Source organism: Triturus cristatus, chromosome 7 (assembly GCF_964204655.1).
Source record: "Triturus cristatus chromosome 7, aTriCri1.1, whole genome shotgun sequence".
In the NCBI taxonomy this organism is placed as follows: Eukaryota; Metazoa; Chordata; class Amphibia; order Caudata; family Salamandridae; genus Triturus; species Triturus cristatus.
Genome location: NC_140590.1, coordinates 280,261,772 through 280,405,950, shown reverse-complemented (window position 1 = coordinate 280,405,950; position 144,179 = coordinate 280,261,772). Strand labels below are relative to the sequence as shown.

Sequence of the window (144,179 nt, the reverse complement as noted above, 5' to 3'; positions counted from 1 at the left end):
AGTGGGAGATAGCAACTTGTGTTTTTGTTTTTTTGCAAACTGCAGTGCTGCTCAGTATTTCATTGCACACAGGTATTCTGACAGACAGACAACGTCGCCTCTACAGATATGAGAGCGAGCAGAAATATAACTGTTAGAACCAGAATACATACATGCAATCAAACCAGGAGCTAGATTCTTCAAGGTGATTAGCATTTCCAAAGCCATCGCAGTTGACTATAACCAGGGCCTCTGGAATTATGCGGCAGAAGAGGGCCAAATTATGTGGCAGGGTTGAGTAAATTATGCATCGAGAAAAGCCAAATTATGCAGCATAATGCAGCACATTTTGTAATAGTACTACTTCTTTATTTCATTGGTTTTTAGGTCTCGCCTACGCAGTGTGTATGCGCTGATAGGAGGAGACCTTTAGGAAGCGATCCGCTTTTTCTGCCAAAAATGTGCACGCTTTGCATTGCTTTCAATGGCAACTCGTGCACGTTTGGCGATTCCCTTGCTGGAGCGAGCTTTGGCAATATCTGTTTGTAATTAACTTTCAAACAGATGGTGTCCCTGCTCACTCCCGCAAGGGAAACGCTGGGTGTGTCTGGGATGCAGGCCGTGTCAGTTGCCTTTCAATTGGATGGCACGCCGCATGCCACACCTCTACCCGTCTGAGTTTTGTTTTCACCCCTCCTGGCTGTGGAGTGCTGGAGCCACAGAAGCATACTGGAGCGAAACAGCGGAACCCATCAGAGCTAATGTCAGGTCTCGCAATATTTAACACACGGGGTGCAGGGTGGAAATTAATCAGCAGCGCAGATGGGGACCGGAGATGATGGGGGTTTGCCAACACGTTTTAGACTGCTGCTAAAGGTCTTTTTGTAGCACTAAGAGGAGTCTTGGGAGCGTCACAGCACTGGAGACGCTGTATGAAGTAAGCAGAAAGGGTAAAGCGCACTGGGTGTCATATCAGCATCGTAGAGAATGTACTGGAAGGGGAAGGGGTTATCTTTTACTCACAAAGCACTTCAGGTGGTCCCTGAACCACCAGCTGTGAATGGTAATTTAGGTTACCTCCATGGGATTCGGGGTACTCTCAGGTGTGGGTTCTCGGAGCACAAATGTGTTGGTCTGGTCTGGTCTGAGAGCGCATGCGCTGTAAGCAGCCTGTGTGGGTGGCCATGGGAGACTGGGCCCACCTTAGGGCTCAGCTGGGCTTTTGTGGGAGACCGTTAGGCACGTGACTGTCTAGGTAGCGGGGACGAGCACTGAACTCTCACTCCGTGAAGCGGGAGATACCACGTGAACTGGCAAAACCGTCACACTCAAAGTACAGCCAGCGCTATACCTTCAAAGATGATGAGGAGCTTTAATTTCAAACATTACAAGAGCAGTTATAAATGACACACACACACAAACCAGAAGGTCCTAGCACTCTCAAGAGCTCGGGTCACCTTGGGGAGTGCTCTCATTGGCTCTTTAGCTACAGTGTTTACACAGGGCCCTTTCATGGTCCCGTCAATGGATCAGAGGTGCCAATCAAAACTGATACGATGTGTCAATCATGCTGTGGTGTGTCTGGCCCTCGGTTTCAGTGACTCTGGCTCTGGGTGTGAGCAACAAAGTGGGTTGAAGCCCCCATGCTGACTTTTTTTTGCACATAATTCGAAAATTTGTCGCTTTCACTTTCTTTAACTCTGAATCCGAAGAGAGCAGTAATTAGAAGGACTTTCCCTCATTTTGTGAAATTCTTGCTGCCCTTTCTTGACTTCCTCCTTTTCTCTGCCGCCGTCCTCCCTCTCTCGTGATCCTTCCTTCCCCCATCTCCTCTCAGTAGCTCCCGGGGTCCAGATCCCAACTTACTGCCCTGCCCGGGGCTTCCAGAGAGCATTTGGCACCTCCCAACTTTCATGGAGAAGACAGAGATGAGTCGAAGAGCAAAAGGAGAAAGAGAACCGATTGGGCCTTATATTCTATGTCGAGCCCCGCCACGCTTCTTAAATTGATGGCACCTTGCATGGAACAGCAGGTTTTTGTGCTATTCCATCTTCGTTTGGCTCCTAGCCTTGAAGAATTCGCTGTTTGGCACCACGTGATGTAAAGACCTTCAGGCTGCCCTCATATTACCCTGTGGTGGGTAGAGGGGCACTCGAGGAAAGCGAGTTAGTAATGTATGCCCACGCACCAGCTCTGAATGCCAACTTTCCCTAGCGCTGTGTTTTGTAATTCCGTAATCCTAGCACCAGACAAAGCGCTTAGTTAACCAAAGGGCCCTCAAAAGTGGGCCTAAATATTTCCACCCTGCCATTAGAGTTATTTCCCAGCGAGTAACACCTGAGTATTTTGTGAACTTTGCAAATTCTTCACCATTGATTGGAGAGCTGTTATCTGTTTTGGGTAAATTTGGACTGTCCTCTAGGCTGCTGGGGCTCCGGGCTTGGTAATACTGCGTTAGCAGTAGATGACACCTAACCCACCAGTGGGAGACGGAAATACTTGTCAATGAAGACTCGTAGTGTTAGGAACTTAACATTACCAGAGACACATGTATTTAAGTGGGGTCTCTGCACCTTTTTTCATAAAACACATAGAGAACTCTGGACCAGTATATCACAAGACTTTATTTGACCCCAATATACTTCAGAATATATGCAAACATTTCACCTTTGATATCAAGTAAGAAGTGCGACGACTATGGATAAACAAAGAGTACACAATGTAAAAACAGCAGAATATTACATTATGTTGATTCCTTTCTTGTTCCGGCTAATAATAATATTTAGCACTGAACAGTCTGCCATTGCGAGAGATGCGGTGCTTCTAGCCACAGCATGGCCAGTCACCAGTGACACGTGAAGTAACAGGAGATGTTGTAGCACCCAAGATAATGTGCTGCATGGCTAAATACTTATAAGGTCCCAAAGGCGAGGCCAATTGGCTATGCCAATGCTTGTTAAACTTGGAAACACTGTCTGGGCATTGATTGTACCTCATTTGTACCAGTTTAACACCCAAATATAGCAATAAGCAACAGAAAGGTGACCAGTCCAGCATGCCAAAGGGCCTTTCACTGCACTGAAAAACGTGATGCTGCATTTTTAGTAACTTTTGAACCATTAGAGCTAGAAAAAATGTTTTGTGCTAAAATCTGTAGATTATGCGGCAGATGAGGGATTATGTGGCAAATGCAGTAGATCTATAATTATGAGAAAATCGCCGCAGTCGTACAATCGCATAATTCCGGTGGACCTGACTATAACGTTCCGGTCTCAATTCACATGCAGTATACATTGCAATTCGCAGTTGTCACTGCAAGGTTACAAACAAATTGGAAACAACTCTCCAAAACAAACTTGAATATGAATTAATTGAATAAATAGCTGTCAATTGGCGTAACTCTTCACCATCTTTCTCTACAGATTTGTTGATGGTTTTAGCATGGAAAATGTGAAACTACATGTAACAGAATACAAAATATTTAAGAACTAGTTATAAAAGGTAAGCTCTAGTTTCCTAGGACCTGCGCTGGAGCAGCTACACCACTACAGTAATCATTTTAACAGTATTTATGCGATTCATGACGACAAACTTGTACGTAACCAAGCCTGTCACAGAGAAGGGGTGTATATTTTTGGAAACTACGTGATCCCACCCAATACTTTAGATCCAAACTGCATGACCATCAACAGACAGATGGATGAGGGAATGATGGTTAATAAGAAAATAAAAATAAAATATTAGCACAAACATGGTACTATTAGTGTTGGAGTAGCATCATTTTGGCTCAATACTTCTACGTTTGGCTAGGACACATATAAAGTTGCATTAGGACTTAGGTACTCGTGTGATGCAATAAGATTAATGCAATATGGTGCACCAGCTATATAGAAAGTGCTTTAAGTGTGTGTCTTTGATATATTTGTGTGTGCATATTAATGTTTTTCCTTTTCAGAAATGTCTTCTATAGGTTTAGATTGTAAGGTGGTGCAATAAAATGCACCAGGGATTAGTGAAAAGGAATCATACCTATTTCTATGTTTACTTTATAAGTCGTGACCAGCTGTTGAATTTGTTTCATAATACATGTATCAGTTATAGTGCACCATATGAGTACAGTATAAGATGGGTTGATTTATATTAAAGACTTCAATTATTGGGATATATGTAGATTGTAGAACTAACATACATACAAAATAGAAAAGTTAGTATGATTGTGGGCCCTAAGCTTACAGTTGAGACATTTAATACTAATGTGAAAGTTGTTTTTCTGCATATTTTCTCCTCCAGGTGCAGACCAAAGGCACTCATTAGTTAGTGAAAAAACACATTGTATTTCTGAGACAGTGAGGTGAAGAAGAACTGGCAAGGTCGAACAATTTTAATGAAGAATAAAGGGAGGGTTAATGTTACCAGTTAGTATTAACGGATGAAGGGAGAAACTCAAGGACTCTTTGAAAGCGTAGACTGGAATATGGGAGCAGAGTATAAGGAGGCAAGGTTTTTCTTTGGAACTGAAAGATACTGAGATGTGTATGATGTCATGTTTTCTCGACTGCTCTTTGTGTACTGAACCCACCTTGGACGTATTCAGATTCCCTTTAGACTGGGAGAGGTAAAGACCTCTCTTGACTTTCCTGATTGTGTGGCTTCATGTTATACAAGATTCCTTACCAATGAACTTCTACAGAGGTTCCGATGCTGACACCTTTCTAGCTTCCTTGATTGAATAGGGTTTCCCCTATCCTTAGGCTAGTGAAGTGTTTGTCAGATGCGCAAATCTTTTCCATGTATGGGGAGAAGGATCAAAACCATTCGTCCATCATCAAGTTCTTCTCCTCATATTTTGGATTACGGCAACAGAGATTCTTATTTGCTTTCTGTTGATGAAGACTAGTATTGTGCACCTGTTTGGTCTACCTTTACTAATCCTGTATTTCCAAAGTATGTTCTTGAGATTGATTTATATGAGTCTGGCTTTGAGTTTGTAATACATCTTTTAACTTCAAGTTACTGACTCATGCGTTTATTGTGTGGTCTTAACGATTATACTGTACTTGGAGATATAAACTGTTGTTAACCCCTTTTCCTCTCAGGCTGCTAAAAAGGTCTATTGATCAGAGCTGAATTGGAAGAAACAGCCCATAGCGTTCTCAGGCGGTAACATATTGAGGATGGTTAGCACCTGAAGTGAAGGGGTTTGTAAATTGTCATTCTAGATTAGTCCAGATCCTAGTTCAATCCATAGTGTCCATGTTTCGACTTGGAGAATTGGTGATGTTCCCGTGGTTCGAGAGTGAGTTATAGCAGCCGGAGAAGTGAATATCAATAGGATTGTGTATATACGGTTTATGCTTAACTTGCGGTTTTTGTGACAATTGTGGGGTGTCTTGCGGAGATTGCGTTATATGATGTGGTAATGTTTTAATTGATGGTGTGAATGTAGCGCTTATTTTGTAGAAGCTGTTATCGGGTCAGACATGACCTAAGATCCTAGGATGATATTAAAAAGTGTAGACGTTACTGTATTGTAGTTGTCTGCTGAGATTTTGTAGGGTTTGTCGTAAGACGTCATTGACACCCCAATTGATATAGGGACGTTTACCTTTGTGTGAGAGTGAGGTATGATTAGTGTGGTTGACCTTTTGCGCAGAGGAAAGCTGCACTGATCATGGTGGTTCCCCGTGGGATGAGGTTTCACTTGAATGTGTGTTTGAGTTATCCTTGCATGATTTTTATTTTTTAGTAAAGCAGACAATTGTTATTTGTTGTTATTGTATTGTGTTGAGCAGCAAGCATATTGCTGAAGAGAGTGAGTGCATGAAAATTGTAAAGAATGGTGAGTTGCTAAGAGGAATGAGATTGTCGCCACAGCGTGCCGCACTTGGATAGGTCGATTGGTGTTACGCCGTGCTGTTATTGGTTCTCTATGTCACGAAGTGTTGCGTTGTTACTGGTTGAGGATTTGGAACAAGAATTTTGATGAAATATTGAATTGTGTTGAAACGAACCACTGAAAATGAAATATTTTAAAGTTATATGAGATTTGTTTAGAGGAGATGTTCAGGTACCACTTGGGAGGCGGGGGGAGAAGCCCACCAGAAGACACTGCAGGTCACTACATGTCGATCAATGTAGGGTTACACACATGTATTTTTCTCAAACAATGGCTCAAGATCAATGAGAAAGAAGGTGTGTTAGCGTATCCACGTTATGGTACATTTAGTCTGAGAATTTCTGAAAATATGAGAATTTTATATGAAATGAAACCACAGCCAAGACCTACACAATTCGAAGTGTTTAATGTTTGGGAACATTCGGATCACGGCATAGAAAAAAAGAGATATCAGGGAGGAGTAAAAAAGGCAGTGCGCACTTATGCTATCCCACCTATGCAGATGCGAGGTGGGATGCAGAGCAGAGAAGGTGCAGAACTGATATGTTAGAAGGAGTGAAATTATACCCATTATTTCAAAGCGGAGAAGCAGAAAAAAGGGACTGAAAAATAAGAGAATCTAGAGAGAGAGAGAGAGAAAGAGAGATTAAAATAGTGATAGTGATACTAGTGATAGTCTTCTACATGTATTAATGTCTGAGGGACCACCTCCATATACTGCGATTCAGACAAAGAGGGGCGGGAGCTAAGCTGCAGGTGAAAATACTGGATTGCCCACTGCACCAGTAAGTACGAGCCCTAATTTGGTAGGGATTTCTCCTGTGAATAAGGACCTGAGCAGTACTGTGAAACAAAACACGATAAGAGTTAATTCTGGAACTTGTGTTCTTGGGAGCTCCACTGCTTGTACAGTTCCAGATGAACTTACAGGTCCAATTACTATTGGACCAGGGGTTTCTACATATAAAGCAAGTTCCGGGGGAAATTGTATTCAAAACTCCGCTGTCCCCGTACAACAGCAAATATCAGAAATTACATCCTTGAGTAAGAAGGTGGGATAATTAGTTCCTTTGAGTCTGATTAATACAAGTTCTCCTTGTGGTGTTAGTGCAGACCCATCTATGCATCAGTCTGGATAAGGACCTTAAAGAACGTTTCCACTTCACTTACCTGGGAACCACCTTTAAATATGCAGAGTAGCACCCCCAAAATAAAGGAAGTATCTAATGCCCCTGAGGCACATCCTGGTCTTATAGCCCAGGAATTGGAAGATTTTTTGAAAGATCTTAATGCTACATCGAATGAGAGCAAAAGTACAGAAGTGTGTTAGGGAACTCTTCAGTCCACTCTAAAAGTATATTTGGTGGATGTGGAAAAATTGAAGATGGAATTGGATGAAATGATAAGTGGTTGTCTTCCATTGGATTGAATAGAAGTTTATGAGCTGAGTGAACTCTTGATTATGAGTAAGGATATTACTAGGAGAGCAAGCCAAGCACATGATAAAATATCTGAAATAGCACAGAAATATGAGGTTGATTTGGAGCTAAGACTTTACAGAAAAGCCACTGACTCGCTACCAGTGGTCAGGATATAGAACATATGAGACAAGCATTGGCATAGCCAATAGGTCTCGCCTTTGGGACCTTATAAGATTTAGTTATGCAGCACAATATCATTGGTACAACAGCATCAACTGTTGCATGGCTAAACACTTATAAGGTCCCAAAGGCGAGACCTATTGAATATGCTAATGCTTGTTCTATCTGTGTCTGGCTAGTAACAGGGATGCACTGATAAACAAGGAGGGCCTGTTGTAATTGTACCTACATTTTTGTGGTATGACGCACCTGTTTCCTCTCCATCCTCTTTCATTCCTATCTCTTTAGGTAGGTCAAAGTCTGATGGTGAAAAATAAGTATTCCAATAAGCCCCCCAAACTGTTGTGCTTCACGGTGACAAGCTGTGTGGCACCGAGGACACGCTGCTGCCGTTTCAGACTACAGAGAGTTAATTTGTAGATGGATCACAGCATATTTGCTCAGTAGGTGGGCTGCTGCAGAGATCTGTGCGTGCCCGCCCATTCATATATTTCGCTCTTTCCACTGTCTAAACTAAAGCATGCTTAGTTTGGTGGGGAGAATCCCAACACTTGGCATGTACAGAGCAGTGAAGCTGCAACTCTGTGGAAACAAGTGCGGTACAAGAATGCATTTATTTTTTACAATATTTGATTTTCTTTGCCCTGTAAAAAATGTTCCTCTGTATACTGCGCTCTGATGCCTACATTGGTGCCTTGTCAATTCAGGGAAGGATGGTGAGGCATCTACACCACTTGTGCATACCACACACGTGCAGCATGAAACAACAATTGTGCCATTCAGTGGCAACAAGTGCATGGGATTAATTACCTGTGGAAGACACCTCTGCTTGTTCCTTGCCTTGTAGTTCTAGCCACATCAATAAGGAAATGAGATGCTCTTGGAGTGGTCTTTAATTCCACGCCCTCCCTAAACAGCCACAATCAGAGCAGTTTTGAAAAGAGTTCAACACCGACAATCTAGACGATCCTACTACTTGGCACCACCACAACAGGTGAACTAGACCTGGAACAGTAGAGTCCGAGCTGAAATACTGCCACATCACATGCACCGAGGATGAAATTCAAGAACAGTAATCTTTCCAAAACCCTGCAGACAAGTTTCTTTTGTGTCAATAACTCAAAACCGGTTTTCCGCAGACAGTGAATTAAGGTGACACAACACAGTCTACCTGCTTAGAGAATTTCAATCTGGGAGCGGGACATACTTTCAATAGGTCTAAATAGATAATACACTGTCTCTCAAATACCACTGTAATCCACCTTCCCATGGCGCCAACAGCATGTTCCCACCAATGCAAAAACCACCAAGGTGAGTGCTGAACTCACACCAGCAATGGACACCTAGACGCACTCGTATTGGTGAGGCTGTTTGTAGTATGTCGTCAAACTAGCTGGTTTAACAAGCACGGGCATTTAAAAACACTCAGCCAAATGCACAGCATTACTGGCCTTCTTCCCTTAACTGATGCAATTATCAGTTGTGCGAACAAACACCAAAAAGCTGGCAACAGCCCAAGTCTTCCAGGGACTATGCTATACCCAAGTGTGGAAGAAAACGGATTTCTTTGGAATCAGAAGAGGAGGTCAGACCTCGTCACTAACTTAAAATTTGTCGAACCAGGAGATCACGGTTCAAACACCAGTTTCCCCACTCGACCCAAGCCCATGATGCTGCCCAAGTAGTCACTGAGTCATTACCCTTATCTGCCAAAAATGAGCTACTGTAAGTAGGTAAATCACAAAATGCGGTGGCACTTTAAAAAAATATGAACATTACCATCTACGCATTTTCTATGAATCTTTTATCAAAACATTGTAGTAAATAAGCCATCTGAAAAACATTCATTATGACTGGACTACAAACAATACTACAATAAGTAAAGGCCCTCAAAAATAAGGAAGGACCTTCATCAGTAACTCCATTTCCAGTGCAATACCAAATCTCCAAAAAATAATTTATATTCTGGAAAACACGGTGTTAAAACTGTAATGTTTCAATAACTACATCCTCAGTATGACTTACAAACTTGTCATAACACTGACATTTAGGCCATTTGCACAATTAATTTTAAAATACTTTAAGTAATTTATTTAAGGAGAACGGGATTTTACACTTCTCTTCTGAAATCAATTGCCTCGTTAATTTGCGAGATCATCTAATTTAGGGGGGCTACAGCAGGTTATTTTGCGGTCAATTCAGAATTGCTGAAGACACGCCGATATAAGTCACAACAAATATATATTAAAGTCAAGATGCAGAATGCACTCATTAAAATGTTCGAAATGTAAAGAGGTGAAAATCATGCACTACGTTTAGTCATTGCCTCTTCGCAAGAGCTCTCCACTTCTTCTCGACCCTCCAAGCACAGTAGCACTGTTACTCCAAAAATCACAGGTGTGAGAGGAAGTGACACCACACAAACTGTCCCGCAAGGTTATTAAGGGGAGGGACATCAGAAACTAAGACCATCATGACAAGCCATTAAACGTTTGTTTCATTTTTTATTTTTTTTAAATTGAGGTTGCAAGATATTCAAACCAGCAACTAATCTCCTTTTGAAAATTGAAGGTGTACAGTAATTTTAATTTAACATATTCATTCATCCTTAATGTTAATGCTGCATTACAAGACCTGAAGCTGTTTGTAATTGTCTTAATTTATAATAAAAGAAATAGAAAAAAGATTACATTAACATAAGCTAAAGTAATACTTACTCTAAACATCAAAATACGGATTTAATCGAAGGGTTGTAAGCAGCAACAAGAAGGAAGAGACTGCTACTTGCTAATGAGAAGGGGGAAGAAGGACTTGAGGACAGACCTGGGCGGGCTCAGCCGCCTCGTCTCTTTTCTTAGGCCTTTGGTCTGGCTGGCATGCTGAACTTGGCACAGCACATTGCTTTCTGCCCATGGTGACTGAGGCGCCACAGATGACGATGAAATCAGACAAGCTTCTGCATGGAAGCAACTTAAATACAACGAAACACATGACCCCAAAGACTGCGTGAAATGCGAGAACTTACAAGGTTTGTGGGTTCGATTTTATGCATTTATTAAGAACATAACTTGCGCACACTTCAAAGTGTTTTGTTGAAAATAACATTCTGGCAAGCAATGAAAAAGCTAGATAAATGCTGGGACATAGTTTGAAAAAAGGTTCTGTATAAGGTATACATCACAGAAAACTATGGTGTACTTCTGCATAACACTATTGCGAGTAGAACAAGCGGCCGCGAAAGTGAAAGTGATCGCGAGCGTGATCAAAGCGGCTGTGTAGGTGGGAAAGTGAAAGTAATCACGGTAAAACACGGAGCGCGCGGCCGCGCACATGCACTGTAGCTCTAGGCTGGCCTGGTAGCACTTTTTGGAGCCCTCTCAATAAGTCTCGCCAGACCAGCGCATGCGCTGGGTCAGGCGAGACCTAAAAAACCAGGGTTGGACACACAAATTCGGGAATGAATTCACAGTAAACGGATTTGGAGTGAATAAGAGAAGTGTGAAGTTCAATGGTCAAAACGATTCACTCCCAGGAAAATGACATTAAAGCTGCCTCCTCCCAGAGGAGGGGAAAAGAGAAAGGAGCCACGAGCTTCACTTTGTAGGAGGTACCGAGTGGAGGTTATGTTTTACATTTGTGTACCTTGGAGTAGGAGTGATCTTGCGTCATTTACCAATGAATTCCCCAAATTAAGAGAGAAACCTGTGGAATGATACAAACAAGTTAAACAGTTTGTGAAAATTTGGGAAGTTTTGTGGACTGATTTGATTACTTTGTTTGATATTGTGGTTCCGAGTGATTTGTGGATGGCTTATAAATAGCCATAGAGTGGCCCAAGAAAGAGGCAACAGGAGATCCTGTGACTAATGGTCCTTCAGCTATAGTGATGAGAAAGTATGATCAGGTAATGACATGGTTGAAGTCTAAAGTGCCATCTCAAGATATTGACTGGGTCAAGATTTATCGGACGACTCAGGAGACAAAATAAATGATTCATGCATACTATGAGAGGTTGTTACAGGTATTCAAACAATATAGTGGAATGGAAACACTGGAGCCGAAAGATATGGGACACATTGGGCCCGATTCACAAAGGTAATGTGAGATGAAAGTCTAACTTTACGACTTTCGGTATTCACAAAGAGCGTTTACTACTCGTAAATGCCCTTTGTGAATACAGAAGGTCGTAAAGTTCAACTTTTGGTATTCACAAAGGGCATTTCCTTTGTGAATACCAAAAGTCGTAAAGTTAGACTTTCGTCTCACTTTACCTTTGTGAATCGGACCCTTTGTGTCCTGGTTTGTGACAGGATTGAGGCCTGAGATTAGTATGATGATTCAGCAGCATTTAATTGGTCGGTAGAAGAAGTAGGTTGATGAGATTTAGCGATATGCTAAATATTACAACAATGAGATTGAAATGAGGCAGAAAAAGTTAAAGGAAGAGCTGATGGTGGTACAAATGAAGGCTTAACAGAGAGAAATTCAAAATCCACTGTTTGTAGGGAATGCCCCCCCACTGTAGGCAGTGTATCAACAGGGAGCTCTGGTGATGCAGGGTGGCGCTTGATTTCAGTCACAAGGTAGATGTCAGGGTGTCCCTATTGATCTGAGTACTGGAATTGATGTGGCTACATTGAAGAAGTCTAGTCCATGCCACTACTGTAACAGGTTGGGGCACTGGAAGCGAGAATGTCTTCTGACTTCTGCAAATCAGGGTCAAAATCCAGGGTTTGTACCACCTGAGAATAGTAGTGCCATATAGCAACAGAATATACTGAGGCCTAGATCTCAGAATTTTAATGCATCACAAGCCCTAGTGATGCAGGTTCCTCAACCTCCGATGCCACAGCAAGAAGCTTATGTTCCCAGTTTTTCTTCAAACCAGGTCCCGAATTTGAATCAGAATGCATTTCAGTATAATAATCCTTATCAACAATTTCCCATGTTTGAGACAAGTGGCAATGTTGGCATCGATCAATCTTCCTGACAGTGCCTAAGGGGGGAGGAAGATTGTGCGCTTGGAGCAGTCTTGGATGTAGACCAGAGTGAACCATTTACAGATGCTGAGGTAAATGGCTATGATGTATCATTTCTGGTTGATACCGGTGCTACCTGTTCTACTGTGAGAACAGTTGAAATTTCAAACCTACCCCTCTCGGAAAAAACTATCCAATTTGTTGGAATTGCCAATCAACAAATGAGAAACCCTATTACTGAGGATGTCCCTGTAAAGATAGGGAGTTTGAGGATAATCATCAGGTTGTGTTGATGGATTCTAGACCTGTGAGTTTGTTGGGACATGATTTGTTATGCAAACTGAATTGCACTATATATTGTACTTCGAAAGGAATAGAGCTACAAACTCGTGATAAGGACCTTGCCTTCAAGTTGGCAAATCAGAATCCAATTACTGGGAATTATCCGATGACAACACAGAAGACCTGCCTTTAGATCACAGGGATTCAGTGAAACTAGAAGTCTGGGATTTTTCAGGAAAGGACATTAGACTCATTAAATGAGTTGAGCTTGTCCAAATATAGATAAAGCCGAATGTGGAATATCCCAGAACACCACAGTATAATTTGACCCTGGAAACTATTGCTGGAATAACTTCAGTGATCGAGACAATGATCCAGCAAGGGATATTGAAAGAAATCATGGGGAGTCCATGTAATGCACCAATTATGGGCCTGCAGAATCCTAGCGGTAAGTACCACATAATGCAGGACTTTCACAAGATCAATAATATTGTGATTCCATGTTGTCCAATGGTACCGAAGCCTGCTGTAATACTGTTTCAAATTCCATGTGAGGCTGAGTGGTTTACTCTTGACTTGGGTCAGGTGTTTTTCTTTATACCCCTGTATGAGGACAGTCAGCTCCTTTGTGCATTCAGGCTTGGCAACCATGTTTTGGCATGCTGCTGATTCCCACAAGGGTATAAGCTGAGCCCTTCTATTTTTAATCAGATCCTTAAGAAGAATTTAGAGACTCTGGTTATGCCTCATAACTCTGTCCTAGCCCGGTATATTGACGACCTGCTGGTTGCATTATATACTCGCGAAGCATGCAAAAGTGGCACTATTGCATTACTAAACCGATGGCTGAGAAGGTACATAAAGTATCCCCTATAAGTTGCACTACTGTTTGAGAGAAGTCATATATCTTGGTCATCATCTTGAGAAAGGTGCAAGAAGTGTGTCAAAAGAGCTAATTTGGGCGATCATGCAAATGACCCCACCAACAACATAGAAAGAAGTCAGGATGTTTTTGGGAATGGTGTATCATCAGTGGATACCCAACTTTACCCTAGGGGCTGCACTCTTTCAATGTTGACATAGAACCATGGAGGAGCTCGTAGACCAGTTGCATACCTCTCAGCCACGTTAGATTAGTGGCCGCAGCGCTGCCTGGCTGCCTTAAAGCTGTGGTGGCGACAGGTGTCTGCATCAAAAGGTGTGAGATATAGTAGTGGGTCATCCTTTAACTGTTTATGTTCCTCATTCTGTTGAAACTTTGTTAACTAGAACAATGACACAACACCTGACAAACAGTCGCCTGACTCGGTATGAGCAACTCATACTGGCGGCCGAGAATGTGACCATAAAAAAGTGTCTTGTTTTAAATCCTGCCACCTTATTACCCCTTCCTGAGAATTACAATGATGATGGTGAAGTGGAGCATGACAGTCTCGGTCACTGAAGTATGCACCAAGCTGAGACCAGATATCCCAGATGAACCACCACCTTAATCTGATTATGTATTGTTCTTGGATGGTTGTTGTTTGCGATACTACTTATGCAGTACATACAGTTTCTGGAGTAGTAGAAGTTGCTTGGCTTTAAAGAGTAGGCTCCGCACAGGTGGCTGAATTGATTGCTCTTAACCGAGCATGTGACATTTCAGATCGATTGCAGGTGACTATATTTACAGATAGTCAGTACGGCTTTGGTGCGGTGCCCAACTTTGGGACAGTTATGGTTCCTAGGGGGGATTTATGGCATCATCAGGATCCCCTATTTGAAATGGTGATCAGGTGAGGAAACTGTTAGAGGCTTTGCAATTGCCCGCGTAGGTTATGGTCATGAAATGTTCCGCACACTTCAAGCAAGATGACCATGTGACAGTCAGCAACAGATATGCCGACGAAGTCGCGAGGTATTGTGCTTACAATGCTTGTAAATTTAATGGAGAATATGTAAACAAAGGAAATGTTGAGACCAATTACAACATTTTGCTCACAGTAGCTGATACATGGGAGGAAGTTAAGATATTGCAGGAAGAAGTGTCAGAAGCAGAACAACAGAGTTGGGTAAATGCAGGTTGTGTGAACAGATGAGGATGAAATATGGGTCTCAAGAGACGGTAGACCTGCGTTGCCAAACAGTTTGTTGCCACCAATGGTTAGACATTATCATGGTCCGACTCAGGATGCTCAGGTCAGACTGTGTTGCCATTTGTGGTTTAATCTAAGGTTCAGGCTAATGACGGAAGCGTTATGTCACCGATGTGCAGTGTGCCAACAGCACAATGTAGGGAAAAGAACTGCAGTGACACCGAGCTTTATTGGGAGGTCACGTGGTCCCTTTATCAGAATGCTGATGGACTTCATTGAGATGTCGGTGTGCAATGGGCTGAGAAACGTGTTGGTTGTTGTGTGTATCTTTTCAAGATGTGTTGAGGCATACCCTACACAAAGGAATGTCAGTCTCACGGTAGCAAAGTTGTTGTTAAGGGAGTTAATACCAAGGTTTGACTTCCCGACATCATTGGAATCACATTGAGGTACGTACTTCAATGATGAAGTGCTGAAGATGCTGTTTGCTACCTTGCAGGTTGAACAGAGACTGCATTGTAGCTACCGACCTGAGGCTTCAGGTCAGGTGGAGCAAATTAACGGGACATTAAAATCCAGGCTTGCCAAAGTATTTGCTTCCACGGCTGTGAAATGACCAGATGCTCTACTGCTTGTGTTGATGAGACTGCACACCTGATTATTGGACAGTATTGTCTACCCATGAAATCATCATGGAAAGGGCAATGCGATTGCCAGCTGCACCCGTAAATTCTCTAGTGGATATCACTGATGATCTGATATTAGATTACTGCAAAGGATTGGCAGACGTGGTACATTCTGTGTCCCATCAGGTTGAAGCTGCTACATCCCTGTCACACCAGGAACAGTGCTACGACCTAAGTCCTGAAGACTGGGTAGTGGTGTAGAAGCACACACAAAAGTCATGCTTGGAGCCCCATTGGCATGGTCTGTACCAGGTCTTACTTGTGACTGCAACTGCTGCGAAGTACGTAGGTCTTCCCAATGGGATCCATGCTGCCCACACTCGCAGGGTTCCATGTGCCCTCGATGAGATAACCCTACCTCTCCTAGAAGAGCCAGTAGTGGTCAAGAGACCACGGAAGCAGGTTTGTCAAGCTGTAGGTGTACAGTCAGAAACTGAATGTACCCCTACAGCTTGACAAAACCTGGAAGGTTCTGCTGCGTTGAATGATGAAACTGGTGAAAGAGAAGCAAATCCAGAGGTCATAACAGAGATAGATTTGGACACTGACAAAGGACAAGCAGAAAGTGATCTCCGAGATATCCCAGAGGATATAGATAATTCAGATCTGCGTGATGGAGGAGAAGAGACAACACTGAGAAGGTCAAAGCATGCCAGATTGCCCTGCAGGTGGTACTCATCTCCCGAATGAGAATACTGTTTAGCAAATTACAGGAATAACGAATTCTGGGGATTTTGGGTTCATTGTGAAAATTCAATGGAAGCTTCGGGAACTTGATCTTATTTCTGAACTACCTTTGCTAACAAGACTGGGTGCCTTGAGACCTCTTATCTTAGATATGGCTGAACTTACCTTTCGGGATGCAAATGACTTTCCTGTGCAAGTTGATGAAATGAAGCATTTTGTATTAGGGCTAATAGAGAGTAAACGAGAATCATTCATCTTTAAGGACATTGCATAGAAGAAGGATTTATGAAGATTTCTGTACATATTGTGTTGCATATCGTTAAACATAGGTTTTGCTTTTTGTACAGGTTGAAACTGACAGAGAAGTCTCTGCAGCTGCTACGTTCCACCCAAGGTTTAGATTCTACTGAGGTGATGGACGCCAACTGAGGTGATGGACGCCAATCTTAATACTAGTAGAAATAGATACATCATAGCAGGCACACTAATGGCTTTAGCTATAGTGTTAGTTGTAGTGCTTGTAGGGTTCTATTCAACTACAGATAGTTCAGTGGAGTCTAAGACTACTGATGCCCCTTCCATGCTGCATTCTTCTGATAGTAACATTCAGTTGTTGGATGGTTAAGAAAATTGCACAAAGATGTATCAAGGGGAGGCTATACTCTAATATTTATTTTAGATTGCTTTATGAGTATATAGACACTAGGAATGCTAGGAGCTGCTATGTTTGCACTAAGTTACCTGCTTCTGCTTCAGAGGGGATCATACATCATCTCCCTCTGACATATGCATTTCTTGTTGTCTTCTGTTGTCTATTTTAAGGGCAAGATAGTTTTCAATATTATTTTTTGAATTACGATGTTATTCTTTCACAAGTTCCCCTTATCAAACATTTGATTAAGAATCCCTATTTTAAAGGTGTGGAGATTGCAGGCAAATAACTTGCATCCCTTAAGACTTTAGACACAGTGTGTGCACACAGAACTAATTTGACTTGTTTGATGTCGAAAATAAATTTCTGAATTTGGTGGAGAATAGATGGAGAGATTTACATGCCCAAACCGGTACTGATAAAAATACTAAAAATCACTAGGGAAGTAGTGAAGAAATTGAACAACAGGAAAAAGGAAAATTACCTGATTCAGTTTTAGACTGGAAACACAAGGGAAAGTTGTGTACATATGTTCATCAAAGTTATATAGATCAGTTGTTTCTAAGGAAGAGTGAACGTGAACATACTTTCGAAGCGAAAGGAAAGAACTCTCGTTACCTGGAGGGACAAGATCCTGTGATACCTGGAGTCTACATTATTTGTGGACAGAATGCATATTTTGAATTGCCTCATGGATGGCATGGCACACGTTACCTTGGTATAGTTTTTCCGAAAATGTATCATGTGAAACATTTCAATGATCCTGTATGGGAAAAGAAATCCAGAACTAAGCGAGGTGTTAGAGCAGTAGAAGCAGTGGCGTGGCAAGGTGGGGGTGGGTGTGCGGTCCTCTCCGGGTGGCACAAGCTTTGGGGGCCACTCCACCCCCCCCTTACATGCCTTTGCCGCAAACGCAGAATTGATCACCAGCACCCACTCCCCCCGCTCTCCTTCGGCTGCTGCTGCGGGCGGAAAAGGCAGAGACCGCCACAGGCGGCAGAGTGCTTAGCTACACCACTGAGCAGAAGTAGTAGGTGCATGGGCAGCTGCTCTATAGCAGCCAAAAGGGCGGTGCTCCCCAATCAATTGTCATTTGTTAAAATATTACAGCTTCTATATGTAACAAACTGATCTCACCGATCATTTGCTTGCATGTAAAAGCTGCAATATCATCCTGCACCAGAAGAGGGCTCCCCGGGGCTGTATTACACATGTGTCAGGCGTGGGCTGTTACAGCCCAGGCTTTCATAGATGCAGTACATACAGGGCCGGACTGGGAACCAAAACCGACCCTGGCAAACTGCTCGGCTGCCCCCACCAACCCTATTTTTTCCGGTCAGTTATCAGTGCAGCTGGACACTGTGCATGAAGTGCAACTCGACACTGTGCATCATGGGGGTCCCCCATAAGGTCACAGTTATCACAGTTCTGCCAAATTTAATCCATTTACGCTGTTCAGTTTCCTACAATTCGCAGGACTTGCAGAAATGCTATGGATCATTAAGATGAACACTAACCAAGTCTCCTTTTTGCCTACACAGGGTAGAAGCTGTGAGCGCAGAACCAGTTTACTGCATCTGCTGTGTAAGTTCTCGCGATATTGCAGGCTTCATTTTGAAAGAAAAATGGATATTTAGTTCTGACTTTTGTGATCAAAAACGTGCTCTTTGGTAATGGATTAATGGCTCATTTTATTTCTTTGCGCCTGTGACTGCTGTATGGGGCAGTTATCTGAATCTGAAAACTCACACTAAATACATTTATTTTCTAATTGAATTTTTAACATGAGAGCTAAAATGCCAAAAATATATAATAGTGGGTGAAATCCTGCCTTGACCTTCCGGCCCCTGCCTTTTTGTTGATAGATAATTCCTTTCTAAACATAGACGTTAGATTGAAGGTGGTGAGGGGACGTACATATTGGTGAGGTGATATATTTGTTTCTGTGAGAACATAAAAGGCTGGAGTCCAGAATTGGCTCTTTTTAAACAAAAAAGGGCTCAGGAAAGATGATGTAATAAATACAAGTGATATAGCAAACATGCAAATTAGCTGTAAGGATTATTTTGGGATGGAAGGTGATTACCAGCAGGGCTTATTTTCTCAAAAAACATTAATCCTTCAGTACAGGGTTTAATGCAGTGTGTCTGCAGCGTGGCATTCAGTTCTCTGGTCTGATTAAGCAGCTACATATGTCATTGTCGTATAAAATCTCTTTATTGATGTCATAACTGCAATTTCACAATTGCTTTATTAACCTTGATAATGCACCATTTGTCCACTCTTTTTAAACAAATTCCCAGGGGGAGAACCCCCTCTGAACCCTCATTATGGCGTTTGGGCTCGCTCTCTTGTCACAGGGCACCCATCCCAAACTTATACACCCCACCGCTTTCTGATGTCACCAGCCACCACTGAGTAGGGGATATCTTTGGTGCTATCATCCCATCTGTAGGTGTGATCTTGATTGATCTGAAGATTAGAAAGCTGTCTACGATAGTGGATAAGTTAGCCACTAGTACTGCAAATTCATTATTGATTGTAAATTCTAAGATGGGTGCGATAAGTTCTATGGTCTTGCAAATTTGTCTTGCATTAGACCATTTGCTTGCAAAAGAGGGCGAAGTCTGTCGGATGTTGAAAGTTCAGCAATTGTAATTGTAATTGTAAAAGTATTTATAGAGCGCATGGTTACCAAAGGCATCCCCGCGCTAGAGGCCAAAGCTAATGAATAGTAGATGTTTATGGGAACAAGAAAGTTTTTAAACATTTACGAAAACCCAGATGGTTTTGCAATGCTGTACTTATATTCCAGATGAAAGTGAGGATCTGGAGAAGTATATTAAGAGTGTATTTGGGTTGATGAAGAATTTGAAGGAGTTAGAAGTGACAGTTGCTTGGGAAGTGATTGAGAATGGATTTGTGTCGCTAGACTGATGATTTGGAAATTTGGGGAATGGCATTTTGGGTGCCATTTTGAAACCTCTTTTGATAATCACTCTTTGTGTGATATTCCCATATTTGATCTTTCAGGGATAACAGTATGCACAAGCTAAAAAGGGAGTACATGGAGTGAAAAGAAAGAGAGCAGATGTGAAGTTGGAGGAAGGTCAGAGCAAATATTATGATGATATGAAGCGTTTAGAGGAATTTAGACAAAAGATGCTCAAGACCCCTTGGTTTTTATTGATCTAATCTGATAATGATCTCATTTTAATCTGTGATGGCTTGATCGTCATCAGAGGGGGGATTGGACTATCATAATTTTGGCTCCATCCTTCTATGTTTGGCTAGGCAACATATATATTTATATATATATTTATATTTGGCCTTATGTATTCATGGGATACAATAATATTAATGGGATATGGTGCACCAGCTATATGACAAGTGCTTTTAGTGTGTGTCTTTGAAATATATGTGTGTGCAAATTAACGTTATTCCTTTTCAGAAATGTCTTCTATAGGTTTAGATTGTGAGGTGGTGCGCTAAAATGCATTTACTGCAGTGCATTCGTCAGGGATTAGTGAAAATGAATCATACGTGTGTTCAATATTTACTTTATAAATTGTGACCAGTAGTATTTACTTCATTATACAGTATAAGTTATAGTGCACTATATAAAAGTACAGTATTAGATGGGTTGATTTATGTGAAAGACTTCAATTATTGGGATATATGTAGATTGTAGAACTAATATACATCCAAAAGAGAAATGTTAAGTTAGCAAAGTTGTGGACCTTAAGCTTACAGTTGCGACATGTAATACTAACATGAAAGTAGTTTTCTGCATATTCTCTCCTCTGCAGGTGTAGACCAAAGGCATTCATTAGTTAGTGAAAACACACATTGCATTTTTGAGATAGTGAGGCGAAAAAGAACTAGGAAGTTCGAACAATTTTAGAGAAGAACAAAGGAGTGTTACTTTGACCAGTTGGTTCTATCGGACGAAGGGAGGAACTCAACGATGCTTTGGAAGCGTAGACTGAAAGGAGCCAAGTTCTTTCTTGGGAAGTGAAAGATACTGAGATGTGTTGAGGTAATTTTTTCTCAAATATTCTTTGTACATTATAATTTGTAAACCCACCTTGGGATTATTAAAATTCTCTTTAGACTATGAGAGGTACAGACCTCTCTTGACTTTCCTGATTGTGTGGCTTCATGTTATACAAGATTCCTTACTAATGAACTTCTACAAAGGTTCTGATGCTGACACCTTTCATGTTTTCTTAATTGAATAGGGTTTCCCCTATCCTTAGATTACTGTAGTGTTTGTCAGATGCTGCAAATCTTTTCCATGTATGGGGAGAAGGATCGAAACCATTCAGCCATCCATTAAGTTTTTTTTCTTCATATTTTGCATTGCGGCAACAGAAATTCCTATATACTCTCAGTTGCTGAGGACTTATATTGTGCGCCGGTTTGGTCTACCTTTAATAATCCTGTATTTCCTGTAGTATGTTCTTGATATTGATTTATATTAGATTTAATGAATCTTTTAACTTAAAGTTACTGACTCAGACTTTTGTTGTATGGTCTTAATGATCACGTTGTACTTGGAGATATCAACTGTTGTAACTCCTTTTCCTCTCAGGCTGCTAAAAAGGTCTGTTGACCAGAGCTGAATTGGAAGAACGGCCCAGAGCATTCTCAGTGTTCACTTGTGAGTGTGATGTGGATGCGGTCGCAGGTTTAGCATACTATTGGGGTCAAATGTTTATGTTCATGGTACCTGTATCGCTGAGATGTTGTGGATGAGGTCTCTCGGAGAGTATAGGCAATGACAGGCTCGGGGCTGTTGCCACTGAGTGGTGACAACATGTTCAGACTGGTGGTACTGCCATCAGTGTTACATCACTGAAGTCATAGGGATTGTGAAAAATGCAAGTTTCACACAAAGAAAAAGTGTAGTAAATGAGCCACGTCCATTCAAGTGGAGACTGGTAAGGGCATAATGTGTAGCTTGTGGTGCATTCTGGAGCACACCATCACAAATATATCGTGAGAGCATAGTGTGGTGGTGCACTGTCATTTACAGGCAGCACATTTCCAATATAATGGGCACTATATTTGCACAGACTTACATTTTTACTGATACAACTGTATAGTGCACAAACACTGATGTGCAGAAAGTGGGTTTAAGCAAATATTTATCATTTGTACATCTCCAAGTGTCTTGCTTTGTTGTTATCCTATTAAAATATTAGTCTACATCACACTTCAGGATTAAAAATGTACTTACTTTGTGCTTTCCATAATGCTGATATATTTTGAAATATTTGTGCAGTTCATTTACAGGTATTTAAATATTGCTACATGTTAGACAAAATGGCATCTTACAGTCGTTCTTATCACACTCCCTGTACCTCAGCAACATTGTCACTTTACAAAACTCTCACACTTTGATTTCAGAAAAAGAAAAATAAACCCCAAACTACATGATAAAGGAATAAGCAGCAGTTTGTCAGAAGACATGGCCTGATATTAGACCTTTCTCTTTAAATGCATAGTTAATGCAACAAGATAAAAAATACATTTTAAAGGCATCTTTATTGATCATCCACCTTCTGAACTCCAGCATGAATACTTTGGTGGTGCTGCAACATCCCCTGCACCCCCTACTTTCAGCTGCTATGGGTGACATTGAGCTCTGGACTTACTGGCACTATGAGAGAGATGTTTGCCTTCTGCCCACCGAGGGGGAGCACGGGCTCTCCATTCTTGGCAGTTATTGGGGGTCCAGCACCTGGGGTTGATGACTATTTCTTGTCCAAGAAATGGGGTCCATTATCGGACTTGACTTCCTGGTCTATGCCATGTTTTACAAACATATATTTTCCTGTTTTACTATCACTACTTTAGCAGCTGTCGAGTTCACCAGTTCCACATCGGAATCCATGCTAAAATCACCCATAACTACTAGGAGGTGTTGGTTGCCTGGCAGCGTAATAAAATCAACACTTACTCATGACCACTGAGAAATGGGGGCATGCTCTGGTTGGTCTGGTTGCCGTACAATTTGTCACAATATGCACCCAGAGACCATTTATTCTTCATGAGCATCTGGGTCTGGAAACCACACCTCATCTTGGTTTTAACAATGCGTGTGATGTACAGTTAGCTTGAAGTGGGGTAGCAACTGTTGAGGGATCAAAAGGCGAGTCTCTCATAGAAGTAGATCATTTTCAGCTAGCAACAACTCATTGTAGATGTTATTTAATGCTTGATTCTATCTTTGGGGCTTCGGGCTTCCAACTTGCTAGGTCTCTGATGAGGTGCCACCAGTTGTTGGCCTGGAGGGGTCCTTTCACTAACTGGAAACACTCATCTTCCTGATTTCATCTATGGTGAGAGGCTCAATTCTCTAGGTATCTACTATAATGCGGATGTACAGTTGGGTGTCGAGAACTGTTTCTCTCTCAGCTCTAGTGGCCGGACAGACAGTCCGCATTGCTATCTTGCTCTGGTCAGTATACTATATCGAATGAGTACTCTTGAAGCAACAAACCCAATTTTTCGATGTGGTGGGGATTTGGCTTTTGATCCCTGGAACAGCAAGACCAGGGGCTTATGGTCGGTGCATACTCTAAAGGTGTTGCCATATAAGTAGAGGTGGGAGTGAGGCGGCCCCAGATTACCGCAATAGCTTTTCTTTCTATCAGGCAGGATTTCTGCTCCGTGTCTGTGAGTGGCCGGCCAGTGTATGCAACAGGAGCCCAGTTGTTGTTGTGCTGCTTCTGCATCAGCACTGCCCTTGACCTGTGGGACTAGCACCTATAATTAGCTCTGTCGATTTTATATGATCATAATACCTCATAGTAGTTTCAGCCAACAGTGCATCCTAGGTGTCTAGACCTGCTGCTGTTCCTTTTCCCATGTCCAAGGCGTGTGGTTCTTAAGTAGATCTTGCAGTGCTTTTGTCTTTGCTGTGAGGTTTTGTATAAACCTTCCACAATAGGTGACTATTCCCTGAAAGCTTCACACCTCTGATAATTTGGTAGGTGGGCATGTGGCTTGAGTGCCTTTCGCTTCTTCAGGATCTGGGAATACTCCGCTTTTGGAGAATCTGTACTCAAAGAGTAAAATTCGGTTGGTGAGGAACTCACATTTTCCTTGATGGAGTGTAAGGCCACTTTGTCAGATTCCTTCCAGGAGCACTTTCAAACGAGCAAGATGATGCTCAAAGAATGTTACATTCACCAAAATGTTGTAAAGAAAATAAATACATACACTCAGAGGCCAATACAAAAATAATAAAATGTTAATAAACCGTTATACATCACTACATGCTCGTCCCACCCATGACAAAAAAAATATATATAATTGCTCAACACTTAATTATGTCCCATTATTGTATACAAATACAGGTATTTTAATCAGTTTCACAATTCATCAATCTTTAACCTACTCAGTTTTCTTTCAGAGAAAAAAATGTCAACAAATCGAACTCATTGTACTTTAATTAACTCTGCCATTAGTCTCAGTGTCAACTCTCATGGTCAGAACGCACATGGCTCCTGAATCAGGCTAAACACGTGTAATCCAATACTCCTTCACTAATCCATACTCAAAGACACATTGTCACCCACTAAAGGAAATAAAAAATTCATCAGGTAGTATTCTCATTTAACAAAATTATATCTAGCCTCTCCTGAACTCTGTTAGTGTTCCATCACGCCCGGTCTGCAGACTTGTCGTGCTATATGTAACTGTACTCACACTTTCACAATTCATCAATCATCAAACTGCTCAGTTTTGTTTCAGTGAAAATATTAGCTAATCGAGTTCTGTCAGGGTGAGCTTCCTTCCTCGGGATCTGGATGCGAAGATACAATGAACCCACCTCTCGATACCTTCAACCCTGGCTTTAGTATAACAGAGTATTGAAGTGATCAAGCGGGGGGAAAGGGAAATTAGGATGGGAACAGCTGGGAGGAGATGTGAAAAGGAAAATGTTAGCAATAACACAAACTACAGTAACCAAGTATTAATGGCACGTTTAGATACTTCAATCCAAGCAGAACCTTTATGAACTTCTAGGGGCTTTGTCTCAAGGTTGCTACGATTATATATGTGAGTTTAACAGCACTCACTGAATCGTAATTACTTTGCTTAAGTGTTAAAACACTCCAAATGCACCAATCGCACTTTCACAATGACTCTCTTGCGCAAATACGTGTCTCTATGCCACTGCACAAAGAAATGATATGCAAATGCGCTCTTCCTCTGGAGAAAACTGAGGGGTATATTCAAAAGAATGTGTGATAACTACCGCAAGAGTAGCGTAACGCAACTTTCAATATCGCAGCCCATCGCGGACAAATAACCCCGTGACAATGTGGGATTCATAACAAGGTGGTAGCATGCGATAGTCTGCCGAAACCGCGGACAATGTCTGCGATAAAACCACCTCGATGGAAATAAAAACACAAACCACAACACCAAAAAACCTGCGATGGGCCAAAGCGCAATGAGGAAATCAGCGATAAGCAGCGCCAGGCCTGCAACATACACATGGCAGTTGGGAAAAATCTCCATAAAAGCAGAAAAACACCCACACACAAACTGACCTACACCTAAGCACCATGGAGGCAGCCTGAGCAGGCACAGAGGATAAGCACAACCCCACGAGCACCCCGGACGACCAGCCTGGGACCACGGGGACAGGGAAGGGCAAGGACAAGAAGACGAGGAAGACGAAGTTCAGTCCGCAGCCGAACAGGATTATAGTCACGGAGGTGATGGAACACTATTAACAACTCTTCGTCACCTCCAACGTGTCACTGGGCAGCAAAACTGCAATATGGCGGGATATCGTCGACAAGGTGAGTGCCGTCGGAGAGCACAAGCGGACAATGGACGAGGTCAAGAGGCGATGGAATGACATCAAGCGGAAGACCAAGGAGAAACTCTCCGCCAACCAGAAGGCAGCAATGCAGACTGGAGGTGGGGGCCCAGCGCCACAACTGGAGCTGGATGACATGGAGGAGCTGGTGTCGACAGTCATCAGTGTGGAGAGGGTGGCCGGAGTCGGGGGACCAGACATTGCTCGACAGAACACAAAACAACCGCAACAGGGTGAGTGACCACCATACTGGGGGGACGGATGGAGATGGGCACAATGGCACACATGCATAATCAAGCAGAGCACAGTGCACACCCACAACAACTCTGGGTCATCGTCCATATCTACAGACTGTCACAATGTACAATGCCATGCTGTCTGAATGTCAACCTGTACCATGCTTCTACACACATGTGGACACATTGTAATACACCATCTACCCTTTACATCGCAGGGGCACCGTCAGCACCTCCTGCAGAGCATTTCCAGCAACTCTTCACGGATGACGAGGAGGACAACGCCAGCATCGACACCCAAACCATCCAAGATATCATTGACCTCATCCGCCACTCACCTCCAGGCTCAGGGCAGCCCAGCTAGATCGATGAGACCCCACCCACCACCCAAACCACCCAGCAGGAGGCTCCCACAGCCCCGGCACCCTCCCAAGACCTCCAGGAACAACACATGGACTTCCAACACCGTGTGCTGGAGTGCCAGATGGAGACGGATGAGCAGGTGCGGGTGGGCTTCGGCATCATGGCTGTCAAACTGGACGCCATCCTTGGGTGTCTATGTCCGCGCCATGGTCTCCAACGAGCCCTGACTGACATCACTGGAGTCAGGAGAGAAGAGCAGCTGTCCGCTCAGAGTGGCTCCAGCGATGCCAGCCGTGAGCTGGCACACATACGGAGGCTCATGGAGGACATGGTGTGAATATAGGCGGAAAGGATGGCAGCCACCGCTGCACATCATCGAAATGTAGCTGGGATCTTTCATGCCCTACAGACCTTCACCATGGCATTGCCGCCCCAAGGGGTGGTGCTGATGAATGATGCTGCCCCACACCATCCACATCCCCGCCCACTGGTGTGTCAGTGCCACCCAGTGTGGCAGCCGGATCCTTTCAGGTGCCTGATGTGTCAGTGGCACACAGAGCGGCAGACGTATCCACCCAGGCCCCTGATGTGTCAGTGGCACACAGTGCGGCAGCCGGTTCTGTACAGGTGGGGCAGGGCACACACCCGGGGACGAGGACATGGTTGGGACTGTGGTCAGAAGGACCAGGTACTAGCATTCATTACCGCCACTTGACCTGTTTGTGCTTGGTCCCGCACATGGCCTCATGACCCTCCACTGACCCACGATACACTCCGATGCACTCATCTTGGACAACGACATGGACTGCCACTTCCGGATTGATGACCAATGGCACGGCGACCAGGCTGCGGACTGTATCCTTCCTTCAGCAGGACTTGTCATCCCCGGATGGACTCTGGCTGGCCCTCGATGGGCCTATATTGTGTAGTGTGCTGGGCATTGCCCTGAACCGCTCCAGCTGCATAACTGCACTGGATGTGCAATAAACATCCATTGACGCACTGCTGTGTCATGTTTTTCATCAGAGGGAATAGGTGTGGCGCCGCGGCCAGGGCGACTGACTCCGGAATCTGGTGATCATGGTTCGATCCCCAGCGCCGGCGGCAGATTAGCCCAGCACTATGTGACTCTGGGCAATAGCTTACTTAATCTTCCCAACGGCCCCCAGCGCCTAGAGACCCTTACGGGTGATTGTTTGCGCTTTACAAATGTGGAATATTATTATTATTAGTCATGTGTACATGTGTGGATGAATGTAGTGGCAGTGATTTCCCTTGCGTCAATGCTGCTCATCCTGTGGGATGCCAGTCAGAGGGTGCTACATTGCATTTTGTGTACCGAGTCCCGTGGACACTACAACAGGGACACATGCATCACTCACTTCCTGGTCCAGAAATTGACTGAACCACGCCCAGAGCCCACGAGTCATTGTTGTAAGCCCTGCACTGGTCCGGCGTACAGCAAGCCAGACCACTCCGCTTACACTCAGAGGGGGGGGCCCTCATTACTCCCCATCACAGGCTGGTGGTGTGCAGGTCACTGGTCTAGTTGTCAGCATGTCACAGCCACTCCCTGAGAGCAGGTTTGCACGCACACTACACCCATCCAGCACACGCATCATAGGCCATGTGACTCTGCCCACATAAGGGGCCGACGACGTCACATTCTCCTCTGCCCTTGGTGACTGGATGACGGACGCCACAGTTCACAATCATGAAGGGCACAAACATTTTGTTGCGCACACGGTTAGTGGCAACCCAGGCACGGGCCGACCACCACGTGGCACTGACTGGGGTTGCACAGGGTTAGTGGCAACCCAGGCCTGCGTAAGGCACGGGCCGACCACCACGTGGTGCTGACTGGGGTTGCACAGGGTTAGTCACACCCAGCGCATTGTGGCAGGCAGAGGCACCCCGCCATGGGACGGTGACTTTGGGTGCACTGAGTCAGTGGCACGTTAAGCTGCTGAGCGGGTGAACACCCTGCGAAGATGCCCCGTCCCGGCGGTCCGGGCAACTCAGGTTTCGTGTGCCCTGCTGGACTGCAGTGTAGGCCAGAGCCAGCGGGCAGTGCGGGCCTACCGCCACGTGGCCTCGTTTCCGGGTTACAGACTTAGTGGCACCCATTGGGCTGATCGGGTGTGCAAAAGACACACAATTGATGTACGTAATGCTGAACAAATCGAAACTGAGTGGGTGTGCAGCCTGTGATGTTGCCGGGTGCACTGGTATGTCCTCTGCCATGGAGTATTCAAGACACAGCACCAAACGTGAGACCTGTTGGCCTGCAGAGCGTGGCTGCATGGTGTGGAGGGTGCCATGTCCGCGGGCCCCTGGCTTGTGGCTTGCAGCGGCGCATGGTGGGACATCCAGTCTACACGCCGGTGGTGGAAGGTGAGCAGTGAGGCCTGGGTGTGCATGGGCGGGCATGCTTCGTGGGCGGCAGGGGCCTTTGTGATGCCTCTGCCTGGGTGTGCATGGGCAGATATGCTCCGTGGGCGGCGGGTGCCTTTCTGATGCCTCTGCCTGGGTGTGCATGGGCAGGTAGGCTATGTTATCTTGTGCAAGTGTGTGTACTGTGCCGGTCATGTTTTAGATGACGGCTCTGAATCATATGTGTGTCCTGGTGTACTGCTATACATACCGGCATGTGGGTGGAGACACACCGGTGGCAGCAGGTGAGCATTGTGGCCTGGGTGCGCAGGGGCGGCTCTCTCTCTTTCTCTCTCTCTCTCTCTCCCTCTCTTCTTCTTTCTCTCTCCCTCTCTTCTTCTCTCTCTCTCTCTCTCTCTCTCTCCCTCTCTTCTTCTCTCTCTCTCTCTCTCCCTCTCTTCCTCTCTCTCTCGCCTTCGCTCTCTCTCTATCCTTTGATGTGTGCAGGACACACCTTCTCATCATGTTTTTTGTCTTGCAGGCTGTGACCTACGGGCTGTCCCGTGGGGAGCTACCATGTGTCTTCATTTCATTTCGGTGTTCATTTTAATAAAGTTTTATTTGTTGCTTCGAAAGTGAATGTGTGATGCTCATTTCTGTGACGACACATGCATTTCAACTGTTGTGATTGTGCGACATCATGCAGAATATTTTGTACATGTTTTTGTGTAGCTGATGTGGCATGTCTTTGTTGGGGGGGTGTGCCAGGGAGGGGTGGTTAGGGGGGTGGTGTCGGTGGGTGTTGTGGCCCTCATGGGTGTCCGGGCATGATGTGTGGCTCCATGGCATCTGTTACACTTCTGATGTGGCCCTGGGCTGGTCTCCCTTTTGTGGTGCTGGCTGCCGTCCAACTTAACACCAGGTCAGAGCAGGTGTAGATTTCCTGGTGCTAAAGCGCCTTGTCGCCGGTTTTGTGTTCTTATCGCCGATCGGGCTGGTCGATGAGAATGTTGAGGTGTGGTGTTGTCACAACTTTTGGCACGGGAACGCCTACTCTGCATCTCATTAGCAATAGTTGCGGGGATCCTCTGTGGTGATGTTTTTTGCGGCTGCTATCGCGGGTAAACTGGTGCTGTTGGCTGTTAGCACCAGCTTGTGAATGGAGAGGTAAATTTAACCCGACTTTGGCTGCGATAAAGTGCTGTTAATTCGGCGATAGCTCCTTGTGAATATGGCCCTAAGTTGCTATATTCCTGTGCAACTACTACATGAAATAATATACTTAATGCTTTTTAATCAGGATAAAACGAAGATGCGATAGTACGTGCAACTACGGAATGAAACTATATGCAAATGCTTGTATGAACAAAAACGAAGTTGTGATATCTCTACACAGCTACGTGACACTTTTTGTTCAGCTCTTACCTACAGAGTACGGCGTACTCTGAGATCCTTCCTTGTACTGGGTTATGGCCGGGAAACACTGTGGGAGCCGGCTTGAGCCTGCGGAGAGCAGCGGGGGGCCAGCCGTGATGAGAGGATAGCCAACGGAAGCTACCAGGACCTCCGACTGATGAGTGCCCCGCTCAGGGAATCTTCAAGAAAACACAAAGGCTCTCACCAGCAAGGTGCCAACTGGAAAATGGAGCCGGAACAAAGAGCAGAAGCTCCGCACTCTGGAAGCCTCCAAGAATAGTGAGCATGGAGGAAGGGGCGTGGCCGATGATCAAGACGTTGCCACGCTCACCGTGCCGCCCCCAAGCATTATGTGATATGTAGTCCACAAGCAGAAAAACCTCTCCTGCAAGATAATAAAGAGCTATGAGAGCTCCTGGAACACAATAAAACAAAGGATAACATTTTGAGAGGCAATGTGAACAAAATCATCTACAATGAGAGCACCAAACCCACCATCTAGTCACTGAAGCTGCTTCATGTGCTTTGCCACAGCGCACCTTAGCACACGGTGGCATAGGCACACGACTCTGGTGTATAATAGGGATGTGGGAAGTGAGTGGGGCGGGCCCTAGACCGGGTGCCGCCCTAGACCTGACAAGTTCAATCTATTTGAATTAACTTTGCCATTAATCTCAGTATCAACTCTTGTGGTCAGAAAGCACATGGCTCCTGTATTGGGCTTAAAAACTCATTATCACTCTACCATATTCAAGACACATAGGCCATATTTAGGATGCTGGTCGGAAAGCCTCCCACCACAGGTCGGAGGCTTTCCAAGCGACATACTTGGTTTGAATTCCGACCGCCGTATTACGATTATGGCGGTCAGAATTCAAACTGGCTGGTCATTCCGGCTGGCTTCCAATGGGCTCAAGGAGCCTGTCGGTCACTCGGAACCACCACCATAATACCATACGGACGGTGTTTCCGTCATCGGGATTATGATGTTGGATTCCGACAGGCTTTCCATGTTGACCTTTTCGACATGAGAAGCCTTTCAGATAGCGACTTTGGGGGCCCCTCACAGGGCCCCCTCTTTAGCGGCCTCTGGTAGGGGTTATGGTGCCTGCCACACGGTGCAGGGATTTACAGTGACTCCCATTTCTTTATGGGAGCTTGTGCTGCAGCCAGTTTCCGACAGCCGCACAAGAACACCTAGGGAAATGGGAGTTTGCGACCGCACCATTTGAGGGCACATCGTACTTGTGGTTTCGGACCGCCCCTCCAAGGTTGGTCAGTTTTTAAACCGCATGATGTCGTTCGGAGGCAACTCCGAACGACATCCTAATTAGTGCCTTTGTTACCCGCTGAAGGATGGAAATTTCATCACATCATAACTCCCCCAATTGTCTGTCCCTCCAACACATACAAGTTTTTATTAATTTAATCCCCCACTTGGAGTGGTATCTGCAAATTAAACCAATACAATACACACGTAAAAAGATCGGGAACATGCTACCTCTTCCATGAGGCGTATCGTGAAAAGCACATCATGAAAGACACATCAGTACACATAGTAACTGGCTGTATCTGTTAGAAATCTATCAAACCAGGTTTATTCTTAATGAAGACTCAATAATATAAAGATTGAATATTTTAGATGAAAGGAGGAGTAGGTCTGGATATGTGAACTATTGATGGCTTATTGCTTTAGCTCCTGTGGAACATTTATATAGAAGACTGCATCGCTGGGTTGTCGTATCTGGAGGTTATGGTGCCGTGCTATTAATACCTTTCAACCCCGAAGTAGTGACTTATACACCAAAATGTGTTCGCTGACATTTAATACTCCACAGTGTCCTGATAAGCATCTCTTGAATGCATTTCTGGGATATTTCAGCAGCACTGGAGACGCAGAAGGTTAACCAGCAGTGTCGTTGTAGCTCTCTATGTGTGTTGAAAATCTTATAATGTATCTCGCCACCTTGCTGGGTAGTATCTGGGTGTATCCCAATTTTAAGTCTAACTTTGAGAACCTCTTGGCCCTATCTATTTCCATTATCATAATGCCTATGGTGAGTGTTTGGTGCCACCCACTCTTCATAGCTTTACTTGGCATGTGCATGTCTACCAATGGTTCCCAATCTGTGCACCGTGGCTCCCCAGGGCGCCGTCAAAACTAGCCAGCGGCACCTCGAGCTGCATCACTACTAGAGACTAGTGACATGATTCTGCAACTGCATATTTTTTTCAGAACTTTGGTGATGCCCTACATTATAAAAAAAAAAAAGCCGTTTTACTTGTTTAGAGCGCACAGATCGTGTAGCCGATGATTATGGAATTTCTAGCAATAAATTGAAATACAGTATGGACCTTGAAATGTAATCCCGAACTACCATCTAGTGGAAGAAATTATATTGCACTCTAGTTCTATTCACCAAGACCTACACAATTATGAGTTCTAGTCCTTCAACTGGAAAATTAGGCACCGATGCACTTTTCAATGGACAAGTCGAAAATGAATATGAGGAAAATGCGGCGAGCGGTTCCATTCCTTGTAAAAGCAGTTGTCTGTAGTTAGAGTGCCGGAGTAGCCTCACAGTCTGCTGAGTTAATATGCTCAATAGAGCAGCTATGTGTTGGTACACCTGACTGAGACCACAAGCTTTGTAGTCTAACCAATGGGATCCTGCTTTGCCACTGACTCCTGACCCCCTCCAGGCCATATTCACCTTCTCTTCTGCAGCTCCTGCAGACAGCTGTGACATACATGGCAAATGCTCATACCTGAGGGTGCTTTGCAACTTATTTTATTTGAGTCTCAATTACCACCACTTTCTGACTGTATTTTATGTTTGATTAGCTAGTCAAGTAGAATTTGCTGCCACCGGCAATAGTGATTACCATAAACTTAATGCAGTGTGAACTTGTCAGAGCAGTAATTAAAACAACAGTAATTGACCCCAAATGTTCGCAGTATTTTACCACTAACACAAGCGCTATGCATCCTGTTACTTTTATTTTAAAAACGTTTATCTTGGTGCACAAACAGAAGACTGATATAGTAGTAAGATGCTGACAGAAGGAAACTTATACCAATAGAGATAATCAACTGTCATAAAAAAGACAGGTCAGCATTATTTCATTGGTAATGTATATTATTGCAACCCACCAAAGGTAACGAACCTAGATAGATCATATTTTTAAAGCTAAGCTCCTCAACACAAGATATTAGAATGAAAAAAGGGAATGTGCAATGAAGGTAAAGTTGCACTGAAAAAAGACCATCATTCACTATTTATTGTACTCAAAGGGACATATAGGCTCAAATTTACTAAGATTGCACACAACGCGCAGAAACTTTGCTGTGTATTGTTGCTTGATAGAGAAAGCACCATTCAGCACAAAGATTGGCATGCTGCTGGTGTCACCCCCAGATCAGGCGCACAAACAGGCTGCTATGTGTGATGCACAGTCAAACACCAAAGTGCAGAAGAACATATATGCTGTCTAGCATAAGATTTGTACTGGAGACATTCCCCTTCAGTAAAGATTTCTAAGCAGAGTTCATATGGTTTCTTACTTAACCAATTAAAGTTTTTTATTAAACAACTGTTATATTTCTATTTTGTTGCATCTATGATTATAATACCTTCATCGGCTTCATTCCAATTAGTTTCTGGGAGAAAAATGTAAGTACTCCTGAGGCCGGGCGTACATCCCCTCCACCCGCCCAAAAAAAGTAACATACTAGGGAGCTGTGGCCAACAGCCAATAGGCCAAGGGAGCCACGGTTCAATAAAGTTTGGGAACCACTGTTCTACGCAGATGCGAATGACTCCTGAATGTTTTGGCTTCCTAACTACAACAATAGAGGAGACCCGCAGGTGGGACCATTGACCTTTTCAATGATTCCCGAGAGGTCTTGCTCTACTTGCTCTTGCACATGGAACAGAATTTGGCTTTCTCATAAGGCTATTGGCTGGGTCATGGGGTCTATGTGGATCCTCTTGGATTTGCCTTCAAGGCAGCCGATTCTCATGCATAATTTATTTTTGTACCACAAACGTGAATGGAATGAGTTTCAGGGATTTGCTTACCTGGCAGCTGATCAACATTGTCCTTTTTACCTGTGTGGACTACAGCCTACCTGTTTCTGTGGGTTTTTTTGGTGTTGGATTTCTGTGGATGTCTGTGGTGAGTACACTGGCTAGCTCGTTTGGGACAGAGTTGCTATAAGCATAGATTTTAGTGGTGGTTGACTTCAATGATGGTGGATGCTGCAGCTTCTTGACATGAAGCATTCAGTGGATCCTGTACTGATGAGCCTTGTCACTGGCTGTCCATGCATATGTACCTTGCATTGTGGTTGCGCCCTCTTCAGTGGCCTGTGGCATCATCAATTCATGACATTAAGTGAACATGCTTAGGGTCTGAGGAGATTGTGTCATCTGAGTTTTTTGGCGGAGACCTTCCAACTGCTTTACGACCGAGTTGCTTTTTGAGATGTTCCTCCTTGCATTCATTGTGAAGTGGTTGTCAAATGGCATACATTGTGATGCAGTTTGCCTTACTGCAAAGCAGCACATGTCTTGCCTCTCTCTGGGCAGTGTGGCCCTTTATGTTACACACTGCCACAGTAGGCAGAAGGTTTGATGTGTTTTTCTGTAGGTGGCATCTTTAGGATGGCATGGACTTCTCCACTGGCCACACACGGTTCTGCCTTTATTTGGCTTGGAAGTGACTGATGGCTCGAAATGCGCAACTCTGGTATCCACCAGTTCATGGGCTCCTCCTAACGCTAGCTTTGTGGCTAATGGCATCTTGACTGTTCTGAGAATTTCTTTCCTCAGCACAAAAGAGTGGCATCCCTGAATAATTTGCGCTCTGCGTTATTACACATTTGGAAACTAGCGTGGATGTGTGAGTCTCCTTAGGCGGGTACAGAAGGTGTCTATGGATTAATTTGGACCTTGTTTCACTTAGCGCAAGATAAATCGCTAATAGCAAGGTTTGACTTTTATTCTGAACTGTGCATCTAATGCTGTCACTGCTGCATCATATTAGTCTAAGCTAGTTTGGGATACAATAGAAACATTTTATCCACCTCACCCCCTACTAGGTGGAGCAGTATGTACCTTTGGCTGTTAGATCGGTTTTGTAGTTTTTGGATAGTTTCTAAACCTTGCCATCCATGTCTTCCACCTTGCAGCTACTGATGATGGTGTGTTCAGCATATTGAACAGTAGTATGTCGTTGGCCGTTTGGTGAAACATGGTGATCAGCATCAAGGGGTCAGGTAACAAAGCTGTATGTCTTGAGATTGTGTGTCAGTGAATTACTGGCTCACCTTCTTCTGTTGTGGTGCTCCCATGAAACTGGTTCTGAGAGCTAACTTACTTGGTGGTTGGGTTGAGAGCATTTGGTTACTTTACTTCATTGGAGGCACTCTTTCAGCTGTTCTGGTAGCTTAGTTTCAATTTATTGTCTTACAGAGGCTGTGGTGCCTCTCAGGGACCACCAGGAAGTGCTTGCAGCTTAGACATTGCAGCACACTCTCCCTCAAACAAGCTAGATGAGTCTGCTGGGAGCTTTAGGGTGTTGCCTGGGGCAGGTGGCAGGATTATTGTCCATGTTGTGTGTTTCCCAGGACCTGGGCAGGAGGAGCGCCCACGCTAATGGTTACACCAGAGTTGTAATAGTGTCGACAACCATGGTGCGCAAGCACTCCATCTTTATTTATTGACTAAGGATGACACGCTTGGACCCAACTAATTGTGTGGTAGAGCAAAAGTGTGCATATTTTTAGACACTATACAGAGCCTCTGTATTTAATTATGTGTTTTAATACATATTAACTGTAAGAACTATTGGTCTTCCTGGTGTTCCTGATCTGAGTCTCCTGGTTGTTCCATGCTTACTGGTGATCTTGATGGCCATGTGATTCATTGTAGCCATCCTCCTGGTTCTTCTCTATCTGATTCTTCTTGTCCTAGTCTTTCAATCTTGGTCCTCCTGTTCATCCCAGTCCTCATACTACTGGTGACCCTCCTCCTGATTCTCCTTTTCTTTCCTCCTCCTGGTTACCTTCCTAGTTCTCCTCATCCTCCCTATTGGTCATCGAGGTGGTCCTCTTCTCTCCTTCTAATAGTCCCAGATCTCCTTCTCCTGGTTTTCCTGAACCTCCTCTAGTTCTCCTGGCTATGCTGATCCTCCTCTTGTCCTCTCAGTCCTTCTGGTCCTCCTGATCCTAGTCCTCCTTGTCCATGGCCATCTGAGACCTCTTGTTTCTTGTCTCATTGCTACTTGTCCAGCTCCTCCAACTCCTGGTCCTCTTGGCATGGTTCTCCTCATGTACCTTGTCCTTCTGGTGGTACTGTTTCTGATCCTCTCTACATCTCCTGGTCCACCATCTTGTCTCCTGCTCCTCCTCAACCACCTCTTTCTCCACAGCATCATCCTCCTTCTCCTAGTCTCAGTCCCCCTGTGTCCCTCCTACTCATCAACCTCATTCTGGTTCTCCACATCCCTTTGCAGCTTCTCTTTGCTCTAGTTCTTTTGGTCCTCCTTCAATCAGTCAGGATGTATAAAGCACAGCTAATCACCCGATAGTGTATCCAGGCGCTTGCAGGTCCTGAAGACTCATTCGAACAGCCAGTTCTTGAAGGCCATTCGAAATTCCAGGAGTGAGGTGATGGTCCAGAGGTGTGTGGGCAGGGTGTTTCAGGTCTTTTCTGCGATGTGGGAGATGGAGTGCCCTCCACTTTCGCTTTGGTAGATGCGGGAAGTATGGGCAAGTGAAAGGGCAGCAGAGCGTAGTCTTCTCTAAGGTTGGTGGAAGTTCAGGCAGTGGTTAATGTAGACAGGTCCTTGGTTGTGTAGAGCCTTGTGTGCATGGGTCAGCAGCTTGAATCGGCACCTCTTCTGTACGGGGAGCCAGTGGAGTTTCAAGAGGTGGGGTTTGATGTGCGTTCGTCAGGTAAGACAGAGGATGAGTCTAGCTGCAGCGTTCTGTATTGTCTGAAATCTCTGTAGAAGGTGTGCGGTGATACCTACATAGAGGGCATTTCCGTAGTCCCGTCGGCTGGTGATGAGGGCTTGTGTTACAATGCATCTGTTGTGTTGGGGTAGCCACTTGAAAATCTTACATACCATACACAGAGTGAGGAAGCAGGCATAGGAAACAGAGTTGATCTGTGATTTCATGGTGAGCTTGCTGTCAATGATGATTCCGAGGTTTCCGGTATGGTTGGAGGTAGTGAGTCTGGGTACTAGGTCTGATGGCCACCAGGAGACATTCCATGTGATGTTGCTGTTGTCAAAGGTCAGTACTTCTGTCTTGTCTGTGTTTAGCTGCATGTAATTGTTCTTTATCCAGTCGGTGACGTTTGTCATAGGAAATTATGTTGAGACTGTGGGATCGGATGATGTTGCCCAGTGAGGTTATATATGCATTGAAGAGCATGTGGTTGAGGGATGAGGCCTGAGGGACACCACAGGTGACCTCCTTGGTTTAAAAGGTGAAAGGTGGGAGGTGGATCCAATGTGTTCTTCCAGTGAGGAAGAGGGTGATTCATCTGAACGCTTCCCCTTGGATGCCAATGTGGTGTAGTCTTTTCATCAGTGTGTGGTGGGATACGGTGTCAAAAGCTGCCGAGATGTTTAGAAGGATCAAAGCTGCTGTTTCTCAACAGTCAAGGAGGGTTCAGATGTCATCAATGGCTGCGATTAGGGTGGTTTGGTGCTGTAATTGCTGCGGAAGCTGGATTGGGAGGCGTTGAGTATCTGGTACTGGTCCAGGTGTGTCATGACTTGATTGTTGATGATCTTCTCCAGTACCTTCGCTGGGAATGGGAGGAGGGAGATTGGCCAGTAGTTTTTGAGTTTGCTGGTGGATGTGGAGGGTCTTTTGAGTAGTTGTCTGATTTCAGCATGTTTCCAGGTGTCAGGAAATATTGCAGTGGTGATAGAGGTGTTGGTAGGATGGTCAGTGCCTGTCCGATCCTTTGGTTTACAAGTTTGAAGATGGGGTGTGGGTATGGGTCTGTAGGAGCTCCAGAGTGCATGGATTTCATGGTGGAGCTGGTGTCCTGGGTGGAGACGATGTTCCAGGTGGTCAGTGTGTGGTACGTGTCAGATACAGTGGTGGCGTATCTGTTGAGGAAGTCCAAAGTTGTAGGTTGGGGTTTGAAGTTTTTATATATGGTTGTGGTCTTGTCATGAAAGAAGTGGGCAAGATTGTCGCACAGCTCCTATGAGGGTGTGATGTTGCTTTCACAGGCCGACGGGTTGGAGAATTCCTTAACGAGGTTAAAAAGTTCCTTGGTGTAATTATCGCTGGTTTAAATGCGTGTGGCAATGGCTGTCTACTTTGATGCCCTCGGCAGGTGGTGGTAGAGGTTGAGGGAGGTCTTGAAGGCTGCCCTGTCGGAGGTGTTCTTGGCCTGGTATATCATGTCCACTAATGTAAGTGAACACAAGGATATGATGGACGTAGCTCTGAAACTTTTCAGACACCCACCCCCAGTCACAGATCTGGGTTGAATCCATCATCATTCTTTAGCTCACTTCGCCACCCTAGTTCAGACACAGATATATGCAAATCAGTCTTGACCCTGTGCCTCATGGGAACAGTCCAGCCCGAACTGCCAAGCCATGTCTTCCCTGGACCGGAAACAAGCATCCTGGGACCGGTTTTGGGGTAACACCCCCCATCAGCCAGGCTAGCTTGAATCCAGTGGCAAAGTGAGCAAGGGACCAACAGCCAGCCATACCCTGCAAATTTAGGGTGAACAAAGCAAACACAAGGAAATGATGGACGGAGCACAGAAACTTTTCAGACACTCACCCTCAGTCACGGATCTGGGTCGAATCCATCATCATTCTTTAGCTCACTTCTCCACCCTAGTTCAGACACAGCTATATGCAAATCAGTCTTGACCCTGTGCCTCATGGGAGTAGTCTAGCCCGAACTGCCAAGCCATGTCTTCCCTGGACCGGAAACAAGCATCCTGGGACCGGTTTTGAGGTAATACCCCTTATCAGCCAGGCTAGCTTGAATCTAGTGGCAAAGTGAGCAAGGGACCCACGTCTTGGCATACCCTGCCAACTTAGGGCGAACAAAGCAAACACAAGGAGATGATGGACGTAGCACTGAAACTTTTCAAACACTCACCCCCAGTACAGATCTGGGTTGAATCCATCATCATTCTTTAGCTCACTTCGCCACCCCAGTTCAGACACAGCTATATGCAAATCAGTCTTGATCCTGTGCCTCGTGCTCACCATGCCACTGGACTCAAGCTATCATGGCTGATGAGGGGTGAAACCCCGAGACCGGTCCTAGGATACTTGTTTCCAATCCTGGCCTGGCAGTTCAGGCTTGACTGTTCCCATTGGGTGCAGAGTCAAGACTGATTTGCATGTGGCTGGGTTCAAACTGGAATGGCATGGTGAGCAAAAAAATGATGGATTAAGGCCCAGATCTCTGCAGTGGGGTGAATGTATGGCATTGTTCTGCATTCTGTCCATCAATTGTTCTTTTTGCATTTGTCACCCCGAGTGGGAGAAGTATGCCCAGACGTGGGTCCTGTGCTCTCCATGTCACTGGACTCAAGCTATCCTGGCTGATGAGTGGTAAAACCCCAAAACCGGTCCTAGAATGCTTGTTTCCCGTCCAGGGAGGACCTGGCCTGGCAGTTCGGGCTGGACTGTTCCCATTGGGCGCAGGGTCAAGACTGATTTGCATATGGCTGGATTCAAACTGGAATGGCATGGTGAGCAGAAAAATGATGGATTAAGGCCCAGATCTCTGCACTGGGGTGAATGTATGACATTGTTCTGCATTCTGTCTATCAATTCTTCTTTTTGCACTAATGTAAGTGAGCACCTTGCACCACTCCAGACAATCCTTATGGTGATTTAAGAGGTCTTAGACAACCTTAGAAATTTCTCTAAGTGGTAGCTGTGAAGAGCAGCCTTCAGGCTTAGTCTTGAAGGAGTGTAAAGCAGCTTGTTTTACCAGAATGCAATCTTGCAGTATAGATCAAATGAAAAAGAACCGCACAAAGTATGTATAAAAATATGTATTTATTATATAACACTATCTAGTACGTTACAGTATCTCCCACAAGGAGATAGACACAAAGCACACAATACTTTAGCAAAGAAATCACAGTAAATAGCACTAATACACAATGGGCCCCAGGACCATGTCGAGAGGATGTAGACTTGCTGGGGACCCACAGAACCACCCAAGGTAAGTAGATAGGGACCTCACAGAGAGCGTGTGCAGTGTGTGAACACGACCGCGTGCTTCGGACAAGTGCATGTGCAAGCTGCGGTTGGATATTTAAAGATTAGGGACCCTTCCCAGGGGACCCTGAAGTACCCCATTGGAAGACAGAAGGGTGGAGAGCCACCCCACCTGTGGATACCTTGATACCCAAGTTACCTATCCCAGGCAAGCCGGGTGCATTGGTGTAAAGTAGCGTCGGAAACCGCCATCAAACCCATTGGAGGACTTCAGGAAAGGGCTGCTGGTGGAAGAGGAGAAAATGTCCAGAGGAATCCAAATGTGGATTCTTGAAGAGGAGTACCTATAAGCACAGTGAACAGAGTCTATGTCACTCAAGGGTGACCAAGAGACTTGAAATATGAACGCCCTCCGATGTCGGGTGCTTCAGGGATGATGTTGGTGACCTTGACTCTGCAGCTGTAGGGACCAGGCAATGCTGAAAATGACCAGGAGCCAGAAACGAGCTGTCCCACGAAGGATGTCGAGTACTGAGGGATCGGTGTCTGGCGGGAGCACCAACAAGCCTTGGCAAATGCAATCCAAGCCGGAAGTCAAAAATGTACAAAGTTGGGACCAGCAAAGTCCAGGAGACTCACCAAGAGCAGGGGATTCAGGGTAGGCCCTGCGCAATCAGGGGAGCCCAAAATAAACAAATGTGACCCTCAAGTGAACCCACAGGCCAGAGGCACTGGAGTCGCAAGAGGACCTCAAGCACCTCACCAAAAGAGGCAAGCCACGATGCACATGATGTGATGTGGCTAAAGATTCTGGTCACTGGAGGTGCTCGAGGTTTGGGATACTTTGAGCCCAAAGATCTTCTTGCACAGATGACAACAAGCCTTTGCAACAGAGGGGACGCGGTATCCAGGGGTTCGGTTATTGCAACCCCCACGAGGACTACTGGTCTCACACTTGGTGAGAGGGTAGAGCAGGCTTTGGGAGCTGTGGAAAACCACCACCTGGATTGCAGAGCCCACGGAGTCCGGAGGAGCTCCGGATCTGCAGACCGGTAGACTTAGTTGCCGTGCCTGCGAATGCAGGGGAGTGACTCCTTCACTCCATGGGAGATTACTTCAGTTTTCCTTGATGCTTCACAGGCCTTGGAAGGTTCCTGTATGATGCACAGGCACAGGCAATGCCGCAGACTGGAAGGGAGATGAAGTCAGGCCCAAACAAAGTCCAGAGTGCCCAGACGGTAGAAGTGCAATGATGTCTGATCTGAGTTTTATACCACGGCGAATCCCAAGACCTACACCCAGGCAAGCTCTTACGTACCCTAGGGAAAGGTTTGGGAAGCTTCACGGGACCCTCCCAGGGGAGGGTCTGGACATGGGGGAGTTTTACTCCCATGTCCTTTGTCCAGTTTCACACCAGAGCGGGAGCCAACGGCTCCCAGGACTGGTTTGAACTGAACTATGCACAGTGTTGTGTCCAAATAATTATTCCAAGGGCCACACTTACCACTGGCCCGCAATATTAAGTAAAATAAGGAGCAGTTGGCAACGTGGAAGGTTCAAACGTTTATTAGCCACCACAGAACTCTATATAGAGGAGCCTCGTCGATCCTCATCCATCAGGCGCGCCGAGGAAGACTGCTGGCTCCTTGACAGTAACACACTTTTATACATTATCAGTACAGCATACAAAACCTTATATGTGGAAAAGTACCAGTTAGTCCTGGCGCTCCTAATGAACTCATGCCTATTTCTAGTTTCGGTTACACATACAAAGGGTTACTATCTTTACAGAGAAGGTCGAAAGGGTGACTCCCTTCTCGTCTCAGGTCTAGAGGAATTTGCTTGATACTCCCTTTTAGCAGATGTGACCTTGCTTCTCAGCAACTCAGCCTGTCTCCTAATAAATGCAAGAAAAGGGGGAGCAGAGGGTGTGCGGAAGAGACCACGTGATTCCCAAGCGAAAGAGCCGCAATCCAAGATGGAGGCGGTTCAGTTCTCGGCCCTTTTTGTCGTGCTAAACATAACGGGGATTTCGAACCTTTGAATACACCATAACTAATCACACTATCATTAGATATACTGCGCTAATCATACCATAGTGACTTGAATACCTCAGAACGGCCCTTTTAGCGCAGCATAGCTAATAACGGGGTCAGTCTTCAAAAATACCCTCATCGATCTGCATTAAGTCATGCATCTCCTTCTGAGCCCGCTGGGTATCCATCCTGGTTTGGACGGGCTTGGGCCTAGGGATGGATCGGCGAACCTGAGTAGCGCAATACGCACAACAAGCAGGCCCGCACTGTAGACAAAGGCAGCAGGTGAAAATGAACCCTACTACTCCCAAAAGAATCATGAATAACTTCCATCCCCAGGTGGTCACCAAATCCCAAAACCACCCGGACAAAGACCAAGTACCAGTCTCGGTGTGAATTTCAGAGGCTAGCCGATGCAGTTTCTGGATGGCTAAATGGACAGAAGGGGCGGAGTCAGGTATATATACACAACAGGAACTGCCGATGACTCTACAAGCTCCTCCGCGATCAGCTAGGATAACATCTAAAACAAGACGATTTTGAAGGGTCACAAGCCGGGTCGCCTGGAGCTCCACTGTGATATTAGTTAATATTCCTGCAGTAGTATTAACCACCCCTTCCACCACTCTAGATAGCCTCCTAATTTCTTTACTAGTGAGGATGGGTCCCCATATGGGCAACACCCCTTTTATGATATCAACGAAGTGTTGGGCTGGAGTGTCAGTCTGGTCAGTGGCATCATTACTGGCGGCTTCAGCTCTCAGACTCCGCCGATTTAAGGAATGGGACTTATGATAATCAGAAGGAGCTATGTAAACCGGTGGGAGAAGGAAAGATAAGTAACACCTACCTGCCCATCCTCTGGGTAGCCAAGTGTATGCGTTTTCGCCGCACACAAAATAAACATTGGGAGGGGTGAGCGTTGGGGGACTGCTGAACGTCTGCAGTCTATAAGTGTAATTACATCTACTATAACCTACAAATAAATGTCCAGTACCCTGTACGCAGAAGGAGGAGGATGTATTCAGTACCGGGACCGGAATGATTTTCTCATCTGAGACATTTCGCTCCTGGAAATACTTGAAATACTCAGTAAAGTTAAAAGTCATGAAATCCAATACTTCATCCCTCAACCAGGTATCATTTTCATGATCAGTGTACACGTTCATGCAGGCGGTAGGATCAAGGGTACCATCCGTTCCCTCAGCATTAGGAGTAAAACCTTGGTGTTTCTCTATATAGGCTAGAATCAAGGCATAATCCTTCTCTGAGAATCGACGTTCATCTATAGTGTAGTGTTCGTATAGCATGGATAACATTTTAACCAGGCTTCGCAACTACCTGAATAAGATAAGGGCATTGATATAAACAAATCTTGCTTATGCATCACTGACGGGAGGAGACCACAGACCCAACAATCAGTAACATTTGTGGAACTATGAGTCTGGTGCAGCATCTCAATGAAGGCATTATGTACATATGTATGTCGGTGCCTTTCCTTATGAGGGGCAAAGGTCTGAAAATGATGTTCCTTAGGAGCAGGGGTAGACACTATCAAGGCGTGTACAGGATGGCGGAACTCTAGATATATAAACAAACCTAAGCATAGTACAAATGATACAATCAGTATAGAAATGAAAACAATTTTAACACGCAAACTCCATGAGGAGAACATTGGCAAATGCGGGGGAATGGTACGGGGTACTATGGGACGCCCTTCTTCAGGGACAAAACAAGCAAAAGGGTCCATTTTCTCACTAAAAGTCCAATATAATCTCGGGAAAAGGGGGCTACAAGCAGTCTGACCTGCCGGAGGGTGCTTCTTTCCTGTGTCCGTATAGAGCCTCACAGGCAGACTCCTATCGTTCAGAGAAACCAAAAAGGTAAAAAAGATAAAAACTTCTCGCGTTGGGGTCGCACTTGACGCAACCCGTGTTGAAAAGAAACTCCACCTGGGCCCCCACCAACCGATCAATGTCTCTATCTTCGTTCTGAACAGAGCTTTACTTAAAGTTCCATGCTCTCAACGAGTTCAGTCCAGTGTTCTACCAATCCTCAGGTCTTTGCCGAGGCCTCCAACTTCACTCGCCAAGGCTAGACCTGGGATTCTCTATTTCCGGGGCCGCAGGTGATATCGATCCCGACCAGGGGTTTCAGGATTCATAAACAAAGCGGGCACAGTGGGGTCAGACGAGGAGCTGGGCTCCCGACCAGATGCCTCGCTTTGGGCAATTGGGTGGCCACAAAAAGGGGTTTCCAAGCTCACAGCACTCTCCCCTCGCCCGTCAACCTCTCTGCGGGTGTCCAGGGAAAGTGGCTCTCTAGTGCTGGGTTCGCCCTGAGTTGGCAGGCCTTCCTCCTGGTCAAGCTGCTTCCTGGGCAACGGGAGGGGAACTCGCTTAAGATGGGAGATATGGATCCAGTGCTGCTTCCCCTCGACTTTCACCGCCGTTCGCGTGGCCAGGAGCACCTGGTACGGCCGGGACCAGCGTGGATCCAAACTCGACTTTCGTTGGTAGTTTCGGACCAAGACCCACTGTCCAGGTTCTACGCTGTGTCCAGGACCCTCCGGCAGGGGCTGCAGTACGGCAGATATCTGTTGATGAATGGAATGGAGATCTTTAGTCAAAGCATACAAATAGTCAGTCAACATAGGATGGTCAATGTCCCTGAAGGATTTGGGCCGGGGTACTCCCCACACATTGGCAGGTCTGCCAAAAATTACTTCATAAGGGGAGATACCGCTCCGCGAATGGGGAGTAGTTCTCACGGACAACAGGGCCAGGGGCAGGAGATCAGGCCATTTTAATCCTGTCGTGTCCTGAAGTTTAGCCAGCTTCAACTTCAGAATCCCATTATATTTCTCAACCAGGCCCGCTGACTGAAGATGTCGGGCTGCGTGAAACTTCTGCTGGATGGACAGAGCCTTGCATACATACTTAACTAAGTTAGCATTAAAATGTGTCCCGTTGTCACTCCAAATCACCCGTGGCAACCCATATCGAGGAAAAAACTCTTTTACCAGAGCTTTCGCAGTTGCCAGGGCAGTATTTTCCTTTGTGGGATACGCCTCCACCCATTTACTAAAAGTACAAATCACCACTAGCACGTATTTCAGATTGTTAACTCGCTCTAGCTGTATGTAATCCATTTGGAGTACTTCAAAAGGCAGAGTGGGTGGCGCAAAATTACCCGCCAGGACGGGAATACTAACCCCAGGATTATGCTGGAGACAAATTATGCAATGCTGGACCAAGTTCCTAGCCGTCTTATGGATATTAACATTATACCAGACAGGATCCAATGTTGCACAGATGCCCTGAACTCCCACATGCGAAGGTCCGTGTGCCATGGTTACTACCGCATTTACAAATGCGTTTGGCAGTAACCATCGACATCTCTCTGACAAGTCAGTCCAACATCCATTCTCATCAAGCCTCCCCACCTGTTCTTGCCAGTATGTCAGCTCTTCCGGGGTCACTTCCTTTTGTAGCTCTTTCACACTATCTATGGTGTTGTTAAAAACCCCTGCTTCTATCATTCTTGTTACTACAAACATGGAAGTGGTGTCAGACTGGGCCGTTTCCTTGGCGATTCGATCCGCAAAGAAATTTCCCCTCCCCACATCATCAATTATAACCTTGTGTGCATTGCATTTGACTATGGCCAAGGTCTTGGGCAATGTTAATGCGGCTAGTAATCGCTCAACCAATGGTCCATTCTTTATTTTCTCGCCATGGGATGTCAAGAATCCTCTTTCCGCCCATAACCTCCCGAAGCTATGTGCTACACCGAACGCGTACTGGCTATCGGTGTAGACATTTAGCCTTAAGCCTTTCCCCAACTCGCAGGCCCTGAATAATGCAACCAATTCGGCTGCCTGGGCCGACCGGTATGGTATCTTTGCTGCCTCGACTACCGTTTGCAGGGTAGTGATCGCATAAGCCGCAGCTGTCGTACCATCCGGTAATCTGAAACAGGACCCATCAACGTACAATTCTCCTTGGGCATCAGATAGTGGGGTGTCAGTTAGATCTATCCGGCCCTTGGTTTCTTCTTCAGTTCGAAAGATACAATCATGTATGTCTTGTCCACCGTCTCCCGAAGGGAGGGGTAACAACGTGGCAGGGTTCAAATTAACACATCTTTTGATCGTTATATGAGGTGCAAACAGGGTCAATTCATACCCTGTAAGACGCGCACTAGTTAAGGGCTGCGTCTGTGTCCTGTTTAATAATACGTCCACAGCATGAGGCACCATCACTGTCAGATCCGTATTCAGGACTAGCCCTTCCGATTGTCTGATCGCTATGGCCACTGCCGCTGCAGCCCTCAGACAACTGGGAAGTGCTCTGGCGACATTGTCCAAAACCGCCGAGAAATATGCACAAGGCCTTTGCTTACCACCAAAGTCTTGTGTCAACACTGAAAGAGAACAACCGTCCACCTCATGCACGTAGAGCACAAAAGGTTTCCGGTAGTCAGGGGTGCCAAGCACAGGAGCAGAGCAAAGAGCAGTTTTCAGAGCGGAAAAGGCAGTCTGGCATTCATCAGTCCAAGGTAAAGGTTCATGCACATCCTTCGTAGTTAGATACAGGAAAGGTTTAGTCAAGAGAGAATAGTTAGCAATCCATTGGCGACAGTAGGAGGTTATACCAAGCAAAGCGCGGACATCACGTTGCGTGCGAGGAACAGGCATGTTAGTTATGGTTACGATGCGCTCAGAATTCAACCGTCTTCCCTCCTTCGACAGGAGATGACCGAGATAGGTCACCTCCGGTCGACAATATTGAAATTTAGAGAGCGACACCTTGTTACCATGAGTAGCCAAATGCTGTAGCAGGGTAACCGTAGCATCGCGGCAACCATGTTCTGTATCAGAGGCCACAAGGAGGTCGTCGACATACTGCAATAGGACATTACCTGGCGGCAATTGTAAAGAATCCAATATTCTCTTTAGGGCTTGGCTGTAGATACTAGGACTTTCGGTATACCCCTGGGGGGCGCGACAGAATCTAAAGCTGCGGCCCCCCAATGAGAAACCAAACAAATGTCTACTATCTGGATGTATGGGAATACTAAAGAAAGCATTCTTCAAATCAATCACCGAGAAAAATGTTGCAGTGGGAGGAATCATGGTCAAAATGGAATTAATATCTGGTACCACAGGATATTGGGGTACCACAATCTTGTTAATCTCTCGCAAGTCAATCACAAATCGATAGGTATCAGCATAATCAGGGGACTGGGGTACGGGGGCTCGTTTAAGAATCGGAAGAATAGGGCTGTTGCAGATGTTGGAAGTCGTTTCCTCCACCACCCCTGTTTTAATCAGATCAGAAATAATGGCCAGTAAAGCGCGTTCTCCCTCGGGGGCTATTTTGTACTGTGGGATCCTCGGCAATTTGGCATTCTGTTTCAAAGTGATGGACACCGGGGGAATTTGTAGGAACCCTACGTCAGTGTCCCCCAGGGCCCAAAGATCCCTCGGGAGTTTTGCAAGCTCAGGGGGTAAGGAGTCCGTTTTTGAAAAACATTGAATGGAGGGGATAGAGGTATTCCTAATGGTCAGGTAAACTCCATCGGGGGAGCAAAAGATGCGGGCATGCAATCTTTTTAATATATCCATACCTAGGAGATTTTCCCCACACTGGGAGGTGAGGAGGAAAGGGGATTCTATCGTTACCGGTCCCAGAGTAAGGGAAAGTGGCTTAGAAATGGGGCTCACCACCGGAGTTCCAGAGAACCCCACGGACACATTAGTCTGGCCAGACAGAGCGGCCCCCGGGACCAGGGCACGTGAAACAGAACTGTTCATAGCCCCTGTGTCAACCAAAAACTTACCTGATGCATCCAGTAATTGTGCATGGACATAAGGTCCAGCTTGATCTATCGGGATTGACACATGCCCCTTACTCTGCCCTTGGCTGTCCTATGCTTGAGTATATCCGGAGCCTTCGTCCGTCACACGTCCGTCATGGTAGTACTGCTTACCTTGGCTTTGGTCAAAATAATTCTGACTGTTCTCACCTCGGGCTGCCTGTTCTTGTCTCGTGTATCCACCTCGGTGCCCACTCATTCTTCCCCGTCCACGACCCCTTGAAGCAGTATTCTGCTCATACAACAATGGGCACTGTGCTCTCCAATGCCCCTCCTCTTTACAGAAAGCACATTGATTTATGCCTAGATCTGTTCGCCAGGCCGTTTGCGCGGGTCCCGCCCCTCTTGGAGCGAAATTCTGCAACCCTCTTCCTCTTCCTCTACCCCTCTCCACTTGCTGCAGTAACACTCGTGTTTTCAAATCTTTCGACTTTCTTTCTGTCTTATCCTTGCTCTCATTTTCCCGATGCTCATAATACTGAGCCATGCTTAGTATTGTGGAAGGCGTGGTGGTCGTCCAGGTACTCTCAGCTGCCTGTAACCGGGCTGATACCTCAGGTAGCAAATTGGTTACGAATCTATTGACAAATAAACGCACCCCCCCCTCCGTGGCCAGGTCCTGTCCGCTGAAATCAATGAATACTCCCTCAAACCTCGTGAAAAAATCGGATACACTTTCATCCTTTTGCTTACAAGCCGTCAGTTTATCCCAATCTACTTTCCTGGGTGGGATCAATGAATGCATATAGGTTATTATTTTTTCAGGCAAGGTCAGTATCTCAGGTCGGGGCTTGTTCCCCGGTTTACGATCTCTATCCCAGTTTCTCAGTTGGTCCCATGTCCCACCAAATTCCGTAACATGGTCCTGGTCATGTACCTGGCGCCAAATGTCCACCGGTACTAATAAGGCAAAGAATAATTCAATATCCGCCAACGTCATTACTGCTGATGAGGCGGCCTCGGTCAGTTCCTTGTAATATGCAGTGGGGTTTTTTCTAGGATCTGGCAACTGGCTTTTTAGGGATAATACCTCACTCCGCTTCCAGGGGGTATAGACCCATTGTTCCTGGAACCGGGCGTCTATTCCCGGGCGGGTAACGACACCATGGGCATCCACAACCTCAGCAACTTCCGGATGGAAGATAGGGTGCACTTCTCGCATAGGGAACTGGGAGAATCCGGCGGGAATGGCAGACTGTAAACGAGTTCTATAAGAAACCAAAGTCTGCACCTTCCCATACACCTCTTCCGGCGTCAACTGAGATTTGTGAATCTGATCAAGGATATCATACAATATAGCCGGAGCTCTCCCTCCCTGGTGTACCTGTTCCCATACAGAAATAAGACGGTTGGCCATATGTTCCAGTGCATGCTGTTGCATCACCGGTTCGTAGTCTTTCATGGTACTCCAAATATCAGAAAGAGTATAAATAGGATGTCGCATCCACTGGGACGCTTGTGTGGCAATAGTTTCCCTTTCTTCCGCTCCCAAGGCAGAACGAGTGAACAACCTCCTACCCTCCGTTAGACTGGCCGGATGTATCGGAGTAGTCACAGCTGTTACCGGCGTTGTACTGGCGGAGGAGGAGGGCAGAACAGAAGGGGAAGACATTGACCCCGGCAACAGCTGAGGGGTCCCGGCTGCAGCTGCCGTCAATAAATTAGGCAGCATGGCCATAACTTCAGACACAGATGTCGGCAACCGGGAGAGGTTCGGCAGGGAGGGAGGGGTAGAAGTGGCCGGGGGAGCCGAAGCCGAGGCCCCCAGATACATATTTGGGGCCGGGGCCGAGGCCCCTGACACCTCCGGATATATCCTCTGCGGTACATAAGGGGGCGGTGGCCTGGTGTCCAATAAATCCTCTATTTCATCTTCCGCATTCGGGCGGGTCACATAGCTCTTATCAACCTTTAATCTAAATTCACGATTCATGCAATCCAATCCCTTTTCTACTCTGTCTCGGTCATAGGCCATAGCTTTCTGAGTAACATTCTGTCCTGCCTTGGCTCTAGCTACTTTCTCTTCCCTTATTCGCCGTTGTTTGGCCTCCTTCTGCCATGCGATTAGAGCATCGAACATAGCCTGCCTACTGCGCCTAGAAAACAGTTGTTCCTGTAGGAACGCAATTTTCTTCTCATCAAACGAACCCGTCTTGGGCCATCGTAACTCCTCATTTCCCTTAGTATACTTATGCCACAGAGTGCAGAACAATAAGGGAGAGATCCCATGTTTGACATACATAAAATGGCTAGGACTGCCCTCCGGCGGGGCGGGTTGGCTCTCAGCTAATCTGGAGTCACTTGTTCGGCAGCAGCAGCCAAAACAATTCAGTTTACTAAAACAGGACATTTTGGTTAGTTTTCAGACATGTACACACAAAACAACGATCAACACGAATCATACATAATATACAATCGGTTATCAGAGAACCAAGCCCGTCGACTCTGGTTCACAGTTCAGACACCAAACTGCACGCGGGATTCCGGCCACCCTTCCGGCTCACCACTAAGACCAGCTCCGAACGAGGACTTGCCCCGTCAGGAGTATGCCTTGTGGCTACCCAGTCTAGGTCGCAGGTCCTTCCACGTGCAATCCGTCTATATTCCTCCGGCGCGCTGTTTTAATCAAATCAATACGATCTGTACGTACTTCGAGTCAAACCACTGTAACGCTAACCCGACCAAGCAAGGCACCACCCTCCGGTGTGCGCCTTCAAATCAATGCACCGCTGTCCAGCGCGAGCTTCAAACAAATACAGCCAGTGTTCAAATCAAAAATGCATCGTTCTCAACGAATGCTCTTAAATTAATCAAATAGCACACCGTCCTCAACGCGTGCTTCAACAAAAATAATGCACCGCTTACAACGCGTGCGTCAAATCAAATCAATCTATACTCACCGGGTGCACCCAGATACGAATGTTCATTCTCCGCTGCCAACTTCTCCCGACCAAATCAGTCCATTTTCTGGGTTAAGCCCGTAGGACCCCGGTGAAGGGTGACTAGCAGCAGTGGACGTACCGAAAAGTCGCGCAGGGTGGGAGAAATCCTCAGGCTCCTCTCCCGCCAACCGGTCAGGACGCCCCCAATCCCACCACCCGAATATGGGGGGGGAAAGACCCTTTCACGGGGTCCCTTCGTGGTCGCCAACTGTTGTGTCCAAATAATTATTCCAAGGGCCACACTTACCACTGGCCCGCAATATTAAGTAAAATAAGGAGCAGTTGGCAACGTGGAAGGTTCAAACATTTATTAGCCACCACAGAACTCTATATAGAGGAGCCTCGTCGATCCTCACCCATCAGGTGCGCCGAGGAAGACTGCTGGCTCCTTGACAGTAACACACTTTTATACATTATCAGTACAGCATACAAAACCTTATATGTGGAAAAGTACCAGTTAGTCCTGGCGCTCCTAATGAGCTCATGCCTATTTCTAGTTTCGGTTACACATACAAAGGGTTACTATCTTTACAGAGAAGGTCGAAAGGGTGACTCCCTTCTCGTCCCAGGTCTAGAGGAATTTGCTTGATACTCCCTTTTAGCAGATGTGACCTTGCTTCTCAGCAACTCAGCCTGTCTCCTAATAAATGCAAGAAAAGGGGGAGCAGAGGGTGTGCGGAAGAGACCACGTGATTCCCAAGCGAAAGAGCCGCAATCCAAGATGGAGGCGGTTCAGTTCTCGGCCCTTTTTGTCGTGCTAAACATAACGGGGATTTCGAACCTTTGAATACACCATAACTAATCACACTATCATTAGATATACTGCGCTAATCATACCATAGTGACTTGAATACCTCAACAGGGACACCACATGTACCCCTCAAGCAGAGTTTCTGGTGCTGGCAATTGCACCCTCCCAACCCTAATACACTAAATCCTGTCTGGGAGGTGGTCACACCTCCCTGTGCCAGGATGCCTATTGTTCCACCGTCCTCTGCTCGAGCTTGGCTCAGCAGCAGGAGGGCAGAAATGTGTTTCTGGTTGGCAGCAACCATTTTGTGCTGTCCAGGTCAAGAAGGCTGGTACCGGGAACACTTAGATCCTAACGGAGGGCTCTTCCAGTGCTTGTAATCATACCTCCCGGGTATGATTCCAACATGTTTGATACCAAATATAATAGGATTCGTTGCAGCCATTTTCGAGATGGTCATCAGATGGGGATTACGCAGTGCCCCTCAATATAATATATGGCTGTAGCACTGACAACCCAGAAGAATGGACTCCGTAGGCTGCAGGGGTGTCCTGCTCATGCAGGACCACCCTCTCTCTTAGAACCAAGCACCCTGCCTTCAGGATTGCAAAGGTCTGCTATAGGGATGACATAGGTTTTAAGTGCAGTGACCGCTAGATACAGTAAACCTATAACGTTAGTAAGTGGTGCATGCACAAACTTACAGACTGCAATGGCAGTCCTGTAGTTCCAATTCGAATGGTCTCTCATGGGTGACATAATACATGCTTCAGCCCATGGGAGACCTCTGGGGTTCCTATGCCCTGGGTACATGGGCACCATATACTAGTGACTGACAAGGGAACCCCAGTATTCAAAATGGGATGTATCTAAGTACTGAACTTACCAATTTAGGAAGAAAGCAGATAGACTGTGGTCCAGGCTAGCAGGATCCCAGTCAGACCAATCAAAAAAAGCATCATATCAAGCAACAGGTATTGGCATAGCCAATAGGTCTCGCCTTTGGGACCTTATATGTGTTTAGCCATGCAACAGTTAATGTTGTTGCAGTAAGGATATTGTGCTGCATAACGAAATACTTATAAGGTCCCAAAGGCGAGACCTATTGGCTATGCCAATGCTTGTTTATTATTATACATGGAACAACATGATAGCTCATTAAATCAAACTAAAGAACTTCTGTACAGGGCAGACCCTGAGCTCGTGTAATTTTAAGTCGCTCTCATATGATAATTAACAAAAACGAGGCATTGTGAAAAAAAGGTTGCCTAAGATCACACAATTTGGCTAAGTGGGAAAGCCTAGAGTAATATGATTCTTCCAGAACGCTTAATTTAGAGGGCAGACAGTAGTGAATGAAACCCTCGAAATAACTCACTGCACCCAATGCACATGCTTCGCATCCGCTACACCCACCTTCAAACTGCCCCTCCTTCCCCACAGGAAATCAATGCGGGTCTCGGTCACATCACACATCTTAGTTGTTGCCCCGGGGAATATATTTGCGATTAACCATGCATTACACGTAGATGGGTCTGGGGATAATCGGCCATCTCAATGAACAGAACACTGACAGAGCAAATCAGGAGCACTGAGCTTCTTACCTTAAACTCCTCTAATCCAAAACAAAAAGAATTTAAGACAAGCACCTCAACCTATCTATCTCAGTCTTCAAATTATTGCAGTCTGCTGGGCTGCATCTAATACTGAAACTGGGACGATGGAAAAGTGCTTCCTGGACCCACGAACAGAGCGGACGCCATCTTCAAATGATGATGGCTTTACTGGAGGACACAATGAGCAAGCTATACGATTAAATCAATTCTATGATGATTTGAGTACAAATATCTTAATAGAATGAAACGTTTCGTCCAGCAAGAGCCGTAGAAGCCTATGTTAATGTTATTAACAAAATAGTGGGTGTTATAATTAGCCATTCTAAGACATCTACAATCTACTGTAAATAATTGTAAAGATAAAGAACTGCATATGACATACAGAAGTATGTTGTTATCTTCATGATCAAAAGCAATACTGTGTGGACACCCAAAAAATAAAAAATCTACTCGGTAGATTCCACTCTATAGCGCCCCAGTTATACCTTAGGTGGACTCACAAAGGGGTGTGGCCCGACATCCAAAGACCTAAAATTAATGATGATGAAACTAATTAGTCACTAGAGCCAAGAGCTATGTTTACTCACATAGAGTAAAATACCTGGCACATGTTGAGTAGCCTGTTTCTTTACTAAAATAATCGTTGTATGGATGATCTCCACGCCATTTACCCAAGTACAAGTTTTATACTGGTAGCTGGCATGTTATCTAAGCATCGTAACGGTTTCCAAATCGTACTGTGGGCTCACTTCTATAAAACAAGCATCGCAGCACTAACGCTTTACTTTTAATGTTAAAAGTAAAGCGCGTGTGCCGCGATTATATCAAAAGTAAAGAAATAGATGTTTTTTTCTATTTCTTTACTTTTGGTATAATTGCGGCACCCGTGCTTTACTTATAATATTAAAAGTAAAGTGCGTGTGCTGCGATTATACCAAAAGTAAAGAAATAGAAAAATACATCTATTTCTTTACTTTTGATATAATCAGCGAGACCTAAAAATGTGAAGCTTTTCCTGCATAAAAGATTTTGTGTTAAAATCTAAACGGAATTGCAGCACAGTTGCAACTTAAATTAAGGAGGATGTCTGGTATAGCTTGTTCACTCCTGGCGCCCGTGGTTTGTGTACTTGTAACACTTGCAAATGCCGCCATTAATCAAGCCGCATAGCTCTGTCTGGCTTCGAGCCCTGTGGCGCCTGTTGTCTGTTGTCTCACGAAACTCTTCCATGCAGTAAGGGAGGGGGAGGAGCGGGTAAGAGAGGGGGAGGAAAGCCGGCAATGCGAGGGATGTTAGAAAACAAGGATTGCAGCTGTGCGCGTGCACGACATCGCGAACGCAAGCTGGAGGCCTGAAAAGCCACGAGGTTAGCACTTCCAAAACCCGCTTACTAAAACTCTCGCCAGAGCAGCGCTATAAGCGCTGGCTCAGGCGAGACCTAAAAAGTGGGGGTAACCATAAGAAGCAGATGCTACTTTCCTACATGCGCCATCTCCGCTCCAACTATTTGCTGTCTCGTTTCGCTATTCTGAATTCTTGGGTGTACCAGCTGGCCTTTTTAGAGGATTTTTTCTGGATGATGCTCTTGATGGGAAAATGCTGCGCAATTCGTAATCCAGGCGTTGAAGTTTTTCACTCCCTGTTCGCGGTTGGTGGAGGTAGCAGGGTGGAGATGTTGAAGACTTTTGTTCAGCTAGTCTCTGAGATTTTATCCACAGCTGGTGAAGGATGTTGGTCATCTTGGGGGTGATGGTGCGCGAGCTGGAGATACTGAAGTGGACGATGGAGTGATCGGTCCATTTGAGTTCTGTGACATGGCTGTATTTGACGCGGTTGCTGGAGGTAAAAATTGGGACCAGCATGTGTCCTGCAGGGTGTATAGGGTCGTGGACGATCTGGGTCAATCCAAGGCTGCTCATACTGTTGAGGAGGTGTGCAGTTTTTTTGTCATTGGGGTTGTCGATATTGAAATTTAGAACGCAGAGGAAGATGTAGTCCTTGGAGTCTAAGGCTAGGGGAGCAATGCGATGGTGTTGCAGAAGCTGGACCTTGTATTCCTCCTGGTCCTCCTCTTTCTCCGAGTCTTCCTGGCCCTCGTGGTCCTGTTGGTCCTCATTGTCTTGGTCCTTCTTGACTAGATTCTCCTGGTCCTCTGGTCCTGTCCTCCGTGTGGTCCTGGTGTTCTTGATATTTCTGATGGATATGGTCCTACCACTCTTGCTGCTCTTGGTGCATCTCCTCCTTCATCTGCTGGTTTATCGCACCTTCTTTCTGATTGTCATATTCTTCCTCTAAATCTCCTTGGTCTGGAAACTCTGGTGCTGGCTCTCATGGCTCTGGCCCTTCTGATGCAATAGGTCTTTCTCATTTACCTAGTCCTCCTCTCGCAAAGTTCTCCTTCTTCTGATCCTCTTACTCTTCTGCCTGCTATCCCACTTCCGTGCTTCATGCTCCCAGTCCTCCTTCCACTTCAATCCCCATCTAAAGGGAGCTAGATACAAAGTCTGAGCAAGGACTGGGACGATTCAAAAGATATATGCAATGTGAACATAGGCTGAACAGAGGTGCCTTTAGGGGACAGGCATTTATTTACAAGGCGAGTGGTATTACTGAGCTGCAATTCAGAAGTAGGTTTGCCACCTGGTTATTTTTTGACCGACGTACCATCTTATTGTCGCCACCAGAACAAAAAATATGAAAATCACCTATAGCTGGTATTTATCCTTTAATTAGTCCCTAATTTAAACAGTAAATATATATTAAAGTGTGTTCTAAAGCTGACTGATAATTAATATAAGCAAAGATGGAAAAGCCATGTTTAAAATGATTACAGATGATTTTATATAAAGTTCTATTTAAACATCATGACCGGGCCTTTTCAGAATCTTAAAACATGAATAAAGAATGACTGGTATTTTTCTCTGGGAAATATAGTAACCCTACAGAGTAGTGCTGCTAAACTAAACACTGCTTTAGAAACATGCTTCACCTTCAGTGCACCTAATAAAGAGGAATGTGAAGTGAAAATGCTCACAGCTATGGGTTGGGACAGCTCTAATTCAGCATGGGATGACCCCAAATACATTAGCCAGATTGTATTAATCGTCAGTCTGTTCCTCCACCAAGCCCATCCCTCGCGTTTTTTTATTTGTTTTTAGAATACTTACAGATTTTAATTCTATAAGGAGAGTTATAGTAAGGCCCCGACTCAACATCAAGTTACTGTTTAGGTCGAGCCTAGCCTAGGCAGCACATGCGCTGTCGCTCTACATGCTGTATTCAGTCTGTGTTCTTACAGCCCTCTTACAGCTTCTTATTGGCTTATTAGTGTCCATGAAGAAATGTTGCTTCTAATTGGATAATCATTTCTGTTTGCCCACCTTTTTTCTAAATTTTTGACTTCCACGGATCGCCTCCAGGACTTGTCCTCTTCCACTTGTTCTAGTGTACGATCTGTTCAGGAACTTTTTTTGTATATCCTGAACAGCCCTTCACAGACTCTGCTTTGCTTTTTGTTTGCAAAGGGATCAGCGTGGTCCTTCCAACACTACTACTGTAGAGAGCCATCCGACCTCTACCATACATTGTTGCAGCACCTCACCCCTTGTGACCGGGCACGGTCTGAGGGAACAAATACATGGGCCGAGACTGCTCGTGGTCTTCCGGCAGACACCCAAGCCAAGAGTGTATTGTCCCCTGATTGTGTCCCCCATAGGCCTCGACCCATTAGCACGTGTGTCACACGGCTCACCCCTCTACACCGGCGACGAGGAGGTGAAACGAGCCCACCGAGCGCCTGCCCCGCCTGCTTGCCGTGCGGTGAGTGTGCCCCTACTGCGCCCCGCTGCTGACGCTCCTGGCCTCCTGCCCTCTACCTGCGGTCAGGACCGGAGTGGCGGGTGTCCGGTGGATCTCTGTGGCCCCCCCCCGCATCATCATCGTGGGCACTCTGCTGCCTGGAGGAGCTGCACCCGGATGGTCAGACGCGCACGCCTGCGGCCGCGAACAGCGTGTGTCGGCGCTGCCTGCGCCGTACCTCAGGACAACAACACTGCCTGCCGTGCGGTAGTTGCGCCGCGCAGAGAAGCTGATCTGGCCCTCCTGGTGCGTGCTGAAGACAGTGAGAGGCGTCACGCGCACCAGGCTCAGTGGGAGGTGCCTATTTCCCCACGTGCAGCAGGTGGGTGCGAGTAGACGGCAGAAGGTGCGACGGCAGAAATCTGGCAGCGTGGTTTGATTTCGCTGTGCCACTAAAGGAATAAAAAAACAAGACGGAATAAACACACAGGAAAACAAAGAAGTGAAAGGCTGCATTGTTCACACAGGCCAGGGACCACAAAGGCAAATAAAAATCACCACGAGAGGGGAGGCTACACAGGTCACGAGAGCCAGGGCTGCAGGCTGTGATGCTGCCACGAGCACACTGCGAAGTGGAGGACACTATAGACGACCACGCACGAAGGCTCAAAGAAAGCTCTGAGAGGGGAGCACAACAGTGTGAAGGAGGAGTGCATGCAGGAGAATATGGGAGATCTGCAACCAGCCCCGCCACAGGCACAGGCGTCTGCGATGCCATACACCCATGTATCAGTCACTCCCATCCCCCCCTTCAGCCAGTTGGCAGACCAGTCAATGGCGGTGCCACAATGGCGACATTGGGTAGGCCGCCTCAACCATTATTTCACAGGGACACGGGAGAAAGATGGCACAGTAAAACGCTCCCTGCTGATGCATTTTGGCTGCGATGAACTATACGAGCTCTTTGAGATGCTGCCGGACACTGGAGCTGATCATGAGTATGATGCAGCGATTACGCAGTTGAACCTAGACTACGAGAGATTCAAGCTACGCCAGGCCCGGCAGAGTGAAACAGAGACCGTCGACATGTATTATGCCCGCCTCAGGAAATTGGCAACATCATGCACAGGCATTGATCAAAACGATGAGATTAGAGCCCAACTCATGCAAGGGTGCAAGTCTTGAACCTACAGCGCCAGATCCTTAGGGAACCAGGGATCTCACTCGATGACATCCTGATGCTGGCCCGCTCCCACGAGTTGTCGGACAGGAGGGCAGACGAGATGGAAGCAGCACGGGTGAGAAACACATCATCAGCATCGACGCCAAGACCGGCGCACGTGAAGGAAGAAGCAGTTGATGTCGTGCAGCGAAGACCAGCCACCTCTCACAGGAGAGGTACAGGAGGCCGACCCACTGGCAAGTGTGGGCAATGTGGCTTTGACCACAGGGAGCAGGACAGTTGTTCCGCCAAAGGTCAGACGTGCTCAAAGTGCAGAAAGATCAATCACTACACCAGCATCTGCCACAGCGGAGGGGGGAAATCCCACAGAGGCACCGCCAAGAAGTGGTCAGCAAACATCAGGCATCTCACGCTTAAGAGCGTGAAGATTCGGGCACCACATAGGAACAAGGAACCACTGCCCATTTTGAGGACGAAGACAACACATTTGTCATCTCGTCTGCAGACCGACCAGGCGGAAGAGGGCGCCCTCCTCCTATGTGCCACGTCAAGATCAATGGAACTTCGATTCAAGCCCTGATCGACACAGGCGCGCCCGCCAATGTAATGGACTCGGTACAGTATGAGAAGCTGTCTCCCCGACCGAAATTGAGTCCCAGCATGGCAAAGATATACTCCTATGGCGGCACTGAACCGATTCCCCTTCGGGGAATGATGGAAGTTGAAGTCTCAAACGAAAAGTACTCTGTGAAGATCACCTTTCACATCACAGAAGGCAAAAAAGGCACATTGCTGAGTTGCCATACCGCAGAAGATCTGGAATTGGTATTCTTCGCTAAACAGATACATGAGCACCACGCAGAGGATATGCTGAGAGAGTTTCCACAACTGTTCCGAGGGCTTGGCAAGCCCAGAGGCTGCAAAGTAAAGCTGCACATCGATCAGAGTATCCAGCCGCGCACCCTTTGCCACAGGCGCATACCATTCCATCTCCGTCCTCTTGTGGAGCAGGAGCTGCAAAACCTTGAAGATCTAGGGGTGATCGAGAAAGTATTGGGACCCACCCCATGGGTATCTGCGCTGGTGGTGGTGCCGAAGCAACCCGGGACGATCCGCTTTTGCATGGACTTCAGGCTTCCCAATCAAGCCATTCGCCGGGAATGACACGTCACTCCAACGATGGACGACATAGTGGCTGTTCTCAACGGACCGCAGTGGTTCTCAAAACTGGATCTAAACTCTGGCTATCACCAGTTAGAGCTGGCCCCAGAGAGGTGCTACATAACAACATTCTCAACACATGTAGGGCTCCGAAGGTATACCAGGCTCAGCTTTGGGTTGTCATCTGCAGCAGAGGATGCCATCAGGGAAACCCTCTCAGGCCTCGTCGGGGTGATCAACCTCAGCGATGATATTTTTATCTACTCACAAAGCTTGGAGGAGCACCACGTCAGGCTAAGAGCCACTCCACAGAGACTGTCCGACTGTGGACTCACCCTCCACAAGAAAAAAGTGCGAGTTCTACCTGGGATCGGTGGATTTCTTCAGTTATGTGTTCTCGAGGGATGGCCTTCGCGTAGACCCCCGCAAGGCTGAAGCCATCAGAAGTGCGCCAGTACCTCAAAATCCCACAGAGGTCCGAAGCTTCCTGGGGATGGCCACAACCTGGCGACGCTGACCAAGACTTGCACGCCGTGGGAGTTGATGTCTCGTGAAGAGTCCGCATTTCAGGGAATCAAGAAGGCCCTTTTGGATGAAACAACAATGGTGTATTTTCACCCCAAGTCAAAGACGGACTGGTAGCGGTCCTCCTCCAGGAGAACTCAAAAGGAACATGCGCCCTGGTGGCGTACGCCAGTCGAGCTTTGACAGCAACAGAAACGAGGTACGTACAGATTGAATGAGAGGCCCTCGCCATATGATGGGCTTGCCAGCATTTCCATCTGTATCTGTGTGGTCACCCCTTCTGAGTCATCACGGACCACAAACCCCTGCTGCCACTCTTCAAAGGGTCCACCAGACTCGCATCACCGTGGATCGAGAGGTGGCCAGTCAAACTACAGGTCTACTCCTTCCAACTTCTGTATCGGCCAGGAGCGGACAATCCCGTCGACTTCCTATCCAGACATCCCATGTCACTGCAGGATCGTCAGGACCCCAATGACGCTGAAAGCACGGAGGTGTTCATCTGCATGGTGGAGGATGGCGCTTGTCTCGTCGCAGTCACCAAGGACGAACTCTGCACAGCAACCAACGCCGACGTCACCCTGGGAAAAGTCCGAGAGGCCTTAACAAAAGGTCGCTGGTATCGTTTCCTGGATGGTTTGTCGCTGCTCAACCCCGAAGAACAGAACTCACAGTGTCAGATGTGGAGAATATGGCATGAGTTCAGCATTGGAAGATCAGGTTTGATCCTCAGAGGACAGAGCATAGTGATACCACACTGTCTGCATTCGTGGATGGTCCACCTGGCTCATCAAGGCCATCAAGGCACGGTGAAGATGAAAGCATGGCTCCGAGCAAAGTTGTGGTTCCCTGGCATGAACCAGTTGGAGGAGGAGGAGGTACGGAACTGCCACTCGTGCGCCATCACCGGCGCTGACCCCACTCCCGTTCCTGTGATCACGGAAGAAGCGTGTCTGTCACCATGAACCAAAATAAGCATTGACTTTGGAAGTTTCCCAGATGGAAGAGATACGATGGTCATCATGGACTCGTTCTCCAAATTCCCTATAGTAGAAGTAGTTCAGTCAACAACGTTCATACATGTCCAGTCAGTTCTGGAGAAGATATTTGCAATATTCGGCTTCCCGGAGGAGTTGAAGTCAGACAATGGGCCTCCCTTTCAGGGTCAAGAATTCCATGATTTCCTGGAACAAAGAGCAATTCCCCATCATCGGATCACACCCCAATGGCCGCAGGCCAATGGTGAAGTGGAACGGTTCATGAGGACCCTCAACAGGGCCCTGAGGATAGGGGTAGAACAACACCAAGACCCGGAGACGTGGCTGCATCGCTTTCTACTGGCATACAGGAAGACACCTCACTCAACTACTGGGTGTGCCCCTGCCACCCTCCTGCTGAGGCACCCGCCGAGAGACTTTGTCCCTGAAGACCCGGATTGGACCCCGCCATGCATGGACCTGGAACAAACCGAACAAAAACGCAGGCAAACCAACGATAAAGCATCAGCTAACCGAGATTCCCGCCCCCCCCCAACAGTGCGTGTGGGATCCCGATTGGTCCTCAAAGCCCGTCATCCAGGGTGGAAGTTCCGTACACCTTACGAACCTGAGGTGTGGATTGTCACCGGGATAGATGGCACAATGGTCACCGCCCAGAGGGGCCGGCATGTGGTGGTGAGAAACGTGTCCTGGTTTAAGGAGGTGCAGAGGTCCCCACATGCCAGCCGGACGTCCGCAGAAGAGGTGGAAGAGGATCCTGGAAGTCTGCCGTGCGGAGTTGCCGCAAGTCCCCAGCCAAGCTCAGACGCAAAGCCATTCTCAAGATTTCTCTGACACTGGAAAATAGGTGGGGCCACCTGTCTTTCCGGACGCTGACCCGGAAACGGTACCCACCAGGAGCCAGCAATATTTATTGAGACCCAACCCTGCGCCAATCCAGAGGCTGAAGGACTATGTTTGCTGAGCCGCCAGATGCTAACAGAAGCCCCAGCGGTGGCAATTTTCAAACACTCAGTCCCATTCCTGTTTTGTTGCATTTTCATGTTTGGTGTGATTTACTGTCTAAAAGAGAGGAGGGATGTAGAGAGCCGTCCGGCCTCTACCATACATTGTTACAGCACCTCACCGGGCACGGTCCAAGGGGATAAATAAACGGGCCGAGACCGCTCGTGGGCTTCCGGACGACACCCAAGCCAAGAGTGTGTTGTCCCCTGATTGTGTCCCTCATGGGCCTCGACCAGTGCTTAATTAGTAAAATATTAAGTGAAGGTGCTCATATATTTTTATGAGACCACACCCACATCCCCGGCTCTACCCACTTCCTCCACTGGCCCCGCCCACTTACCTTATTGACTCCATCCACATCATCGACTAGCACTTCTGAAAGTCAGGTGTAATACCCTGTAATTCCATGATATATATTTAGACATATATATATATATATATATATTACCTACTGGCGGTCGCCAGTAGGTAGTTATAGTTAGGACCACGTTTCCATAGGAAATCCGCAACATTCTATTTTGAATAACTTTGGCGCCGGTCGACGAATCCTCGCGAATTTCTCAAAATAGGTGGGGCGCTACGCTACGCTCCTACCCTGAAAGTCTCGGGGGGATTCGTCAAGCGGGGGCTGAGATAAAAGGGGGGTCCCAAAACGCGTTTTTCCCATGCATTTTTCCATAGGACCTTTAGACAGGGCTACAGCCCGAACGGCTGAACAGAATTACTAGAAATTTGGCAGAGAGGTAGTCCTCAGGTCAAGGAAGTGCCTTTTGTAGGTTTGGTGTAAATCTGTTCAGTAGATTCTGAGAAAATAGCCTTTAAATCAATATATATATCTGAGCCAGCTTACGGTACGCTTACCGTAAGCTTACCGTACGCGTACGGTGGCGTGCGCGAGCGCGATTCTGATTGGCTGTTACATCTAAGTAAACATTCGAATCGGTCGAAACCAGGAAGCGGCGGCCGCCATTTTCTCTCTCGCACTCTGAGGGGGGGGCTGTAAACAAAGGCAAAAAACATATAAAGGGGCTGTTTAGACAGCGCCCATGCACATAGCCATGTTAGTTGAGTCCTCAAAGATCCCCCAAGGCCAAAAACGGTAAATTTTTTTTTTTTGAAAATTTCGCCGATTACGCTTACCGTACGCGTACGGTGCGCTTACGCTAAAAATTTTAATAAAAAAAAAAAAACACTCTCTGTGCATGGCATATTATTGTCATCACTTACAAATTAAATTTAACAGATTACCTATCACAAGGAAGCGCATAATATGTCCTCCATGTGCGCACGGTGCGTAACGTGGGCACGCGGTGCGCGTAGCGCACTGCGTGCCCACCTTGCGTGTACGGCACTAACTGCGTAAAGTGGGCGCGCGGTGCGCGAAGCGCACCGCGTGCTCACTGTGCGCGCACGGTGCGCGAAGCGCACCGTGCGCGCACGGAACGAACTGCGTTAAGTGGGCGTGCACGCCACGAATGGCGTAAAGTAACTTAGCATTTAAAAAACCGTACAAATTCACTGAAAAAACCATAGGTTTCACACACGTTATAGTTAGGAATTAGCATTTAAAAAACCTTGCTAATTCAATGAAAAAACCATAGGTTTCACACATGTTATAGTTAGCTGGAAATTTTACTGATAAAAAACCAATGAAATTCCCCCGTTATAGTTACTGTAGGCAACTATAACTCACGCGACCGTAATCCTCTGCTGATGACATATGTGTCTTTATGAAAAAAAAAAAATTGTAAAATATGTATAGCTAAAATTTAATGGAAGAAGACATGGGCAAATAAGTGTCTAAATACAGTATTAGCATCAGCAGAGGATTACGGTCGCGTGAGTTATAGTTGCCTACAGTAACTATAACGGGGGAATTTCATTGGTTTTTTATCAGTAAAATTTCCAGCTAACTATAACATGTGTGAAACCTATGTTTTTTTCATTGAATTAGCAAGGTTTTTTAAATGCTAATTCCTAACTATAACGTGTGTGAAACCTATGGTTTTTTCAGTGAATATATATATATATATATATATATATATATATATATATATATATATATATATGAAAAGCCGAAAATAACAACCATCTAATGTACAGTACTGATGAAATGTTCAGCATTGATTCACTGTTCTTAAGAATATTTACTATTTCAAATTTGAGAATTTTAAAACGTCATGAACTTTTCTATGTCTATGATTTTAACTATGTAAAAAAATTGATACCAAAATGGCGCGCACTAGACTGAAGAAGGCTGCTGCGTCAGCTGAAACGCATATCTATGCTGGGTCGGAGGAGGCTTATTAAATAAAAAGGCCTTAACCCAAATGGTCCTCGTGTGCGTGCTCTTATCCTGATGGGGGGTTTCTGTTTGATACATACCAGCGTTGGCGGTTGGCGCTGTCCACGCAACATTAGCCGTCTTGGGCCGCCAGATTCAGCCGCAATCTGGAGGAAGCAGCATGGCAATGCTACACTGACGGCCCCCATGATGTCCGCCGGGAAGAGAAGTTGTGGATGACAGCGGACTGGGAGGCAGTGGCCCTGCAGCGAGGAGGTCACTTGGCATTCAGCACAGGGTTCAGTCCTCTCCCTATCTCGAAATGCCCTGTTAGTCAGTGTTATTATTTAAATATGTTTCTATTGTCAACAGCATATAATAGCACATCATTTCAGCATTGATCACCATGAGCCGGACGTGATTTCATGGACATTCCCCAATAATTCTTTTTAATGCAGTATAATGGCAATGCAATTTATCATGTCTCTAATCGGACTGTAATTAATTTTGAGCAGCGCGATGATTTTAGACTTATAACCATATGACCAGCGCGATGGTTTCTTTTTTCTTTTCACAATGACATTATTAGATGTAGAATAAAATGAAGGCATCTTCTGTTCAGGATCAGTGATTAAGTATAAATTTGTATTAGAATGGTTTGGCCTGTGCACTATGCACTTTATTCTTTAACTATCTTGCATGCACTATGCATTATAGAAATGCCGATAATAACAACCATCTAATACACAGTATTAATGAAATATTCAGCATTGATTCACTGTTCTTAAGAATATTTACATTTACTATTTAAAATGTGAGAATTTTAAAACATCATGAACTTTTCTATGTCTATGGTTTTAACTATGTATAAAAGTTGATACCAAAATGGCCCACACTAGACTGAAGAAGGCTGCTGCGTCAGCTGAAACGCGTATCTATGCTGGGTCGGAGGAGGCTTATTAAATAAAAAGGCCTTAACCCAAATGGTCCTCGTGTGCGTGCTCTTATCCTAAAGGGGAGTAGAGGTTTTTCTGTTTGATATATATATATATATATATATATCCACAGAAAACGCGCGCTTCTTCCAGCAGCGTCAGACGGGCCACACTAACAGTGCTTCCAAAAAGTTCTTTATTAAAATACCAAACAGGCATTACGCGTTTCGAGTCCTGCGACTCTTAATCATATGCCACTTGCTGCAATTACGGTGGGTTCGTTAGCTTTTAAAACGTAACTTGTTAGACATTGAGAAGTGTAGGAAGGTGGATATCTGACTATGGTTACCCCCAAACTTTTTGCCTAGTGTCTATCTGGTTTTTCGACTTAGTTGGCCTGAGATCCTGCCATTCAGGGTCTCAGGCTGTCTGCTCTCTCTTTAAAATGGACTCCATGTACCCTAGGTACATAACCAATTGGTAAGGATCACCTTAATGGACCCTGTACAGTGTACCCTAGGTACCCAGGGCATAGGTGTACCCTAGGCCTCCCAATGGCTGCAGCATGTATTATGCCACCCCTGGTCTGGCCTTCCAATCAGACACAACTGGCTGATCACTCAGCTGGGGCAAGGTCGTGTAATCACCCCTTGCTTAGATATAGTATATCTATATCTACCTTATATATAGACACATGTGTACCTATCAGCCACTCCTATGGCAGGCCTTAACAATCCTGGAGGCAGAGTGCTTGTTAACATGTGAGATGGTGCTCTAGCATGAGCTGAGCCTGTCTGCAGCTTTCGGAACCATGTCCTTATAGCTGTTCTATGATATAGCCTACCATATACTCTTAAAGTGCCTTATAATCTTAAACGGTTATGGTAACTATGGTTTGGCTTTATCAAAACATGTCGTGTAAGGTGTCTAACACTTTGGAATAATACCCCCATACCATTTCTGGTGATGAGGATATTATTCCTCCCTTCTAGAGGGAGAGACATGTTAAAATCCTACTTTGCTGTTTAACTCTAACCAAAGCCTCAGCATCACAAAATGGATGCTGCTGCCACAAACACAGGTCTGACCTCCTGCTGCTGGGAGTGATCCTGGCAAGGGAGGCTTGGACAATAGGTTTCCTGCTTGGGGAGGTGCTAGCACCTCCCCAGACAGACTTTAGTGTATTGGGGCAGGGAGGGCTGAAAGGAATGAGACATGCCTGGGGCACACAAGGTGCTCCATGCATAGTCCAGTTCAAACCGGTGCTGGGGCACTCCAGCCCCAGTCCTGGCGCGAAACTGGACAAAGGGAAGGGGGTGTAACCACCCCCCTCCCAGGTCCCACCCATAAGGCGTGACCTAGCAGGTATCCCAGCCCCCCAGATTAGTATAAGAGTGGGAGTTGGGCCTCAAGACTTTAGATTATCCTGAACCTGCAACTTGAACAGAAACTCTGGACCTTCGACATTCGACGAAAGAAGACTGAAGAATCTCCCTTGTGGCCAAGGAGTGGCTACCCTGTGCAAACAGGCACCATCAAGAGACTACCCTTTGCTTTGCTCCAGTTCTACGAGGGACCGACTGCAGAGCCCGACCAGAGCCTTGACTTCCAGACTTCTCCGACCCTGATCCACATCCACAGCCGTGCTGAGATCCGTGGAGGCGACGAGAGACGTGGGACCGGCTACCTGGGAAAAGTGGCTAGTATCTTCAAGCGCAGCTTCTGAGGCACCCTCGAAGTTGTGCACCGGGGATTGAGAAGCCCCAACCCCAAGCACCATCTGCACCGAAGATCAGCCCCCCACACTCCACGAGTCCTGCGTGGGGCCCTTCTGCATTTTCCTGCTTGCCGCGTCTGTCCGGTTGCTTGCCCGCTGGCTAGTGGCCTCTGTGACGACGCACCCTGAAATCTTCAGTGCTGGTTTGGCTCCTCCAGACTGGCTCCCGCTTCTCTGCAAAGAAGAAGCACCCCAGACCTTCCTGGTCTGCACCAGAAGCAAGTCCTCCGTTCTTCGTGGGTTCCGCTTGCCAAGGCTTGGTGAGTCCTAGTCCAACTTCGACGACGCCGACAGCAAGAGCCTTTGTGGGACAGCTCGCCTCCTGGTCCTGGTCGTCCTCGACGTTCCCTGGTCCTCGTGGCTGCAGCGACAAGCTTCACCTTCACCTGCAATCTTCACGACATCGCCTGGTTCCTTCCTGGTTCCACGTGGTCACTGGCTAGTGACCTTGACTCTGTCCCCTCTGCTTGCAGGTATCCTTTCTTCCTGATCCCAGCCTTGGGATCCACCGGACACTCTTCACTGACTGCCTGTCAGCATCTTTCTTCAGGCATCCATAGGAGTCGATGACGAAACCCGATGCAACTTCACCCCTATGCACCCGCAGCCTGTGGGCTAGGTAACTTGGGTACTCCGGTGCTCATCAGGATAGTGACTATCCTAGTGTCTAGTTTTCCAGTCTCGACTTCCTAGCTACTCCGGAAGTGTCCTAAATCTATTTAATTCAAAACTGTACTATTTCTATCGATTATACGCATTACGCGTGAGTGTTTCCACTCTGCACCTGAATCCCGTGGGCCTCCCACTTCCTAACCTTTGGTAGTATAGTGTAGCCCCAGCGATTCCCTAGGCCTAGGCCTATCCTATTTCCGTGACAGTGGTCCTTATACCACTTACTTAGTATATGGTTTGCGTGGCCCCTAGGGCCTAACTGTATTACTTACCTGTGTGACTTAATGTATGCATAAATAAGACTGTGTTGTACTTACCTCTAATCTCATAAAGAGTGCTGAGGGTTTGTCTAGAATAAATACACTTTATTTTATATATATATCTGTTGTGGTGTCCTTTCATTTGGTATTCAAGGGATTATATATGGTATCACAGTTGGCTGCACATGCCATCCAGAGTTTAGCCTAAGACTGCTCTTGTCCATGCTACCACTAGGATAGCTGGTCTATAAGGTTGACTTTACAACCAATCACCATAAGGGTATTTGGACTGATATAAGGTGTACACTAGAACTAGTGACATCATACATCAGGCCAACTTCTCACAAGAAGGGACAATTCTTCCAATTTAAAGGAACAGTTTAATTTCTTAAGTGTTATTCAGAATTTTATCACATATTCGTATATTTAGCAGCGAGGGTAAGTACAGTTTTTCATTCATTTTTAGGTTGATCCTTTTAACCCCCAGTGGTTTCATATTCGATGTATTCCTTCGCTGCCAAATTTAATTTCACTCTTAACTTTGTTTCCGGGACTACATCTCCCAAAATGCTCCACATCTGCCCTTATTACTTTTCTGGTTCCCAATGTCGATTTTTGGCAAAACTTCACTAATTTTACTGTGTACCGAGTGCAATACATGCTATAAAAGGAAAGTTCCATACCTCGGCCACAGTACACAACAGGGAAGTCCCACTACCACCGTATTCCTTTCCAGCTTTCAGTTCGCCTTTCAAGGTGGTCTCAAGCACGGAGTGCATACGAACATTCCTCTTGCCAATCCTGGCTGTAAAAAAGTTCATATCCCAAGTTGAGTATATATATATATTGGTTCTTGTCCGTCAAAGGTCCAGGTGCATTAGGCTTTACACAGTCATCATATGCACTCTGACATCTCCAAATTCACAGCCCACACACTGGCTTTAGTGCCCAAGCATAGCCCAAATGTCTACTAACAACGACCATGTATAATCCATATGAAGCCACATGAGCTCTGATGCCACCTTAAATGTCCAACACAGCTCCATAATGCACATGGCTGTGAAATAATCTATCCTGCAATCCTAGGCAGTCTACTGTGGTAGGTGATGTTCCCCACAGAGCTGAAGTTGGGATAGTGGTGCGTGCTCCACTGCTTTAATAATAGGGGGGCATATCCGCAACAACCGGCGATAATTATCGCTCAGCGCTCTTAGTGTAAGGATAATTATCGCCGGGTAACGTGGATTTTTATCGCTGAGATAGCGTGCTATTAGCAACACCTATCTCCTAAGCGATAAAAATCCTCACGCTAACTGCCTAACGTGAGATTATCGCTGGAAACCCAGCGATAATCTCACGTAGTGTGGCGTTAGCTTGCTGATAAGGACTCACAAATTTAGCCATGATATCCACCTACCCTAGGATATCATGGCTAAGTCAGTCCCCGAGCAGGCGTAAGGAAAGTAGCGATAACAGGGGTTATCGCTACTTTTCCTGACGCTTTGCTTCATAGCGTGGGGCTTGATGATAGGAGAAATGATGCTTAGCGACATTTCTCCTGTTATGTTAGGTCAGGAACGCCCACTTTGCATCTCATTAGAGATGCAAAGCTGGGCGTTAGGAATCCTGACGCTAAAGCAAGGTTTCACGCGTTAGCGTGACCTTGCTAATTAGGCGATAAAATTATCGCCGGTTTTCGGCCGAAAACGGCCGCAAAAGCGGCGATAATTTTTTATCGCCAGCTTGTAAATATGCCCCAGGGTTCCTTTGAAGTGGGTGAGATAGGCACCCTCGAGGAAAAAGGGGATGGAGGGACTCCATTTTTGACTGAGGTGCAGTGTGCTGTAAGGGAGGGAGGGCTGAGTGAGTTACTTTCAGGGCTGGAAAGACAGACACTTTCTGTAAGCGGCCTCCCAGCCGCCATTGGAACTCACATATTGGAAGGTGCTCTCCTATGTGATAATAAAGAAAAAAGGGTCTCTGCAAAATAAAATATTTGCATCAGATGACGAAATGAGACCAGTTTATGGGTAAAGTACATTACAGTTAGGTCGAGTAGATTATTCAAGTTACCAGACCTGCAGGTTATTATTTTTAGAGGCCTGCAGAGGTATCAATATGTGGATGGTGCCTTAGCCCCTGTCTCAGTAGGACTCTGAAAGCTCTTTATTGTTGATCACATAGGGTCAAGCACCCTTTGAACTGTGAGGGTAGACCAAAAAATCCATGTAGTCCAGTGTATCCCTGGGCTCTCAAACACAAAACTTCACTCTGAAGTCTTAAGCTAATGATTGCCTTCCTCCCATCTGTGCTGCTGCCAGATAAAAAATAAAAGCCTGTACATTATCATTATTAGTCCAGCTGCATAAAGAAACACAATGAACACAGCTGCTTGGAGGGCAGGCGTTTTTGTGGAAGAACACAAATTCTGCACAATCAAAACATGTACTCCGACTACTAACATATGTGCGGAGCCAAAGCCCCTCTCCTGGTAGTGATGCTTAAAGCCCTCTTTTTTTAACTGATCGCATAATGTCTATCAACAGCTCTGCTGAAATACTAAAAACTGTTTAAGTTGTTTGAGATCAAATCAAGAAAAGTAAAAATGCTAAAAATTGCTATGGTTGTAATCATCTAATGCCAAGTTGCGCTTACTTCCTGCTCTGCTGTCAGTGCCAGACTCTGCAGGACGTTGCTGGTAGGCCCTCTCTGGCGGGTGGCACTCGCACTCTCATTTACCTGGGAGATGGTAAAGTTGTTTTAGCCACAGTGTAATGAGAAGGTGCAGACACTGTGGTACCGGTACATGCAATCAAAGACGTAGCAGCTCAATGCTGGGGCATACTGGTGGCTTGAAGAGGTGGACATCTCCACCATAGAGCAACATGGCTCTTCACAGCATGCCCCCATGCACTGATGCCAGGTCAACACACCCCCTCAGGTGGCCAGAAACGTGGCTCCGGCAGCTACAGAGTATTTGGTGCGGATGATAAATGTCCTGTAGGATGGTAAAGAGGCCCTTGAGCCATTCTCGCCCAGGTGCTGTTGCCCTTCCTGAATGTTTTTGTGATGATGTCATGTAGTTAGATGACTGTCAGAACTCCCATATGTCATCCAGAGTGTTGGCAGACTTCTGATGTTCAATGTTCTGATACTGTCAGTTACCACCTGTGCCTTAGTCATACTAGGGACGGCTCTCTGTACTCCCCAATAAACCTTTACCATCTTCTCTACTCAGCGTTCCTCATCTCTTCATTGGCGACAGAAGATGGGATTTGGAACTACAATCTACTTTTATATTACAAGATGCGAATTCACTGCAACTCCACATTAATGTGAGTTCCTTTTGCCCAGGTACCGCATCTCCTGATTTCTTCTTCTCACTGTTCCCACCGGACCTTTGCTGGGGCAGCTGTGCACTATACAAATCCGGCTAACATAACATAACATAACAACTACTCGACTTTTCTTCTACAAATCAACAGTGAGTACATTTTTTTTCCATTAATTATCAAGGCACTAGCGTTTGGGATCGTTTCTATACAGACATAGAGAGCCGTGCCCTTTTCAAGATCAAGCCCGGGTTTGAATATTGCCTTATTGACTCTTTCATTGCTTTCCCTGCACCCACACGCATCGGCGCTCGCACCGCACTGGGAGGAAATATAAAGTTAACTTCCAATTATGGAGAAATTATACCGAGCCCAACGGTGAGACGCTCTCGCACTCTGCTTCGCTCGAGACACCTCCACGCCCACCTTCAAACCTTCAAGCGCACGATTTAGCTCTCACCGGCTCGTGAAACTGCCATTGTCTTCCTTCTGCATTGCCTTCAAGACTTATCACGTACTGCGCGTCAACACGGAACGTCTTCACGTCTTTATCCGGTGGAACGCAGCGTACACCGTCAAAGCTACGAAAGTTGTTTACCTCGTTTCGCACTGATGCGCACAGCATTTGCATGTCAATTTCATCTTCATGTAGCAATTTTTACATTGCGCTGACGCGCACAGCATTTATGTATCAAATTCATCTTCCGGAAAGAATCCCTTTTGCATCGCTCTGACGCGCACAGCTTTTGCGTGTCAATTCATATCATTGACAAATTCGCTGACACGCTCAGCCTTTGTTCTACAAGTTATTCACACTGTCCTGATGCACATTGTCTTTGTGTGTCGATTTCCACAACTTCGCTGACATGCACAGCTTTTGTACAAAAAGTTACTTTTAGCATCAAGTTTCTCCATAATCACAGAATTTTTTTTTTTTCTTCTCTTTTTCTTTCCACTTCTTTGCATCTTCGCTGATACACACAGCTTTTACATACATGTGTCATTCTACACTCCTTACATTGGCACACACAGTTTCTTTTTATAACTTATTTTAAATTAACCCACTACTGCCATCTTGAGGAATACTCCATTGTTACATCAGAATATCACATTCAAAAAGCACATCCTTGAGTAAAGTTCTAGCACATCAGTCTCATTTATAGCTTCATTCATTTCTACTTCTTAAATCTTCATTAAAAACATTTTTTTTTCTTTTTTTCTTTTCCTTTTTCTTCTCTTCTCTTCTCTTTTCACTCTTTCTTTCTTTTCCTTTCCTAAGCACACTCACCGACATGCAGAGTGTCACTCCCCCTGCACCATTTTTACAAGAACCTGGAGAACCTCCACTCGAATGGAAATTATGGATCAGATCTTTCAAAGCATATCTCGGCGCAATTGATGGACAGAGATTCATGCCTGAAAGAAAGAAAAACCTAATGTACTACCATTTAGGAGTTGAGGGTCAAAACGTCTTTGATCATCTACCTGACTTTGAACCACCTGAGGGTCAAGATCCTGATGAGTTTGAGATAGCAGTAATGCAATTGGATAAGTACTTTGCTAAAACAAAAAACATTGTTGTACATAGATACAACTTTTTCACCAGAGCGCAAGAACCCAATGAGAGCATAAACACCTGTATTACTGCGTTAAAAGTCCTTGCTGCAAAATGTGAATTTGATAATTTTACATCTCAGCTTGTAAGGGATCAACTTGTTGCACGCTGTTATTGTAAAAAAGTACAACAAAAATTACTCACCTGCAAAGATCCCACCCTTGATGAAGCAGTAGATATCGCAAAGAGCATTGAAAGATCTATGGATGATGCAAAGCAACTTGAATCTGCCTTATCAAATTCCACTATTTCTGGCGCCGTCAATTCTAAACCTTCCTTTCCTTCTCCTTCTCCGTTGAATTTTACAAGAAGATCCACCACATTTAGGGGTGAAAGAAACTTTACGCCGAACAAAGCTGGAAAAACATTTACACCTAACAAACAATTCAACTATAAATTAAGTTGCTATAGATGTGGGTCATCCACGCATGTTTCTGCCTTCAAAATTGGTCCTGCTATTAACCAACAATGCAGTAAATGTGGCAAAATAGGGCATTTTGCAAATGTTTGCATGGAAGGTAAAAGAGGCAATGTAAGATGTGTACTCAATTATTCTGAATGTGTACTCAATGACTCTGATGGTCAATTCAGTGAGGATGTCACTAATCAAGAATATCTCATAGTAGTTAAGAATTGTTCAGACAACTGTGTAACACAACATATTCCTGATCCAGAAGTTGAAGTCTTCATTGATAATAATCATATTCAACTTCTTGTCGACATGGGTGCTCGTATCACCATAGTATCACAAGATAAATATCTCAGGCTTTGGTCCAACAAAAGTTTACTACCTCCTGACATACTTACAGTAGCTTTTGAGGGTAGCAAGATTGACTAACTAGGCTATTTTTGGGCAAAAATCAGTGTTTTCAATATAACCATTAATGCTAAAGTGTACATAGCTAAACGGGGAATCAATGTCCTTGGTCTCATACATCAAGCTGAATTTGGTCTTACCATCAAACCTGGTCTGCCAAATCTGGTTTTCATTGATCATCAAGATCATCATAATCTGAATATTAGCTCTAAGTCAGACACCCAATTAGCCACTTCTTGGGAAAACAAATATGCAAAGATTTTTGAAGATCGTTTGGGTAAGATTACTGATTTTCAACATTTTATCAAGAGCAAAGAAGGTACCATACCAATTAAGCCTAGACTTCGCAATGTTCCTTTAAGTATTAGAAGTGACCTTTCTAAGCATTTACAATCTTTGTGTGAGCAAGGCATAATAGAGAAAGTCGAGTCCACTCTTTGGCTTTCTCCTATTGTTTTGGCCATAAAGAGATCTGGGGACTTGAGGATGTGTGTTGATTTGAGGAGCCTTAACGAAGCCATTTGGGTCGATGGATTTCTCCTTCCGCGTATTGAAGATCTTATCGCAAAAGTGGGGTCCTCTTCCTGGTTCACAAAACTTGATCTTAAAGCTGCTTACCATCAAGTTGAACTACATCCTCAGTCCTGACATCTCACAGCCTTTGTCACTCCAGATGGTGTCTTTCAGTTTTGTCGCCTTCCCTTTGGTCTCGCCTCAGCCGCAGCCGTATTCCAAAGATTAATGACCGAAATGTTCAAACATAATCCAAACGTAGTGGTTTTTCAAGACGACATCCTCATTTTCACTCAAAATGAAGCTGAACATGATGCCGTCATTGGCCAAGTGTTCAATGTCTTGCAAAAAAATTAATGCATTTTCAAAGTAAGGGATATTGAGTATCTAGGCCATGTTGTCTCTGAACATGGCATCAAACCCAGACCAGGTCTTATAAAAAGTATAGTCGATGCTCCTCCTCCTCAGAACAAAGAACAACTAATGTCATTGCTAGGTCTTTGGGAGTTCTATTCAAAATTTATGAAAGACTTTGCCAAGACCACAGAGTGTTTTAGAGCACTGCTTAAGAAAGGTGCAAACTATGTATGGTCTGAAGAATGTCAAAAAGGTTTTCAAACTATCAAAAACCATATAGTTCAAGCGCCTGCTCTGCAAGCGTTCATAGAAGGAAACCAAACGAGTATTACTGTTGATGCTTCTGATTATGGTCTAGGACATATTCTTTCACAATATGCTAATGGAAAGGAATACACAGTCGGATTTGCTCCCAGGACTCTCCGTCCTGTTGAACGGAAGTACTCCGTAATTGAAAAAGAGCTCTTAGCTTGTGTTTGGAGCGTAGAAAAGTTCAAACCATATGTATGGGGTAGATCCTTTATCCTCAAGACTGACCATCTGTAATAATAAGACTCCTTTATGATAAATGATCCAAGTGGAGATTTATTATCAGATGTACAGATCCAGCATCAACGGTGAAGCCTCCAGCTCAGCTCCAAGAGTAATGCCAACTCCCCCCCAACATTCTATGACATATCATAGATCTGTTCAGCAACATTCTTAACTAGATTACAACACATCTCCCTCACCATAAAATAACCAAAATAACAATGACAACAAAATAAAGTAAAAGATAACAACAGACATTACAAATTACAACCCAATTGCAATGTAAGATTCATTTCATAACATAGTCCTTGAATTTGACAGGAAGATTCCCATTTCTTCGAGCAGTTCTCCTGAAAACAGAATCTCTACTCGCAACTTGTTCTTCTTCACGAGCAAGAGCACCCTCATCAACATTTCCTCCAATACCCCACCCATCCCCAACAGGATGGCACACATTCGTGGATCTCCTTGAACACTTCACCAACGTGGACATGCTCCACACACAACCAGTGTTCACTCTCACAACATTTTTTCTGATTGAAATTATCGTGAAAGGACCAATGAAAGAAGATTTCCCCTTCAATGTGTGTTTAGGGTTTTTCACCATCACCCTATCACCAATGTTCCACTTCTTACTCTTCACTCGCATTCTAGAGTCATAATCTGCTTTATACTTGCTTTGATAATCCAAAATTCTCCTATGTTTCACTTCCACAGGAACCACCACACCAGAGCTCACAGGCAGCCAAGATGGATTCAACTTAGAGATAGCCTTCCTTCCCCTCAAAGCCTCAAAAGGCGACTGTAGGAGAGTAGGGTCTGCTATCCTATGGTCACCCCAAATTTTTGCTTTTTGCTTCACTGGTTTTTGACATATTGAGGCTGTGGGCCTGCTAATCAGACCCCCAGCCTGCTGTTCTCTCTAACTAAATTGGCACTATGCACCCTAGGTGCATAACCAATTGGAAGTGGATCACCCTGTGAGCCCCCTGTACCAGTGTACACTAGGTACCCAGGGCATTGGTGTATCTAAGGCCTGCCAGGGGCTGAAGCATGTATTATGCCACCCCAGGCTTGGCCTAACAAATTTGACACAACTGGCTGATCAATCAGCTGGGGTAAGTTGGTGTAACCACCTCTTACTTAGGTGTAGTATACCTACACCTAACCTTAAATGGGACACATGTTAACCTATAAGTCACTCCTATGGCAGGCCTTAACAATCCTGAAGGCAGAGTGCTTGGTTCCATGTGAGATGGTGCTCTGGCATGAGGTGAGCCTGTCTGCAGTGGTCGGAACCACTTCCTTCTACTGTTTCCAGATATCGTCATACCATATACTCTTAAGTGCATTATGAACCTCGCGGTTAAATGCTATCTTTGGTTTGGCTTTATCAAAACATGTTGAGTAAGTTGTCATACGAATTGGAATACTAACCCCTCGCCAATTCTGGCGACGGGGTTAGCATTCCACCCTTCTAGAGGGACACGACATGTACAGTACCTGAAACCCGGGTAAAATCAGACATAGCCTCAGCTCCACAAAATGGATGCTGCCACCACAGACACAAGTCTGCCCTCCTGCTGCTGGGAGTCCTTCCAGCTTGGGAGACGTGGACAAAGGGTTTCCTGCCAGGGGAGGTGCGAGCACCACCCCAGACAGGATTTTGTGTATTGGTCAGGTAGGGCTTGAAAGAAACCAGACATGCCTGAGGCTCACAAGGAGCCTCGGTGCATATGCCAGTTCAATCCGGTCCTGGGGCACACCAGCCCCGGACCTGGGGCGAGCTGGACAAAGGATTAGGGGTGTAACCACCCCCCTTCCTGGTACCACCCTTAGGGAGGGACCTAGCAGGTAGTCCGGCCCCTAGAATCCGCTTAAAGGTAGGAGCTGTGTCCTAAGACTTCAGACATCCTGGAATCACTTAACCACAAGAAGAAGACGGGAACTTCGACGCTCTGCTGCACAGAGGACTGAAGGAAATCTCCCCTATGGTCAGGGAGTGACCATCTTGCTAACGCAAGCACCAACCAGCTATTGAACGTCTACTTTGCCGCCGCCTCCAGCCGGAGCCCGAGCCCAGAGCCCAACAAGACCTGGATCTCCAGACCTCTCACCGCCCGATCCACAGTCCCTGCAAAGAAGGAACCCGTGGAGGCACCGAGACACGTGGAGCCAGCCATCTTGAAAGACCGACGACAAGCTGCAAGCGCAGCAACAGAGGCTCCCTCCAAGTTGTGCTTTGGGTCCTGAGAAGCCCAACCACCGAGCAGCATCTGCACCAAAGGTGAGCCCTCCAGCATCTCCACGATCTGCGTGGGGCCCCTCTGCACTTTGCATCTCGACGCGCCTGCCCGGTCCCTGGCCCGTTGGCTAGTGGCTATTTTGGCGACCTATTTGAAAATCAACGATGCTGGTCTGGTTGCTTCAGACTGGCCATAGCTGCTCTCCAGAAGAGCAGCCCCTCTGACCTTGCTGGTCAGAACAATCAGCTTTCTTGAACTTCCACAACTCCTGCCTTTGCCAAGGCTTGTTTGCTTCTTTCGAGTCGCCGACACCGCCGACAGCGAGAGCCTGCGTGGGACAGCTCGTGACTCGACTCCTGGACATCGTCGACCTTCAGGGACCACGTGGCTGCGGAGACAAGCTACCCTTCACCACCTGTTTGCACCCGACATCGCCTGGTACCTTCCTGGTGCCACGCCGGTCACTGGCTAGTGACTGTGAACACTGTCCCCTCTGCTTTCAGGTCTTCTACAACTCCGATCCACTCTTGGATCCACCGCATCTCTTCTGGACCGACCGCCTGCAGCATCTTTGTCATCAGGCTCCATTGAATCGATAGAAGAAACCCGACGCACTTCGAGACCTATGCACCCGCTTCCTGTGGGTGAGGTAAAGCTGGCACTCCGGTGCCCAAGTGTAGAGAATCATCTCTAGTGTCTGTGTTTCGAATCTTGAGATCGTAGTCCATTCAGAAGACCCTTTCTGCAGTAACTTTGTAACTTTTACGCACCCCTTGAAAACCTATGGGAGCACGCGCGTGACTTTCCGCACTGCACACGCAACCCGTGGACCTCCTGGTCACTAACTAAAGTTAGCTCCTTGTAGGCCCAGCGATTCTAGAGGCCCTAGGCCTTTTCCCTTTCCTGTTCGTGGTACTTATACCACTATTTTAGTATATGGTTTGAGTGGCCACCAGGGCCCATCCATATAAAGTGCAACTTCTGTGTATTATAACATTGTCTTGTTTAACGATTTGTGCTCCTGTGCTCATAAAGAGTCTAGGGGTTACTTTGAGAAATAAATACATATATATTTTGAATATATATCTGTGTGGTGTCCTTTCATTGGTATAAAAGGGGGTTACATTTGGTAAAACAGCCTACTTAACACGCTTAAACGAGTTTAGCCTCAAAGACTGCTTAGCCTACGCTACCACTAGGGCAGCTAGTCCGAAAAGGTTGACTTACAACCACACCATAAGGGTTGCTTGGCATGGTACAAGGTGGTCACTTTAACTAGTGAACATCATATACAGGCCAACTTCTCACATTGGTGAGCAGCGGTTGGATTTGAGCTTGCTGTGTTTTACCATTGTAATCTCTTGGTTACCAATTGAAAGATCACATAGGTACCTGTAGGTACATATAAAACAAGATAGATATACTTAAGTTCTACTGAACTTAGTTGTTGTAGAGCAAAGGGAGTAGCACACCCTGACTACAACTACTAGATAGGTTTAGTAGGTAAACCCAAGTGTAGGTAGATTGTAACACATCCACCCACACTTAAGAGCAATGGAGGGGGCAGAGGGGTCCAAGGTACCCATCTCTGTCGAGAGTGACCCCCAGAGGGCACCAACTCTCTTTGCTACCCTAAATCAGAATGAGCTCAGGCAGTTGGCAAATATCAGGGGCCTTAAACAGCCCAAGAACCCTACTTCTGCTGAACTCAGGGAGCTTTTACAAGCTGATGAAGATCAGAGAGCTCTCAAGAAAGCCTCCCAGTTAGTCCCCTTAGGGACTGGAACAGGAGGCCCCCCTTCTGAAGATGCTACTGAGGTACCCCTTTCCAATAGTCACCCCTTAGATGAGATTCATACTACAGAGGATGAAAGTGAGAAGGGTACTGATACAGAAGGCAGTGAGGATGAAGGGAGAACTAGCCCAGTGCCAAGTGTTATACGTGGCCCAGCTAACCTAAGGCTATTGGGGACTGACAATGGGATCATCCCATTGGATCTCCCCAGTGGACTTAACCAGGGGCTTGGGAGGCAAAGGAATCACTCAGGTGAATCTAATGCTTCTCATGCCTCTAGAGGCTCTCAAGGTCACTCCAGGAGAAGGATGACCACCCCTCAGAGGAGGGAACATGAGGCCAGAATGCAGGAAGCTCAGCTGAGAATCAGGAAACAAGAGCTAGAAGTAGCTCTGATGGAAGAGAAACTGAGTGAGGCTAGGCAACCTAAACAGAGTGGGTCTATACCCACTGGTGGCAGCATTGTCCCTAAGGACAAAGATAGGGTCTTTGACAATAGGAACCTGTCCAAGGTTGTGCCCCCCTACATAAGTGGGGATGACATCCACAAATGGATGACTGCTCTTGAGAGAGCCTGCAAAGTGCGGCAGGTTCCTGAAGACCAGTGGGCAGCAATCTTATGGCTCTCCTTTGAAGGAAGAGGAAGAGATAGACTCCTCACTGTTAGAGAGGAGGATGTCAGAAATTACAGAGTCCTGAAGAGTGTCCTAGTTGATGGGTTAGGCTTAACCACTGAACAGTACAGGTTAATGTTCAGAGACACCCAGAAGACACAGACTCAGTACTGGTCTGAATACATTGAATGTGCCACTAAGGCTTTGGAGGGTTGGTTGCTGGGAAGTAAGGTATCTGATTATACAGGATTGTACAATTTGATGATGAGAGAACAGATTTTAAATAACTGTCAGAACCAGCAACTGCATCAACACTTGGTTGACTCAGATCTGACCTCTCCCCAAGAATTGGGAAAGAAGGCAGACAAATGGGTCAGAACCAGCGTTAAGCAAAAGAACCAGAACCAGGGCCAAGGGGGTGATCAGAAGAAAACAGACCAAAAGGGTGGAGATCAGAAATCTAAAGACCAGAAGTCTTCAACAGGGCCCCAAACTAGTACTAACGAGGGTGGGTCCCAGCCTAAAGGGAAGAAGAAAGAAGGTCCAAAGAAACCCTGGTGCAAACATTGCAAGAATACAACTCACTGGACTAGTGATTGTAGGAAGGGTGGAGCCCCCAACACTGTTGCCCCTAAGGCACCTGCTCCCAGTACTACTGTTAGCAGTGTTGGTCCCCAAACAAAGGGTGTAGTGGGAATCACTATGGGAACTGAAGGAGATTCTGACTTAGACAGAACCCTGACACAGACAGTCTTGATCTGTGATGGGGACATGGATTTGTCCCTGACTGTGAGCCCCAGTAACCTGGGCAAGTACAGACAGGCTCCTTTAATTAATAAAAAAGTGGCTCAAGCCTACAGGGACACATGTGCCAGTGTCACTATGGTGACACCAGGCTTTGTGGATCCTGGACAGTACATACCAGGTGAGAATTACCTGGTGACCAATGCCAGCAATGCCACTACTTCACATAGTGTGGCAGTTGTTAACTTCTCATGGGGAGGGGTAACTGGCCTCAAAAGGGTTGTGGTTAGTGCAGACCTCCCAGTAGAATGTTTGTTGGGCAATGACCTAGAGAGTTCTCTATGGTCAGAAGTGGAGTACAGGACACATGCAGAGATGTTAGGTATATCACCACATGTCCTTGCTGTGACCAGGTCACAGGCCAAAAAGTGCCTTACTGAACCACAGGTCTTGGATCCTGGAACAATGGACCAAGCACCTACCAAAAAGAAGAACAGGAGGGTAAAGGCTGTGCCTTCCCCCCTGCCTCAAGGTGATGATCAGCCTTCCCAGGAAGATGATCTAGAGGACCCTGAAGGAACTGTCCCTGAAGAGCTTGAACCTGATCAGGTTGAGTTTCTGGGGACAGGGGGACCTTCCAGGGCTGACTTGGGGCAGGCTCAGTTATCCTGTCCCTCTCTTGAACCCCTCAGACAGCTGGCTGCTGCTGAGGCTGCTGGGAATGCTCAAGGTACCCATAAAGTGTATTGGGATGAAGGGCTCCTTTATTCAGAGGCTAGAGACCCAAAACCTGGTGCAACCAGGAGGTTGGTTATACCTCTGCAATTTAGGGGCTTCCTTCTTACCTTGGCCCATGATATTCCTCTAGCAGGACACTTAGGCCAGAACAAGACTTGGGACAGGCTTGTCCCTCACTTTCACTGGCCTCACATGAATGAAGATACAAAGGAGTTTTGTCGCTCCTGTGTGACCTGCCAAGCCAGTGGCAAATCAGGTGGCACAACAAAGGCCCCCCTAATACCACTACCTGTGGTGGGGGTCCCCTTTGAAAGAGTGGGAATAGATATAGTGGGTCCCATGGATCCTCCCACTGCATCTGGGCACAGATTTATACTGGTGGTAGTGGATCATGCCACCAGGTATCCAGAGGCAATTCCCCTTAGGACCACTACAGCTCCTGTTGTGGCCAGGGCCCTGCTGGGAGTATTCTCCAGAGTGGGGTTTCCTAAGGAGGTGGTTTCTGACAGAGGTACCAACTTCATGTCAGGATACTTGACAGCTATGTGGAAGGAATGTGGTGTCAACTACAAATTCACCACTCCTTATCACCCACAATGCAATGGGCTTGTTGAGAGATTCAACAAGACCCTAAAGGGTATGATCAGAGGATTACCTGAAAAGCTCAGGCGAAGATGGGACATCCTTCTACCCTGCCTTCTGTTTGCTTACAGAGAGGTCCCACAAAAAGGAGTTGGCTACAGCCCCTTTGAATTGTTGTTTTGGGCACCCTGTAAGAGGCCCACTGTGTCTAGTGAAGGAAGGATGGGAGTTACCTCTCAAAAAGCCTAAACAAGACATAGTGGACTATGTACTTGGTCTCCGCTCCAGGATGGCTGAGTATATGGAGAAGGCATCCAAAAACCTTGAGGCAAGCCAGGCCTTACAGAAAGCTTGGCATGACCAAAAGGCTGTCTTGGTTGAGTTTCAGCCAGGACAGAAGGTGTGGGTGTGGGTGTTGGAGCCAGTGGCCCCAGCAGAACTCCAAGACAAATGGTCTGGACCCCATACAATCCTGGAAAAGAAGGGAGAGGTTACCTACTTGGTAGACCTAGGAACTCCCAGGAGTCCCCACAGGGTACTCCATGTTAACAGGTTAAAAGCATATGTTGACAGGGCAGACATGGGCTTGCTCATGGCTACAGATGAGGGACAGGAGGAAGAGAGTGACCCTCTCCCAGACCTGTTGTCTCAGAACCCTGAAGATGGCTCAGTTGAAGGAGTGTCCCTTGGAGGCAACCTCACTGATCATCAGCAGATGGAGTGTAGACAAGTTCTACAATCATTTCAACACGTTTTCCTTGATACCTAGTCAAACTGACTGGTGTACCCATGTGGTGGACACTGGTGACAGTCTGCCTGTAAAGAACAAACTTTACAGACAACTTGACCACGTCAGGGACTGTATAAAGGCTGAGGTACACAAAATGCTGGAACTGGGTGTCATTGAACCCTCAGAGAGCCCCTGGGCTAGCCCAGTGGTTCTGGTCCCCAAACCTCACACCAAAGATGGCAAGAGAGAGATGAGGTTCTGTGTGGATTACAGAGGACTCAATGCTGTCACTAGGACAGATGCACATCCTATTCCAAGGGCAGATGAGCTCATAGACAAACTAGCTTCTGCTAAGTTTTTGAGCACATTTGACTTGACAGCTGGCTATTGGCAAATCAGATTAGCTGAGGAGTCTAAGGCCAAAACAGCATTCTCAACCCCAGGTGGGCATTATCAATTTTTGGTGATGCCCTTTGGTCTGAAGAATGCACCTGCCACCTTCCAAAGGTTGGTGAATCAAGTCCTTACTGGGTTGGATGACTTTTGTGCAGCATATCTTGATGACATTGCTGTCTTTAGCTCCACCTGGGAGGATCACCGGATCCACCTGAAGAAGGTACTTGAGGCTCTGCAAAAGGCAGGCCTCACTATCAAGGCTACTAAGTGCCAGATAGGGCAGAGTAAGGTTGTGTACTTGGGCCACCTTGTAGGTGGAGGCCAAGTTCAACCACTGGAGAGTAAGATACAATCCATCAAGGACTGGTCTCCTCCAACCACCCAGACTCAAGTTCGAGCTTTCTTGGGCTTGACTGGGTACTACAGGAAGTTTGTTAAGAACTATGGGTCCATTGTGACTCCTCTTAATGATCTGACATCCAAGAAGATGCCCAAAAAGGTTCAGTGGACAGTAAGCTGTCAAAAGGCATTTGATGACCTGAAGAAGGCCATGTGCTCTGCACCTATCCTGAAAAGTCCTGACTACTCCAAAGAGTTTATTGTCCAAACAGATGCTTCTGAGTTGGGTGTGGGAGCTGTGCTGTCACAACTTAATGTAGATGGTCAAGACCAACCCATTGCTTTTATTAGCAGAAGGTTGACCCCCAGAGAGAAGAATTGGTCAGCTATTGAGAGGGAAGCCTTTGCTGTGGTGTGGGCCCTGAAGAAGCTGAGGCCATACTTGTTTGGCACTCACTTCAAGATTCAGACCGACCATAAGCCCCTCTTGTGGCTAAATCAGATGAAGGGTGAAAACCCCAAACTGCTTAGGTGGTCCATTTCCCTACAGGGTATGGACTTTACAGTGGAGCACCGGCCAGGTACAGACCATGGGAATGCAGATGGTCTCTCCAGGTACTTCCACTTAGGACATGAAGACGAGACTGGTCAAGGCTAGTTTAATGTCCCTGCGTTTGGGGGGGGTTGTGTAGGAGAGTAGGGTCTGCTATCCTATGGTCACCCCAAATGTTTGCTTTTTGCTTCACTGGTTTTTGACATATTGAGGCTGTGGGCCTGCTAATCAGACCCCCAGCCTGCTGTTCTCTCTAACTAAATTGACACTATGCACCCTAGGTGCATAACCAATTGGAAGTGGATCACCCTGTGAGCCCCTGTACCAGTGTACACTAGGTACCCAGGGCATTGGTGTATCTAAGGCCTGCCAGGGGCTGAAGCATGTATTATGCCACCCCAGGTTTGGCCTAACAAATTTGACACAACTGGCTGATCAATCAGCTGGGGTAAGTTGGTGTAACCACCTCTTACTTAGGTGTAGTATACCTACACCTAACCTTAAATGGGACACATGTTAACCTATAAGTCACTCCTATGGCAGGCCTTAACAATCCTGAAGGCAGAGTGCTTGGTTCCATGTGAGATGGTGCTCTGGCATGAGCTGAGCCTGTCTGCAGTGGTCGGAACCACTTCCTTCTACTGTTTCCAGATATCGTCATACCATATACTCTTAAGTGCATTATGAACCTCGCGGTTAAATGCTATCTTTGGTTTGGCTTTATCAAAACATGTCGAGTAAGGTGTCATACGAATTGGAATACTAACCCCTCGCCAATTCTGGCGACGGGGTTAGCATTCCACCCTTCTAGAGGGACACAACATGTACAGTACCTGAAACCCGGGTAAAATCAGACATAGCCTCAGCTCCACAAAATGGATGCTGCCACCACAGACACAAGTCTGCCCTCCTGCTGCTGGGAGTCCTTCCAGCTTGGGAGACGTGGACAAAGGGTTTCCTGCCAGGGGAGGTGCGAGCACCACCCCAGACAGGATTTTGTGTATTGGTCAGGTAGGGCTTGAAAGAAACCAGACATGCCTGAGGCTCACAAGGAGCCTCGGTGCATATGCCAGTTCAATCCGGTCCTGGGGCACACCAGCCCCGGACCTGGGGCGAGCTGGACAAAGGATTGGGGGTGTAACCACCCCCCTTCCTGGTCCCACCCTTAGGGAGGGACCTAGCAGGTAGTCCGGCCCCTAGAATCCGCTTAAAGGTAGGAGCTGTGTCCTAAGACTTCAGACATCCTGGAATCAACTTAACCACAAGAAGAAGACGGGAACTTCGACGCTCTGCTGCACAGAGGACTGAAGGAAATCACCCCTATGGTCAGGGAGTGACCATCTTGCTAACGCAAGCACCAACCAGCTATTGAACATCTGCTTTGCTGCCGCCTCCAGCCGGAGCCCGAGCCCAGAGCCCGACAAGACCTGGATCTCCAGACCTCGCACCGCCCGATCCACAGTCCCTGCAAAGAAGGAACCCGTGGAGGCACCGAGACACGTGGAGCCAGCCATCTTGAAAGACCGACGACAAGCTGCAAGCTCAGCAACAGAGGCTCCCTCCAAGTTGTGCTTTGGGTCCTGAGAAGCCCAACCACCGAGCAGCATCTGCACCAAAGGTGAGCCCTCCAGCATCTCCATGATCTGCGTGGGGCCCCTCTGCACTTTGCATCTCGACGCGCCTGCCCGGTCCCTGGCCCGTTGGCTAGTGGCCATTTTGGCGACCTATTTGAAAATCAACGATGCTGGTCTGGTTGCTCCAGACTGGCCCTAGCTGCTCTCCAGAAGAGCAGCCCCTCTGACCTTGCTGGTCAGAACAATCAGCTTTCTTGAACTTCCACGACTCCTGCCTTTGCCAAGGCTTGTTTGCTTCTTTCGAGTCGCCGACACCGCCGACAGCGAGAGCCTGCGTGGGACAGCTTGTGACTCGACTCCTGGACGTCGTCGACCTTCAGGGACCACGTGGCTGCGGAGACAAGCTACCCTTCACCACCTGTTTGCACCCAACATCGCCTGGTACCTTCCTGGTGCCACGCCGGTCACTGGCTAGTGACTGTGAACACTGTCCCCTCTGCTTTCACGTCTTCTACAACTCCGATCCACTCTTGGATCCACCGCATCTCTTCTGGACTGACCGCTTGCAGAATCTTTGTCATCAGGCTCCATTGAATCGATAGAAGAAACCCGACGCACTTCGAGACCTATGCACCCGCTTCCTGTGGGTGAGGTAAAGCTGGCACTCCGGTGCCCAAGTGTAGAGAATCATCTCTAGTGTCTGTGTTTCGAATCTTGAGATCGTAGTCCATTCAGAAGACCCTTTCTGCAGTAACTTTGTAACTTTTACGCACCCATTGAAAACCTATGGGAGCACGCGTGTGACTTTCCGCACTGCACACGCAACCCGTGGACCTCCTGGTCAATAAATAAAGTTAGCTCCTTGTAGGCCCAGCGATTCTAGAGGCCCTAGGCCTTTTCCCTTTCCTGTTCGTGGTACTTATACCACTATTTTAGTATATGGTTTGAGTGGCCACCAGGGCCCATCCATATAAAGTGCAACTTCTGTGTATTATAACATTGTCTTGTTTAACGATTTGTGCTCCTGTGCTCATAAAGAGTCTAGGGGTTACTTTGAGAAATAAATACATATATATTTTGAATATATATCTGTGTGGTGTCCTTTCATTGGTATAAAAGGGGGTTACATTTGGTAAAACAGCCTGCTTAACACGCTTTAACGAGTTTAGCCTCAAAGACTGCTTAGCCTACGCTACCACTAGGGCAGCTAGTCCGAAAAGGTTGACTTACAACCACACCATAAGGGTTGCTTGGCATGGTACAAGGTGGTCACTTTAACTAGTGAACATCATATACCAGGCCAACTTCTCACAGCGACACTTGAGTGACCGCATTTGGTGTCATGCAGTGCGCCCACCATGTGTCCCTCAACACACTACTAAACGAAACCCTAGAATTAAGGGAGCACTGTGCACAATCCTTCACCACACGATTCATTCTTTCTGACAACCCATTAGCTTGGGGTGCATACAACGCAGTTTTCTGATGCACAATGTTGCGATCTTTGAGAAACTCTTGCATCTCATGAGATACAAATTGCACCCCATTATCAGTAATTAAAAACTTAGGCACACCTTCTGAGACAAAAACATCCTTCAAAAAATCAATCACCGTCCTCGTATTCACCGAGGAAACACACTTCGTGACTACCCATTTGGAAGTGTAATCAACAAGCAAGATGACAAACCGCTCATATGACGGCAACAACTCAAATGGGCCCACAATATCCAGTCCTAACTTTGACCAAACTATATCTGGAACCTCCACAGGGGATAATGGCGCACGGCTGACAACATGAGACTTATCACTAGATGCACAGGACACACAATCTCTGACAACGCCTTCAACCATCCGATCCATGCTAGGCCACCAGTATCTCTCTCTCACCCTAGCCTTGGTAAGACTTCTCCCTAGGTGTCCCTCATGAGCTGTGTTAATGATCTTGTTTGTGAATTCCACAGGCGGAACAATTCTTTCGCCCCTCATAAGATTTCCACCTATGTATGAAAGTTCATCCCTGAGAGACCAATATGCTCACATCTCTTGATCCAATGTTTTATAATCTGGCCAGCCCTGATTGACCCACAACTTTAACAATCCCAATTCCTTGTCTCTATCCACACCCTCAGTCCATGTTTCCTGTGTCATAGAATGCCCCGTAACCCAACGCACACTTTCAACATCATCATCATCGCCTACTTCCACTAAAGGCAACCGAGAAAGACAGTCTGCAGACTTGTTATTGGACCCCGGTATGTACTGTACCAGAAAATTAAATTCTTGCAGACCTTCACTCCAGCGTTTAATCCTGGGCGTGATATGTTCGCTATGTCTGCAGGAAAATATTTGAACAAGAGGACGATGGTCCGTTCTAACTAGGAAAGGAATTCTCCACAAATAAAATTTAAAATGTTGTACAGCCCAGAAAATACCAAGAGCCTCCCTCTCAATGCAAGAATAATTTCTTTCAGCTCCCCTAAGAGCCCTGGATGCAAACGCTACTGTCTTGTGTTCTCCATTGACCACCTGAGAAAGTAACGCACCCAATCCCTTAAGACTAGCATCAGTAGTCAATACCGTCTTTTTGTTGACATCAAAATGCCCCAGCGTAGGCATTTTTCCAATCTCAACCTTGATCGCATTGAAAGCCTTCTGACACTCACTAGACCACCCAAAATGTGCCCCTTTCTTCAACAACGCTCTAATAGGCTCAGTCACACAAGCAAATCCTTGGACAAATTTCTAATAGAACTCAGCAAGGCCCAAAAATGACCTCACATCCTCCTTATCCTTTGGAGTTGGGGCGTTCACAACACTTTGTGCCAGTTCCAATTTTGGTTGAATACCATCACCTGATATTACATGGCCCAAGTACGAAACTGTCTCTACCCCAATACGACATTTTTCCTTTTTTACAGTTAGTCCCTTCGCCTTCAGTCTCTCTAAAACCTCCACCAATGTTCGGCCATGTTCCACATTTCCTTTCCCATAAATCAAGATATCATCTTGAAAAAACATGATGTTACTTATGCCCTCCAAAACTTTCTTCATGACCCTCTGGAAACATGCTGCTGCTGATGCTAAGCCAAACGGCATCCTCAAGAAACGGAATGCTCCCAAAGGCGTTACAAATGAGGTGAGATGTCTCGAGTCTTTGTGCAAAGGGACTTGGTGGTAAGCAGACGATAGATCCAGCACACTAAAAATACGAGCCCCTTTCAGTGTACTGAGAGATTCTGATATATTGGGTAGGGGCTGTCGATCTACCCAGATCCACTCATTCAAACTCCTCAAGTCAACACACATCCTGACCTCTGTACCACCATCCTTTGGGGCCAAAACAATCGGGGCCAACCACTCTGAGGACTCTATCTCTTCTATAACTCCCAATCTTAACAACCTATCAAGCTCCGATTTCAGTGGCTCCATCATCATGTTGGGTACTTTTCTTACTTTATGCACACAAGGTACCGCTCGGTCTTTTAAAATAATTTGGTGTTCAAAACCCTTCAGACACCCTAAGTGTTCAGTAAAGACTTCAGGAAACCTGCTAAAATACACACAATTCTGGTTACCCATTGTACCACTATCAACCTCTCGATCTACCAACATGACTTGCTCTTTAGGATCTTTGGCATTCGGATTAAGCATAATGCCCAAATCACGTTGGTGCCTCCAGCCCAATAGATTATCTCCTCTTTCCGCCACATAGACTTTCCCCACCGTATTTCTATCCTTGAATCTGATGCATGCTTAAATATACCCCAAAACATTTATCTTCGCACCTCCATAACTGACAGGACTGATGTCAGGTGGAAGAAGCACGACATTGTCGAAACCTACCACTTCATCCCATTGTTTGTTCCCAATCATTGTGAAAGGGGAACCTGAGTCCGCCAGAACCATAAAGTCAAACTCATCAACCAAAATGTTACATTCAGGCATGGTTAATTTACCGCTATCAATCTCACCATTGCCACCATCAACATTCAAAATTATTGTGTGTACAACCTCAGTTTTCTTATCTGAGTTACGAGTTGACTTACAGACCCTAGCATAATGTCCCTTAACCCCACACTTCATGCAAATGGACTCTTTGGCATAGCAATGAGGATAATTTGAATAATGGGAAGAACTGCCACACCTAATACACTTAATTTTGGGTAAATCCTTGGATTTCTTTTCATTCTCACTAGGGTTAGTACAAACTTCCCTGTCAGATTTAAATGGCTGGTTTTTCGAGACATTATGCGTGCGTGAGTCTTTTTCAGCTGTTTTGGACTTCTCATGAGGAGAAATTTTCGCCACATTTTCCGAGCGCTCTAAGTTCTCTGCTTCATGAACTTCATGAACTTCACTAGTTTCCTTTTTCTCCTCATGATTCTTCCTCATTTCTTTCACCCAGGAGGAGGTATTCTCCATGCCCTCCACAATTGCCACTGCCTCTACTAACGTAGGGTTTTTAGATAGAAGCTTCTCTTGCACACGGGTACTATTAGTGCATCGTACTAATTGATCTCTGACCAAGGAATCAGAAAGATCTCTAAACTCACATGTTCGTGCTAGGGTTTTAAGCGATGCAACATAACTTTTTACTCTTTCATTGCAACCTTGTATTCTAGTAAAAAACGTATGTCTCTCGAGAACGACATTTATCCTGGGACCAAAATATCTTTCTAACATCGTCATTGACATCTCATAAACATCATTGGAGTCACCCTCTCCAGTACCAACCGGAATAAGATCCATGCTGTCATATATGTTTCGTCCCTCAACTCCCAAATTATGCAGTAAAATGGCTTGTTTTCTAGTCGCCGAAAACTTTTCCCCTCCGATAGCTACAATGTAAGAATCAAACAGATTCCTCCACCTTTTCCATGGAAGTATGGGGTCACCCTTTTCCGAAAGGAAGGCTGGGGGTTGAGACATACTTGTTGAAGAAGCCATCCTAAGTTAACTTATGTAGAAATTAACTATTCAAAACTGTGTAGAAATCTGTGTGGTGCTAAGATCACATATTGTGTACTATAGCCAGAATGAAGAAAACAATTTAAATTGAAACGAACATCAACACAATATAGTCACTCTTCAAGCAAAAAAAAAATAAACTAAAATAACCAATGTAGTCACCGTAGTCCAACTGGTAGAGGAAGTCCAATAGTTCTGAAGAAATGATCGTAGTTTAAAATATACAGCTACTGCTTAGTCACGTTACCAGTAAGAAAATCCCAATAAGTACGAAAGCATTTGAAAATCCAAAAAAACCGCGATATTTTGTATCGCTAGTTCCGCAATATGGCTCTCACGTAAGGTCACGCTGCGTAACCCTAGCGCGATGACGAGGGCAAGACGTCACACGCAAGCTGAGCAGTGAGGAGACGCCGGCAGATGGAATCGTTCTGCTCGTGAATGCAGCACACTGCGAAGCAGAATGGAGTCACGCGGAGAGACTCGCGGTGTCCTCGTGTGCGAACGTTCAATTGAATTAAAAAGAAACAGCTTGTGACCGTTCATCACAGGTAAGAAAACTAGTAATCATACCTTTAAAACAAGTCTAAGAAAATACGTAGAAAGTGAAACTTGAGTGTGACCAAATAAAGTTCCAGTCGCAGCCGATTCCCTTTGCTCACAACGTTGAATTTCTTTAAGAAAATCAAGGTTTCTTGAAAGAGCTATAACGTCTGCCACCGCGTTAATGTCGATTATCTTCAGTTATACGTTGACCGTCTTCCAACGTAGGCAGCAACGCACAATCCAATTAACAGTGCTTTTCCGTGGGTTCGAACCAAGAAAGGTGTAGGGGAGTTAATGCTGGAAGTGCTTGTCCCCAATCAAGCCAAACAGTCCATCGTCGCCAGTGTAATAATAAGACTCCTTTATGATAAATGATCCAAGTGGAGATTTATTATCAGATGTACAGATCCAGCATCAACGGTCAAGCCTCCAGCTCAGCTCCAAGAGTAATGCCAACTTCCCCCCCAACATTCTATGACATATCATAGTTCTGTTCAGCAACATTCCTAACTAGATTACAACACCATCGCCCCCTTGTAGACATCTTCTCTGGTAAAAATGTCAAACGTACCACTGCACGCATAGCACGCTTGTCCACAAAGCTTATTGAATATACCTTCACTGTGGAATACATTCCTGGAGGGATAAATTGTAGAGCAGACTGTTTGTCGAGACTCCCCATTTCGGATTTGGATGATCAAGAAAGGGAAAGTGAGGTCGAGGAGTGTTTTGTAGCACTCATTGGTCAGGAAAATTTATCTTTTGCAGAGGAAGATTGGATCATGCAAATTGACAAGGATTCTATCCTCAAGGAGGTTGCATCTTTAATAAAGAAAGGATGGCCAAAAGAGAAATGTTTGTCACCCGAACTTCAAATGTTCTGGAAAGTTAATGATGAACTTTCAGTAGAAGGTGGAAAAATAGTTAGGGGTGATAAACTCGTTCCTCCTAATCTCTATCGTGTGAAGATTATTCTAGCCACGCATTCTGGTCATCTTGGGTCAACCATTACAAAAAGGAAAGTTAGAAATGATTTCTTGTGGCCCAGAATGGACATTCAAATAGACAGTATGGTTAAGAATTGTTCACGTTGCAACACTAGCGACAAAGTGTTAGTACTTGAAGGTACTATTGAATCTCCTGTTCTTCCTCCCAGTCGAGCCTGGCAAAAAATTGGTATGGACTTTCTCGGTCCATTTCATGTCCTCCCTTCCAGTCCGAGATACTTTTTAGTTCTAATTGACCATCTATCTAGATGGGTTGAAGTTGAACCTATTTCTGTACCAAATTCAAAAAGTGTCATTAACTGTTTGAACACCATTTTCACAAGAGAAGGGTATCCAGAAGAAATTCTCACCGATAATGGTGTGCAATTTGTGTCACATGAAATGACTTCGTTTTTGCGTTCCTGTGGCATAAACCACACCAGAACTCCACTCTACCATCCGCAAAGTAATGGCAAAACAGAGAGGTTTAATAGAGTCGTGGTGGAATGCGTGCAAGCAGCCTTTAGATCTAAATCTTGTGTTTTTCAAGCTGTTAAAGATCTTGTTTGGTCATATCGCACCTCACCTCATGTTGCAACCAACTTTTCTCCGTTTGAACTTATGAGGAGCAGACAAGCGTCTTGTCAAATGTACCCTTTTTGGATGGTAAAATCTTTTCATCAGGGCAGTGATATGAAATGCTTATGGGAATCTGCATGGAAAACTTCAAGTGAAGTTTGTTCTTAATCTTGTCAATCTTCAACTAGAAAAGAACCTCACAGACTATGTATTGGTAACTGGGTTAGAGTCAAAAATCCAGTTTCAGTGAGAAAAGGTTTTTCTAAATTTCTTGAGTCACAACAAATTGTAGACATACGAAAGAATGCTGTTAAGTTGTCGAATCGTAACTGGTGGAAAACCTCTCGTATTGCCAAGGATCCTTCCTTCTCTCCCAACATTAGTAAATGCAATCAAAATGTTTCAGGAGGGGATGGTGTTAGGAAAAGCACTAGAATGTGTTCTAGGCCTCAAAATCTATAAGACTATGTTTAATCCTCACTACTTGCTTTTTGTTTTAGAAAAATGTGTTACATTCTCACTTCTCGCTTTCCAGTTGTTCTCCCCTTTTCTTCAGGTTTTTCCTTTCTTTATGTATTTCTTCTCCTCTTATGTTTCCCTAAGAGTTTTTTTATTTAAAGGGGGAAGTGTGGTGATGTAATGTAGTTAGATGACTGTCAGAACTCCCATATGTCATCCAGAGTGTTGGCAGACTTCTGATGTTCAATGTTCTGATACTGTCAGTTACCACCTGTGCCTTGGTCATACCAGGGACGGCTCTCTGTACTCCCCAATAAACCTTTACCATCTACTCTACTCAGTGTTCCTCATCTCTTCAGTTTTGCAGATTGTTCAGGCCCTGCTCGCCCTCCTGGCATCTCTGCAGGTTGTTTTCGGTGCCCACCTCTCTGCTGTGCATAGACTGCCCTATGTGCCTTCCCTTGCACATGATGGACGGCCCTTGCATTATTTGGGATCTTTGGCTGTTCCTGCAAGTGGTGCACCCTTTGCACCATGGCCTCGCCTATCCCCAGAAGCTCCCCCTGCAGCTATTGCAAATCCGAAGCCTCCTCCGGGCTCTGCAGCTCTCAGGGCTGACATTCTCCCTGCTGCTGTTGACGGAAGTCCAGACAGAACAACCCCAATAGTTCCTCCACGCCTGACACCTGCGCCCAGAGCTAGGAGAGCTGGCTGCCTCATCCTCAGAGGCCCTGCCCTGCATTCGCTGGGCCCCCAGTAGCAGCAGATTAGAAACAGAAGGAGCGCCAGCTGTTGACTGCCAGGCTCAGCCTCTGGCCCCTTCATGCTGCAGTCTTTGCTCCTAGATGCACCCGTATGATGAGCCGCTACTCAAAAGCTGGAACCTTCACTAGCTGTGCCAAACCCGTGCTGGTAGTATTTCTCACCCATGTATTTTGGTCCACTATACTTCATTCCAGTCCCGAAGCAGAGAAACCCCTCATTGCGCTGGTCGCATCTCTCTCTCTCTTTACTGTGTGTGGCTCTGTCTTCAATGACCCGGAAATAGAACAAGGTCAAAGTAAAAGGAAATACTGTCATCTAAAACCTGAGCATAGCAACGTCTGCAACTTTTCTCTGTTATGCAATCAAATGGGAAAGGAGCATGCATGACGCATGGTTTGAACAGTAAATTAACATTAGGTTAAAAAAAAACACGTTAGCTTGTCATAAGCCCGGTGCTAGCAAATAAGTGCTGAGCACCGGAAAGCACCGGCTCAAATTAAGCACTGGCCTCGACCCCTTAGCACGTGTGTAACACGGCTCACCCCTCTACAACTAGTATCAAACAACAAAACTCCCCCTATTCAATTTTGAATAGGTGATACATCCAAAAATCATTGAAAGACCTCATTATGCCACAGAGAGTATATTCATTTTGGTTTATTTGGTGAAAAACGATGATATAAAAAAACAAAGATATAAAAGATGTATTCAATTTAGACAATAGCTTGAAAAACTGTTTATAAATATCAAACGAGCCAACCCTGCGGGAAGCACCAATGGACGATACACAAAATGACACCTCACAGAACATATCTAAACAGATCATATATACCAACAATCATAATTGAGGGAAAAAAAAGAAAAAGCGAGAAAAACAAAAATACATCAAATATACAAAGATTACAGCAAATACATTACAGTTGGAGTGACACATAAAAAACTACAAATAGCAAAGGAAATCCTTCATTTCCATTGGTTGACAAACAAGGCGCCGACGGATGGAATTGATGTGGGAGAGAAGATTGAGCCTTTTGTCGAGGATGACACCAAGGGATTTTGTGCTGTAGACAACGATAGGTTTACTTTTAAGTAGATTCAGCTGATCCATCCAAGATTGAACAGGAGGAGGAGAGAGTGAGGTAGAGAGGAGGAGCAATTCTGTTTTGGAGGGATTCAGAATGAGTTGATGAGTTAGCATCCAGTTTTGAATAGAGTGGAGAGTAGAGTTGAGGATTGAGAGATCGTTTGTGGAGGACACCTTAAGGTAGATTTGGGTGTCATCCGCATAGAGATGGTAGAGGATCCCAGATTTACTAAGGAGATTTCCCATTGGTTTCAGATAGAGATTGAGCAAAGTGGGTGCAAGTATAGAGCCTTGAGGGACGCCTTGACCTACCACCAATGGAGATGAGAGACTGTTCGCTATTCTGATCATTTGGGATCTGTCAGAGAGAAAAGAGGAAATCCATTTAAGCCCTGTGCCTTCTAACCCCATTCTCTGTTGAAGAGTGTTGAGGAGCGTGTTGGGATTGACAGTGTCAAAGGCTGCAGAAAGGTCTAGAAGAATCAAAAGACAAGACTACCCTGAATCGAGTATGCGCAGCGCGTCATCAATCACTTGCAGCAGGGCTGTTTCAGTGCTGCAGTTTTGAATGTGAAACCAGACTGAAAGTTGTCAAGAAAATCATTGCCCTTAATATGACGGGAAAGTTGTTTCGCTACACATCTTTGTGATTTTTGCAAGAAAAGGGATGTTAGTAATGGGGCGGAAGTTGTTGAGCTCGTTCGCATCAGCGGTTGGTTTTTAAGAAGAGGGGTAACCGGTCATGTTTTAAAGGTAATGGGAAGGGAGCCTTGACTGAGGGAGAGATTAACCAGACCGGTCAAATAGGAAAGAGTATGGGTGTAGAAGTCAATGGCAATGTCACTAGGGATGGGGTCAATAGAATGGTTGGAGGGCTTTGTTTCGACGATGCATTTGAGGAGGGCATCTTCAGAGATGGCATCAAAGTTCTACCAAATGACTAAAGATTTGCGCTCCTCTAGGGGGGTAGGATGAAGGACCTGATCCACCAATGATTTCACTTTTTCGTCAAAGAATATAGCAAATTCCGCTGCTTTCTTTGGAGAATACTCCGGCTTAAGGGTTGGGGGAGAGCTTTTAGGATTTTTGGCGCGATCAAAAAGTTTTTGGGGGTCTGTTTTTGGCTGAGTCGAGGAGGGTTTTGAAGTGTGATTCTTTTTCAAGGAAGATGTGTTTGTGGTACTTGGATCTTGCTGAACGTAGCGTAGCAAGATTAGTGGTGGATGGAGCTTGTCTCCATTGTTTCTCCAGGATTCTCAGGTTCTTCCTTTCTTCATAAAGGGATTTGTTGAACCAAGGTGCTGAGGAAATAGGCCTTTTTCTTTTGCTTTGGAGAGGAGCGACATTATCGATTTCGACTGCAAGGACTGAGAGGCATTGGGAGGTGAGATCATTGACATCCAAGTTCCGGTCTAGCCTTGGAAATGAAATCATAGCAGAATCACAGAGAGTATCAAGGTAAATGGTTTTGGTGTTACGGAACCAGGTAGTAGTCCTTTTAGGTTGGCCAAGAGTTATAGAGTGTGATAGGTGAAGAAAGAAGGGGATGAGGAAGTGGTCAGGCCAGTCTACATGAATAGGGATAGCAATAGTAAGCACGTCTGCTTTAGATATAACAAGGTCCAGAATTGAGCCCTTCGAGTGTGTTGTTTCAGTGCAGTGTTGGATGAGGTTGTTTGCTGAGAGAAAGGTGGCCAGCCTGCTAGCAGAGGGATCCTCCAGCGAGCCCCAGTGGAGATTGAAGTCTCCCAGGAAGATCTGTCTGTTACTTTGCGAGTATTGGTCGCTGATGAAGTCGGTGAGTTCCTCCAAAAAAGAGGAAGAGCAGCCACCAGAGGGGGTGGTAAATGGCATGAAATATGAGAGGTGAGCAGTGTTGGATTTGAAGCTCAAGAGATAGGCCTTTGAATGTACGGAAGGAGCTGTTAGGAAAAGCCTTCAATTGAAGGGAGTTTCTAAAGATGATTGCAACACCTCCCCCAACCTTGTCTGTTCAGTCATTTCTAAGGATAGACTAGTCAGTGGGTAGCAGAAGATCAAACATAGAATGAGAGGTGTCATTGAACCAGGTCTCTGTGAGGAAAAACATGTCGAGATTGTGAAGGGTGATGGTGTCAGAGATTTCCAGTTTGTGTTTCATTGCAGATCTGCAGTTGAGGAGCAGACAGCGCAACCCTGATGAGACTGTTTTGGTGACGGGGACGATTGGGCTATGAGGGGTGAAAGGGATATTGTACTTGTAAGAGGGTGCCCAGGAGGAATAAGGCAGATGATTACTTCTGATAGAAGAGATGGTCGAAATAGAGAAGATAGTAGACTTACTAGGAGAGGAAAGAGGAGGGGGGCAGCTCTCGAGGACATGTAACTAGTGAATAGGTTGTCGATGTCTGCAGAAGACAGATTGTGATTGGCTTTTTTGAGGCATGGGGGCGAGATGCTTCTCAGGTGTTTGGGAAGTGAGTATTTGCCAAGGGAAAGGGGGTGTTTGGCAAGGTGGAAATATCAGTGCATAAGAGTGAGAAGGTAGCTTCAAGCTGGGAGATGGAGGTGATGAGAGATCCTAGCTTATTTTCCAGAGAGATTAAGGCTGAGCTCGGCATGTTAGGTTGCTCAATGGATACAGGAGGGAGTGTAATTGGCGAGGTAGGGCAGGGAGAGGAGGGGGTGCGTGGGATGTATTGGGCAAGGTTAACCGGTGGAGAAAGATGGTGGTTGAGAGCGGGTGTTGGTGCATCAGAGGTGAAGAGAGAGTTCTCTTTGCTGATGTTGCAAGGAGGATAAGAATTGAGGTCGTATTTAGGGGGAGACAGGTGAGGAACAAGGAGGGCGGGCGAGAAACAAGGAGAGGAAAGAAGGGAGTCATAGAATGGCAGGAAGTTTGGGGAGAAGAGAGGGTAGGAAGGGTCCCGTGAGCAAGGAGAGGTGGGTGTGAGGGGACAGGTACTAGACAGAGTGAGGGGGGTTGGGTTATGGGGTGGTTGGAGAAAGAAAATGGTTCTGCTAGGTCCGAGGGAGGGAAAGGGAAGGGGTTACCGAGGGAGTATAGGGGGTTGAGAGGCATTACTGGAGGAATAGGAGGGTGAAGTGAGGAAGATAGGTGTGGGGACCAGTGAGGGGAGGGGGTTGGAAAGGTCCCTAAAGCTAGGAGAGGTGGATGTGGGGTGGCGGGTGCCAGGCAGAGTGAGGGGGGTTGGGTTAAAGGGTAGTGGAGGAAAGGAAATGATTCTGCTAGGTCCGAGGGAGGGAAAGGGAAGGGGTTACCGGGGTGGTAAGGGGTCTTCCACGAACACAACACAACCCAGGGCTCCTCGCTGGCAGGATCTGTCGGCCAGGCCGGCCGGTGTTGCCAAAGTAAACACACCGTGCAAACGAAGCTGCGACGAGTGGCCCACTTTTAGGTGTGGTTTTTAATTTAGAAGTAACATGCAGACATATTTTGATTGGTGAATGCCTAAGTACCACCGTGTGCAATAAAATGTTCAAGATAGCACATTTACTGTGCACACACTACATGCAAGAAGTGGTCTCTGAGGAGGTCTTGCGTATTCCATTCATCTGCGCCCCAGGATAGTGGCAGGGTTGCTTCCGGTCTTTATCCAGCATCACCTAATGCAGGAAGTCAGACGTCTCTAATGTCCAAGTTGTTTATGAGAACGAGTCATGTTTAATACTGCCAGGTCACACTGTTGGCAGATTCCGGCACCCTGGTTGTTTCTGGTCTGGGCTGTCTACCACTCGCTAGTTCTGGCCTATGGTAAGAGAGTGCTGGCCAAGTAACACACAGAATAGTTTCATCGACCATGGTCCCCAGCAGGATCGGGTTGGGACCAAAAATAGGTCCAGGCAGCTTCAAAAAAGTGGCCCACATGTAAGGAGCGAGACCTTTCACAAAACATTTCTTGGTTAGCATCAGGAGGTTCATTTTGTGGAGAAATTTGTGGTACATCAAGCATTTTTAAGCTTGATGGGTCAGTAGCATTGGTAAAGACTGGAAATCCTGCAGCTGTAAAAACTGAATACTTATTTCAGTCTCAATGCCTTGTACAAGGTTACAAGAATCCTGCTCTCAATCAACTAGGTCCTCAACTCTGATTATAACATCAATCGGAACTCTAGTACCAATCAAAGGGGCAAAAGGGGTTTGGGCAGGATCCCTGGGAAAAGAACCTACAATGACAAGTGGGAGAGAAAAAGCGGCTTTGAAACTCCTCCTCTTGATGAAATACATACAGGTTTCATAGAATAAAACCTGTTATTTTCAGTAGCGCTCCCCTTGTTTCAGCCTCCTTTTTCATAATACCAGTAATTAATAATAACTAGGGCTCCCGGTTTTAGGGTATTTATTTTTTTGACATTTCCGTCTGTATTTATCCATATTTATTTTTTATCAACTTTATCTATATTTATCCATATTTATTGTGGGGTTTTTGAAAATAAATACTGCTGTAACTGGTATATTTCCACATTTATTTAACCAATAAATATGCAGTCAGGCTTAAATGCCTGCTAGGTTTCAGTGATATGAACACCCACAGAAGATAAATCAATGAACTTATATGAAAATATGTACATTTCGGTATCAGCCTTGTGCATATCTACTGCTGTTTAAGCCTCTTTACTAAAATTCCTTGTTTTAACCCGTTTACCTATCAATCCACACAGTGATTGGCCTGGCAATCATGGCAAAGTGTATTTACAATCACTCAAAAAGCAACCCAATTTCCGTTTTTATCCACATTTAAAAATAAATACAGACAAGAAAATAAATGTTTTTCTGTCTGTATTTACCTTAAAAAATCTGTAAAAACTGAAAACAGGGAGCCTTAATAATAACCGATTATTCACTAGTATAATAAAAAATATGCCCACCCTTCCTGCGGCCTGAGGCAGTAATTCATTGCTGGCAAAGGCGCATAGAGGCACCTGAAACAGTCGTCAGCGAGATTGATCAGGACTAGCAAAGTCCTAACCTGGGCCTCTAGATCCTGCCAGGCCTCACAACCTCCCCATAAGTGGCATGTTGTAGTGTTACAGGTAGCCCTGGGTGCTGTTGTGGTAATCCCTACTGTGCCCAGGGCTACCCATCAGTCATGCTGTCAGCTCATCCTCTCCCATCTCATCACAGAGAGAGGGGTTGGCAAGAACCTCATTCACCGCACCCTACTTTATGACAAGATGAGGTGAAAAATCAAGAAACTGACATCTCAAGTCCATGCATAAATGTGCAGACTCCAACTTTGTGCTTCAGTCCTTGATGTTGGAAGAAGGTGTGTACCTTCGCTGAGAGTTTATCCAATTCCATTATCTGAATCCCAACAGGTCAGGCAGCTGAAGGTAAGTAAGTAAAATAAAACCCTGTGAAATGTTGTGTGAGTGTATGTGTGCTGTGTATATGAGTGATAGTGTAACTAAGTGAGATTGAGTGAGTCAGAGGGAGACTAAGTTAAAATTAGAGAGTGAGTTAAAGTGAGTGCAAGAGAGTGTGAGCTCGAGTGATTGAGTGAGTGAGAATGAAGAAGGGTAAAGGTGGTAATTCTTGCTAGATTGTGTACCTATTTAAAATGCAAGCACACAGGCTGTAATTCCTGGCATATGGAACAGCCGTGACAAAATGCTGGTGCTGACTTACTGGGCCTAATTCTTGGTACAAGGAAAACTAAGGCAAAATACGTGCACTGGCATCTTGGAGGTAATTCTTGGCATATAGGAAGCAGCTTTTTGACTCTGTTTAACCCCTGTAGGTAAGGGACAGGCATCATTTATTTCCTATTTAACTTCTTTTATAGCGCTATGTGTCCTAGTGTACCATGACATAGCGATTTACATCATACTCACATATTGTACATAGAAAATGAATCATACAAGTGTGTAAATCAATTCGTAGGAAATGTTACATCAGACAATGATGGTTACAAGGTGTAAAAGTAGCATATCTTCCATATTTGTTGGTATGATATGTTAAGAGTGCTTGTTCTGGTGAAACAGAAAATAATTAAAACATAACGCAGTGGTTGGGGTTCCCTGCACTAATTAGAGTTTATTAATATCCAAAGAACCCTTTTTTAGCAATATCAAAATAAAGAAAGATTGATTAAAAATGGAATACGTTTCTATGCTTTGCAGTCGGCATGCAGCTCCTTGATGCTGGTTCATAGTGCACATAACTAGGGGCCCTGGGATTATGTGATTCAACTGCCGCAGCATTTTCCGCTTAATTTACCACTTAATTCTTCATCTACTGCATAATATGCAGATTTTAAGGAAAAATATTGGGGCAGATTTATGAGGCCCGTTGCGCCATCGGAACGTCACTTTTTGTGACGTTCCGTGGCGCAGAAGCCTGTGTGATATTTATCAGGCAGCACTGAGCCACTTTTTGTGGCTTAATGCTGTCTCATAAATATCAGTCCCTTTAACGCAGTGTTCTGCGTTAAAGGGGCGTGCAATGGGTGTTGCTGGGGGCGTTCCCAGCAACATCCATGGCCTTTTGACACTGCCCCAGATTTACGAGAAATCATAAATCTGAGGCAGCGGCAAAAGCTTACGCCTCCCCAGGGGAGGCGTAAGGGAGGCGCAATGGGGAGAAATATCTTTTTTTCTCCTCGTTTTTCCTTTTTCTATGTGTGCTGCATTCTGCAGCACCCATACAAAGAGGAAAAACCTCTTGTAATTATTTTTGTACAGAAAGGTTTCCCTTCCTGTACAAAAATATTCATCTCCGCAATGCAGGCACCCTTGCACCATGGTGCAGAGGTGCCTGCGTTGGCGCAGGCAGCCCATTGTGCGCCGGCGCAGGGGAAAAGGACAGGAATGCGCCGCATTTTATAGATACGGCGCATCCCTGCCCTTTTCTTTTGCCGTAGGGAAGCGCAGCAGGAAGGCCGATGATCATTTTTAGCGATTTTAACATCCCAAAGCACTTGCTCGTTAAGGCCGTGATTTAGCTGTCAAATGTCAGGTTCTCATCAATCAGAATGCCCGAGCTCTTCACCACAGGCTTTGGCTCAGGAAGGGAACCAAGTGATGGCAACCACCAGTCAGGAGCCCAGGTGCATATCTGGCTCCCTCCAAAATCAGGACCTTTGTTTCGCCAGCATTTAATTTCAGGCAATTTAACTTCCATCCAGAGGGCCACCTCAGACAGACCTCAAAGAGGCAGCAGTTGTAGCCATATTTTGGGACAGGGTGACGATGATCTGAGTATCATCGGCGTATGAGAGGATGTCAAAGCCACGCCACTCAATGATATCCGCCAAGGTGTTCATGTAAAGGTTGAATAAGGTAGGACTCAAAGTGGCAGTGGTAGTCCCTGTTGCAGGGGCAAGACTTTGGATTTATATGCTTTCTGCACGACCTGACACGTGCAACGCTGCAGAAAGGATGTGTGCCACCGCAGTGCCTTCCAACCGACACTGTAGCTCAACAACCGTTCCAGCAGGATGCTGTGGGACATGGTGTCTAAAGCTGAGCTCAGATCTAGGAGCAGTAAAGCTGCTGCTGTGTCACTTCTGTCCAGGGACTGGCGTATGGTTTCGGAGGCCTGAAGCAATACAGATTCTGTACTGTACCGGGGTCAGAAACCCGACTGAGTTCTGTGCAGAAGATCTCTGCCCTCTACAAAAGTCAACTTTTGCAGGAAAAGAGAGCAGTGAAATAGGCCTAGAGTTTTGGGGCTTACAAGGGTCCAGTGAGTGTTTCTTCAAACGTGGCACCACAGAGGCATGTTTCCAACAAGTGGGCACCTCTGCAGATTCCAGGGAGATGTTGCTCAAATTACCCAACACAGGGAGAAATTCCTGAGTTCCCAACTCCAAAATAGAGGGGAACTGCCACATCAAAAGGAGAGCCGGACTTAATAGAATGCATCAGGGAGATAGCTCATCAGGTGTAACCAATTTGAACTGGAGCAGACAAGAGTCATCCTTTGAGGGTTCAAACCAGATTTATAAGCAAGGGGGAACACTTAGCCTCCTCAGGAAAGGAGTTATATAAAGAAGTAATTTTGTCCCGGAAGAAGGTAGCGAGAGCATTACATCCCGCCTCTGATGGAGAATTGCTACAAGAGACGCGGTCCAAACAGGACAGGAACTTGACAATAGAGAAGATTTTGCATGTAGAATTCTGGGCCCCTGCAATTTTGTTAGTTCCCTTCTCACTTGTTTCATGTGCTTGTGGTAAGTTTTTAAAGTAAGACGATACTGATTTTTACCCGCCTCTTCAAAATCCTTACGCCACACATTCTTACAGTGTTTACATTGTTTTTTAAGGACACTAGTTCTTCAATGAACCAATCCACCGTGGGCTTGGTTCTGCGGACTACCCTCTTGCCCATAGGAGCAATCTGGTCCAGGGCCCTTATCACCCATTCGTCAACCTGTGATGTTGCAACGTCAATACAACTATCAAGATTGGATCTTCTACCTGCAAGGGCAAGGGTGAAATTGGTAGACAAAATACCTGAGTACCAGAGCCGGAAATGGCAGGAGGAAAGCCCAGAGGAACCTGGAACGGTACTGCCAGATGGTCAGACCATATATGAGGAAAGTGAGGGTCCACTACAACAGTAGTTAAGTTAGAGAAAATGGGATCAAGGGTGTGACCGCCTCTGTAAGTGGGAGAGAGAACTAACTGAGATAGCTGGAGGGCCTTAGGGTCGGCAGGAAAATCGGCAGCCGCTGGGCACCCAGTGTATTCAAAATGAAGATTAAGATCACCGAAAAATTAGGATAGTGTGGGATTAGAGGCTGTAAAACTTCTACCAAGGATGAGGCTACTAGAGCAATTCAAGGAGAAGAGCTCTGCCTCACAGCCCTTTATAGCTAAAATATATAGCTGCTGACCATAACAGATAACCTTAATAAAAACAAAAGTGTTACTAAAATTCAAACCATGATCCCTTTCATCCATACAAGAGACAAATCCATTAAGAAGCTCTTTTAATGTATAAGCTGTCCTAGTCAGTGGATTAGCTTCTTCTGCATATAATAAAACTTGCAAGAGGCGACCACCAACATGGGGGAACTTTTTATATCAGTAGGTAAACAACATTCCTAATAGATTGGTCAGATTTCCCCAATTAAAGTGGTAATTTAAAAACAATTCAACAACTCTTTTCTAATATACCAGTACCCCTTGCTATACACTTTTTTAGGCAAGTTCTTCTGCGGCTCATATAATGCGGGGGCCAGACATGACTCTGCCGGGAGGTGCTCAGACCACCTTAAAGGAGGGGGGTCTCCTGCACAAGCACACTATTTGAAATACTAGACGCCATCTCAACCAGCCATAGCACATGTCAAGGTTGAACACACTTTCGTCCGCACCTAGTCGATTTTGGGGAAAGATTTCACTCAACCACTTGGGGTGAGGAATGATGTGGACGCAATCGCATTGACCTGTCGTGCATGGTGGGATTTAGCAAAATTGTTGCGTCTTGATATGCCATGCTCTCCATTACTGCCGCTCTCACATAATCCATTGACCCCATCTACCTACCAGGGAAAACATGGTGAAGGATATGTTATGCAAGATCGGGATGGCGACGCTCTGTGACCTTTTCAATCGTGGCACTTTCTTAAGTCACTGCTGCGTCACACCCCTAGAAATTCTAAGCTACTGCAGATTGCGACCGGTGGGGCAGAGCAGGGTTTTCCATGTTCCCTGATAAATTGCCTGAAATGTCACTTCTCAGCACATAGATTGTTAGAGCTGACACAGGCCACTTGATGTCCTTTTTTATATTCAGCATATATGCCCTGTCTTGTCGACATGATCCCGGAGGCCAAATGCGGATGGGAGGACTCTTTGGGTCATCAAATCCCTGGCAAGATCTGGGCATATTGTTGCACACAAGTGAAGGTGGCACCATTCAATTAGAAGCATAAAATTATATAATTTATTTTCATCAATACCAATATACCCCAGAACGACTGTCTCAATTCAGTGGTGATGGTCAATGTTTGTGTAAACGAGGTGGATTAGCAAATGCAACCTTCTTACACGTGTCTTGGAATTGCCCAAAAGTCCTACTGTGTTGGAAAGGTGTATTTGATATTCTAAGTCATGGGTACTCGCAAACATGTTTCCAGTGGCCGTAAAGTAAGGTCTGTGGTGTGACCGAGGGTCGCACTGATGCCAGCAGGGTGGTGGTAGGGTGTCTGAGTGGGTCATGGATTGTGTGAGGTGGTCTAAAATATGTTAAATAAACGGGCAAGCTATTATTTGTAGGTTAATAAATGCTTGCTTGTTTATTTAATATTTTTTCCTGAATATTTGTGCTTAGCAACTAAACAGCAGGTCATGCTGCTGTTCACCAGGGGGGCTACATGTAAAGGTCAAGAGGGCCGCAAGCGGCCCCCGGGTCCTACTTTGAGTATCACCGTTCTAAGTGATATGTTGGAGACCCCACTTGCCCCCCTCAAGTGGCTCTGTTTGGGGCTACATCTGCCTTACCTACTACGACCCGACACCTGGCATCCATAGTTCTGTCCCTGGAGAGATAAGTGTGGCTATGGTCGGAATGCAGAAGGGGCAACCCACAATAAATCGATGGTTTTAAGATGTTACTTACTGCCACAACATGACCGAACAGTATGTGGAAGTAATACATCCCACTGCTCGTTCTAAAGACATATGGCACTCTTTCCGTTCCTATCTATAGCAAACTGCTGAATCTTCCTCTCCTACACTGTCCGTATGGTTGCATGAATAGGAATCTTATTATCCTGGTCACTTAAGTCACTGTCTTGTTGACTTTTCTTCACCTATATGTCAGCTTTCCCACTAGTGCTCTGTATGCATGTTTGATTGTGCTTGATGTAATGTGATACTGTGCAACATGTTCCTTCTTTTTTTAATTCTTATAATGAAAATGTATGCCTTTCAGCCACATCAAATGCCCCTATTGCCATGTTAACATGGGCTGTAGTATCCCTGCCTTGGATAAACCCATGTGGATGAGGAGAGACCAGCCCAGGCATGGATGAAGAGAGTCGGTTTGCTAAGATCTTAGCAAAGATCTTGACATCTACATTGATTAAAGAAATTGGCCGATAAGAGCCACATTCATCAGCCGGCTTGCCCTTTTTTTAGAAAAAACACCATTTGTGTCAAGCTCCAGGATTCTGGTGCGTTCCCCGTGACACCTATACTTTACATAGCCTTTCTAAACAGTGGAGTCAGAATATCTTTGAATATCTTATAAAATTCTATAGGCATAGAGTCTTCTCCCACTGCCTTTCCAGTTAGCAGAGAAGATATTGCCAAATCTATTTCCTTCACCGTAATATCTCTCTCCAGTAAAACTGATGTTTTGTCACTCACTATTGGGAAGGTTCTATCCTGGAGGTACCACCGCATCTCCTCTTCTCCTAACTCTAGTTGACGTATAGAGCTCTTTATAAAACAAAAAGAATTGGTCTAAAATCTCTTTAGGCTGAGAATACACAGTATTATTTACTCCTTTTATACTCCTTATTTGAGTTTTAGCCTATCCTCTGCTACTTTATAAGCCAAGACTTTGCCTATTTGTTCTCCATATTCATATTGTATCACCCGTTGCTTATAGTATCTAGCAGCGTTTTTCTTCCTGAACGTCTTCCTTATATCTAGCCTAGCAGCTGATCTTGATAATTAGAACCGAGACGAATTGCTACTGAATGTAATTCCTCAGCTCTTCGGACTGCTTGGATAGCCTCTTTGCTCGCCTTTGCACAGGCTTTATTCTGTTGCCATATATATTGTTGAGTTATACCTCTGACAACGGCTTTCATAGTATCCCAAACCATAGATGGGGAGGCTGAGCTTATATTCTCTCTGCGAAATAATTCAAGCTGGCTTCTAATATTACTAACAAAAGAAAGATTTAAGCAGGAGGGTCCTAGGGAAATTTTAAAGACCTGCATAGGATTATATCCCCAATGTTATATGTCAAAAAAACAGTCAAAATCCTTGGGTCTAATCAAAAAGGGGGGAAGCACAGAAGCCACAGACTATATCACACAGACCTAGCTGTGGGAAATTCCCTTTTCAGGACGAAATCCCTCACTCACCAGAGGTGACATGCTTCATCATTTGGGATTTTCCTTCCAAAGGAAAAACCTAGTTCCTTTGAGGGCTACAACCCCCTCTCTGAGAGAGAGGAGCTCAGGTATGTTTTGGTGTCTACTCTACCAGGATATTCTAAATCCACAAACAATGAGAACTGGAGTGTGAGTGAGGGCGCAGCGCAAAGAAAAATAAACGTGAGGATGTGATGATAAAACTGGGGAACAACCTTTACATCGCAGTTAGTACACCGCGATGCAGTTACATCGCAATCGTTACAACGACTGCATGTTACCACGCCATGCCATTACAACGCAAGTCTTTACATCGACTTGCGCTAGATGGCATGCTAACATTACAAATAGTGTAGTTTACTATCCCAACACCTTCCCTACTGTTAAGTGGACTGGAGTTGGAATAGTAAATTACGCTTTTCTAATGTTAGCACGCCATCTAGTGCAAGTTGATGTAAAGACTTGCGTTGTAAAGGCATGGCGTGGTAACATCGCAGTCGTTGTAACGACCGCGATGTAACGGTACGCGTTGTAAAAACTCGCGTTGTAACATCGTACATCCGATAAAACTAGCTGGAGAGGACAAAATGCAAGCTTTATTAAGATGTACTCCCTGCCAGGATTAAAAACAGTGCACCTGCGGTATGGATTTAAACCGCATGTGTGTGGTGGAATGTCATGGTCAACATGTTTGAGCCATAATACCCCAGGGTCGGGCAAGGCCTTCGTCATGACCTATTTAGATGCTGCTGCTAGAGTGTCTTAGTTAAGTAAAAATCAAAAGTATGGAACCGATAGTACTCCTGGTTCTTCTTCTTCAAAGGGTGACTGTACCTGATAGGAACAGAGCCATAGGTAAGTGATATATAACCAGTGGCCTTTAACTTTAGACAAACAAATAACTCTATTGAGTGTGTTTATAAACAAACATAGATCAAGAAAAAGAGGCTCTTACCCGCAACTGCTGGGTAAGGAACTCCACCTCAAACTGGCGACGGCTCAGGTTGGGGGCAACGCTCTACAAAGAAAATTATTAAAGGTGTCTGTCAATCACACTAATATATATTCCCCATAAGTCATTACAGATACATCTAAGTAAACTGACCTGGGTGAGCAAGGGTACAAGAGAAAGTGTGAGAGAGAGAGAACACATTTTACGACAAAGCTAATGCGATGTTGGTGACTAACACCGCAAGAACACATCATGACGATGTGTGGAAGTGACTGAATAACTGGGCAACCGTGCTTGGCCACCATTGTAATAAGATAGTGACACAACCGCTGATGATAAAAAGGTTGTGCCACTCAATGATTTAATTTCCTGCTGACAGCCTCGAGCACAGGAACGAAGTCCTAGACTATCACATCCCCGAAGCTAGATCTTAAGCGGAGTTCTTTAGAAAAACAACTGCAGGATGGGGAGCAAGATGGCGGCCAACAAGTCGGCCGGGTGAGTCGGCTTTCTCTTCTCCGATGATGCAGTGGCAGGTCTAAACTGTTTCAGGAAGAAGACTGGTGGATTTGTAGGAGGTGTTCGGTGTCTCGGAGGTGCAAATGCGCTGGAGAGCTTTTTCGCTTGGAGGTTGGAGAGACCACGGAGGTCTATCTCTGCATTATCTCGTTGGTGGCGAGCCGTGGTGTTCGAGCGTCTGGCCGATGATGGCTTCGAAGGGGGCTTCTCGAGCTCAGCGTGGTAAAGGTACTACATCGATGGCCGGGACTCCTGTTACAACTAGAAACGCTACGGCAGCTGCAGGAGCAAAGACGGCGTGCAAGCAAACCATGAAGAGCACCAGTTCTATGACCCAAAAGGGTTCGCTAACGCAGACCAATTCATCCCTGGGCACGGATTCGAATGTAGTACCTCTGGGGGCCCATTAGGGGCACAGCCAAACATCCAAAGTATACCTATAATGTTACCTGCAATGTTTTCACGGGTTCCGAAGAGAGGACTGGCTTCTGAGCTAGCGGCCGCACCTGTGGAAGGCAGCAGCAGGGTGAGCAGCGAGATGGAGGCTGATTCAGACGGCGCGGTTGGTGAGCCCACTATTCTTCGCTTGGTTCGGTTGATCTCTATATCTGCTGATGGGCCCCAGGCCTCGTATGTGGTTTTAGATTCGAGTTCTGAGCTCCCGTGTACTGAAACCATTCTGGAAAGCCTTAGCGAGCATTTGCTAAAACAATGCATTGTGGGAACTGTAGGCCTTCTCGATAAACCTATTGATCCACAGGAGTCACAGACTGTATCGGGACCATCCCTGCAAGAGCCAATGTCTCTAACAGATGTAAGAACAGCGGAACACAATATTGATGTAGGCATAAACAGTATGGCTAGTAATGTACCCGAAAACCTGGAGGCCCCTAACAATTTGGATATTCCTGACAAAATCTCAAATACTGATGATTTTTTTTCACTGTCTGAGCACTCTTCTGTTGAGAGTCTAGTTAAAGAATGGCTGGAAGATTCTAATCCAGATGATGATGAAGGGAACCTAGATATATCTGGCTATGCCACGGCTGAGCAACGTGCTGTGCGTAATAAGAGCAACCTTGTTGTGGACAGTCAACAGGGATCCGAGGCCTCATTGTCATGGGACTATCAGAACTCTCGAAATATAGCCACTCTTTCTACTAACGTGGTCGGGACTATTCCCGTAGAAAAAGATCAAAGCTCGGGGGAAATCACACTTACCACTATTCACGATCTTATAATGGCTCATAGAGCTGAAACTCAGGCTGAGAGTAATCGTTCTCAGAGTGCATGCAAGCGGCTACAAAATGCAATACGAAGAGTATCTAAGACTTGTGCCGATATTGTAACACGGGTTGTTGAGACCGAAACTAGGATATCAACTTTAGAAGATGACTTAATAGCACAGAAAGAAGCAACAGCATCATTACAGTCCCAGAGAGATGATGTTCAATGGAAATTAATTGATTTAGAGAATAGGGCTAGACGCAATAATCTCCGCATTTTGGGGGTCCCGGAGGGAAGAGAAGGTTCTGATGTAAGGAAATTTGTTATTGAGTTATTAAGTGAGGCTTTCCCGGGACTGGGGGATTGGAATTGGCAAAAGGAGGTGTTGAGGGCACATCGCTTTCCGTTTAATCAAAAGAAGGGTAGGGGGCAGAAAGAGTCTCTGCCACGTGCTATTCTCATCTCACTTAATAATTTTTTAGCGAGAGAGGCTCTATATGATCTGGCACGCCCTCAAAAAAAAGCCCATGGGAAGGGCTGTGAATTTTTTGTAAGACCGGATTTCTGCCAGGCCACGGTCGAGACCCGCTGGAGAATGCGCCAGCTAATCCCACTATTCCAGGCCAAGGGGGCACAAATCTTTCTACAAAATCCGGCTAGGTTAAAAGTAATTTTTAAAGATCATACACAGGTTTTTCTCTCTGAAGTGAAAGCTAATGAATTTCTACAAAACATGTGTTCATAATTGTGTTTCTAATTGTGGGGTTTCAAGGGTCAATCTTGATTCCCTGTTACTTTGTTATTTTTGGTTTGCTCAAAGTTAGATATGATCTTTTCTCTACTGAGGCTTGCACTGCATCGGGGAGGAGGTTCATGGGAGAGATCGACTCTTCATCAAAGGGGGCATTTGTCCCTACGCTCCATGGGTTGGGTGGAGGGGGTGAGGGGGTGGGGGGGTTGAGGGGGGAGCTGTAGGAGGGGTGGGGAAGTGGGGGTTGGTGTTGGTGGGGGGGGGGAAATAAAAAAAAAATCCAACTATAAATTCTAGCATTTTTTTTAATGTTATAATTATCGGACATATTCTAACCCAGCTATGGGTACTTTTTGGTCCTCCTTTTCTCTTTTTTCTTTTTTTTTTGTGTGCAGATCATGAATGTATTAGTTTCTTGTGCAGGATTGTCCACCTGTTTATCTATATATTTTTTATGTTGTAATGGCTAGGGGTGAAAAAATCTACACTACCAAATGAGGAAACTAACTTTTTGTACCCTCAATATATCTGGGCTAAATAATCCCAACAAGTGGAAGGTCCTAGCTGGGCTAATGAAGTTGCAAGGCTGGGATGTAGTGTGTCTTCAGGAAACTCATATCTCATGGGCTCATAGGGCATGGCTGGGTATGCTTGGGATGGAACTATTGGGCTGTTCACGACAATCAACTAATACTAGGGGGGTCGCTATTTTGTCAAGAATGGGTTTATTGGAATGTAAAAGGAAAAAGGAGGATCCGTGGGGAAGATGGCTAATTGTGGAGCTGAGGATCAATGGGGAGGGTTTTACAGTTTGTAGTATATATGGTTCAAATTTGGATGATGCCGAAGTGATGGATTCAATTAATAACGAATTAGCATTATGGCCACAACCTTTAGTAGTATGTGGAGACTTAAATATACATTTAGAGGCTGAATTCAATGCCGATATAGGCCAGTCCTATATGGGGCGAAAACCCAGGGTGTTTAAAAGTTTACAGGGATTAATGCAGGATCAGGGATTATGTGATGTTTGGGCGAGACTAAGACCCAATCATCCCGGGTATACATATTTTTCGGCACCCCATAGCAAGTTGGTACGCCTAGATTATTTTCTGGTTTCATACTCTATATTGGTAAGATCTTCCGTTAAAAAGTTTCCAAGAATAATATCAGATCATAATCCTTTTATCTTGGAAATTTCTGGTACTGATTCTCCGTCGTTGATCAATAATTGGTCGTTTGATAGGGAACTCCTTTTGGATCAGGACTATTGTACTCATATTGAAGAGTGGATTAAAATATTCTTTTCGATTAATAAGGGATCTGCCTCTGAACCCATAGTTTGGGACGCTTTTAAAGCTGGGATTTGTGGCGAAACGTTGAGTTTTGCTGCGCAAAAAAGGAAAAAAGTCAAAGATAAACTTGACAGTAGCTTGGCCATCCTGTCGGAAGTGGAGAAAGAACTGACATAAAATTAAACACAAATTAGATTTTGCAGAATGCCAGGCAAGACTTGCAGTCAAACGATCGATGATCTATCAACACCTCTCAGAAGAAGTGGCCTTAAAATTTGAGATATACAAGAGAGAGTGCTATGAATTTGGGGAGCAAACCGGTAGGATTCTAGCCAATAGATTACGACAGAGGGAGTCTCAGAACAAGATTTTAAAAATTAAAGATGTGCATGATAAGGTGCAGACCTCTCCATTAAGTATAAGGCAGGCATTTAGGGAATTCTATCAAAGGCTCTATATGAACGATAAGACTATGATAGCAGAAGAATTTCTATCGGGGACCGAAAGTTCGGTTCTATCAGATAGCAATAAGGATTATTTGGCTTCTTTAATTACTTGGGAAGAAGTGGAGCTGGCGCTTCTTTCTCTATCACAAGGGAAGGCAACGGGTCCAGATAAAATTCCACTGGAATTTTATATAACATTCCGCAATGTTCTAAAAATGGAATTGCTTTCTGTAATACAGGGTGCGTATAATGGAACACCACCTAATTCATGGTCAAAGACTACAATTGTGGTATTTAAGAAAAAGGGCAAGGATGCCATGGAACTTTCGTCTTATCGTCCCATTTCTTTAATAAATGTGGATAGCAAGATCTATTCTAAAATCCTAGCCATTAAATTGGGAAAAGTTATTACTCCGTTGGTATCCCTGAGGCAGCATGGTTTTATAGGTGGGCGAAGTACTACGGATCATATTAGACAGGTTATAGCACTATTTGATTGGGCTCAGGCTACGAAATCCCGAATGGGATTGGCCCTGTTAGATGCCGAAAAGGCATTTGACAGGGTCTCGTGGGATTTCCTGTGGTCAGTACTTGTCTGGAAGGGATTTCCGCTGATCTTTATAGAAGCTATACAGGCTTTATATAAGAATGCGTCGGCCACTATCAGGATCCTGGGTGGAGAGTCGGAGGAATTTGGGGTGAACAGGGGGACCGGACAGGGGTGCCCCTGTTCACCCCTCCGCTTTGCTCTCTACCTGGAACCCTTAATTCTTAAATTTGAGACAGACCCTCTGATATCCCCTGTAGCCTCCCCGATAGAATATCCCAAAGTCTTGGCAGTTGCTGATGACTTATCCTCTGATATCAAAAGTGCTTTGAATAGAATTGAAATTATTACTAACTCATTTGGTGCGGTCTCAGGGTCTAAGTTAAATTTGGGTAAGACTCAAGTCCTTCATTCTGAGGTGGGTTTTCCTCAACAGCTTGAAACCGTTTCTGAGGCAGTTTATTTGGGCATTCGCATTTCTTCTGACGTCCAGAAGATACCAGAGGCTAATATAGATCCGATTTTGGACTCCTTAAACAAACTTTTTGAAAAATTTAACTGCTTACATCTATCACTTTATGGTCGATCTAATGTGTTGAAAATGGTAATACTTCCTAAGTTTTTATATCTATTTCGTGCTATACCTCTGGTATTTACCAATGCTGTATTCATTAAGATAGAAAGAATGTGTGCACGTTTTATGTGGGGATATAAAAGAACTAGGAGGGCTATGAAGTGGCTTAATTTACCTAGAGTACGAGATGGCTGGGATGTGCCGAACTTTAGGTATTATTATTGGGCTTCCCTACTTCAGCATTTTGGTGATCTAATAGTTGGCGAGAAAGCAATGTATGATCCTGCCCATACTCCGTCAATCTATTAGATGATCTTAGGCAATAATGCCCGATATCTTTTAGTAAGGATTCTAGAGTCGAGTTACTATCAAAGGACTCGGTTCAAGGTTTTGAAGGCTGCCTTTTTGATTTGGAAAAAGATATGTATCATGTATAAGATCCCAAAAATATCAGTTTTGACTCCATTTGAATCTACAGGGTTACTGCCTAGTATTTTTCAAGATACTGTTTCTCGTAGGTGGGTGATGTCGGGTATTCGGATTATCGGGAATTTATATGAATCTGGTCAGATTCTGTGTCTTGCACAGCTTCAGGATAAATTTGAGTTGCGTAGGGGCGATTTTTTAAAATTTCTTCAGATACATAGCTTTTTGGATAGTGCCCGGCCGAAAGGAATTTTTCAGGAAGGGCGAATTAAACTGATAAAAATGATAGCAGCCAAGTGTAAAATCAGTCAGGTATATTGAAGCTTAATTTCTGTTCAAATTGATGATTTAGATGTACAACAGGTAAATTGGAAACTAAGACTTGGCGCTGTCCCGATTGATATACAGTCGATGTTGGAAATGGCTAATTTAGTGTTATTTTCGGGGAGTTTGAGAAGTCAATTCTATATGTCTGTCTTTAATCTCTACTATACACCCTCTAAAATAGCAAAGTGGAAGACGGGAAGGGGGGACAAGTGTCCTAGATGCAAGCTCTATGCCGCTGACTCAGTACATATGTTTTATGGTTGTCCTCTGCTTGCTGTATTTCTATCTGAGGTACAACATTTTCTTAACTATTCTTTGGGTATAACATGTAAATTGACTGCCAAAGTTGAACTGTTTGGAATGCCATCGAGTAGTGACAACGGTGGGGGGTTTGCTCCTGAGTCTCGTTTTCTATTTATTTGTCAGATTATGTATTACATCAAAATGGATAGATCCTGATCCCCCACGTTCTTGGAGTGGAGAACCAGGATTCTTGCTATATATCATTTAGAAACTGCTTTGTATAGGCTTAAACGACCTAGGAAAAAAAGATTTGGTCTACAAACTTGGGACTTTATTAAGAAATGGTTTTGATTTTTCCTTTATTTGCTGGAAACTCCAATTTTATTATTTCAAATGTATTTTCTATATGTCTGGAATTTTTTTTTTTTCGTGTTTCGCTTTTTCTGTATTCTGAGGATTAAAATAAAAAATATAAAAATAACAACTGCAATCCGCTATAGGCTTTTTGTTGTATTGCAAGAATATCATGGTAATATAAACCGTAGCCCACTGCATACATATGGTGATCGCGGCGCTGTGTTAGTATGATGGTTAATTCTTGGTAATAATGCGCAAGTGATAGTAGTGGTCCACATGATCACAGGTGAGGCACACATGACCGAACAACATAAGGAAGTACAACAGGCACACATTCTCTGCTCTAGCCAGAGTTGCACAGTGAGAATCGCTAGAATTGCTGGGACACCAAAGTGACTACAGGAAATGAAGCGTATTCGCATGGGAGACCAGCATACGCCTTTCCAAATCTTAACTTATTTCTACCAATTATGTTAACCGCTATTCCTAGAGAACCGCGCTGCAGAACTTTCCCTGGCCCCATGTTCGCAAAAATCGCCCAAACGATACGTTTAACATGAAATCACAGCATTCTTGTGCCCCGCCTCGACACTCACCTCTCTGTCGGTACTCCACACTGGAATGAGCCTGTGACCGGAGGTGAGAATCAAGAGGCTCAGGCACCCTAATATGCAACTCGATCAATTGGGAAACACAGAACCGGTGCGTGAAGCCGCCTCCCTCAATCCGCAAGCCACATGCGTCAGGAAGTGATACTATTTCACAGCGCATGCGCAAATGCAGATTAGTCTGACGGGAAATGCAGTATTAACAAAAACCTGTAAATGAAAATTAAGAGGAACACGCTGTATGTGCTTGTAGACCAGAGGCACCAAGGGAGCCGAGACCTCTAAATATGTGGTCTACTATTGAAAAATGTGCCTGACTTAAAAGTTGCGTTAAAATTAAAAAACGCGCTAGAATAGAAATATGCTGAAAGGCCTGACGGGAATTATAGTAATTGCTGTCATGACTCCATGGTCTTATAATAATAAGGTATACTGACTCCACTACATTTTATTCATATGGGCCCCCGGTTTAGTGTGGTAATTTCCAAGTTATTGATGTACACAGAAGAGGAGTGCTTAAAAATTGCTCTCATTAGAACAAATCCATCTAGTGACATAACGGCAAGGTCTACCCTCACCAAATTCATTGCTCATAGAGAGACCCATGGGATCTCGTCATTCAGACCTATATTGTCACTGTTTAGTCTGAGCACTAGGTGTGTGGCAATATCAGTGACATGAGTTGGAATAAACGGTTTCTCCAGTACTGTCCATTTGAGATCTTCTGCAGAGTGGTTGACTTCTAAAAAGTGACTGGTCAGCTTGGTTGCAGTTTTTTTTACAGCGTATGGTGCTTTTATGTTCTAAGATGCGGGTCTTCACCTTCCGTGTAGTCATGCCCACGTAACGCAATGTACACGGGCAAGTGATCAGGTAAATTAACCTGTCACTGTTACAATTTGTGTGATTGGACAATACCCATGGTCTGGTCGACCCGATATCTATTATAGTCGTGTGTGGTGTTTGTGGGCAAGCTGCACATGTGCCACAGGAAAAATGGTCTTTCCAGGAGGTAGATCCCAAAGAGTGTTTTGGTGTCCTGTCTTAGTCATAAATGGACATGTGTGCACCAACTGATCTTTAATGTTGGCGCTGCGTTTAAAGGCAAAAAGCGGGCGCGGCAAAGGAGTACTGCCAATGTTTAGTATCTTCCAATTGGAAAGAATACTTGTTTTGATTTTGTTTTGAGAAGATGCAAAAAGTATTCACTCAAGTGAGTCTGGTATTGGCTTCGTTAGGTCCGCTGGGTTCAATAAGAGCTTTCCTGTTGTTATTAACTGCACGTTTCATTGACCTCTTCACCAACTCGTCCTGAAAAGGGAATTTCTGTGCTTCCCCCCTTTTTGATTAGACCCAAGAATTTCGACTGGTTTTTTTTTGGGCTTCTAATATTATCCAAGTATCCCTTATCTGTTAGAAGGTATCTAGGGAACGAAAAAGGTTTGGGTGCCCTGCCTTCGTATTCCAAATCAAATGACAATAATAAAGGATTGTGATCAGAAGTGACCCGTGGGCATATTTCTTTATCCGGTAATTATGCTAGTATGTAGTCTGATATCCATACCATGTCGATTCTAGAGTACAACTTATGAGGGGCAGAATAGTACGTATACCCTGGGATAGTTGGGTATAAGTACCTCCATATATCTCTAATAGATTGCAGCCGTCCCAGTTCTATAATTGCTGCGCGAGTCTTCCGCATTCTATGAGTAGCCCCTTGTCTAGTGGTATCTATATTATAGTCCATAACACACTTGAAATCGCCCATTACCAGCCACTCCCCCTCCCAGTCTAACATTCCCATATTTAACGGTTGCACAGGGCTTCCTTATAAACGCAAGATCTATTATTAAAAATAAGAACGCTTTTAGATATTTTGTCTCAGCTAGAAAGCCAACATGGGTTTTTGTTACCGAAACTTGGGCTACGGACGCTTCAGGCCCAGATCTGGTAGACGCAATCCCTTCTGGGTATATCCTGGCTGGATTGGATAGAGTAGGACGGCGGGGAGGAGGGCTGGGAATTCTGTACAGAGACACCCTGATTTGCCGCACACAGGCTCTGACCACTCCCTCTGATCCCTATCAGGCCTACTACTTTTCCATCAATCTTCACCCCACGGAAAGCTTCTCTGGTATTTTATACTATAGGCAACCGGGCTCGAGGGCATCTTTCAGTCAGTATTTTAGCAAACTGGTAGAACCATATCTTGAGAGATCTAACATAACTCTCTTGGGGGATTTTAATTTTCATCTAGAGAATATATCTTGTAAGGACACTCAATGCCTCCTGGAAACTCTGAGCTGCTGTGGTTTTGCACAGCTGGTCAGAAGCTCCACTCATATTGCGGGGCATACCCTCGACGGGCTATTTTCTAATGATCCCAGGATAAGGGTGGGGCAGCCAATCCCCCAAGCCTGGTCTGACCACTTTGCTGTGCCATTTGACTTACATTTCCAGGCATTAGTATCGCCTGCTTCTAGCGACAGGAAATTGGAGGAGAGAAGGAACTATAGCCTTATAAATAGGGATGCGCTTTCTCACTTCCTTAACAAGTTGGAGCTCACTAAGCATCTTGATGCCAATTCTGCTGCCGTGGAGCTATCTCAATTACTGACAGCAGCAATGGACTCCCTTGCTCCGGTTAAGAAGCATTATTCAGCAAGAATAAGGCATTCGGCTCCCTGGTTTACAGAGAGACTCAGAAAACTTAGACAGGGATGCCGTAAACAGGAGAGGTTGTGGCTTGCTCACTTAGAACCTCTCTGTAGGGTACAGCATAAGCAATGTCTGAAAGATTATAAAGTGGCCATTATGGAGGAAAAGAGATTATACTTTTCCAGGGCTACTGCATCCCTGAAATCGTCAAGGGATCTTTTTAAGATCATTAATTCTCTTATCTCTCCTCATGTCACTGATTGCTCAGATGTCTCACAGGAACTCTGTGACAAAATATCGGATTTCTTCCAAGCCAAAATTTCTGATATCCATGTGTTGTATTCTATCTATTGCATATTTCTATGTTTGCTTTTACCCACTCAATGCCCTTCTAGTGGAATGCTTCTGCACTATGATGTACTTCGGAATGTTGGGTGCTGGTTGAAGATAAACCACAGTTGTGATGGGGCTGAGCTGCCTGCTGGCTGCTCCTGGTGGGGCTTATTCCAGGATACTTATCATCTAACAATAAATCCTCTTGAAATACCTCAACCTGTCTGGACTACATTACTACATCTTTTTGGCGACGAGTTGATCTTACCTTCGTGCAACTAAAGAAGTCAAGTTTCAACAAGGCAACTAAAGAAGTCAAGTTTCAAGAAGACAACCAAAGAAGTCAAGTTGTTTTAAATCTTCATCAAATTACCCTCATGTCAATTCAAGAATTCTATTTTCAAGAAGACAAGAAACTACAAACCTCATCTAATATCAAGCAAAGACTCTGGCTTCAGAGCCCCACCAGTGACCATCACACCGGTCGCCCTTACCTGTTCAAGCCAGATTCTTCCTCAATTTCATAGACTCCTGTGTTTTTTTTCAACACCTTCTACGAGAATCTACAATATTTCAATCTCAAGTATTTGGTTCCCAGCGCAAAACGAAATATCAATATACTAATAACTACTCTTCACTCTAACTTATTTATCTGCCATCCAAGAAACACTGCCGAGGTTTTGCCTATACTACAAAATAATGGAAGCTGCCTACAAAGTAACGCGGTAAAATATTCAAGACAGAAGGAACCTGTCAAGTAATGCCTTCAAGAAGATTTCTGTGTCATTAGCCAAGCTGCTGCCACGACCGAATGAAACTTAAAGAAATCCTAATCACCCCAGCTTTTGGTATACAGTGTTCCCGTTTTGCTGTTTTGAAGAAAATCGGCAAATAGAGCCTTTTGTATTCTAATTCATCTTTTAATAGTGAGTCAATTGCTGGTGTGCCTCTATTTGTATGTGAGTGCCCCCACTCACCGTTGGTCAGCTGAGCGATCCTTCTTCGATGCTGTCATCTTTAGACTGATGACGTCGTCGAATCTCCATGTGTACCAGTGGAAAATCAATTGTCATTGGCATCTAGCGTCTTCATATTTTCTTCATTCTTCGATTTCTGAAGGACTTTGAGGACGTCACTGCGTAGGGTCGCACAACGTCAAGCAGTGATTTCGTACTGTGTTCCCATGGTAACGGGAGCGCAACGTAGCGCAAGTAAAACGAGGATGGGAGGTGTTTTGTTCAAGCCGCCATTTTGTTATTGTGTTCTCATGGTTACGGGAGCACAACGTAGCGCTAATAAAACCAGGATAGGAGGTGATCTTCTCATTGAAAGTGTTTTCTGCCGGACTGGGGTTCTGCAAGTAAGCTCAACAGCTTAGTCTAACTCCTTACGCAGAGCATGTCAATGTATCTCTTGATCGAGGTTTGTGCTGTGGAATTGCCCATTATGCTTGTTAATGCCTGTCTCTCAATTCGGTGTCTTCTTTCCAAATTCATAGGGAAGCGAGCGCATGCATAACTAAACATAACATTGTTTTTACTATTTTGGCAGTCAACACTACCTATTTTTGAAACTTTGCTTGTGTGCACGGAACATGTTTTTTCCACTGGTAGTATCTTTGAACACAGAGACCTATCGATTTCTGGAATCAACATGAAAACAGAAATAAGAACAAATGAGTTTGAGTTAGGTCTTTCAATTATTTCACAACAGTGCCATCTTGTGGTTGTTGTTTTGTATTCCTTTTGACAATACTTTTGGAGTTGTCCGAGATCGTCTGTTTGATCATCTAGTGCATCACGAAGCTACAAGTTTCTGTTCGTTCAATATGCTCAATTTCAATTGCTTTATTTATTTTGGTTGCTTCCAATAACACAGCTCCAGCTTTATGGCAACTAAGTTTCTAAGGAGCGTGTTGTATTTCAATGTCTTTTGGGTGCACATTCAAGCTATTGATCACATGTCTAGCTGAGCATGATTTCAATTCAGATTTCTATTTTCTTTAATGGGGTGTTTATTTTTATGACCCTAGTGACATGCTCTCAAGAAATCGATTTCTCAATATTTTTTATTTATCAATCTACTTGCATGTACACTGTGATATTTAGACGCACAGTTTTACATATCTCTGTTTTACAGGTTGCATGTTTTCAAAAATTCAATTTCTCAATTTTTCTCTAGTTTTCAATTTGTGCATGGAAAGTTTCTCTTACAGCGTTTGCATACTTAACATTAACATACGTGCAGCTTTTCCTGTAGGAATTGCACATATCAATTTATCTACTCAATTATCAATGTATACGCATGCGTCCAGTATTTCTTGGTAAGAAATGTGTATCTCTATCGATTTATCAATTTGCATGTGTTCTAGTTGTTTTCAAAAGGTCAACATTTCAATGTTTATCAATGTATATGCATGCATCCAGTATTTCTGGGTAAGAAATGTGTTTCTCTATTGTTTCATCAATTTGCTTGTATTCTTGTTGTTTTCAAAGGGCAACATTTCAATGGTTTTCAATTTGATTGAGGTTGTCAATATGTGTTGTTGCTTCCTTTCAATTATTCAATGTTTTTCAATGTTTTCAAGGTTGTCGATTTGGGGTTTAACCCTCTCAAGGTTTCTTTGGAATTTCTATCGAGCTGTTCATTTTTTCAATGTGTAGCCATATTACGGGGTTGTTTTCAATCTATTTTTTTGTAATGCTGTTTTGCAGGGCGGTGTGGGGGATCTTTTGTTTATTCCTCTGCCTCTCTGTTTGATATTTTCTATTCTCTTTTCCGTTATTTACTGATTTGTACTGTTTTGTGTTCGTACCTTTAGGTGGTTTCCTCTAAGTATTTATATCTTCCTGTTTCTTTTGTGTATTCATTGGAGAAGGGAAGAAGAGTACCTATCCTCTCAGTTTAACTTTCTCATGTTTTATTGTTCTATTTTCTGCATCCTGTATTGTATTGTGTTCTCAGAGAAGGAATGTGTCTGATTTTATTCTATCATTTCTTTTCTGTGTTTTTCTGCATGCTGTGCATTGGCTTCTGTCGCATCTGTCTGGCCAGTGGGTGTGATAGAGGCTAATGATTGGTACGCTTTCTCCTTCAGGTGTTTCTATGTTTCTATGTTTAGTTTCTGTTGTGGAAGGAAAGGAGGTATGTTGTATTCTATCTATTGCATATTTCTATGTTTGCTTTTACCCACTCAATGCCCTTCTAGTGGAATGCTTCTGCACTATGATGTACTTCGGAATGTTGGGTGCTGGTTGAAGATAAACCACAGTTGTGATGGGGCTGAGCTGCCTGCTGGCTGCTCCTGGTGGGGCTTATTCCAGGATACTTATCATCTAACAATAAATCCTCTTGAAATACCTCAACCTGTCTGGACTACATTACTACACCATGCCCTGTTGGAAACAGCGAATTCTAGAATTAGGTCAGGAATGCAAACTTCTGCTCCCCTCTGTGAGACTCTGCTCCTGGGGAAGACTCCCAGGCTCCTTTCCTTCCCTCCTATCTCCCTGGAGGTGACGGATAGGCTCCTGGATCGTGTCAATTTGGGTTCCCCTTTAGATCCCTGTCCCCTTAAGGTGCTAAAAACCTGCCGGGAGATCCTGGTTTCCCCCCTCACTGAAGTTATGAACGCCCCCATCTCTGAGGGAGTGTATCCCTCGTTGTGGAAGACGGCGGTTGTGAAGCCGCTATTGAAGAAACCCTCCTTGGATCCTGGAGAACTGAAACATTTCTGGCCGATCTCCTTGCTTCCCGTCCCTGCCAAGATCTTGGAGGCCTATTTAAATCTCCATCTCAGCACATACCTAAAAGACCACCACCTCCTTGATGATTCTCAACATGGTTTTAGGAGACACCATAGTACGGACACAGCCTTGACGGCTGTCTTCAACAACATCTGGACTCAGGTTGATGCTGGCCATACCACCCTTCTTGTGCTTTTGGACCTCACAGCAGCCTTTGATACTCTATCTCCTCACAGGCTGGTGGCTCGCCTTAGAGAGATAGGTGTTGGGGGCACTGCTCTGGGTCTCCTTGCATCCTTTCTTAGTGAGCGAGAACAGATGGGGAAGCTGGGCCAGTTCTTTTCAGCCCCTAAATCTTTGCATTGTGGTGTCCCTCAGGGCTCTTCTTTGAGCCCTACACTTTTTAATATCTATGTGACCCCGCTTGCAAAAGTGGTGAGATCTTTCGGGCTGGAAGTGTGGTCCTATGCGGACGACACCCAAATAATGGTTTCTATATCACATAGTGTAAAAGATTCTGCCCTCAATTTTAGGAGCTGTATGGAGGCAGTTTCCTTTTGAATGGTGGACATTTTTTTAAAATTGAATGGAGAGAAGACCGAGGTCCTGATTTTTGGGAGAAATCGGGAAATCTGGTCCAGTGACTGGTGGCCGGACACGCTTGGTGTCTGTCCCTGTTTAGTATCTCATGGGAAGAACTTAGGGGTGATTGTGGACAATGTCCTCTCTCTTGAACTTCAGGTCAATAGGACTGTCTCCACCTGTTTCGGGATCATCAGGATCATCAGAAAAATCACTCACTACCTCTCTTTCAAAGCACGCAAGCAGGCCGTCATTGCTTTAGTAACGTCCAGATTGGGCTATTGCAATGCCCTTTATTTGGGCATTAATAAAGGCCTTATTCATCGGCTGCAGATAGTGCAGAATGCCGCGGCCAGGCTGGTATTGAACCTTCCTAGACATCATTCAGTCACGGCCTCGATCAAGTTTTTGCACTGGCTCCCGATGGACCGTAGGATTCTTTTTAAGATCCTATGCTTGACTCATGAAGCCTATTATGACTCTGGCTCAGAGGGCATCAAGTCGATTGTCCATCATTATGCTCCTATCAGATCGCTCCAGTCCTCAGCTAAAAACTTACTCACTGTTCCCAGGTTTAGGAAGGCTAAATGGGGTGGCAGAGCCTTCTCTACGGCTGCGCCCAAACTGTGGAATTCCCTCTCAGAAGAACTCTCTAGTCAGGTGTCCCTTCCGCTTTTTCGTAAAACCTTAAAGACCTGGCTTTTTCTAGATTCTTCAGTACGAGCATGTTCCCTCTCTCATCGCTTTCTGATGCTTTGCATTCAGCGCCTTGACGCCCTTGGGCTAAGTTCGCGCTTTACAAATTCAATATTCATTCATTCATTTAAAGTATCAATAACGATAGGGTCGTCAAAATTAAAGTCATAAATTGAACAAAAAACACATTTCTTCCCCCTGATTTCCAACTGTGCCATGGCTCATCTACGTCTCTGATCAGACAAAGTCCTACATATTGTACAATTAAATCGTCTGTCTTTTAATATAGCAGTACCCCTTGTTGAAGTAGCTTGTGTTGTACAAACTATTGTCTCAAAACCCAACTGCTTAAAAAAGCTGCGGTCTTTATATGTGAGATGTGTCTCCGTTAACAACATAAACTGAGGATTATACATTTTTAACTCTTCATAAACCAAACCGATCCATAATGAGTGTAATTCCATTTTATTTTCATATTGCCCAATTCCTTTTGCCCCTCTGCTCTTTTAGTCAATTCATTTACATCTACTCTCTTTACAATTTTACTTCTAAGTTTCCCAGATACCCCTATGTTGACTTTTTCCTGTCTTTCAAAACCACCCTACCCTCCCTCCCCTTCCTGAGGAGTCCACCCCCTCCCTGTAACATAGAGGAGGAATTATCCCCTCTCACCAGCTGCCGCTGAATTGGCAGCTACGGGAGGCAGCACCCCATGGTGTTACCCGAGCAGAACCCACACCCTCACCAGTGGGAAATCTAATTGTAAGTGAATGTTTAAGCCCCATCTAGATCTGATAAGGAGTAAGAAGTCCAGAGAAGAGAAGAGAAGTGATAGGAAAGAAAAACATCAAAACATTGTAATCATGTTATCAAATCCGTAACCCTAAGACCCTTTTCCCCCACTCCTCTCTCTCTCCCCTTTCCCCCCCCAACTTCTTGATGCAAAGTAGCACTAATACACACTAAGTTTTATCTGAGGTATTGTTGCCATCTATGAATTGCTTCTTTTACCTCCTGTTCAGATAAGAAAAAGTATGATTGACCCTCCCGTAAAACTTTCAGATGGGCAGGCTCCTGCAAGAACACTTGTGCCCCGCTGGCCTTTAATATATCGATCAATTGGCGCAGCTTCCAACGTCTGTCCATTGTCACCATAGAGAGGTCAGAACATACAAAAATAGTATAAGCACCAACAGATACTGGAGAGCTAGGACGAGCTTTTAAGGATACAACCTGCCGTAGCAAAACATTTCCAAAGAAAATCAGGAGTGGCCTAGGATAACACGATCGCTGTTTAGATTTTGCCAACGGAAGTCTATGCGCTCTTTGTACTTGACAGTCCCAATCCAAGTCTCCCAGATCGGGGAAAGCCTTCTGTAGAAGCTGGACTATAAACGCTCTCAGGTCTGACCCGTCTTCATCCTCTGGGACACCAAAAAGCCTTAAATTATGACGCCTCTGGCGGTTCTCCAAATCTACTACCTTAAGCTGCAAGGCTGAAATACATTCCTCATGTTTTTGCAATGAGTTAGCAGTCTGAGTGTTAGATTCTTCAGTGGTCGCCACCCTCTGTTGCAACTCCACAATGTCATTAGTAAGTGTCCCGATCTTCATATTCACCTCCTTTAGTGACTGTTGGATGCTTTGATTATCAGCTCTGGCTTGAGCGTAGTATTCCTGTGCTTCTGTTAGCCGATCCTGCAGGGCTTGGAAAATTGAAGACAACGATACTTGCTCTAATTCCTGAGTTTTCTCATACTGATCTTTCTCCTTTATCTGATGTGTCACTTGTAGGAGCATTCCAGAACATGAATCAGGGGTCTCCGTATCTGAAATATCCATTCCTATTTCTGCCATTTCCTCTTCCTCCAGAACATCAGGAGGACTAGCCCCTGATAGCCGTGATATTATAGATCTGACTCTGCCTTTTGCTTGAATCCAGCGACGAAGAGGACTGTCCGCAGGAGGATCTCTAACCCGTGAAGAGTTGGAATTATCATGACCAATATTGATTTTTTTTACACCCTTCACAGCTTTAGCTCTAGCATTCCTCATTTTATTGGAAAAATTGAGTGCTGGGCTGTCTTTCTTTTCGGTAGTTTTCTTACACTCCTGTAAGGCAGCTTGATCAGTTTGAATAATTTGCGCTTCTTGAGCTTTACCAGTTATTACACAATTTGTCGCAATGTTGCTCAATGGTAACTGTTGGACCATTTGCCCCTCCTCTTCCATTGCAAGGTTCTCACTTCTCAAGGCTAGGGGTGGGGGTGCATCAAGAAATATAGTAGCAGAGCCTTTGAAATTAATTTGCCCCACACCAAGCTGATCCTCAGTCACTTCTTCTCTCTCCCCTTCATTCAAGTCCAGTGGCCTCTCTTCTATTCCTGCAGGTGAATCCACTGTCAGAGGAGCCGTTGATTCACATAATACTGGAGATGTACGCTCTGCTGCTGATATATTTGGTTTTTTACCATCAGGGTCCTCACGTATATGGTTTGCATCAAATTCAGCTGCTTTTATTTGCTCTAATTGTTCTGCTTCAGATACACTATTCCAGCTACTTCGGCTGAGACTGAGACTGAGAGGCTCAGGGCTGTCAGCAGTATCTCTAGTGCTACAGTGTATTGCTGGAAAAGCATCAAAAAGCGCACTCGCTATGTTGTTGCAAGTAGAGGAGTCATCTACAGATGATCCTGCTGCTAAGACTTCCGTTACCTTGCCTGACTGCAATAGACGGAGGAGGGGCTTACCTATTTTAGAGTTGCTCTTAACGGTATTTCTCTGCAGAGTCCTCCTGCATATTAGTGCCTCCACACACCAGCAGCCGTCCTGCTGGTGCCGCTCACGTGTTCTTAGGCGGAGCCATGCTCTCTACCCGGCTCGAGAGTCTCTGCCAGCTGGCTACTGAGTGATAGCCGGCCTCCCAGCGGACGCTCCAGAGGACGTGCAGCCGCCGGCCAGTGCCAAGTGCTGCCTGCATTTTCCGCGTACACCGCGTTCATCGCCTTCCCGCTCCAGGCGTTCACAACAAGATGCGTGTAAGTGTTTTTTTTCAAATTGCGCCTTAAACCTGCATATCTTGCCTTCTTCTCTTCCTGCTCTCCTTCTCAGACAGCAAGACGCTGTAACATTTCCTTTTTACAGCTGATTAGGTATGGGGGCTCGGGAACTCCTCCGTGTGCTGCCTCTCCTCGGATGGTGTCAGTCAGCCATCTTGCCCCTCGGAGGGCAATCCCTTCAGGTATGATTCTTTTAGATGCCGAGAAGGCTTTTGACAGAGTGGGATGGGATTTTCTATGGGCTATACTTGACAAGTTTGGGCTTAAAGGTCAATTTAAGCAGTGGATATAAGCCCTATATGATAAGCCCCGAGCAAAATTATTATACCTAGGTCTCCAGTCAAAAGCCTTCCCGATTCATTAGTGCCAGAATGAATCCCCTCTCTCCCTTATTATTTGCATTATATATTGAGCCGTTTATTTGTAACCTGCAATCGCATCTTCAAGTTATCCCGTTAGTATCTGGCGATGTACCTCTCAAGGTCATCGCTTATGCAGATGATATAGCAGGTTTTTACAACCGATCCAACCAAAGCTACTATGACTATTAAGGAAGAAGCCGCAAAGTTTGGTCGTATTTCAGGATATAAACTGAATATAAAATAAACCCAAATAATACTTAATTTCAAACCTTAAAAACCAATATACCCGGGGCCTGCATTGTAGCTACCTATCTGGGGGTTAGGCTATCCGCGCGGCTAGACAAGATATTCACCCTGAACTATGAATTTCTACTGAAAGACACAATTAGTACGCTCAGGAAGTGGCACAAACTTCCGATTGGACGCTCCAATATTATTAAGATGAAGTTTCTGCCCAAAGTTTTGTATTTATATAGATCTATTCCTTTGCGGGTTCCAAATGTATTTTTCAGGAAATTGGAGGGAGCTCTGAGTTTCATATGGGTATATAACAAAGATAGACTTGTTAAAGCTACCATATGAACAAGGAGGACTTGACTTTCCCAATTAAAAAAAATATTTTTGGTCTGCTTTTTTAACCCGTTTCCGCAGCCTTTTAGCCTGACTATAAAAACGTCTTCCATCAATTTATACTTGGTGAGGACAGTAATATGGACATATATAGTTCCAACGACCCAAACTATTTTAAGAGAGTCAAGTTTAAGACTATTAGGGATAGCCTGTTCATCTGGCGCACTATTTTTACTAGATGCAATATGTCATTTTACCATGACAAACTTCCCTTATGGGATAATCCGATACTCCCAAAGATTTTCCATGTTCCTGTTAGTAAACAATGGACTAGATACGGGGTGACTTGCTTGGGAGATCTCTATTACTACAATGGATTTGTTTCCTTTAATAGCTTGCAGATGTTGCACAAACTGCCTCATTATTTGTTTTGAAAATACTTACAGATCAGAGAATATTTGGTCAGACACTTAAATCTGATTAAACCAATTAGCTCTGAGGTATGGGAATGTCTATATAGTCAGAAAACGAAGTTTGTAATAAGTGAAATGTATAAATGCTCACAGAATCTAAGGAAAAATGACTCTGAAAGATTAGCAGGGCGCTGGAGTATAGCTCTGGGGTCAGAAGTTACATCAAACGATATAGAACAAGCTCTAAATACTATAGCAAGTTCAGTGCATTCCGGTAATTTGCGAGTGCAGCAATTCCGCACTATATGCTTGTTATATTATACGCCGGAAAAAATATCCAAATGGGCTAGGCTTGGTTCGGGCAGTGATAGGACAAAATGCCCCAGATGCGATTTATGCGCGGCGAATATTACTCATATGTTTGCAACCTGCCCTGAATTAGAGGCATATTGGAAGCAGATCGGCCTAGTATTTTCTCAGAGGCTGGGGATAACGACATCAATAACAGTTACAGAAATTTTATGGCATGACACGGAGGCTAATATTATGCAAATTCTCCTTTATTGCCACAGCTCAGCAGTAACAATGAAGAGAACATAGAACTTATGAACATTCTGCAAAGAGCATATAGACCGTGAGCACACAGCCATCATCCTTCTTTGTTGCTGCTGCTCACAGAGATAAGTACCTCATTTTATTCGCTCTTACTTTCATAGTTTTTACGAACTATTTTACGCTTATATTGTGCTTAATGCTTGTACCCTTTGCCTTGCTCTACATGACTGGGTCCTATTGACCCTATCATGCCTTTTATTTTTTCTCACCCCTCTTTTCTTCTGTCCTCTGTACCCAAGAAGACCGTCTCTAACGTTGTAAGTGCTCTTTATTTTTTCCCCTGTACTTTTTGCTGTTTAAATGTATTATTGTGACCTCCTTTCACTCGCTTCCTCTACGCGCGTTTCAAATGCCCAGACTTGCGTTACCTAGCAACGCATTGATCGGGTCCGCTTTCATGCGTACACCCGCCTCTCCTCTTCTCAAGCCAGCCTCACACTGCGGGACCTTTCCGCTCTTACCCCCTTCTTCCCCGATTCCTTTCTGGTGCTTCCTTACTGGCTCCACGATGCCGTGCCTCTCCCCCTCGCGATGCCGCCATTAACTGCCGTGCCTCTTCTCCTCGCGATGCCGCCATTAGCTCACGCATCGCGAGGAGGAAATAATTAGAGGAAAGCGCCTTAGACACAACCACGCACGTTAAAAAACGTGCGTGGTTGCCATAGCTTCATAAGAAACAATACTCGACGGTTGTTTCCAAACGCCTGGCTTCGTTTTTTCTCCTCAGAAAGAGTTTTTGCCTTTGAATCTGGATTTTTTCCTTTGAATCTTCACGGAATAATCATTTAGGCCATTATTTCCTTATCAAGTGTTTAATTCTTTCACTAAAAAAAAAAAAAAAAGCAGAATTACGGTAGGAAGACATATCTAGTAATTTTTCAATCTGTTACAAGGGGGAAAGACAATATTTTAACATACTGTCTCATTAATTCTTACCCCTTCACTATGTCTTCCGCTGACGCATCGCTAGAAACCAGATTGGACCTGATGGTTTCCAAAGCCATGGACAAGGCCATGGACTCGTTCAGCGACCGTATTAATAAAAAATTTAACGAGAAAATATATAAAAAATTTGATATCCTTACCAAGGGGTGGCCCTCTACTAGCGGGGCACATATCCTAAACCCCAAAGAAGGGACAGGGAAGGTCCCAAAGAAAAGATCCGGAATACAACAATCAGACCCAAAATCAAAAAGAATAAAGGTCTCATTAAATACGGATCGATCTCGCTTACAAGGCGGAGACCAGAACGATGCCCAGGGCATCTCAGAAGGGCAAGAAACAGGCCTACGAACCCCTATCCATGTTGACAGCGACGATCAATACGAGGCAGAGATAGATCTCTCATGCTCCTCGTCCTTCGATTCGGACATTGAGGTCCAGGAAAAGAGTTCTACTGTCAACACAGAAGAGGCAAACAAGGGCTCAGGGTCGAAAATGGGTATTACTGACCCCTTTGGAGAATTTATGTTCGACCCTTTACTAATTAAACATCCCCTATCTCCCGAATGGTTACCCTCACAGCACGTGGCAGACTATATTAGCTTTTGGCTTAGGAGAGAGATACCGAAGGAAGTAAGGTCAAGATTAAGGTCGGAATGTCCTCGACCATCTCTCCCAGAAAAAATCGCCTTCACACCCGAACTCGACCCTAAAGTCGTCGCATTCATAGCTAAGGGAGCAAAAGACCCAAGGAAAGGCATAGATAAAAGCCTTAGATCATGTCAAGACCGCCTTCTGGACCTAATTGGTCCGCTAACCAAGATTTTTGACATGGCGGAAAATGCATATGTTGGTGGCATTCCTGTTGACGCAAAGGAACTTCGCGAATGGGTTCAAAGATGCATCTGCCTTCTAGGTAACGCAAACACCGCCATATCTATAGAAAGAAGAAAGGGTATACTTCTTAAAATAGACCCAAAACTCATTGAGCTGGCCAACCAAGAGGCAGGTCCAAGCTCCCAAGGCCTCCTCTTTGGAGAGGACTTTATTCGTGATATGGCCAAGTACGTGGGAGCTTTTAGCTCAATCCAGAAATCCCAACGAGAAATTAAAAAAGTTTTTCAGGATAAAATTTTTGGCCGGGCCGGGAGAATGCGGGGTCGATTTCCCGGCCGTGGACAATCCAGCTCAAGACCCTTTCAGGGACGAGGAAACAGGTTTCAACAATCTCAATCCTACGGAGGTCACTCCTTCTATCCTCAAAGACAACGCTTCAGAACAAGACCCTTTCGTGGCGAGAGGAGGAGCAGAGCCTTTTCAACAGGTAGGTCCATTGATAGACCCTTCAGATACCCCTGTAAAGGTGGGAGGGAGACTAGCCCTTTTCTCTGGCAACTGGACACTAATAACACAAGACCCCTGGGTCCTTCAAACAGTTCAGGGCTATCAAATAGACTTTATAGACTTCCCCTTCCAATCGAAAATTCCTCACGAAATAACCTTTTCAGAAGACCAGAAAAAACTAGTGTCCCTAGAAGTCAAGGATCTTCTAAACAAAGGAGCTATAAGAGAGAGCCAAGAAATAGGCTTCATCAGCAATATCTTTCTGGTCGAAAAGAAAGACAAAACCCAGAGACCCGTAATAAATTAAAAAAATTTAAACAGCTGGGTTACCTATCACCATTTCAAGATGGAGGGAATCCATCTTCTCAGAGATGTTTTGAGGAAAGGGGATTGGCTTACACGTCTAGATTTAAAGGACGCCTACCTCACAATTCCGATTTGGCCACCTCACATGAAGTTTCTCCAGTTCACCTGGGAGAAAAGGCTATGGGAATTCTCAAGTCTTCCTTTCGGCCTGTCATCAGCCCCTTGGTGCTTCACCAAGGTTTTACGTCCAGTTGTAGCTTGGCTAAGGGAAAGGGGAGTAAGACTAATAATTTACTTGGACGACATTCTGATTATGGCTCAATCCAAGACTCAGGTCCATCAACACACCAACCTTACCATTCACCTTCTGGAGCATCTAGGCTTCATTATAAACACCAAAAAATCATGTACTACTCCCCTACAAGAAACCCAATTTTTGGGATTCATGGTAAACACAATTTCGGGGGAATTAAAGTTACCAAGGGAAAAATTAAAGAAACTCAAAAAGGAAATCAGATCGATCCTTGCCCTGGAACTCTTCCCCTTGAGACTTCTAGCGAGAGTTCTGGGTCTCCTCTCCTCGACCATTCAGGCTATATTTCCGGGTCCTCTCCATTACAGAGCCCTACAGAGACTGAAGGCGAAAGCCTTGAAGTCGAGTCTTTCCTACTCTCAGATGATTTTCTTAGACGAAGAATCGAGGAAAGAGCTTATTTGGTGGTTAAGGAATGCAGAAGTGTGGAATGGCAAAGCCATTTTCGGGGACATACCAGACCTGATTATAGAGTCGGATGCGAGTTTAGAGGGCTGGGGTGCAACTTGCGACAACCTTTCCACAGGGGGACGCTGGACTCTAGAGGAAAAGAAACTTCATATCAACTGCCTGGAACTTCTAGCCGGTTCCTTTGCAGTTCGGAGTTTGTCAAAAAATTCGATCAAGTGTTCCATAATGCTCCGCATGGACAATGTCTCTGCGGTAAGATATGTCAACAAGATGGGGGGACCTCGTTCGAAAGGTCTGAGCGAAATAGCGAAGGTTTTCTGGGACTATTGTCTGGAAAAAGGTCTGTCGGTCACGGCAGAACACATCCCAGGCTTGAGCAACCATGTAGCAGACTGGTTCTCGAGAAACTTCAGGGACCCGAGCAATTGGAAGTTGGACAGAAGGATTTTCCTTATCATCCAACAGCAATGGGGTCCCTTTCAAGTGGACCTCTTCGCAGACAGACTGAATACTCAGATGACCAAGTTTTTCAGCTGGAAGCCGGACCCTCTAGCATCGGCAGTGGACGCCTTCCTCCAGAATTGGCAGGGCTTAAGTCCATATGCCTTCCCGCCCTTTGTAATGCTCCCACGCCTTCTCTCACATGCTCGCAGATATCTCCAGAGCATGGTAGTAATAACTCCCCTTTGGAGGTCGCAGGCATGGTTCCCGGTCGTTCTGGAGATGGCTATAGACTTCCCAATTCTGATTCCGTCTTACAATCATCTCCTCCAAGGCCCACAGGGCGAGCTTCATCCACTCCTAGAACAAGGAATCCTAGTCCTGACGGCATGGAAGATTTCAGGCGACAATGGGAAATCCCTGGCCTTTCGCTCAATGCTTTTAGACTCATATCTGAATCCTGGGCTCCTGGAACAAGGAAAGCATATCGATTGGCATGGAACAAATGGGTTCGCTGGTGTCTTCAACGACATTTCGATCCCGTTTCAGCTGATCTAGTTCACGTTCTTAATTTTCTTTCGGAAATATTTGCCTCCGGTCTTAGTTATAGGACCGTAAATGTTTATAGGTCAGCCATTGCCGCTGGCCACTCTCTAGTTGATGGTGTTTCTGTCGGACAATCTCTTTTGATTATGAGAAGTATGCGGGTTCTCAATCCCCCAACTCCAAAATACACAGCACTATGGGACGTGAGGATTATTTTACAGCTTATCTCCTCTTGGGGGGATAATTCCTCGCTTTCTCTCAAACTTTTTTCCTACAAACTTACTGTCCTACTTTGTTTGGTCTCCTTTAGAAGAACATCAGATGTTAAAGCATTGGACATCTCTTGTAGATCTTATCAACCCGAGGGAGTTTGCTTCTTTCTTAAAAAGAGGACCAAAACTATGTCTTCGTCCATTTTCTATCCCTTCTTCCCTGAGAATGATTGTCTTTGTGTTGTTAAATGTCTTAAAGAATATGAAAAAAGAACTTTTGGTATAAGAGGTACTGACACACAACTTCTGATCTCTTATAGACTTCCTCATAAACCAGTTTCATCTCCTACCCTTGCAAGATGGGTGAAAGAGGTGATGCGTGAGTGTGGTGTTGATACTTCTATATTTGGCGCACATTCCCTTAGAGGGGCCTCTGCTTCCAAGGCCCTTATGCTTGGTGGTGGCTTACAAGATATCCTTAGAGCTGCTGACTGGTCGAATGAAAGTACTTTTAAAAAATGCTATTTTAGACCTATCAATAATGTGATTGACAATGTGCTCAATTCACTTTGAACTTGCATAATGTTGGCCTCCGTGTCATGCCATAAAATTTAGATTTTTTACAGCCTGATGGGCAGAAAATCTGGATTTTATTAAAGACACGGAGGCTAATATTATCCCTCCGCTATGTCTACCCTCCCTATGGAGACTTATGTTACTTTAATCTATTCATCTCTCTTTTTCAGAATAGAATCCTTTCGTTCTGGATTTTTGCAATGTTTCCTTCATCGATATTTAGAAGATTGGAATTCACTGTTCTTATTCCTGGATTCGCAGCTTCGAACAAAGAAGGATGATGGCTGTGTGCTCACGGTCTATATGCTCTTTGCAGAATGTTCATAAGTTCTATGTTCTCTTCATTGTTACTGCTGAGCTGTGGCAATAAAGGAGAATTTGCATAATATTAGCCTCCGTGTCTTTAATAAAATCCAGATTTTCTGCCCATCAGGCTGTGAAAAATCTAAATTATGTTGGGATGTAAGATAGTGGATGCTAGACTTACGCGATTAGCTTCAATACTGCTAGTCGCTGCTAGATTGGCAATAGCCCGTGTATGGATCTCTTCTAAGCCACCTTCTGTAAACGATTGGTGGCAGTTGGTAAAGGATACGTACGAAATGGAAAAAGCTCTGGCTAAGGTAATGGGTACACGTTCTATGATAAAGCTAGAAGCAATATGGGGGCTTTTGTTTTAAGCCACACTATAATGTTACTTTGAGGTATGTGCTGTTGGTTTGTTCTGTTGCTCTCTCTTGTTCTTGTCTTTATATTATATAATTTTGCTTCTTTCCCGTGTTTTTTGGTCATTTTTCTACGCTCCTTTATTTGATATCTTTTTGCTTGTATTGTTTTCTTATGTATGAAAATTGGTGTAGTATTTGTACCCCATTTGTTGACAATAAAAAATATTTTAAAAAAAGAAAAGAAAGAGGGGGCGTGGCCAAGATGGCGGCCTGACGAGACGTGGAATTCCGAGGCTCCCCACGGCTGCCCTTCGCCCCGGGCTACTCTGAGCCTGTAGTCCCCCCTAATTTGGCAGCATACCTTCTACATACCTTCTGGGGCAAGGCGAATTGGCGAAACGAGACCCGCCGTGCCTCCCAGGCAGCGGATTCCACTGAAGCTGTCCATGGAGGGCTGGGGGCTCTGCCACAAAATGACGCCCACTCTATGACCGGGGTGCCAGCGGGAGGCGGCAGAGACTCACGCCGGACTGGAGGTCGGGCCTGGCAGCTGCTTGGGGGAGGCGAGACGCGCTCCAGAGAGTGGAGTCTGCAGGGAGCATTGCTGCGGCCAGAGAGAGGTGAGCGCGGCCCCATCAGAGACTTGCGGAGGTGTGGAGAGGTGCAGCGTGGCCGGCAAGAAAATCGAGGCCGCGGCTTCGGGCCTAGCGGGCCGGATCGAGACTCGGCGGCCGCGCGCCTGCTTGCTGATTTGGTCCGAAAACGGGACAAGTACCAACTTCAGCTGTAGCATTTCCCTTTGTGTTGATATCTGTACCACAAAAAGCTTCTTCAAATACTGGACTACGCGTGGCAGCAACTAAAAGTTCTTTAAGCTGAAACACCTGCGTACCACAGGTCTATATTGCTACATTTTATTATTAAATGCCTTAACTAACGGAGAGATACTGAGACCCCTAAAATCCACTAAACTTGGTGACTTTTCTATGGTTTCCTGCTCCAGGGGCTGGTAACAGAAGTGGGCCATGGTGTCAGCCCCCGCAGCGGCAAAGGAGGGTTCAATCTCAGCTGCCCCGTACCATGTAGTGACTGAGTGGGCCTTGGTCGCTGGTCCTTGGGGGCATCCGTTTCAGCGGCTCTCCTGGCAGACGCTCCCCCCGTCCTCATCGGTGCTGTGCATTTGGACAGCTGAGTGGGGCCCTCACCTACCTTCCCCACTGGGGGCTTGTCTGTGACCTTGAGCTGTGCTCCGGAGGTGGCGCCTTGAGGCTGTGCAGGCGTGGGCTTCCGGTGCGCCTTCTTTGTCCTGGAGGGGCAGCCCTGAGTTCTGGACTGGCACGTTGCTTCCCTCATTGCCCCATGGTGGCTGGAGTTGGGATCACAACTCTGAGCTCGAGTCCCCTATCTCCTCGTCGTTGCTCGGGCCATCTCGTCTTCGGGGGTCTGAGGGCGGACCCTGCGAGTGGCTTCATCGTTTCCCCCACTAAGCAGCCACTTAGTTGTCCTGCTAGTAGCACCACCATGGCCAACACAAAGAAAAAGGGGGACCGCTCCTTGAGAGACATGCTAGTGAAGGGGTCAGCGAATGGAGATAGGGGGAGCTCCACCCCCCCACCCCTGACGCAATCCTCACGACAGGATGAAGGAGAGGTGCCCATCACCCGGACATTTCTTGAAGCTCTCTTTAACATCCTCCGAGAGGACTTTCAAACACTTAAACAGGAGGTTGCGGGAGAGGTGAGAGAAATTCGTCGCGATGTGGACGAGTTGGGGGAGCGCGTTGCAGCTATAGAAAATGCAGAGCAATCTAAATCTGACGAAGTTGAGCTACTCCAGCAGGAAATCCTTCGCCTTAGGGATCAGCAGGTTGACCGGCACGCTCACAAGGAGGACCTTGAAAATAGATCCCGTAACAACAACATTCGCGTGCAGGGCGTCCAATTACAAGCGGAAGGGACAAATGTGACAGAATATCTTCAGGGCCTCTTTCGGGACATTCTGGGGGCAGGCCCGGATCATGAGATTCGCATCGATCGTGCCCACAGGGTGGGCCTGGGGCAAAAGGCTCCGGCTCCCCCAACAGACATATTGGCCTTTTTGCCGGACTTTCCCCTGAAGGAGCGCTTTTTAAAGGAGGCTCGCCTAAAACAACAACTTAGGTATCAGGGGCACACCATAGCTCTTTACCAGGACTTGGCCTCCATCACCCTTCAGAAACGGAAAGCTTTCAAGGATGCAACCAGCTTCCTAAAAGCCAATGGAGTGCCATACTCGTGGGGCCACCCCTGCCGCTTAATCTTCAGATGGAACGGTAAGCTGCTCCAGCGACGTTCGTTCCAAGAGGTATCCGACTTGCTTGGCCTTACTCAACATACTCCTGACTCTTCTCCTAAGCTGTCGCAGTGTTCTTCCAGGGATGGCTGGCAGCGGAAGGGACGTCGTCGATCGCCTGTGACAACTGTGAAGCCAGACCGCGCCACGATGACCACGGAACGGGCCTTGGCCCTCGCAGCAGTCACAAGAGACACTTCTAGGCCGGACTCTCCATAAACTCCATATGGGGGGACATGCTCCGCATCAAAATTGCGCACCTGTGGGGGGGGGTAGCGGGCGGGGAGCCCGAGTCACCCGGATGCCATGTTTTCCCAGCTCTATTCTCTCCGTTTGTCCTCGGCTCGTGCTGCAGATATTGGACAATGGTTGGCCTCTGGCACTGTTCCGTGGGGGGCTAGGGGGGAGCGGGGGTAGGGAAGGGGGGAAGTTGCGGAGGGGAGGGGGGTACCGGTGTGCTGCCAGGGGAAGGTTATACCAGACGAGAGCACTTTGGACGTTGTGCCCTTTGGGGGCAACGTCGCTGGGTCAATATCTCATGACCACTACAGGTCATTGCATGGCCGACACACACTCCACGAACTCCAAGGTTTCCCATGGCAACCCAGGTTCTCACTCTTACTGTAAAGGGGTTAAATAGCCCCATTAAGAGATGGGCAATTCTGAGCTATTTAGAAAACTCAGGGGCCTCAATTTGCCTGTTACAGGAAACGCACCTGCTACCCAAGGACTGGCATAGAATGCGATCTCGGGCGTTTCCCCACCAGTTATTTTCTTCTATGTCCGATAAGAAGGGGGGGGTGGCCATACTGTTGGCGAGACACTTTCAGGGCGGTATTGGGGACACATTGGTGAAGATAAAGGGGCGGCTACTGGCCTATAGGCTCTGGGTGGGGGGTATCCCAGTTATTGTGGGCTCCCTCTACTCTCCCAATGCTGGACAGGAGTCATTCCTCAAAGATTCCCTGTCTGAAATCCTTCATCACCACGGCAGACTCATTTTAATCGGGGGCGACCTTAATCTAGCATGGACTCTGGACAAGATCGAGCGGGTCAGCGCCGAGGGGACGCAGGAGCGATCTCGAGTGGGGGACGGGACTGGTGGCGGAGCAGGGGGCTGATAGATCTTTGGAGGGCGGCTCATCCCCATAGCACGCAGTATTCCTTTTATTCCCACGTACATATGACATTTTCTTGGCTGGATCATTTTATAGGGTCGTCCGACCTTAACGCGCTGGTTCAGACCGCTGAAATCGTCCCGGCGGCTCTCTCCGACCATGACGCCGTGACTGTCACGCTGGACCTCCACCCTTTGCATCGTCCAAAAGGGAGGTGGCGTCTTCGGGAATCCCTGCTTCAGCGTCCCGATGTTGACCAGCAGGTGCGTAAATGCATCACTGACTATTTGACGACTAACGATCTCCCGGATGTGTCCTTGACCGCATTATGGGGGGCCCTTAAGGCAGTAGTGCGCGGGGAACTAATAGCTATTTCCGCGGCAGATAACAAAACCCGCAGATAGAAGAGAGAGGAGTTGACGGCCAAGGTAGCAGAACTCGAAAGATTTCACAGCCGTACCGGAGCCCCGAGAATGGGGCGGCAACTGAAATCCGCCCGGGCTTAGCTGGCTAGCCTGGACCTTGACAGGGTGGAGTATGCCGCCCTAGGACTTAAACATTCCTACTATATCGGGGGCAATAAAACAGGGAAGCTTCTGGCGAGCAAACTTCGCACCAGGACTCAACGTTCCAAAATCGCGGCCTTTAGCTCCTCCACCAGTGAGAGGGTTGAAGATGACGAGCGGATTGCAGAAGCCCTTCGGGAGTTCTATGCCACTTTGTATAGTAGGAACCCTACGGTTGACGGTTCGGGGGAGGCCTACCTCGGCCAGGCGGCGGTTACAGCACTGAATGTGTCCGGAGCTGCTGCTTTGGATGCTCCCATTAGGGTGGAGGAGGTTGTAGGCGCGATATCCCGCCTCAAACCTCTGAAATCCCCAGGGCCGGATGGGTTCTCGGCGGGTTTTCACAAAGCCTTCTGCCAGCCCCTTATGCCGATTTTAACCTGCCTGTTTAACTCCTTCGAGGGACCGGGCTGCCGATATGCTGGCAGCCTATATCGTGGTCATTCCCAAGCCAGGGAAGGATCCCACTCAATGTGCAGCATATCGCCCGATCTTCCTTCTTAATCTGGATCTAAAGCTCTTTACGGGTGTTTTGGCTGCCAGACTGGGCCCCCGCCTGCCGGGTATTATCGAACCAGACCAATCGGGTTTTATACCCAACAGGCAAAGTAGCGACAACACCAAGCATTTAATGCACTTAATCGACAAGGCCCACTTTATGGATCTGGGCGCTGTCTTGCTTTCAGTTGACGCTGAGAAAGCGTTTGACAGGGTGGACTGGGGTTTTTTGGATAAGACCATGGCTCACTTTGGCTTGGGGACTCAATTTAGGGCATGGGTCGTGAGCTGTTACGATCAACCCACAGCGACGATCCGGGTCAATGGGGTCAGTTCCCGGTCGTTCGACATCCAGCGGAACACGAGGCAGGGGTGCCCTCTTTCGCCTCTGCTCTTCACGCTATATATTGAACCTCTAGCGCAATGGATCAGGGATAATCCTGACATCTCTGGAATTCCCTTCGGGGGGGAACGCCATACGGTTAATTTGTACGCGGATGACATCTTGGCAACTCTCGACACCCCCCCGTCGCTCCGTCCCGGCATTCCTACAGGAACTGGCGGAATTTGGTAAAGTCTCGAATTTTAAAGTTAATGTGGGGAAGTCCATGTTGCTGCCGCTGGGACTCAATGAGACTACTGCTGACACTGCGGTCATGGGATTTGGGGAATTGCGCCCTCAGCCTGAAATCCCCTACCTAGGGATTACTCTGACCCCGTCCACAGCCCAAGAAATTGACCGTAATTACTCAGTCCTCCACTCTCAAGTCACTTGTGCTCTTCGCAAGTGGCGGTCTTATCCCGTTTCACTACTTGGCCGCGTGGCGGCGGTCAAAATGTCCATCTTGCCTAAAACACTTTATATATTCCAGACGATCCCGGCAGATTCCCCCATGCGTCACATCCACTCTCTGCAACGAGAGCTGCTCAGTTTCATCTGGGCGGGGAGTCGCCCGAGGGTACGTAGAGATATTGCCTACCGTCCCCCAAACGAGGGAGGGTTGGGGATTCCCCATCTACTGACCTACTACAGAGCGGCGCAGCTTCGCTATCTTGTAGAATGGAGTAGACCTGAGTCAGAGAAGAGGGGGTTATTTCAGGACAGAGCGATGGCAGGTCTCTCATTGTGGAAGATACCGTTCCTGCATCCGGTAGATAGACTGAGGTATCTTAATAGATCTCCCATCACGCTCTCGGTGGTGCGGACGTGGGATGCGGTGGCGACCCAACGGCAACTTACATCTTTCCCCTCACTGCTGACGCCCCTATTTGACAATCCGCCCTTCCCTCCGGGATTTGACAAGAGGGAGTTTCCAGAATGGCGAGCCTCGACCTGTAAATCTGCAGGCCACCTCTTCGATGTGGACGGGTTCCTCCCATACGCGGAGTTGACTAACTGGCACGGCATCCAGCGTCCCAAAAAGTTCCAATATTTCCAACTTTACCATTGGTTACTTCACCCTAATACGCGCCCGCTTGTGAGTAGGCACCTTACGGCTTATGAGAAGTGGCTTTTGTCGAAGCACTCTGACCGCCATTTGATTTCTGAATTATATCTCATGTTGCGACCGCCAGCTGCCGCGGAGCGCTCGGCTGGGCAGAGGCGGAGTTAGGGAGGAGCCTTTCACTAAAGGAGTGGCATCAGATCTATCATAAAGCGAACCATACTGCCAGGAACACAGCCAGAAAGGAAGCAGCGGTTAAGGTTGCCCTTTACTGGCACCTGACCCCGGCTCGCCTCAATAAAATTAACCCGAATCGCAGCCCCACCTGTTGGAGAGGCTGTGATGAGGAGGGCACATTGACACATCTCCTTTGGGACTGTAGGGAAGGGGTAGGTTTTTGGACATCAGTCCTTGATGATATAGATACCTACTTCGACACGACCATACCCCGTTTTCCTGTCTATACTCTACTAGGGTTACCCAATGCACTCACTTTCCCGTTGAAATCCATACGGGGAAACAAATGGGGCTAGCTATGGGCGCAGCAGTACAGCATATCTTATCGCTATGAGGCACGCACACTCGCCCGACACATACTGGATGGCTACAGAAACTGTGGTACATTATTGGGATGGAACGCATACACGCTAACTTGACCCACTCCTCGGACTCCTTCGGTACTGTCTGACACCCCCTCTTGGCACTGCTGGCGACTGAATTTAATGAAGTCACATGCCCCAAATACCTCCGTTTACTCCGCCTCACTGACGTCTCATGCTCAACGAACACCGTTTAGGGGACACTCTATCTTCTTGCCCACCAGAGATGGCAGCACACCGGTAAAGGGGGGGCAGGGAGGAGGTTGGGGGAGTTGGGCTAGGGAGGGAGGGTGGGGGTTAGCAACGGGTGGGTTTCGTTAAGGTGCCGACGACGACATTGCCCTTTTCAAGTCTGTTATACTACATAGGCCTCATGCTGCAAATTTTCCCTTTGTCGCATGGACATTTGTAGCCAACTTTGGTTACGTATGCTAGTGACTAGTCGCATACCTTCAGTTGTGGGACCTGTTGGGCGACGCATGGGCATTGACGGGCTTGGTCGCATGTCACTTTACCTGCCTTAAAACACTAAATAAAGTTATTAAAAAAATAAATTAAAAAGAATGTCATTGAAAAATATAAAAACATTCCAAACTATTTATATATAAAAAAAATAAAATTGGAACTAGCACGCTGTCAAGAATTCCTGTCATGCGAGGGGAAGAAAACGGTAACCAGCGAACACGGACTACATCTCCCAGGATGCTTAGCGGTTGAGAGTTTATGTAAACAGGAGAGCTGTTACATAACTCAAGGAAAACACGCCCTTATGTAAACAGGAGAGCTGTTACATAACTCAAGGAAAACACGCCCTTATGTAAACAGGAGAGCTGTTACATAACTCAAGGAAAACACGCCCTTATGTAAACAGGAGAGCTGTTACATAACTCAAGGAAAACACGCCCTATAAAGGGAGGAACCGGGAGGTACAACGCTGTCGGATATTGTGTTTACACCGACGTACCTGCTTCGTGAAGAGCAGTGTTCCGGAGTGGTGCTCCAGTAAGGCAAGAACGGAGGTAGGTCGAGTCGTTACTCCCTGGGCCGTGTCTTGCCCCATCGTCACCTGTGAAGGACCCGGAAGCTCTACCGGTCAACCATTGAGCTTCGCTTTTTCACTCGGCTGAGTCAAAGCGCAGTGGCGCTTTTGCTGGTTGGAGTCGTAACTCCCAGCCCGACCAGAGATACAGGGACTGCCGGCTGTAACGCACACCAGGAGGTGTTTGCCGCGTTACAGACTCGGAAGTCCACAGGATCGATCGAGCGGCTGCTCTCGGTTCAGTCTTCTTGCTTTGGATTGGGGTATCGGTGACGCATCACCAGGAGGTGACTCCGCGTCCCGGTGCAGTCTGAGGAAGAGGTTGAGAGGCTGCTCCCTTCAGGTAGAGACCCCGGCTGGGTGTTTCCCTGACTCCTCGATTTTCCCCAACACTCTTCGTGCCCCTCACAGCCTACCGATTGGCCTTGTCGGCCATTTCATTTCTGCCCTCTGTTGGCATACGCCGGGATCGGCGTATATGCAGAGGACGGTTAGGACCATCCGTGCGGTGGGCTGGTAACGTACTTAGCCTGGAGGATTCCAGTGACTATAACTTTTGTTTATTCTTTGTATTATTTTTGCCTTCATTAAAATAACTAACCCTTCACAAGTGGTTGCGTCCTCATTATCGTGTCTGTTAAACGATCCTGAGACGTTCAGGGCGTTACAAAATATCCGACCGTAATAACACTAACTGTCTCCCGGTCGATAACAGACATGGCAACACTTGACGATGTGCTGGCTGCTTTAGCGACCGTGCAAGCTGAAGTGGCTGCCTCTAGGCAGGAAACAGCCGATGTAAAAGCCAGACTGGATGCTATCCAATTGGACCCGCTCTCGCCCAGCACCTCCCTCATGAACCAGACCCCTGCTGTAGTAGTGGAAATGCCGATAGCCATCCCCTTGGCAACACCAGAGAGGTACAGTGGGGATCCTAACACAGTGCAGGTATTCCTCACACAAGTGGCGCTACATTTATCGTGCAAACCAAAGGCGTTCCCCACGAGTCAGGCTCGTGTGGCTTTCCTTATTTCCTATTTGGCTGGAAACGCGGCTCAATGGGCCGTACCTCTGGTGAGCAGGGACGACCCCATCTTATGTGATTGGGGTGCTTTTCGCGAGGAATTCCTGAAGGTATTCGACAGAAGGGCTGACTCGTACACGGCGGACCGTCAAATGCTTGAGTTGAGACTGGGATCCAACGACCTGGTGCAGTATCTCAACGCGTTCCGACGGCTGGTTGCGGAAACCAAGTGGCCTGTTGCTAAACAGACGGCGCTCTTGTATCAAGGGCTGTGCGATGAGCTCAAGGACGCCGTGGCTCATATTGACCCTCAACCCAAGACATGTGAGGGCCTTATCAACCTGGTATTACGGCTGGAACATAGGCTAAGTGAAAGAAAGGGGGATCATGGGAGAAAAGGAAAATCCCTTCCATCCTATGTGACGGTGGGAAGTCCTGAAACTTCCACCGCATCCAAGGGAGAACCCATGGACATCGGCGCAATACGAGCGAGCCTCACAGCCACGGAGAAAGAGTCACGCCGTAAACAAGGATTGTGCCTATATTGTGGCAAAAAAGGCCACTACGTACGTGAATGCCCTGCCAAACCGAAGACGTCACGTTATCGGGCCAACCGGTCGGTAACAGCCGTGGTGGACATACAGGCGGAAAACTAGAGGACTCCCAGACCAAAGAAGGGGCATCTCGGAGTCACTCATCCATCCCTTCACTTTCCAACTCGGTCACTAAGGGACACCGACACCTGTTTCTCACGGTGCACGTGGGAGTGCATGACCAGTGGATACCCGTTGTGGCCATGGTGGATTCAGGGGCCACTGGCATGTTTATGGACCACAACGAGGCATGCAGGCTAGGGCTAGTGCTTCTTCCCAAAGCTGTACCCGAAGACGTCTATGCTGTAGACGGAAGGCGTTTGGTGACGGGGCCCATTGGGCAGCACACGTGGGTCCTTCCGATGAGATATGGGAGGAACCATTTGGAACAAATCGATTTTAACATCATCCGAGCGCCCCAATATGGCGTCATATTGGGATTGCCGTGGCTACAGAAACACAACCCCTCTGTGGATTGGCCAACACGCGTCGAAATGACGTCACCGTATTGCATCCTGCATTGCGGAAAAAGAACGGAATCCCTTGACGCAGATGAGAGCGGGAGTCAGACGGTGGCTACAGCGGCAGAAAAAGATGTGGCTCTCCCCCAGGCTTATCACAGTTTTGAGGATGTATTTGATGAGGTGAAGGCGGAAGTGCTACCACCACATAGACAGTTTGACTGCCAGATCGACCTGGTGCCAGGGGCCAGCGTTCCCAGCGGCAGGCTGTATGCCCTGACGGAGCCTGAAAACGTGCATCTCCGGGGGTACCTGGATAAACTCCTCAAGCTAGGATTCATCCGCCCGTCCAAGTCTCCGGCCGCCTCGCCACTCTTCTTCATCCC

At 45.8% G+C, this 144,179-nt stretch overlaps 1 long non-coding RNA gene across 1 annotated transcript; it reads right to left on the bottom strand.

The window, feature by feature from the left end:
* Positions 1 to 40,291: 40,291 nt before the first annotated feature.
* Positions 40,292 to 119,430, bottom strand: LOC146809422 (uncharacterized). The gene is made up of 3 exons (XR_014965547.1): positions 119,295 to 119,430; positions 68,816 to 68,937; positions 40,292 to 44,941 (listed from the first exon to the last, which is right to left on the bottom strand). It is a non-coding gene; the product is annotated as an uncharacterized LOC146809422 (long non-coding RNA).
* Between the last annotated feature and the right edge of the window lie 24,749 nt (positions 119,431 to 144,179).